This window comes from Doryrhamphus excisus, linkage group LG12 (genome assembly GCF_037039965.1).
Source record: "Doryrhamphus excisus strain RoL-2023G ecotype Guam linkage group LG12, RoL_Dexc_Guam_v1.1, whole genome shotgun sequence".
Taxonomy (NCBI): Eukaryota; Metazoa; Chordata; class Actinopteri; order Syngnathiformes; family Syngnathidae; genus Doryrhamphus; species Doryrhamphus excisus.
Window position 1 is genome coordinate 2,198,721 of NC_136368.1, and position 136,506 is coordinate 2,335,226.

The window sequence follows — 136,506 nt, forward strand, 5'->3', positions numbered from 1 at the left end:
GGGTTACGTCTGTCATGATTGGTCTCTGCTTGGTCTGCTGCCCTTTGGCGTCAAGCCAAGATACCAAAGCAGAGACTCAAACACAGGTCTTCCCGATCTCCTGACTGTGTGGCCTGCATGCTAACCACTTTTTTTATTTTTTACCGTGCAGGGTGGACAATATAAGAAGCCAAAAACCAACCACTTCCACATGGAATGGGAGGAGAACTTTCAACCATGAAACAGACATCAACTCTAAAGTGAGGGAGTGATGTTCTAACCATGATGTTGTGAGGGACGACTTTATTGTTATTATTTACTGGTGGCCAGCCAATCACAGGGCACATGTAGACAAACAACCATTCACACTCACATTCATACCCAGTGTTGGGCATGTTACTTTCAAAACGTAATTAGTTATAGTTACTAGTTACTTGTCAAAAAAAGTAACTGAGTTCATTCATTTATTCATTTTCTACCGCTTATCCTCACAAGGGTCGCGGGGGTGCTGGAGCCTATCCCAGCTGTCTTTGGGCGAGAGGCGGGGTACACCCTGGACTGGTGGCCAGCCAATCACAGGGCACATATAGACAAACAACCATTCACACTCACATTCATACCTATGGACAATTTGGAGTCGCTAATTAACCTAGCATGTTTTTGGAATGTGGGAGGAAACCGGAGTACCCGGAGAAAACCCACGCATGCACGGGGAGAACATGCAAACTCCACACACAGATGGCCGAGTGTGGAATTGAACCCTGGTCTCCGAGCTGTGAGGTCGACTGCCAAGTTACTTCTTAATAATATTCTTATTGGATTTATTTTTACAAAACCTTCATAGTTTACCTTCATAGTGTCTATTGAGAAAAATGTTGCCTCTTATCAATGCCAAATATCAATTGGGTACACGATGGGGTCTCCCATCCAGGCCCTGGTGGTCCTCAGTGGAGTTAAGGATCATGACTGGTATCCAGACGGCAGGGGACCCTGACTCCAGCCAACCACCACCACCTCCCCAACCTGCCTGATGATGAGAAACGCCCACCCAGCCCACTAAGTGGACACATCGTATGTCATGTATTACAATGTTGTGTTTACAATCGTTGAGTATTTGGGCCACCAATGAGATGGAGTCACTGACTGGGGGGAGGAATGAACATCCATGAATACACAAATGAGATGTACTGTATAAGAGTGAAGTTCAGATCCGAATTCTGTCGGCGCTCCACCTTTGCATCTTTTCATCCTGATGATGGAGAACCAATCAGAGCTCTGCTTTCCACAACTCACCAACATCTCCTGCAGGAAGCCAACATCTCATTGGTCTGAAGGTGTTCTTTTGACTGTTCTGCTGTCTGTTATCTGTATCTTCACTGTGGTTCTCAACCTGCTGGTCATCATCTCAATCTCCCATTTCAGGCAAATATTCTTTTTCATGGATCACAGCCAGCTTTTCCCGATGTAGTCTACTGCAGGACATTTACTGTATAATCGACCGCTGGACAATTTGTATTTGTAACAATGTGTTTTGTTCCTCTTGAGTCCACTAAGAAAACACAGCATGCTTTCTTCCTGATTCCTTCTTTGTCTCCAGGCAGCTTCGTACTCCAACCAACCTCCTCCTACTCTCTCTTGCTGTTTCTGACTGTCTGGTGGGCCTCCTGGTGATGCCGGGCGAAATCCTGCGTCAAACATCCTGTTGGACTCTCGGTGATGTTGTATGCTTGTTGTATAACTATATGTCTTACTTTGTGACGTCGGTCTCAGTAGGAAACATGGTGCTGATATCAGCTGACCGTTATGTGGCTATTTGTGATCCTCTGCATTATAACACCAAAGTCACTGTGAAAAGGGTTCAGCTTTGTGTTTGTCTCTGTTGGTTCTTCTCTCTCCTCTACTGTAGCATCCTCTTGAAGGATCAACTCACTCATCCCGGGAAGTATAAATCCTGCTACGGAGAGTGTATTGTTGTTATTGACTACAACGCAGGACTCGTTGATGTCGTTGTGACCTTCATCCTTCCTCTCAGCATCATCATCACGCTGTACATGAGAGTGTTTGTGGTTGCTGTGTCTCAGGCCCGAGCCATGCGTTCTCATGTTACATCAGTCACGATACAATATTCAGTTAAAGCAAAGAAATCCGAGATGAAAGCAGCCAGGACTCTTGGTGTCCTGGTCCTTGTCTTTCTTCTGTGTTTCTGTCCGTTTTATATTGTTACTCTTATGGGTGGGTCATTTGCTTCACTTCTACAGTTTGTGATTAATGTCTTTTATTTCAACTCCTGTTTGAACCCGTTGATCTATGCCTTGTTCTATCCCTGGTTTAGAAGAGCTGTTCGAGATATTGTCACTCTGAATATATTCCAGCCTGGCAACACTCAGTAAAAAGGCGGCTAATTTCTATTTCAGAGTCGATCACATTAATCTTTGTTTGATGTCATCCAGCAGTTTCTTGGATTGGTCTGCATTATTCCAAAGGCAGCATATTCCAGAGTTGTTCTAAACCTGCAATATCTTTTACTCACACGTTCAACCATTTCTTCTTCTACAAAAGGATGTTCAGTATCAGTTTGACCGTTTCTATCAGATACATTCGGTTGCAAAACCCGCGGGACCGGTTTTGCCATACCAGTTACACCCGGTTGGAACAACACCCGCATCAGCAGCCTGGCGTTGACTGTTGTGACCTTGTGTTTTTTGCAGGTGCCATTTTGAAATTATTCTTGAAATGTTACATTTTATACAAAGGAATCGTATGAAGAAAATCCATTTTCGGGCTTCAAAATAAAAAATGACGCTGCAAAATGTGGTCCCAAAGTTTCTACTGACTGTCATACATTTATAATACACGACTTCCTACACCGTTTGGTGTCTTTAATGAGTGATGTGTTATTATTATTAATCAGAAAATAAAACAGAGAAATGTCAGACACGGTGGCGCTGCAGATCCACCTCATCGTGAAGGGGCTTGTCTCTGCCGTCCTTCCATTGAAAGACAGAGAATTTTTTTTTAATACAGCAAACAAGCGAGGATCAGCTGGATAATATTCTTTTTGGATTGTCAATTGGGTACACGATGGGGTCTCCCATCCAGGCCCTGGTGGTCCTCAGTGGAGTTAAGGATCATGACTGGTATCCAGACGGCAGGGGACCCTGACTCCAGCCAACCACCACCACCTCCCCAACCTGCCTGATGATGAGAAACGCCCACCCAGCCCACTAAGTGGACACATCGTATGTCATGTATTACAATGTTGTGTTTACAATCGTTGAGTATTTGGGCCACCAATGAGATGGAGTCACTGACTGGGGGGAGGAATGAACATCCATGAATACACAAATGAGATGTACTGTATAAGAGTGAAGTTCAGATCCGAATTCTGTCGGAGCTCCACCTTCGCATCTTTTCTTCCTGATGATGGAGACGGAGGACCAATCAGAGTTCTGCTTTCCACAACTCATCAACATCTCCTGCAGGAAGCCAACATCTCATTGGTCTGAAGGTGTTCTTTTGACTGTTCTGCTCGCCATCATCAGCGTCGTCACTGTGGTTCTCAACCTGCTGGTCATCATCTCCATCTCCCATTTCAGGCACATATTCTTTTTCATGAATCACAGCCAGCTTTTCCCGATGTAGTCTACTGCAGGACATTTATACTCTACACTGTACCATGTGTGTCTCAACGTGTCCTCACTCTAATTTGTCTACATTGATTTGTTTTGGTTACAACTCTTCAGTCCGCTAAGAACATAAGTTTTGTTCTCGTCTCCAGGCAGCTTCGTACTCCAACCAACCTCCTCCTCCTCTCTCTTGCTGTTTCTGACTGTCTGGTGGGCCTCCTGGTGATGCCGGGCGAAATCCTGCGTCAAACATCCTGTTGGACTCTCGGTGATGTTGTATGCTTGTTGTATAACTATATGTCTTACTTTGTGACGTCGGTCTCAGTAGGAAACATGGTGCTGATATCAGCTGACCGTTATGTGGCTATTTGTGATCCTCTGCATTATAACACCAAAGTCACTGTGGAAAGGGTTCAGCTTTGTGTTTGTCTCTGTTGGTTCTTCTCTCTCCTCTACTGTAGCATCATCTTGAAGGATCAACTCACTCATCCCGGGAAGTATAAATCCTGCTATGGAGAGTGTACTGCTGTTGTTGACTACTATGCAGGAGTTGTCGATGTCGTTGTGACCTTCATCCTTCCTCTCAGCATCATCATCGCTTTGTACATGAGAGTGTTTGTGGTTGCTGTGTCTCAGGCCCGAGCCATGCGTTCTCATGTTACATCAGTCAAACTACAACATCCAGTCTCTGTCAGAGCAAAGAAGTCAGAGATGAAAGCAGCCAGGACTCTTGGTGTCCTGGTCCTTGTCTTTCTTCTGTGTTTCTGTCCGTATTACATTGTTACTCTTATGGGGGGGTCATTTGCTTCATATCTAATGTTTGTGCTTAATGTTTTCTATTTCAACTCCTGTTTAAACCCGTTGATCTATGCCTTGTTCTATCCCTGGTTTAGAAGAGCTGTTAGACACATTGTCACTCTGCACATACTGCAGCCTGGCTCCTGGGGGGACAACATCGTGTAGAATCAAAGGTGGACAAAGTCTTTCAGTGTAGATCACATCAAGTTGTCTGATGTCATCCAGCAGCCGAGCTTCTATGGATGATTCGAGTATATTTGAATCATCAAATCCAAATTATATTTGAGATTTATGGTTAAGCTTGAAATGATTCATACACTGGCCCCCGTTTTGAGTTCAAGTGAATTGCATTTGCTGTATTTCAACTGGAAATGACAAGAATTAATATTCAAATACTGGCTGTGTTGGAAAGCGCATACTAAGTACTACATACTTCCATGCCCGTACTATCCACACTCCATACTGCATACTGCATACCCAATCCATCAGACAGTATGCAAAGCCTTTACACTACAGCGTACTACATGATAACCCACAATGCATTGCGCTCCTACCCGAGTCTAAATCGACAGGCTGAAGCTGATTTCACTTTAGCTCTAAACTCTTTACGCACTTTTGGTTATTTTCACAAAATAAAACACCCCTTACTTTTCTCATAGAAAAAACCATAGTGATAAATCACTGCTTTTACTTTGAAAACAAGAAACCAATTCAGAATATGTCCTCTTTGACACCGCCGTTTGGTCCACCATTTTTTTTTTTTTGCAGTGACATCATGTCGCGTTGCATCCTGGGTAATTTGGGTATGAGTAGTAAGCTGATGATACATACTCAACATTTTTGGCGAATGCAGTACGCATCCGGGAACTTCTCACATACTCAAAAATGGCATACTGCCAGCGTAGATACACTGCATACTCAAAGAGTTAGTATGAGTAGTAGTAAGTATTTAACTTTAAGATAACTCGGGTTTTACTTCTGTCCTGTTCTGTACATATTGTATATTTGTCATTAAACAAATTGTCTGGAACTGATGGCCAGTTTTTAAAACTTCACTTGCCATCCATCCCCAAATATTCTCAACCTAAAGTGGATGTAGAAGAGAGAGTTTTAGACTGAATTCTGTCCGAGGGCCATCTTGACATCGCTTCTTCTTCTTGATGATGGAGACGGAGAACCAATTAGAGCTCTGCTCTTCACAACATCTCCAGCAAGAAGCCCACATCTCATTGGTGTGATGGTGTTCTTTTGACTGTTCTGCTGTCAATCATCTGTACCGTGACTGGAAGCGAAGGAAGTGGGCAGGATAAGGGATGATGAAAGGAAACAGGGGGAGGAGAATGATGAAGGGGATGCTGGCAGAGGGGATGGACAAAGCCAAGTGTGAAGATAAATTGAGTCATTTCACTAAGAAAGTTGTCAGAGCTCCAGGCTCTTGACCTTTCTTCTCCTTGATGATGGAGACGGAGGACCAATCAGAGCTCTGCTTTCCACAACTCATCAACATCTCCTGCAGGAAGCCATCATCTCATTGGTCTGAAGGTGTTCTTTTGACTGTTCTTCTCGCCGTCATCAGCGTCGTCACTGTGGTTCTCAACCTGCTGGTCATCATCTCCATCTCCCATTTCAGGCACATATTCTTTTTCATGGATCACAGAGAGCTTTTCCCGATGTAGTCTACTGCAGGACATTTATACTCAACGTGTCCTCACTCTAACTCGAACATTGATTTGTTTTGGTTACAACTCTTCAGTCCGCTAAGAACATAAGTTTTGTTCTTGTCTCCAGGCAGCTTCGTACTCCAACCAACCTCCTCCTACTCTCTCTTGCTGTCTCTGACTTTCTGGTGGGCCTCCTGGTGATGCCGTTCGAAATGCTACACCAAACATCCTGTTGGACTGTTAGTGATGTTCAATGCTTGTTGTATAACTATATGTCTTACTTTGTGACGTCGGTCTCAGTAGGAAACATGGTGCTGATATCAGCTGACCGTTATGTGGCTATTTGTGATCCTCTGCATTATAACACCAAAGTCACTGTGAAAAGGGTTCAGCTTTGTGTTTGTCTCTGTTGGTTCTTCTCTCTCCTCTACTGTAGCATCATCTTGAAGGATCAAGTGATTTATTCTGGAAAGTATAAATCCTGCAACCAAAAGTGTACTGCTCTTGTTGACTACTATACAGGAGTTGTCGATGTCGTTGTGACCTTCATCCTTCCTCTCAGCATCATCATCACGCTGTACACGAGAGTGTTTGTGGTTGCTGTGTCTCAGGCCCGAGCCATGCGTTCTCATGTTACATCAGTCAAACTACAATATTCAGTCTCCATTAGAGCCAAGAAATCCGAGATGAAAGCAGCCAGGACTCTTGGTGTCCTGGTCCTTTTCTTCCTTCTGTGTTTCTGTCCATTTTATATTGTTACTCTTACAGGTGTTGTATCTTATTTAGGGTTTGTGATTAATGTCTTTTATTTCAACTCCTGTTTGAACCCGTTGATCTATGCCTTGTTCTATCCCTGGTTTAGAAGAGCTGTTAGACGGGTCGTCACTCTGCACATACTGCAGCCTGGCTCCTGGGGGGACAACATACTGTAGAATCAAAGGTGGACTATGTCTTTTAGTGTAGATCACATGTATCAATCAAGCAGTCGTTTGATGCCATCCAGCAGTCTGCTGTCTGGATGATTCCTGTATATTTGAATGAGATTCACCCTCACATATGCTTTATTGTATGTGTCATCTAGACTGCCTAGTTTCCCAAAGTGGGTCAAATTGTCATATAATTGATAAACGTTTAAAATAACATGAATAATGCTCGTATTTACACAGCCATGCTTTGGCATTTACACATTGGTAAATGCTACCCTCTAGCGGTGAGCAAATGCATTACAGGCAATAATAGATAGCTCGTATTTACGCAGCCATGCTTTTGCATTTACACATTCGTAAAGTCTACCCTCTAGCGGTGAGAAAATGCATTACAGCAAGTCTCCCTGCTCTCGTATCCACAGACGCTCGTCGATCTAATACACAGTTTCACCTCCCCGTGAAACTTTGAGCGTTTTTTTAAAATACGATATGGCCCCATTGTGGTACACTTGTGGATTTATATAGAATTTATTTTCAATATATCTGACGCCCAATTAAACCCACTTAATACAGTCTGCAAAAAATATAAAATTAGTATTATTTACAATTTTTCCAACTTCATTGTGGTAAATTTTCTTCTTGTAATTATGACTTAATTGCCATGATTTATCGCCAAAATGAGGGCCGCACAGAGGATGAGTGGTTAGCATGTAGAACAGGAGATCGGGGTAGACCTGGGTTCGATTCTCCACTTGGGAGTTTAGTTTTTAAATGCATATTTAAGCAAATTGTAAACATTTTATTTCTCAATTAAACATTTCCAAACTCAAAAATATGCTTATATGTATTCATTTTCTACCGCTTATCCTCCCAAGGGTCGCTGGGGTGCTGGACACCTAGTACATAGTAGTATAGACAAACAACCATTCACACTCACATTCATACCTATGGACAATTTGGAGTCGCCAATTAACCTAGCATGTTTTTGGAATGTGGGAGGAAACCGGAGTACCCGGAGAAAACCCACGCATTCACGGGGAGAACATGCAAACTCCACACAGAGATAGAATTGAACTCGGGTCTCTTAGCCGTGAGGTCTGCGTGCTAACCACTCGACCGCCGTGCAGCCCTGCTTATATGTAAATAAACTAAATCACAAATATGAGGCATTCAGAAGATGCATTTAAAGATGTGACGCTATCTAGTATATTACATTGTAATATTGGGAGAGACGCACAAGCACCAGACTTGAAGATTTTATTGCAGGTTTGAATTATTTCACATGTGTGTGTGTGTGTGTGTGTGTGTGTTTGTGTTGGTGTTTACTCAGAATATGGGGATGCAATCTGAAAAAAAGAGAGGAAAAACATACTCTATCAGACATTTTGTATATTTGGCACACTGTGCAGACTTTTACACAACTGTACAAATCGTTATTTAAATACATTTTAAATAAAAGCTTTGCTGACGATGGAAGACTTGGAATGTTGTTGTTTACTGTTTATCTGTGCATCCATTGTGTGATGGTTGATCTTCAGCGTTAAGTCAATCCACTCGTGAATGAAACGAGTAATGGCTTCATCCACATCTGGAGGTCATTTGGAAGCATAAACGTGTAGCAAAGTATACACGAAATGCATACCATGTAAATAATGCCTGTAAGGTAATTATTATTATTTGAATGATGGCCCATTTACATACAATTTCATGTTATTTACTTTTTCACTGTTTTTGAAATCATTACAACTAAAAGATCGGGTGGCTGGGGAACCCTGCCTGTGGGATGCCACGAGAGCTATGATACATGGAGCCTAAAGACTTACCTTTTTACAAAGGCCTTTCCTTAGCCTTTTTATTAATTTATTAATTTATTAATTTATTAATTTATTAATTTATTAATTTATTAATTTATTAATTTATTAATTTATTAATTTATTAATTAATCAATTAATTAATTAATTAATTAATTAATTAATTAATTAATTAATTAATTAATTAATTAATTAATTAATTAATTAATTAATTAATTAATTAATTAATTAATTAATTTATTTATTTATTTATTTATTTATTTATTTATTTATTTATTTATTTATTTAGTTATTTAGTTATTTATTTATTTAGGTTTTATGCTTTCTTTGTAGCACTTTAAGATTTCTGTAATGTAAAGTGCAATATGAATAAAATGTATTATTATTATTATTATATGCTAATGATAAAGAAAAATAGTCATACAAAAATATGCTTGCTAACTGTATTGTTTCAAATAACGGCCCATAGTTCTGAAATTGATATCATTTTACATCAAATTTGATGTAATGATAATTGTAGTTGCACATCGAACCGTTTACCACAAATCATTTCCTGTGATTAATTCTGAGTTAACTATGGACAAAAATGTGATTAATCACAATCAAATCTTTTCATCAATATATGGTTTTTGAATCGAAGCGTACGTCACAAACAGATCCACATCCCGAATTTGAATGTGAATGTCCCCGAACTTACAGCATCCATATCCAAGCTTAAGGTCTTGTTGAGCATGTCAAACTCTCCAGGGGTCATCGGAGGCTCAGGTGACTCACAAGGAGGCGACGGGGGACTCCCATTTAACCTGGAATAGCAAAGACAGATTGATGGAATAAATGAAGTGTCTATTTACTGTGTTTAAATATTCCATAATAAACACACCGCATTTCCGAGATGGGGATCAGAGTGGATGGGATGTATGGATAGACTGGAAAAGTCATAAAAAGTAAAGGAAAATGAGATGAATAGAGACTCCAGTCTCCATGTAGGAAAAGAGGACTGCGGTTTATGCCTTTATTGGGTAGGCTGTTGTAAAGCTGTCCAAAGGCCTGGTCTTTGGGGATGTCAGGATAGAGGAACTTGAGCGGGTTCTTGGGGACAACCCCATCTGAGATCACTTTGTAGTCCCTTATGATGTCCGGGAACGGTAGTGCGTTCAGGCGGCTTTTCGTGTACGGTTCCACAGAGTTGAAATTCACATCTCCTGCGGGTGTAAAAAGTCACGTATTACGTCATACATCGGAAAAACACCTTGCATCGTTGGCGCAGTCGTTGATTATTAGTCCTTATCGGAACATCTCTGCTAAACCAAACTCCAGATTTGCTATTTCTGGACTTATTTTATTGACAGTTGTCTAAATATTGTACACTGTTGAAGAGAACCGTTGTTCAAACCGTTGTCACTGTGTTGCACCCAAGTGAAGGTGATTCCTCCAAGGTGGCTCTCACTGAAGCGCAGGAGGAAAGTGCCTGACTCTTTCTCCCGCAACAGAATTCGCTCCATGTCTTTACTCACGAAACCCATGATGTAGCTGGACGGACACGGACAGAAACAACGGAAAAGATAGCAACACCGTAAATTGTTGAAAGTAGCTTCAAAGTTGAGCTGAAGGATTTCATGGTACGATGGTACGATGGTACGATGGGAGGAGATGCTGACGTGAAATAGATGTGGCGGTTTTTACTTTTCATTCCACACGGGCAGTAAGTGCTTCTTGATCAATTCCAGGATGGACTCCAGCCATATCCAGAAACTGAAGGGTTTTCCCGGAATATTCTCCTTTTTAGGGGGGATAATGAGAGCATACATTACGTTTACATACAATAGTATGAAAAAGTATCTGAACCTTTTGGAATTTCTCACATTTCTGCATAAAATCACCATCAGATGTGATCTGATCTTTGTCAAAATCACAAATCATGAAAAAAACAGTGTCTGCTTTAACTAAAACCGCCCGAACATTTATAGGTTTTCATATTTTAATGAGGATAGCATGCAAACAATGACAGAAGGGGGAGGAATAAGTAACTGAACCATCACATTTAATATTTTGTAGCAGCAAGAACAATAGCAATAACTTAATAATAATAATAATAATAATAATAATAACTTAATAATAATAATAATAATAATGATGATGATTTTGATTTTGACAAAGATCAGATCACATTTGATGGTGATTTTATGCAGAAATGTGAGAAATTCCAAAAGGTTCAGATACTTTTTCATACCACTGTATATTACTTTTAAGTACATCAGAACATAAAAATATGTAAACATTAGTCAATGACAACAGAACAAAACGGGGGAGAAAAAATATCCAAGTCTACATGCTCCTACGTGAAAACTGATTGGCGAAACCTAATAAATGATTGGGTCACCCTCAGCAGCAACAACTGCAATCAAGAGTTTGCGATAACTTGCAATGAGTTTCTTAGAGTGATCAATTTTGGCTCACTCGTCTTTGCAGAATTGTTGTCATTCGTCCACAATGGAGGGTTTTGGACCATGAGGGCCTTTTAAAGGTCATGCCACAGCATCTCAGTAGGATTCAGGTTCGGACTTTAATCTGAATTGCTCCTTCCAAAGTTTTGGTTTTGGTTTTGGACGTTTTTGCCCAGCCTCTTTCTTATGGCGGAGTCATGAACACGGTTGTGGGGTCTTTTGTGACCTTGTGGATGAGTCATTTTGGGGTCTTTTTGGTTGGCCAGCCCCTCCTGGGAAGGTTCACCACTGTTCCATGTTTTTGCCATTTGGGGATAATGACTCCCAAGGCTTTAGAAATGGCTTTATAACCTTTTTCCAGCCTGATAGATCTCATTTAAAAACTGCATTTTGTGTCCAGTTGTGTTGTCATTGACTAATTCTTATTTTTTTTGATGATCTGAAGCATTTAAGTGTGACAAACATGCAAAAAATAAGACACCAGGAAGCAGGTAAACCACTTTTCACACCACTATTAGGGTTCCAGGGTAAAGTTCCACATTCATTGATGCCTGGAAGTGACCCAAATCTTTGGTCTTTGATACTTACCTTACAAAACTTAGACCAATGGACTTGATCACTACTGGCGCCATGTAGACCTATGAACATGTTTAAAAAAAAAATATGAATCGCTATAACCAATTCCTCAAAAGTTTTCATTTAGCTTCTGCTAATAAGCCGCCAATCATACCGAGAAGCTTCCCTCCCAACATAGTGAGCTGGTCCTTGTTTAGGCCCCGACCAGTGTTGGCGGAGAACTGCCAGCTCAGAACCTCGGCAAGCTGGGACCATGTGGCTCGAGGTGGATTACTGAGAAAGGTCAAGTTCTGTGATATCACAACAAAGCAAAGCATTCTAGTTAATCGAATTATTAATAATATGTTATGAATCAAAGCAGTGTATAATACAAAATATGTTAAGGTACAATTTTCACATTATAATATTCCATCATGATGGAATGAGTCAGATTATAAAATATAGCAATGGTCATCTTGGGAAATAAAGAATGGTGTGTTCGCTTACCCTCGGCTCATCAGTCAAAAGATTATACCACATGATGGAGGCCCAGGCACCGGGAATCTGACTCCCGTTGGAAATGACCACCAGTGGCAGGGAGCACGTCTGGAAGCATTTGAAGGAAATTGAACATTACTGGCTAAGCTAACAGCAATTATTAATATCCAAGTTTTTACCTCCAAATCGATGTTAAGGCCTTGCACTGTAAAGAATGCCTCGAAACACAAAGTGTGAAGCTCGTCGGTTACGGACAACAGATTCTGAAAAATGTTGGCAAAATATTTTGTTAAAATCTAATCACATTTGCTTGATTATTAACCGGAAGGATTGTACTTTATATATTGTACTGTGCAGTGCATCCGGAAAGTATTCACAAATACATTACAAATACAGCCTCAAGTCTTTTTAAATAATCTTGGCATGCCCATATTTGGGCAATTTCACCTATTCCTTGTTGTATTTTCCAGATTCGACTATTCCATTTTGGAATTAGGCTGTATGAAACAGTGAAGTGAATACTTTCCGGATACGTTGTATACGAGTATTCGGGTCAAAATTTTAAATAAAAAAAAAAATTTTACCTTACGAGAATAATGTTGTACATTTCCACGAAAAAGTTGTGAATTGACAAGAGAAAAAATGGGTATTTACAAATGTTTAAAAAAAAACCTGAGTTGTAAATTTACAAGAAAAAGGTAATACATTTCTGAGAAAAAAACTTGTAAATTAACAAAAAAAATGTTTTTATCAGATCTTAAATCTGAAATTTTTTTTTTGTAAATTTTTCTCATAAATTAAAAAATCTTGGAAATGTATAACTTTTTTTTCTAATACTTTGTCATAAAACCAAAAAAGTCCTAAATTTATGGGAAAAAAAGTTGACCAAGGCCAAAGGTCACATAAGGACCCCCTTTTTATAGCTGTCTCAGGCAATGCCTGTAACATAAAGTTACATGTTTCTTTCTCATAAATGTACAACTTTATTGTTGTACTTTTATTAGTTTTTTTCTGGTAAATTGACAACTTTGTATTACGACTTTTTGTCATAACATTACAACTTTTTTCTCGTAAATTTACGACTTTATTTATTATTTTTTTTATGATACGATAAACGCGAGCGATTAGCGTACCTCATTCCCCTTTGTGGCGCTAGCGTACTTCTTCTCTTTCAGTTGCTGTAATCAAGGAATTGAATGTCAACACCAGCACACGCAGGTTGGAATAAACAATATAGGATGAGGATTGGTCCTACATACCAAGTGTCTAAATTCCACTGAAAGGCAGCCGTTGGAGAAATCCTCAATATCCATGACTTTAGTGTTATTTGTCAGGATAAAAAACTGACGACTTCTAGGGTCACAAATATTATATTAAATGTATTGTGTTTTTGAGGCACATTATATCCAATATATACTTAGTACATGTACCTTGCACATGAATATATGTAGCATTTCTAGCATAATACTCGATTTTTAGGAACTAAATATAAATATATTGTGAAAATGTGTGACTTTTTTATCGACTGGAATAATTTATGGTGAAAAGTGATGCACTCCAAACACACTAACTTCATTCTAGTCAACAAGAAGCAGTAGAACAATGTGTACTCACACTCTGCCTGGAGGGAGGTCCCTAAACACGCAAGGAAAAATCAGCTTTAATACACAACATCTGACTTCCAATACAAAGACATCAAGTCCTCACTTGTCAAATGTGGTTTTAACCTTCAGCTGATAATCCACTGCAGGAAGTTTGACCAGGAGCCTTGGGAGCAAAAAAAAAATGCAATGGTGAGCGTTTTCATCCCCGGCCACCAGGGGCGTCACTAGGTTCTGAATATATGAATCTATGTAGTAGACATTCCAAAAAATCCCAAAAAATCCAAATATTGAAGATATTGCATATTCCGTTGCATCCCTATTGTGTACGGAATACATACGCTGTGTCATACCTGACTTTGGTGGTGAATTGTACACTCGTCTTGAGGACCAGGGGTTTCTGTGGGTATGTGGGCATGCAGGGCTGCTTCTCCACCACAAAGGACCTGAAAGTAGACCACACAGTCAAACAGTCATAGTAGACCTGACTGGGTACTCCGCTTTTCCTCCCTCCCACATTCCAAAAACATGCTAGTCCATGCTAGTCAAATTGTCCATAGGTATGAATGTGAGTGTGAATGGTTGTTTGTCTATATGTGCCCTGTGATTGGCTGGCAACCAGTCCATTCTTTACCCAGCACCCCCCCCCATGAGGATAATCGGTAGAAAATGAATCAATAAGTGAATGAACAATTAAATAGTCAAATATTAATAAAAGTGACTTTTAATGATACTTTTACTTTTATTTTATTTACTTTACTTTAATTTACTTTTATTGAATTAGCAGCTGTCTAGTATTTTTCTCGTCTTTTACAGCCGGGAAACGTACTTCCTTTTAGCTCTGTTAAAAAAGAAAACCTTGAACTGTGATAATAATTCCTGTTATGGAAAAATGTACCAAGGAATAGAAAAGCCATCACCATGGAAGTGAAAATAAAAAAGCTCAGGAGAAAGAAGAAAAAACCCATTATTGGCTTCATGAATAACGATTGGATCCTTGAACATGTTAAAGGATCTGCTACACAGGATACTAGGAAAATCCTTCTCTTTACAGAAAATGATGTCTGCGCCAGCACTTATTGTCTGCTAACAACAATGTCGGAACATCGGGGGGGGGGGGGGGGGCACACCCGTCAGATACATACAGATACATTTTGAGGTTGTGTGGTGTTCATAGTACCTCTTGATGAGATGATAAATGAGGTATTTAACTCTCTCCTCCATCTGGGGTTTTTGGGAGGGGATGGGGTCACTGTCATAGGTGACCTTCAAAACCAGTTCCCCCAGTTTGTCCAGCTGGCGCTTCATTTGGAAGAGACTCTGGGCTGTCAGAGTAAACCTGAAAAACAGATTTGTGTATTATTTTCATATCATTTATGACTCTGAAAACTAGTAAACAGTAATTATTATTCTATTATTGTGACTTTTTTGCAGTATTTGTTTTTTACTGGTATGTATTTTATTTTGAATAAAGCGCTCATGCATGATTTTCGGTGTGTGTGCCGCAGTTGCTAAGGAATCCAACTACCGCATTACCAGCTCTGCAGCTGGTCCAGGCTGGTGGGCACCGGGCTCCCGATGGCCGCCATTTGCTGCTTCCGTTTCCAGTCCTGAAGCTCGGGAATGAGCTGAGACGTCATCATGTCATCAACCTCCTTGATGACCACGGCCATCTTTGACAGAATGTCCTACCCAATGAATGAAACGAGAATGAGCTCATGTGTCTGTCGGTCTGGTGATAGCGTTTATTTTTTCATAAAAGATGAACCGTATGGAACATTTGGATGACAAGAGTCACGCCAAATCGTCACAACCAATATTATAATACTCCCCTTTAACATCCACGTGTAGTATATTATATATAGTTTATGTCATACCTTCCTTTTTGAGTCAAGCATGTTTAGCGTTTCCTGCAGTCTTGTTACTTCCTGTTTCATCAGGTCAGAGTTCCTCTCTGTTGGATCTGTCGCACATCGACGCATACCATATTTTGCACAGCACAACAGCAGTGGGCGGGAACACTGGTCTATGTTTGACATCCGTGTACGCAGCTCACCTCGGGACTGAAGGGTCTTGTAGCGGAAATCAAAGTCATCCTGCATGTCCTCGATGTATTTCACTCCATGGTCCATCAGCTAAGCACAATTCCGTTTTGATTATGTCATAAATTCATATATAACACAAAGTAGTGACATTTGTCAGAAAGATTGTCTGTAGTCTCCAAGATACTGTATTGGGTCAAATAAGGCTAAAACGGTCCTTTATCAGAACATATAGCAACCACTTCTAAAATGTTTTGTTTATATTTGCTAAAAATTCTGCATGTTGAGAAATGTCAGGAAGGGTAGCAAAAACTGACTTTTGCATCAGAGTTTCTTGGAAACAACAAAGCTGATATTTATAAGCAGCTGGTGGCAAACCTCCTGAACACCTACAAAGGCTGCAATATGTCACTGAAGATTCCCATCTAGATTTATTTCCATAGGCGGCACGGCGGTCCAGTGGTTAGCGCGCAGACCTCACAGCTAGGAGACCAGGGTTCAATTCCACCCTCGGCCATCTCTGTGTGGAGTTTGCATGTTCTCACCGTGCATGCGTGGGTTTTCTCCGGGTACTCCGGTTTCCTCCCACATTCCAAAAACATGCTAATGCTAATTGGCGACTCCAAATTGTCCATAGGTATGAATGTGAGTGTGAATGGTTGTTTGTCTATATGTGTCCTGTGATTGGCTGGCCACCAGTCCTGGGTGGACCCCGCCTCTGACCCCAAGACAGCTGGGATAGGCTCCAGCACCCCTGCGACCCTCATGAGGAAAAAGCGGTAGAAAATGAATGAAATGAATGAATGTGGAGAAGTAAGTAATGAGCACCGGGAACGATCCCACCAGGAATTGCAGCTTTGGAGAAAAGATATCAGGAAAAGTGGAATGCTAGCTATGCACATTATCAATTCATTTTCAGTTCATTCATTCATTTTCTGGAGCCTATCCCAGCTGTCTTCGGGCGAGAGGCGGGGTCCACCCTGGACTGGTGGCCAGCCAATCACAGGGCACATATAGACAAACAACCATTCACACTCACATTCATACCTATGGACAATTTGGAGTGGCTAATTAACCTAGCATGTTTTTGGAATGTGGGAGGAAACCGGAGTACCCGGAGAAAACCCACGTATGCACGGGTAGAACATGCAAACTCCAGAAATCCCCGAAGGTCAAAGAAGGACATATCCTGGTAAAACAGGACATCTGGTCACCAAAATTTAGTTTGTATTTTATTGTATTTTTATTAGATTTTTATATTATATTGACCTAAAACCGTTGATGACTAGCTACAGCATCAAAATGCATTTGCAACCGAGGGTGGAATTGAACCCTGATCTCCTAGCTGTGAGGTCTACACGCTAAGTCGTGGACAATTTGGAGTCGCTAATTAAGCTAGCATGTTTTCCGACATGTAAACTCCACACAGAGATCGCCGAGGGTGGGATTGAACTCAGGTATTCTAGCTGTGAGGTCTGCGCGCTAACCACTCGAACACCGTGCAGCCCATTTTCAGTTCATCATATCAAAATAAATGAGATTGAGCCATTTTTGTCTCGGAAACAGATCGAGTCCAAAAATATGTAGACAAGTGTAATTGAATAATGGTGCTTTGTTTTTCCGGATATAATTACTTGAACGCTTCCCCTGATGATCCCAATTCTGCCGTCCATATTCTTCTGCCTTTCAGAGGCCACTGAATTTTGCAGCGACTTCTCCAGTGGACCCTGTTTACAGAAAAAATGCTCCAAAAAATGTGAAATAAATCTGGTCGTGATCAACTTGAAAATTGATACACACAGTAAGAATGATTGTTGGTACTATTGAAGTATTTCTTTTCATAATTGCTGCCATTATTATCATATTTGTGTTTAGTTGGCACGCCTCACTTCCTGGTACGTAGCAGCAATGAGTCTAATTGAAGAGCAAAGGAGATTTTCCACACAAACCTGTTCCTCCATGCAAGCGCTGGAGAGGATCCGACGCTCTTCTCTGAGGCAGTTGGAGACCACGGCGGCCATGGCCATCGGGTTGCTTGAATATTTCACCTGGACATCCACACGGAAACAAGACAATGCTTTATCTAAAAAAAGGAAGTTTGTATTTTTCTTACCAAAACAAAGCTCAGGGTATAATTTATCACAAATATTTTGACTTTATTTTTTTTTTGGTTTACAAATATTTAGACTTTTTTTCCTTATAATAGTACAACACTATTGTCATATAATCAAGACTATGTATATATATATATATATTTATTTATTTTTTTTCATAGGTTGGCTGTTCCTGCGACTTATACTCCAGAGCGACTCATAAATGAAAAAACTGTTTATGTTCCATAAAAACTGGACACCTTTTCTGTTTGTGTTTATTTTTGGTGTAGCTAACAGCTAATAACCATTGTGTTAGCATATCTTACACATATCAATATTATTGTTAGAACTTGCCTTCCAAGAGGACGTAATGTCTGTTTTGGTCAAGTAGTTTAGAAAATAAATTACCCGCAAAAAATGTGACTTATGCTCCAGTATATTAGTACAGTAAATATTTTGGTCAAACAAAGTGACCCACAACAGCATTGGTGGTATAGTGGCTAGCATAGCTGTCTTCCAAGCAGTTGACCTGGGTTCGATTCCCAGCCAATGCATGGTTACATATCCTCTGTGGTTTTTAAGACAAAGACCGATGGAATCTTGCATTGACCTGATATTTTGGTCAAACAAAGGGATCCATCACAGCATTGGTGGTATAGTGGCGAACATAGCTGCCTTCCAAGCAGTTCTATTCCCAGCCAATGCTGTGGTTACATATCCTTATACTCCGGAGCGACTTATAGTCCAGAAAATACGGTATATACGTATATGTATATAAATATATACATACCTATATACTGTACTTGCTCAATATACTGTAACACTTTGACTCACTGTGTCATGTTACGAACATCATTAAACTCATCACACAGCATCTTAACAATTTAACAGCAGATGCAATGCCTTATTGGAAAGGTTTAAAATGTTCTTTTTTCCATTTTAAACTTGTATTGGTACTTGTTTGTATACTTCTGAAGTATACTTTTAGGGTGTTAAGCTGCTGTGCGATGAATTTAGTGTTGTTCTCAGTCAGATGACACCGTGAGTCAGGCTCTTATGTTAGACAAGCTTGTTGTGAGTGCAGCGATAGCTCGTGATTGGCTCGATCCAAAGAAAGAAAGTAGAAAGACCCGTGAGCGGCACTGCATTTAAACAATAAGCAGTACTTCTGAGAGACGTCAGGAGATTATAATTTAGATTCGCCGCACTGCTTTTTAAAAGGTAGCAGCTTATACATATAATATTTTGATTCGATTTTTGTAATATTCCTGATTTTTCCATTTTTGCTGTTAATGTTGTTGTAGTTATGTTGTCAAATTATATTTTTTAGAATGTGCCGCGAGCTCTGAACTAAAGGATACTTTGAGAAAACGGGGGATCGAACACACAACCAAGAGACAAGCGATTTACGAGTACACGCAGCCACCCACGTGGGATGGTCCACAACATTAAATGTAACCCGCAGACATCCTTTAACAATGTTGAGTACACACACACAGGAAGCCGTTTTAGCCTCACTTGTTTGTTCTGCAAAAAATGAAAAAAAAATGTACTTCCTTTTGCTGTGTGGTACCCATACTTGACATAAAATAAATATCAATATTTCCCATAATCTGTTACTGATATGTATGTATTTGGCTTAAATGTACTTTTTTGATTGAACCTGCAAAAAAAAATAATTCTTACATACAACTCAAAAACTACATTTGTGGGTACGGTATGGTACCCTGAACCCGGACCCTGAATAATTGATCCTTAAAGACTTCATTTTCAACTGTCACCAATGAGGTGATGTAAACACTGTTGGATTCGGGAAGAGAGAGAAGTGACAGACACCTGTAGCTGCTGTTGTATGATTTTCATATTGTGTCTCTGTAGGAAGTTCTGCTCCTGAGAACGTAGTCTCTCCAGGTGGGACAACAGGTTGGCGAACAAAACCGCCGCCATCAGTTCATTGTCAGCGGCCGTGTCCCTGAACAGATGCCAGATATGCAGCTCATATTCTTCATGTGTTGTTATGAATGCAACAGGACTGAAGATGAACTCACCAATCCTGACCCTCGATCCAGTCAGCCAGGCTCTGTCTGATGTCCATGGGAAAATTGTCATCATACAAATAGTCCACATGTTCCAGGAGTCTGATCTCCAGCTGTTGAATTTGCTTCCATTGGCTCATAGTGCCGACCCTTCGTTCAAAGGTTGAGGTGGAAGTGAAGTTTATGCGTTAGTTATGAGTGCTGAGTCTCTGTGTCATGGACCGTACCATGTGCGCCTTTTCCTGTCACTTTCGTTTTCATTGTACTTCATCCAGGAAATGATCTCATTTGCATTCTGACTCTTGTAGCCGGGGCCTGGAAATCTGCCAATCTGTTGCATGCTATGCTAAACACACAACACGTATACACACGCAGCTAAGGTACTTCACACAAATCAACTATAGCTGATATATACAGTGGTGTGAAAAATGGTAATGGTAATGGTATTGGTAATGGTATTGGTAATGGTAATGGTAATGGTAATGGTAATGGTAATGGTAATGGTAATGGTATTGGTAATGGTATTGGTAATGGTAATGGTATTGGTAATGGTATTGGTAATGGTAATGGTAATGGTAATGGTAATGGTAATGGTAATGGTATTGGTAATGGTAATGGTAATGGTAATGGTAATGGTAATGGTAATGGTAATGGTAATGGTAATGGTATTGGTAATGGTAATGGTAATGGTAATGGTAATGGTAATGGTAATGATAATGGTAATGGTAATGGTAATGGTAATGGTAATGGTAATGGTAATGGTAATGATAATGATAATGATAATGTAATGGTAATGGTAATGGTAATGGTAATGGTAATGGTAATGGCAATGGTTTAATTTCATTTGAACATGCATCAGATTACAATTGAATGCATCCCATAATCAGTTCCCAGTTCCACATGTCCAAAAGAAGTAGGAAGAAGCAAAGCTTATTAAATCCTACCCCTCCATCTGGTACTTTTGCAATCAGTAATTGTTACATTTGTTCACTTCCTGCTTTCCTAATATAGTTTAAGTTTGTATAAGACAAAAACAAAAACAATGGAATCTTGTATTGACCTGATATTTTGGTCAAACAACAACTTCAAACACAGCATTGGTGGTATAGTGGCTAGCATAGCTGCCTTCCAAGCAGTTGACCTGGGTTTGATTCCCAGCCAATGCATTGGTTAAATACCCTCCCTTGTTTTGAAGACAAAGACAATGGAATCTTGCATTGACCTGATGTTTGATCAAACAATAAGGTCAACCACAACATTGGTGGTATAGTAGCGAGCATAGCTACCTTCCAAGCAGTTGACCTGGGTTTGATTCCCAGCCAATGCAGCGTTTATCCACTATACCACCTTTGTGCTGTGATGGACCTTGTTGTTGGACCAAAATATGGTCTTAAAAACCAGGGAGGATACCTAAACGCTGCATTGGCTGGGAATCAAACCCAGGTCAACTGCTTGGAAGGCAGCTATGCTAACCACTAAACCACCAATGCTGCTTTGAAATTCATTGTTTGACCAAAATATCCGGTTAATGCGAGATTCCGTTGATTAGAATGTGTGTATCACACAGCTGGGTTAGGGGTTTGGGTTGGGGTTAAGGAATAGGGAATCAGCTACCAAATACTGACACCTAGTGACCAATGTGGAATACTACATTCAACAGCATCTTCTTAATTGCTTGTATTTGAAATATGTTTTAAATGATTTATTGTTATTATTTTTGTAATATGTATTACAAACCTGAAAATAAACTTCAAAAAATCAAAAGCAGTAAATTTTGAAGTGCAAACCTACAGTGTGAAAGCACGGAAACGTATAATACTGCTGTCATTTGTATAAATGTTGTGCTGCCATAAGCTCTGGTCTTTCCGGGGAATTACTGTAAGTTTGGCCAACGTTTGACTTCCTGCTGCATTCCGTCCTACGTGGACACAGAGAGCACATTTGTTTGCTGTTTGATGTCTCTTGGGACCCTTGGGGGGAAAACATCACCTCTTGGTCCCTCGGCCTTACCCCCCTTGCCCTAGCAGCTCATCTTTCTTTGCTAACACTTACTTGTACTCCCAAAAACTACAGTTTTTTTTATGTAATTTTATTGAAAACATTTTCCATCTTGTTACATCATATTAGCCGGCTAGCGGCTAGCTTCACCACACACGTGCCTGCAGAGCACCACAACACGTTCATAACGCCTGATACCGTAGTTACCGGGGAACTAAATGTATACATTTAGAGTAGTTACCGGGGAACTAAATGTATACATTTAGAGTAGTTACCGGGGAACTAAATGTATACATTTAGAGTAGTTACCGGGGAGCTAAATGTATACATTTAGAGTAGTTACCGGGGAACTAAATGTATACATTTAGAGTAGTTACTGAGTAACTAAATGTATACATTTAGAGTAGTTACTGAGTAACTAAATGTATACATTTAGAGTAGTTACTGGGGAACTAAATGTATACATTTAGAGTAGTAACTGAGTAACTAAATGTATACATTTAGAGTAGTTACCGGGGAACTAAATGTATACATTTAGAGTAGTTACTGAGTAACTAAATGTATACATTTAGAGTAGTTACTGGGGAACTAAATGCATACATTTAGAGTAGTTACTGGGGAACTAAATGTATACATTTAGAGTAGTTACTGGGGAACTAAATGTGTACATTTAGAGTAGTTACTGGGGAACTAAATGTATACATTTAGAGTAGTTACTGGGGAACTAAATGTGTACATTTAGAGTAGTTACTGAAAAACTAAATGTATACATTTAGAGTATTTACCGGGGAACTAAATGTATACGTTTAGAGTAGTTACTGGGGAACTAAATGAATACGTTTAGAGTAGTTACCGGAGAACTAAATGCATACATTTAGAGTAGTTACCGGGGAACTAAATGTATACATTTAGAGTAGTTACTGGGGAACTAAATGTATACATTTAGAGTAGTTACTGGGGAATTAATGTGTACATTTAGAGTAGTTACTGAAAAACTAAATGTATACATTTAGAGTAGTTACTGGGGAACTAAGTGTATACATTTAGAGTAGTTACTGAGGAACTAAATGTATACACTTAAAGTAGTTACTGCGGAACTAAATGCATACATTTAGGTAGTTACTGGGGAACTAAATATATACATTTAGAGTAGTTACTGAGTAACTAAATGTATACATTTAGAATAGTTTCTGGGGAACTGAATGTATACATTTAGAGTAGTTACTGGGAAACTGAATGTATACATTTAGAGCAGTTACTGGGGAACTAAATGTATACATTTAGAGTAGTTTCTGGGGAACTAAATGTATACATTTAGAGTAGTTTCTGGGGAACTAAATGTATACATTTAGAGTAGTTACTGGGGAACTAAATGTATACATTTAGAGTAGTGTAGAGTAGTTACTGAAGGACTAATGTGTAGTGTAGTTACTGGGACATTAAGGAACGTGCATTTAGAGTTGTTATTGAGGAACCACTGAAGAACAATGAATGAATGAATAAAGTAGTTATTGAGGAGCTAAGGCACATACATTTGGAGTAGTTACTGATGATCTAATAAAGAACAGATGAGGAACTAATGTGTAGAGTAGTTACAGGGGAACTGAGGCACATACATTTAGAGTGGTTACTGAGGAACCAATGAAGAAAAATGAGGAACCAATGAGTAGTCACCGAAGAACCAAGGCACATCAATTTAGAGTAGTTACTGAGGAACCAACGAAGACCAAATGTGGAACTAATAAGTACAAGAAGCAGCAACAAGCAAGAAGAGAGCACTGCTGGAAAAGCAGGCGAGGTTTTTCAGCTGCAGTCGACATTCCACAGAGCGCCACGGGCCGCTTTCCACTTGGAAGGCTCAGTGGATGTGGAGCGTGGAACACCCCCCCCCCAACCCCCACCCCCACTCCCCCCTCTGGTTGTAACAGTTGTTGCTGTTGCCTGCGAGCTCAGCTCAGCCTGAGAAGGACTCGGGGCAGTTTAGTCAAGGGGGGTAAAAGATGGCACCCCAGCTGCTGCGTTTGAGGCTGATGGGCCTCGCGGCTTCGCTGACCTTGTTGGCTTTTTCAGGTAAGTCGGATCGCTGCTCTTCTGGGATTCTATTACAGCGTCTGGAATTTGACGCCTTCTTGGGCACGTCGCCGCATGTTGGGGAATCTCGCATAAATACCACTGTGGGTGCTGTAATGCATTTAAATTGCTGCCAGATAAGTACATTGAGAAAATTATGGATTATCTTGTATTATAGCAATTATTGCGTTTTATATTTATTCTTAAATGCACAGTGCTGAATTAAATATGCAAAAATGTAATATGTTTTAATACATATTACTAGAATCAGTATGGTTATTATTGAGACATTTATTTATTATTATATAATATATTATTTTAAATGACAACACCTGCTTATTTAAAGAAATATTTGTATATATATATATATGTGTATCATTACACAATGTGAACTATTTTCAACCTAATTTTCTGCCTCGCTGTGTTTAAGATGGTTTATCCAGATGCCACTAAGGACAGCCCACAAGAGGATGGGGGGGGGGGGGGTGAAAAAGAGTGGAAAAAGCGACTTGCATCGTCCATTATATATTTTGGAAAGCCCATTCGCATTCTACTTTTTTTTCTACTTCTACTTTGAATGTACTTTAGTACACAGACGATTAGTCTCCTTTAATGATGTAAGATACATAAGATTTTAAGACATTAACGTATATAAGATACATAAGATACATTAACATACATAAGAAGTAGAAGGAGGCTCATTTTATGGTTTTAGTGGTTCAAAGAGGAGGAAAAAAGGAAGAGCATCACTCCATGAAAAGATTGACATCTGTAATGAAAAGAACAGAGTCATTCATGACTGCAAGTTATTGGGGGAGGGGTGGTTGGGTATGGGGGCGGTTTCAAGGTGGGGGCGGGGTGTGTTGTCAGAGGAGTAAAATAAGCAAAGCAGTGTTGGTTTTCTGAATTTTGGGAGCTTTTTTTGTATTTCTGGGGGGATGCAACCATGAAAGGAGAAAAGCACAAAAAGAGAAGATCCACCCATCTTCTATCCAAAGTCAGGTCAAAGGGGGGGGGGGGGTCGACGCCCAACCCCCGGCGACTTCGTCCAGCTGGTGGACCCCGAGGCATTTACAGAATATTTGAGAATAGTCGCTGCAACGTGTCCTGGGTCTTCCTTAAGGCCTCCTGCTGATCTTATCTTTAAGGGGGAGCCCAGCCACATTGTAGAAATATGTGAAGATAACCATAGACCGAAACATCAACATGTGTTCAATGTACATTTGAAAATGTAATATCAATTTTGTAATTAGATATCATATTTTGTTATAGTTTTAAATAAGTCAAAAAGGGGAAAAAAATGGGGGGCGGGGGGGGGGGGGGGGGGGGGGTCCAGCGTGTTCCTAACCCTAGCCCTCATAACCATAACCAAAACCAAAATTATAGTCTCCTAACCCTAACCCCACCAACCCTACCCTCCTCACCATAACCCCTTACCCAGACCCTCCGAACCCTGACCCTAACCCCACCTAACAATACCCCCCCCCAACCCTGACCCAAACTCCTAACCCTAACCCCTCCTAACCCTGACCCTCCTAACCCTAACGGTTTCCAAATGAGGAGGTTCTGTAAGATCAGCAAAGAGTGAAGATGAACAGATGAAGTGGACCTGACCTCAGGTTGTCTGTGGTCCTAACAGAAGTGACAGCAGGCGGTGGCGAGGATCTGCACAAGATCTTCAGAAGAAGAGATGGTAGATACCTACACGGCATCACATGACCTTTTTAGCCAATACGAGAGATGCATGAAAAAGTCTGCTGTTTTGTCTCTGCCATCCATCCATCCATCCATCCATCCATCCATCCAGTGGCAGGAGCGGCTCCTCCAGCCTCCTTCTCCTCCTCCTCCTCGTCCTCCAAGTCGTCAGTGGCCATGGCGCCCTCCAAAGCGCAGGAGTTCCTAGCAAAGCTGAGGCGCACCAAGAGGAACATTTGGGACCGCAGCAGACCAGATGTGCAGCAATGGATCATGCAGTTTATGTACATGGGCTACGACGAGCAGGTGGGCTTCCCGGGAACCGTATAGGGGGTCACATGAAGAGAACTTTAAGACTAGGTACCTCGTAGACCTCGTTAGGATGACGAACCACAAAATGACATTTTTCAAGTCTTACTGAATCTGTGTTTTTATTAGCTGGAAATTATAATCAATATTGAAGTACTAGTAGTAAATACAGGCTTTTTGCACCACCTGGTGGCCGTTTGAAGGCCTGCATGCTTGAGGCACAACATTTGCCAGGCATGAATTACTCCAGGAAAGTGAAAAGGGAATAAAATATGGAGCTCCACTTCCACAAAAGCCTCATTTGCATATATTTGCATGCTGCAGCACATGTGACATTTTGTTGGCGCTATCCGATGCTAATGTGGCGCCAATCTAGGTCACAAGTGTGTTCGTTGGAGGCTCAAACCAGAGATGACGGGCTGTGGATTTGGTTAATCCAGTCCAATTTCAGTCGGAACTCAGAAGTAGCGTTTTTACACGCTTTCACACACGAGAACACGCTTTCCGGCCTTCACATTAAAAGCCATGCGATCTTAGTCCTTAGTCTGAATCTTAGAAAAGTAGCTTCCTGCATAAAATTAAAAGCACAAAATGTATTCACTCACCTCTGGTACGTGTTTGACATGTAATATTACGCTGACAAATATTACGCTGACATGTAATATTACGATTTTATCCTCATAATACAGTATGAAAATAAAAAAATTCAAACTTTATTTTCATAAGATTACAACGATTTTTCTCACATTAAAACTTATTAAATTCCCAACTTTATTCTTGTAAATTTACAAGTAAGTTTACAAATTTATTCTGGTAATATTACAACCTTTTTTCTCATAAATTTACAACTTTATTCCTGAAATTATGACTTTTTTCCCTTATAAATTTCTGACTTCATTTATTCTTGTGAATTTATGACTTTTTTTCTCTGAAATTTAGTAAATTTCTGACTTTATTCCCGCAATGTATACTTTTTTTCATAGAAATTAGACTTCATTCTCGTAATATTATTTCTTATAAATTTCCGACTTTATTCTCCTAATTGTGTCTTTTTTTTTACAGCTTTAGTCTCCTATGCATGACTTTGCTCTCACAAATTTATGACTTTATTCTTAGAAATTTCCAACGTTTTTAAAACGTAAATATTTCATATTTTTACGACTTTATTCTGATGACATAACTTTTTCCTCATAAATTTATGACTATTTTTCCTCACAAATGTACGATTCTTTTTAAATGGGAATTTACAGCTATATCGTAAATTTACGACTTTGTCACAGATTATTAGTACGAATTTATGACTTTTCTTCTCGTAAACATACAACTTTTTTATCATAAATTTACCTCATTCCTGATATTATGACTTTTTTCCTCATAAATTTCTGACTTCATTTTTTCTTGTTAATTTATTACTTTTTTCTCTGAAATTTACAACATTTTTCTAGCCAATTTCTGACTTTACTACCTTTTTTTTCATAGAATTTAGACATTTTTTTAATATTATTTCTAACAAATGTCCTACTTAATTCTCCTAATTGCTCTAGTCTCTACTTTTTTTTTTAAACGTAAATTGCGACTTTTTTTGCTCATAAATTTACTTTATTCTGATGATATAACTCTTTCCTCATAAATTTATGACCGTTTCCTTTTTAAATGGGAATTTAGAGTAGTCTTGTATATTTACGACTTTGTCACAGATGTACGAATTTACTCTTTACTTTTTTTCTCGTAACTTCTATGTCATTTAAGCAGAACGGCATAATTATTAATTCTAATAATAATTGAACCTGCAGAACGGCACGATGACATTTAGACCCAACACTTCTAAAGACAACATATTAACACTTGAGCCGCACATGAGCATCTTCCGCACGACACCTTCGTGGACGACCTTTGCCGCCGAGTCCCTGAAAGGTCAAAGCTGTCAAGGCTTTGTTGGCCTTTTCACAGTCCGCACGTTTGTGTGCCCGCCGAGTCTCTGCGGGCGACTTTTATCTAACAAGTGTGGCTTCTCTTCCTTCCGGCCAGAGGCTGGAGACGGACCTGTCCTACTGGATGGACCACGCACGCTCCACCGACCACGGACGTCAGCATCACTACGATGAGAACGCGCCAATCGGCCCCCGTGACCCAAACTCATACCGACACGGCGCCAACGTCAACTATGACTACTATTAGCATCAGCACGCACCCCAGCTAAGCGAGAAGAAAGCAGCTTCCTGGTCGGAATCCAATATAATGACCACAGCGCACATACGTACGTAGTCTTGTTCCGTGTGGAAATCCCTTAGCTTCTAGAAGAAAAAATGCAAAAAACACAATAAATATGCTTTTCTATTTCTCTTCCAAGTCTACGCTTTGTTCGACTTGCCAATGGAACACACCAAAAAAAAAGCTTTTTTCACATCCAAATTTCCAAAAATCACAACTTCGTGTTTTACAACTTTTAAAAAATATACTTTTTTTCAACTCTATGCTACTAAAATGACATTATTTTTCCTCATATTTTGAAATTAACGTCATAATATTGCACTTTTTTTCTGAAATTACAGCTGTTGTTTTATCTTACATTTTCTTGATTATGACTTTACTCCATAATAGTTTGACTTTTCCTCCTAACATACATAACGTTTTCATCAACCAAGCTTTATTCATTGCTTTTTAGGACTTTTACAAAGACGGTTTTTTAACTTTATGCTCCTAAAATGATGTCAAAATATTACTAAGTTTTTTTTTTTAACCTAATTATGCATTTTTGGCCTTAGTGACTAATAGTACAGAAAATACGGTATATATTTAATTGTAATGACTGTTTTTATTGTATTATATGCAGTAGTAATAGTAGTAGTAGTACTAGTACTACTACTCTAGTACTAATTAGCCTGCTTATTGGCTTGCTTATTAGTCAGCTTTTGCCCTATTATATGAAATTTGTCAGTGATTTTTTTAAACAAAAAAAAATCAATAATTTTTAAATTTTTTTAAATTTTAGGGGAACTGAAGCCCCCCTAAAATAGGCCTAATGACGCCACTGGCTGTCCCCTCTTTAAATCAATAAATAAAAATTACCCGCAATAAATGAGGATTACTGTACTTTTTCCTCTTTTTAAAAATCTTTTCAAAATAAATTACTTTTTTTCAAAAAATTCTTAATATTTTTTGACATTATGTATTTTTTATTACTTTTCACTGTCACCCTAAGCAGCTTTAAAGTTATTATCCTGAGTCCGCCTCTGGTATTCCCAACTGCAGAAAAGCCGTTGTAACAGGGGTCGCTCCTCTTTGCCAGAGATGGTCCTTACCACATGCCGTTATTGTAAATACTTTATTAAAATATCATCTTCACCTGATATGAATGATTCACATCCAGATGTGAGCCGCTCCCCAAAGCGGAGCAGCATCGTCAAAGTAACGGTCTCTTCCGCCGGGAGACGTGCTAATCATGTCATCTCCAAATAAATCTATTAAGAACACAAACTGAAGCGCCGCGAGAGATTTAAATAGCGTAAGCAAAAATTCAACCAAAAAAGGTTTTCCAAAAAAAGACAAGAGTTGGCTGTGTTTTAAATAATTCAGGCTCATTCAGGCGCCTAACAGTGCAACTTACAGCTCCTCCTCAAGGCAACAGGACAATCAAAAGTCGTATTCTTCTCCAAAATAAATATCCCAGGATGCACCTTGGCACCAAGCGAGGCGGACTTATCTAGGTGTGTCTTGGTCGCCCTTTCTTTATGCGGGCCGCTTTGGGTTTGGGGATGTACTGGTTGTTGGCCTGGTGCTCCAGTTCCCTGCTGAAGTACTGGATGGTTTTGTTCAGGCCCTCCTCCAGGGGAACCTGTCGACACACATATTTTCCATTTGACCCAGGGGAGGCGGGGCGGTCTTAAAATGGACTACAAGGAAGCCCTGACTCTTGGTAGACTTCCTATGTCTCACCACTTAATTGAGGTTTTCCAGCAGGAAGATGCTTTGACAAGATGTGATGTACTGCAACTGGATGGTGTCATTAGCCACGTTTACATGGACCTAAATGTTCCAATTCCATTCGGGTTATTTGCTTAAAGAATATAGCCTTTGTATACACCTCATTCCGAAAGTGCCAATCCGAATGAATATATAATGGGATTCACAGTTGGAATACTCCTTTCCATGCATACCATTGCTTTCGGAAAGGTCATTCGGAAAGAGAAAAACTTCTCATGTAAACGTGGCTACTGATTTGTTTGCATCGAGAATAATCCTCTTAAATGAACATTAAACATATATATATATATACTTAATGCATGTACAGTAAATGCATGCACTGCTACCGCTATAAAGTTCTGTAATAATAAATAATATGACAAAAGGAGACAAAGGATATGGATAGGCGTGTGTGTGTGTGGGGGGGGGGGGGGGGGGGTTTCCTACCACTGGTTCCCAGCCGAGCATCATCTTGGCTTTTCGGATGTCGGGTCTTCGCCTCTGAGGGTCATCCTGTGCCTCGGGAAGGAAATTGATATGACTTTGGCTCACTGTGGGAGTGGACACAATGGAGTGGAGATATAAAGGAACATGTGTTTACAAACGGTATGCAGTAGACACCCATGATTGGCACATGTCATATCACCTCGTACTTCGGTACGAGGTACATTATTTAAAAAAAAAAACAAAAAAAAACAACTTAAACTGTATTATGGAAAGCAGGAAGTGAACAAATGTAACAGTTACTGATTGTAAAAGTACCAGATGGAGGGGTAGGATTTAATAAGCTTTGCTTCTTCCTACTCCTTTTGGACATGTGGAACTGTGTACTGATTATGGGATGCATTCAATTGTAATCTGATGCATGTTCAAATGAAATTAAACCATTACCATTACCATGTTACATTCAGGGACCATGAGTGAGAGGCAAAAAATGATACTATTTTTTTGCATCATCTGTCAGTATGATAAGGAATCTAACAGGTGGGGGTTTGGCTGCCAGCCTCCAAGCCCAGTCCTTATAGGCCATGTTTGTATGAACATTGTGAAGGATACTTTTCCAGTGACAATCTAATGCCTCCACTTGACAGAACACAAAAGACAATAATTATGAAATACGTCCACGGCTTAACACGCCAACAACTTGACACTGACTGCAGGACCTTTGAGTCCGTTGCTTTGCACTTGTGTCGGATGTCAAGCAGGCCATGAAAAGTTGCACGTCGATGACTGCACTCAGACAGTCTCACCGCTTCTTTTCAAGAAGCGTTACATCACGAGGAGGACGGCGGCAGATGTGCTGCTCCAAGGTACAAATTCCCACACGGAGAATGCCGCATCACAAGCAGTTACGAGTTCAGTATCCTGCTCAAGGACTCTCGTACATCAGGCGGATCAAGGCTGAAGCAAATGACTCAGTGTAGCAATCACTAGCCATGTATACATGGACCCAAATATCCAATTTCATTCGGTTTATTTGCTCAAAACGGAAAGAATTTAACCTCATTCCCAAAGAAAAGTGCCAATTCCATTGAATATATAATGGGATTCACGGGGGTGGAATATTCCTTTCCCCAATCCGATTGAGGTATCTTGTACCCGCTCAAACGGTGCGTTTTTCTTCTTCTGTTGTTTATTGGCGGTTGGCAAGCAGCTTTGGTGTGCATTAGCGCCATCTGTGGAACAGAATCTAAACCCTTCTATACGCCATTCACAAGTCCACTTTTATTCAAAAAGAAAATATATATCTATATAAAACATGTCCCCAGTTTCATTATAAAATATTAGCAAGATTGAATTTGATCTTTTCCTGTGTAAGTTCTTTCAGCGTTCAGGACTGGACTGCTGCGGAAAGTTTGTTTTTCATCCAAATTAAATTTCAAGACCGGACTAAGGAAAAACTGGCAATACGGAGTTATTCCAACAAGTGAAAGAAAAACTCGGGGAAGTTGGTATCATGTGATGTTGATGTTTACGTTTTACTGGGCATGCCCCATTGACTATTCTGGTTGATTATAGCGGCGCATGGAGACAAGAGATTGGAATATTCCTTTCCATGGATACCATTGTTTTCAGAAAAGTCCTTCAGAAAGATAAAAAAAACTCCTAATGTAAACGTGGCTATTGTCGTCTCAACAGGTGGATTCGTATAATAAAACCTTTCCATCCTTCACAAGGCATCTTAATGCGGAGGCGCCGTAAGGAGAAGGGTGCAAAGACAAGGTACGCACGATAGGCAAAGGACATTACGAGATAAGCAGGAAGGCGGGGAGAGGGGGGGGGGGGCGTAGCTAGGTCGGCACAGAGATAGCAGGGGTCAAGACATTGCGAAGACGCATAGAATGACAACGACATCGATCAATCCCACACCTTACCGACAAGACTTTTGATGAGCCGAGCAAACTCCAGTATGGTGTGTTCATCTGGGTTTCCCTAGGACAAAAAAAGAAGGCCCAATTATCTTAGGAAGGGGTGGTGGAGGGGTGGAGGGGAGGTTAGGGTAATGGGTAAGGTAATGAGGAGGGTTAGGATTAGGTCATGAATTTATAATCATATAATTATGACTAGGGCTGCACGGCGGTCCAGTGGTTAGCGTGCAGACCTCACAGGAGACCCGAGTTTAATCCCACCCTCTGTCATCTCTGTGTGGAGTTTGCATGTTCTCCTCATGCATGCGTGGTTTTTTTTTCCGGGTCCTCCGATTTCCTCCCCCATATAGGTATGAATGTGAGTGTGAATGGTTGTTTGTCTATATGTGCCCTGTGATTGGCTGGCCACAAGTCCAGGGTGTACCCCGCCTCTCGCCCGAAGACAGCTGGGATAGGCTCCAGCACCACCCCATCCCTCGTGAGATAAGCGGTAAAAATGAATGAATTAATAATTATGACTTTATTCTCATATTGTCCATCCATCATCTTCAATGCCGCTTATCCTCACTATGGTCTCAGCGGTATGCTGGAGCCTATCCCAGCTGACCTCGGTCAAGAGGCAGGGTACACCTACATGATTCTCATAACACTATGACTTTTTCTGTAAACTAATTTTTCCAAAATGTTTGTTTGTTTCTTAGAATATTACGACTTTGTGCTACTGAAATATCATTATTTTTCCTTCATATTTCACAATTCTTGTTGAATTTGAATTACAACTTTTTCCAGATATTTTGATTTTATTCTTGTAAAATTGTTGATTTTTCTTTTTCTTTGTGAAATGTATTAGCCATCTGACTGAATAAACCCTGCTTCTTCCTGCTCCTTTTCAACATGTAGAATTTATATTTTTATGATATTTTTAGAATGTGCCGCTGGCCAATAAAAAGACAGCAGCGGGCAGTGTTTTGGACACCCCTGGTTCAGCAGTAAGTTGGATTAGCGCATGGTTACGGTTTAAAATTAAGATATGGATGTATGATTAGGGCTTAAGGGGGTTTAGGGTTGGACTCAGGTATGGGTAAGGGTTTAGAGTTTATGTCGAACTCACCAGATTGACAGGACTGCTGATGTTACTGTTCATCAATAACACCAGGCCGTTCACCAGGTCACTGGAGGCCCATCACACACACAAACAAACGCATTACACATGGCTTCTACTCCTGTTCATTCTATAGCAGATTATCACATTAGTGCAAATGACACTTTCTGCATTTGACAGTGTTCATTACAATAACATACAGACAGGGACTGTGAATGCATTACAACATTAAACCCTCCACATCTGAGACACATAGAACTCTTTCATTAGCGCTATTTCCTTGTCTGCTTCACAACAGAATAAAATGTTAAAAGGTCAAGCAAGATGGAGCAGCGTGTGCATGTACTTGTTGCTCCTGCACGCCAGCCAACGATCGCTGTCCATGTTGGCTCATTAGAACATAGTACATCAGCTCACAACTCTGAAGGTCATTTTGGGTAGAATATACAGTATTTTCCGGACTATAAGTCACACTTTTTTTTTTTCATAGGTTGGCTGTTCCTGTGACTTATACTCCAGAGCGACTTCTAAATGGAAAAAGTGTTTATGTTACATAAACACTGGACACCTTTTCTGTTCATATTTATTTTTTGTGTAGCTGAATAACCATTGTGTTAGCATATCTTACACCTATTCAGCCTGTTTTATTCTTTTATTGTTAGAACTTGCCTTCCAAGAGGACGTAATGTCTGTTTTGGTCAAGTAGTTTGTAAAAAAAAAATGCGACTTATGTATGTTTTTTTTATACTCCGGAGCGACTTATAGTCCGGAAAATACGGTATATATTTCCAGAAAGAAATATATATATATATTGCTGTTGGGGCTTTTTTTGGTTCATTTTCCAAACATTCTGCTTCAATAATCTGTCAATTTTGATTTTGCATGATTGACTTCATTCGCGTATTTTGGCTTTATTCCCATTATATAACTTTTTACACATCTCACAACTTGTTTTACGACTTTTAAAAAAGAAACTTTTTTCAACTCTATGTTACTAAAATGACATTATTTTTCCTCATATTTTGAATTTAACATCATAATATTGCACTTTTTTTCTGAAATTACATCTGTTGTTTCGTATTTTCTTCTTGTGATTATGACTTTACTCTCATAATAATGTGACTTTTTTCATTTTAACATACATAACGTTTTCAACAACCAAGCTTTATTCATTGCTGTGTTTGTTTTTTAGGACTTTTACAAAAACAGTTTTTCAACTTTAATGCTCCTAAAAGGATGTTATTTCTAATAATATTACAAAGTTATTCTCATACAATTATGAATACATGACAAGCTTTTTTTATCCCGGTAGTTTGACTTCTATTTTCAGTATATGCCACGAGCCAATAAAAACGATAAAAATAAATAAAATAAACGACACCCCTTCTGGAAAGGCGCTATAAAAAAATAAAAATTCTTATGAAATCAGCAGGGGATAAAATGTGGCAGTTTGACTCAAAGGGCCTTGTTGACTCGCACACAGAAACTACACATGGCCGCAGGGTGGAAATGAGACAGCGGCGCTTCAAATACTCTTATCTCTCTGATCACTTGACACTTGGCTGATCAAATAACCTAATTAGTCTGAGCGAAAGCACATCCGTCTCCTGTCAAAGGTCCGTCATCCTTTCATTTACTTAACACAAGCGTAACACTGCAGCCAGTTAACAGCCGCACGCTTTGAAATGTAAATACGCTGTAATTAATTAACTGCCTGCATTAATAACGACGGGCAGCAGGAGTAAAAGTGGAATTGACAAACATTCAGGCGCATCGGAGTGGATATACCAAACAGGATTGAATTTAGGAAGAATTTCTCCTCTTACCTCACATACTGGAAGGCTCTTGTTTGGGAACCGGTTCCGTAAACCTAAAACGACAACAGGAGATGAGGTAGTCCTATACTGCTGTGTAGCAGCAAAAATTGCTATGTAGACTGACGGTCAATCAAAACTTTGACATGATACTTTTCCACATCATTTTTACTTTGAAGCTCTAAACTTTCCTCATATGAATCATTTGTTTAGGATATTGGCATTCAGAACCAAAAATCTAATGTTTCCAGAATAATTAAAAAAAAAAACACCTCAAAGAAAATGGCACATGCCAAATCAAGTCACAACGGTCAATAACGAGTTGACGTTCCATGCCAACAGAGCCTGTCATGTTGCGCCGTCCGTGCAGGTTTCTGGTTGTGGATTGGGAACAGCCGATATGCCTGGCTAGATCACTGTAGCTCAAACCGGCGTCCACCATACTCTGTGCCCAGTGTTCACATGATAGACGCGGTACGACGCCGTTCACTGGAATAATAATGCTGTCCTTTTTTGGGCCTTTCAATAGGTCTCCAAAACCAATCCTCAAATTATGCAGGAATCCACCCAGTATTGCGTGTTTATTTTGGGCCACTTTTGCACAGAAATCAACCCATGTGCAATGAACCGTGGCAACAACTCATTATCATCTCAATTCCACAAGCACTAAGTCAACAATACATGCAGGTATGCATACATTTATACCTCAGGGTTTCTATTGACTGTCAGTATACTTTAGTTCTGTTGTGTAGTCAGAGTGCAGCGCTCCAAAAACTCTAAATATCAAAACTAAGACTTAAGTTTATGTTTGTTTCAAATAAAAGTAATAACAAGACAGTTTAGACATTTTAAGGCTGTAAATAATAATGGCAAAACACGCATGGGTCTGTGGTGGACTGACACCTACGTATATACCAAATGTATGTAAATAATAAGATATCAAACTAAAATCCTTACCGTGAGAGGTTCTCCCTGCAGGGCCTGCAGGATGAAGTTGCTAACGACGCGACCATCGTTCATGTGCATTCGCGAGCCGAATGTGTTGAAGATCCTCGCCACTCTCACTTCTACTCCTTCCTGGAAGCACAGAAATGACGCCACTATTATTTTTAGTGCATTTTTGTACGTATTTGCAGATAAGTCATGCAGCAAAGTTAAAACATTCGATGCATAAGAATTGGAACTGGCTCCGCTAAGACGGCACCAAACATACTTAATAAACAAGGCCAGATGTATCGTTCTTTTTTCTTTTGGGGGGGGGGGGGTCTGTGGCTTTCACAGGTGAGACTAATGTATCAATGCTTCCCCAAGGTGCGATACAGACACTTTGGAGGCTGGGAAACATGAATATAAACATGACCATTATGCAGATGGTTCTATTCTAAACAGGGGAAGTATGAAAGTATGAAACGGCGAAGGCAAGAAGACACAATGGGGACAAGGTGCTGAAAGGGTCATTTATGATGAACTGAAAAGTACTACACTAGCACAGATTGCTTCGGATAAGGTTGTAAGGTCACTTTTCGGTTCATTATTCAAACCATAATACTGCAACGGCTTCAATGGGTTTTAAGAAACAACTGCTAGTAGGTAATTGTCCAATATAATAATCCCTTGTTTGTCACAGTTGATAAGTTCCACACCCAACTGTTAGAAGTACATTCATGCTAAGTAGGATCCTTATTTAGAAATCCAATATTTTCATAGTCAGAGCATATTTTGACCTTGTAAATATGTTTTGTAACATGATTAGAGCCCGCGAGACATGATTATTAATATTTAAACCCAGGTTTTTTGAGAGTGTTTAAATTTAAAAAAAAAAACAGAAATGTGACAAAATGTTATTGCCTGTCTAAGAAAAGTGTAGGTGTGGGGTTTACAGCCTTAAATCATACACTACCGCTCAAAAGTTTGGGCTCACTTGCAAATTTCTTTGTTTTCCAAAGAAAAACACATTTTCATGCATTTCACAAACAGTTTTTTCCATTTCACAAACAATTAAAATGAATCAAATGATTTTCAATGAACGATGTACGTTTTTGCATAGAGGCCTACTATCAACAACTGCCAGTCCTCTGCATCGATCCCCTGGTATGGCTGCTAATCCAAGTTCATCCTTTTATAAGGCTAATAGATTATTAAAAACCCCATCTAAAAATCTAAACTAAAACTAAAATCTCCTACCATGCTGTTAACTACTCCCTTCAGAGAGCAGCACAAACTGGGTCTAACAAGGACAGGAAAACGCTGCATGAAGTTGGCTATTTTGTGGATTTCAGTTATAGCAAGCTATTTTGGGAACCTATCCCCTGCGATAAACGAGGGAACACTGCAATCATAGTTCCCGATTTCCAGGACACTACTTTTGTCTTATTGTCAGTTTTTTCCTATTTCCTCATGAAAGCAATGTGATCTCAAACAGGGACCTTTGATGGAGGAGTCTTTTCAAGCTCTGGCTTCTCCTTGGCACTATCGCATACACTTCCTTTTTTCACTCAATGTTGGAGCTACGCAGCGTACTGAATGTTCCATACCAAAAAATGTCATTGGAAATACATGTACCATGGGACCAAATCCCAAATAAGAGCATGTAATGCTGGTTAAATAGACCTCTAGCTGGCAGAAATAACAATCAATACCATAGCTGTTGAGATTTAACATGATTCTGTCACATATTGGAAATAAGTTGCTTACAAATACATTTAATTTAAAGTCTGCTTTAACCCTACGATTGATGTATTGCTACTTTTGACACCACTTGCCCACTTGGATCCCAAAAGGAGAGTGACTACTAATGATTCCCGCGTATGGATTAAGCAAGTAATACTGGGCCTAAGGGGAAAAAGGCTGTGTCATTTAAGTCTTATACCCACTTATTTAAATGTGCTCTGTTTCTGTAAACACGGTTTCACTCAGTGCAAGATCATCACCGCCGAGCATCACGCTGGTTTGAGTAAGCGAGCAATTTCCCCACCTGCCAATCCAGACAAAAACGCTGCGCCGTTTAAGCAAACCCTGCCTACAATCTCCTTCCTCCATATGCGCTTTCATCCAAGTATCCCGCTGCTATGCAATTTCAACAAAAAAAATTGCCCATCAAGATAACTGGCCAGCTATTTCTTCATTTGTACTGAAATGTGTGGTCACATCACACACCAAACATAAATGTGTTTGGAAAGGGCGAGGAATGAATTGGGAATTGGTTAGCAGACAATGGTGGCACTCTGAAAGGCAACATGGGACATTTACGGGAGGTACAGCAATTTCCTATTAGTACTTCAACGTGACGTCTGAAGTGGCAGAATTTGTGTAACTTTTCAGGGAACACAATTATCTAAACTGTCGAGCTTTTTCTTTGGATTTTTAGAGGCTTTTTTTTGCAGACTTATTCAAAAACATGGCCCGCCACGATGGATGACGGTGCGCTAGACCTTGGTAAGCATTAAAAGTTTAGACCTTTGTGTGCTGATGGTTTTTCTTGACTATGCTGTTTCTGTACGAGTTGGCTTTTTACAAAATCAACTTTTAAGCGTTAGGATTCTTGTACTGGAGACGTTGGCGGTGGAAAACGATGGTCAGACACACCCTGAAGTGGACACAGAATGGCCGTCATTGTGTTTTTGTATCAGCTGAGGAAGTGAGAGGTATTGAGAAGCAGGGAGGAGAAGCATGCCCCTCCTGGTGGTCGAAACAAAGGTTGCAGGCACAGGGGACTAGTCTCAAATACAGCGGGACGTAAATGGCTAGGACTGCATCCGTTCAAGTTATTCAAAACAATAAATTATTTTATAGAGCCACTTTATTTTGTTACACGGGGTGGCAAAGGTTTAGAAGGTACTACATTAAACCAAAAATGGAATGAATTTAAATGAAACCTCATACCTTTTCTAAGCAAAAGATCTATTATGATCAATCACCGATTATAATTAACCCCTCAAATGTTTTTTTTTTATTTCTTAACAACACTAAATAAGACATGTATAGAAAATGACTGAATGAATGTACAGTACTTATACAAACAGTATACCTGCTGCTCTTTGATAATAGCAATCTTAAGCCATGGCATTTTTCAAGGAGCAATTACCGTCTTTGCTTTTATTTTATACTGAAATATCACAGCATGGGGGAGGGCATTTTAATAAAAAACAGTTGAATGCAAAAATACTAAGAAGTTGCATGTCAAGTATTTTAAAAGGTGACACAAGGATTATGACTATCAAGATTTTAACTACATTTTTGCAGGGTTTTTTTAAGTTTAATTGTATGACTATATTGTGGCACGCTCCGTGAGCCAATGTTAACCTCCTATTAACTTAAAGTGGTCTGTTAATATTAACTTCCATTGTGATCTACATAGTCATTAGGGTCTTATTTCATAAACGACATTGCTCCTCTGACATGTTTTTCTTCCTATTTATTGCGTAACTGTAGTTACATCGAAATGTTAACGGATTTTGATTACATGACTAGGCGATAGATGGCAGAGGCGATAATCTCACCCCTGTGCACAAATGAATGACAGTTGATTATGAAAGCAAGATGTTTCCTAGAATTATCCTGATGAGTGTTGGGGAAAAATGAGTAAGGAGTCGAGACTGAGGCTGATAAATAAATATCACTGGCCTGCATGAAAGACATTCATATCAGACCATTAAAGGCTGGCGTCAATCAAACCTGAATCAGGGAAACTTATTCTGGAAAATAATTAACGGCTCCATCCGTTTGTGTCCTCCCTGCTGTTGTTAAACTGCCGTCGCCGTGGTTTCCTTGAAAATGTGACGCTGGTTTTATATTCATCTACCGAGGCCATGAATCACACCAGCATTATTTGTGGCATCAGGTTTGTGGTATTGTCATGTATTACGTGGAACGCCCAACCAAAGCATGTGATGCAAATAAACCAGCATTAGCTTGAAAGTGAGAAAGTGCTTCACATTTGTGGTCCAGTCCAATTCCCCAATTTCACTTAATTTGACCAAAAATGATTTATTGGCTTTTTTAAGATATCTACGCCAGTAACATATAGTGACAGGCAGAATAACTGAATGGTCTTTCAAGGCAGATGGTACATAATGAACTAACTCCATACCCAATATTGATTAGCATCAAACTTTTTTTCCAATGCCCATTTCCGACAATTTTTTTTGCCTTTTTTTCGTACACAGTGTCAACCTGGAGTATTTCACCCTTTGGTGTAGTATGTTGATAGCATCCATTCATTCATTCATTCATTCATCTACTACTGGGGGGAAACATTTATTTGGTTTATGTATTGCTCGGTTTTTGATGGACCCTGGGGAATGGCTTAATAACAGAACTGAGCTATCACTGTAAACTCGTCCCTCTTCAATTCAGGAAGAACGAAAAGGAAAGCCAAAACCAAAGCACCTACACATGAAAGGTTCACTTGCGTTTCAAGCGACTTTGACAATAATGGCTATGTGTTGACTTATTTTCAGTGGATAGTAAATCTATACTGCTCTACGAGCTAGCCACCGGAATAACAAGTTAAGTTTCTGTAGTATTGGCCCTTGACAAGATCAAATAAAAGGCTTGCTGAAAGCGGAGTGGCGTGGAGCAGGCAGACCCCGATCTGGCTGCTACTCTTCAAGCAGTACATCAATAATAATCACAATTGTGTTTTAACGGCAGACACATCCTCAGCACATTGAAACACATTGAATAGCATGTTGCTATTGTACAAGTCCATATCCCCTCCATGGACCGCAGTTGGACAATACACAGGCTCAGCTTCAAAAAATTACTTCGACCTACGTTGTAGTACCGACTCTGATGCTCAGACAAGGCATTCAGTCTCTTCAGTTCATGATGGAGAGCATTGGGTTCATTGAGTGTGGCCGTAGAGCGACCACAGTCTACATTGTAGACAACCTTGGGGCTGCATTTTAATCATTTTCCTCTAAAACTATTTAAAGATTTACTGTTTGGTAATCGAAACCCAAACACTGTCCTGTCTTGGGGCGATTTGGAATGTGCAGCAACGTCTGAAGTACATGCATACTGATAGGGCGTAATTATGATACCTGCTTCATGTAGGCGTAACACATGGTCTCGGCAACACGTTTGCCTTCGTCATAGCAAGCACGAGGACCGATGGGATTAACGTGACCCCAGTACTCTTCATTCTGGGGGTGTACCTCAGGGTCTGGAACAAAACAAAAAACATATAAGAAATATGCATAGTAAGTCGTACAGAGATCAGGACGCAGGCGTGTCAGGTGACGGCAGTAGGGACGCGGTGTGTTGTCAAAACAACGTTAATGGTGAGCGGGGTCGCAGGAATGTAAACATATATAGCAATAGTAGACTCCCGGGCAGAAAATACACTGCTTGTGTAGATACAGTACAACCTGAGAATACAATGGCCTGGATGATTGAGAATATTCTCAGGCCTAATAGATACATACTTTATATCTATTTACGTATACAATGATAGCGGTGTTCAAGGTCACAAGTGGATCAGACATGTTGATGAGCCTGTTGATGAGCTGATGATGTAGAAATGCTGAGAGTGTTGATATCAGAATATGCAAATTAGACTAGTTTCACAAACTTTTAGTCATACTGATTCTTGTTCTCATTTTCTAATCACTTTCAAGCTACACCCTTCTGAAATCGTAATATCAAAACTAAAAAAAAAACATTTCCTGTACGGCTAATACAGGTTTTAGGTTTGAATGACATATGATATTTATACAAAGTGTTTGTAAATTAAAAGCGGTGTCCTTAAAGAGTCCACTGTAGTTTGGAGATCGTTACTATGACTAAACGCAAGGAAAAATGGAACTTGTTCACCACTTGTCTGCAACTTGTGCTTTTTGTCCTTCGTACATTTTTTTTAAACAAGGCTTTCATACATGATACAAGCCGAGGAACCCTGAACTGAACCGTCCTTACCTCCATAAACCTCCGACGTAGAAGCCAAGAGGAGCCTGGCACCCACACGTTTGGCCAGGCCTGCCGGGGGGAAAAAACGAAAAAAACAGTCTTTCTTAACAGGAACAGAGAAGAGCTAATCAACACTGGATACATGCAGTGATAACAAGTGGCTAGAGAGCACATCCTCCTCCCACCCAAGGCTACACAATCAATAGATGCATTCACATCCGTCAACCAGTCCAACGGCAAGGCTGGCTCGGTTTGGTCAGGCTAATAAGCATTTATTTCTTGACGTTTAAATGTATTGATAACTCACCAAGCATGTTGAGAGTGCCGATGGTGTTGGTCTTGATGGTTTTGATGGGGTTATACATGTAATTGGGAGGGGAGGCCGGAGAGGCCAAGTGATAGATCTGATCCACTGAGAAGAGAGGAATCAAACAAAATATATTGGAATAAATTATGTTAGGGTTGGGCGATGTATTTGATATACCGGTATAGCTTCTTCCAAATGTAAACAAGCCCAGTCCATATCACCCAACCCTAAAATGGAACTTGCAGAGGAAGCTGCTGATCCGGACTCAACTAGCTAGCAATTATTACTTGGCTCAGTACATAATTGGCAATAAAACAGAACAGGGTTCCGCAATACAGTCGACAACCCCAACCCCCTCCCAATCCCCCCCCCAGTCCAATGTCGTTCCCTCACCCTCGATGTATAGCGGCTCCACCACATCGTGATTGATGAGCTCAAAGTTCTCATGGCCGATCCAGTGCTCAACGTTCCTTTTCCGCCCAGTAAAGAAGTTGTCCACCACAGTCACCTCATGGCCATCCATCATCAGCTTGTCAGTCAGGTGGGAGCCCACAAAGCCCGCACCACCGGTAATCTAGAGAAAACAAACAAGCAAATATCACCTTTAGAGAGTGCAAAGTCACAGAAATAATATTAGCAGACGATGGGACTGTATGCAGCGAGTTGCAAGCATTGCACGCCTTCCTCTTCGTGCTTTGAGTATGTGAAGTAAACACGTACAAAACACACGAGTGCTTTAGTTGCGTTTGTTGTCAGCTAATGATAGCAATTTGGCAAGTTTAGTTAATGACATTGTCATTCATTGGATGAATAGCCTATTGTAACAACAACAGGAATGGAAGAGACTGCTTTGGTGTGCGTGTATGAGTGGCAGCACTTAGCAGCGGGTATTTTATAAAGGCCAAACAAAAAGGTCTAACAACGGTTTAGCTTGTACCGTATTTTCTGGACTATAAGTGGCTCTGGAGTATAAGTTGCACAAGGCCAAAAATTCATAATTAGGTAGAAAAAAAACATACATAAGTCGCTCCAGAGTATAAGTCACACAAGGCCAAAAATGCATAATTAGGTAGAAAAAAACATACATAAGTCGCTCCGGAGGAAGTAAATCAACTATTAGTGATTGTCGAGACTTTGGGGAGACATAGAATTCAAATATGCTTTGCTTCTTTCTAGTCCTTTTCAGACATGTGATGTTTTTCAAGGTGACTCTCATTATTGGTATGCCATTACATTCTATTCGAGAAAAAGTAAAGAAAAAGAATAAAGTAATATTTTTTTCAACAACAAAGCCAAAACAAACAGTGTGATACCCACAGAAGACCATGAAAGAAACAGCCTGCTGCAACCCAACTGTGAGCGTGATTGTATATTTTTGTTTTTTGTTTGTCTCACATACCAAAATCCTCTTTCGATCCTTCTCTGACAGAAATTTCACAGGTGGGTATTTTTGAGAGAAACTGGAAGAGAGAAGGCAAACAATGAACATCCGCATGAGACGGGAAAAGGTATACAAGGTCGTCCAAACAAAGACTACGATCAATGTTGTGTTATAGACGCGATGATGCGCCGATCTCTGCTCAAATGCATCGTCATGAACGAATGTCCCTGAGGCGCTGAAACAATGTGGCATCTTGCTGAATGTACCGCATCGCACAAAAAGCTCATGTTTTCCTACTAGGGCGGTTGAGTCTGAAGATGTGGCTGCATTTTGATTTCATTTTAAACTTTGATAGAATGCTTTAACGCTGCCTCAGTCCAGGCATCAGTAATAACTTTCTAGTCTTCTGTCCTGACGTGCTCTAAAGCCCATTTAAAAAAAGAACACTCATGTGGACATTGAACATGTCCAATTCACTTCACAGAACGGCAAATACGATTTGCGACTAACAAGGAAAAAGTACATCAGTACTTCAGTCAGCTAATGCTATTCTACTCAAGTAGAATAGAATCCGGTACGGTGCAGTCGTCCCTCACTACTTTGAGCTACCATCAGTGTCTTTCATCGTTCTTTCTAAATGAAGCACTATAAGTACAAAATTGGTTAATCCAAATAAAATACAAATATAAGGCATTCAGAAGACGCATTCAAAGACATCATGACATGTAGTATCGTACCCTGGCCACTGGGTGTCAGTAATGCCACATAGAAGAGACAATCGCTACTGTAGGAAGTACTGGGGTGCTAATGAGGTACTCCTAATGCTCACATGTATTATATGTATCTATATTCTGTATTATTTTTGCCTTATAGGTCTTATTTTCTCTTATTATGTCTATTATATTGGTAAGACGAGTGTAAAGAGGACTGAAGTTTTGAGGGCTCGCAAAGAGGTTTTTCATAATCTAACAATAAAATAAAATTTACAAATATGAAAACTCGTCATAGTCAGGTCTAGAACCAATTATCCTCGGGTGTCTTTCAGGGTCTACGGTAACGTGCTGCAAAAGAACGCCACCCTTAACGTACATATATAGATCAGACTGTACACGCAATCAGATTGACTTCAACATTCATTCATTACCTTTTTTCATTGGATTTTGCTTTTTTTTCTTATTTTCACTTATCATGAACCTACCATAGAAACTGTGGACTATTCATATCTTTGTATGGGGGCCAACTTTCAAATTCAGCAGCAGGGGATCCATACTTATTTTCTCTACTGCATGTGGATGTGTTCATGCTTTGGAGAAAACAAAAAGCAAACCGACCTTTGCTCCAAATCACGTATCTTCTCTCTCAGTGGAGCCACAGCCTTGAATGACAAGAGAATACATGAGATGTAAACCACACAACATGGCAAATAAATGCTCTTTTTTTGGAGCCACGGCCACCCCTGCCCCCCCCCCCCCCCCCCACTGGCGTCAATGTCATCGATGCAGGTATCAACTTATAGCCACTCCTAAATTTCACACTAGGAGTAACCACATGGGTCGTGTATTCATCATGCATTGCCAACATCCAATCGTTTGACTTCTTATCATTTCCACTAACAACTGATGAATGCTTCAAAGCCAACGGGAAACCCTCTACAAGACGAGCGGCTATATCCCGATGATGCATTTATGAACAGTGCGTTAAACCCTAAGGTCATCATGATAATTAATTGGAAAAAAAAACACCACAGCAACTGCACCATGCGATAAGCCAAGCGAAAGGGATTAGAATGTGTTATGTGGCTGTTAAGAAGGTCCCGGTATAAACAAACATAAAAGTATCAAATGTCATCGTAGAATTTGGCTAATAAAAAAGGAAACCGATGTGTAAAATACTGTCCAAAATGGCTAAGAGCACGATTGACTTGGGAATGCTGGTGGAGTATAGCAATCTAGACCATCTTTTGATCCGAGTACACATCTTAAACAGAGTATTTAATATGTGTTTTTAACTATCATGCGGTAGTTTAAATTCTAGCATTTTCTGAGGCGTGTATGAGACGACTTACTTCGGTTAGACAAAGTCTCCCACTGACACTAACGTTAACAATGTAGCCGGGCCGGAATCAACATCAAAATCAACATCAGAATCCATTTTTTTAACTGATTTGGCAGAGGAGCACGTTGCCCAACAGTGGCGGGAGCAAACACAGTAATGCCTTCTAATCATAACAATAATTGGTTCATTATGACAGAGCAAACAATAAGTGCACAATGCCAAGTGTTTGAATCCGGTATTAGTAGTGGTTTTCAATCTGGGGGGTGCGGTCTGGGCTCCCAGCCAATTATGTTAACTCAATGCAGACCCTGAGACTACACAAGTTTGCCCGCCCCTTTCCTTAGAGGGACCGAATTAACATGAAGCAAGCACCTACAGTTAGCGGCAGTACGCCCTTCGCTGTTTTCCAAAGTCAAAGTTTGGCTAGAGGCTGCACGGCGGCGAGTGGTTAGCGTGCAGGCCTCACAGCTAGGAGAACCAAGTTCAATTCCACCCTCGGTCATCTCTGTGTGGAGTTTTCATGTTCTGTACGTGCATGCGTGGGTTTTCTCCGGGTTTCCTCCCACATTCCAAAAACATGCTAGGTTAATTGGCGACTCTAAATTGTCCATAGGTATGAATGTAAGTGTGAATTGTTGTTTGTCTATATGTGCCCTGTGATTGGCTGGCTACCAGTCCTGGGTGTACCCCGCCTCTCGCCCGATACAGCTGGGATAGGCTCCAGCACCTCCATGACCCTCATGAGGATAAGCGGTAGAAAATGAATGAATGAATGAAAGTTTGGCTAAAATACAAAGATAATAAGGTCTGCTTTCATGGATGACTGAAAATATTTCTAAATATTCACATTAGAGAGGATAGTTACATATTTAAATTGTAAAAATTTAATATCATTGAATTGAATATCATGAATATCACTTGGTTGCAACAAAAGGTGTTTTTTATCGGTGCAACTTACTTCAGCAATTCTCTGCTCGATCTTCATCTGTCCGTGTTCTTGCTCTGATCTAAGAGGAGGAAAAAAAAATCAATGGTAAGAACCTGGGGCAATCACAATCACAAGCAGAAGAAATCTTTTAAATGTCAAAATTGAACATCGGTACCTCATGTTTGTGTATGTTCCCCAGACAGCTGAAAGATGGAAAGAAAGAGGACGCTAAACATTAGCATTTTTGGAGCGAGAAAACAAACTTGTTTAATCTCACAACAGGGCTCGACTTGGAAGTGTTGTTCTGTCAAACTACCCTCATGGGGTTTATTTACAGTTATCTCTACGATATTGGGTAATACGAGTGTAAAGACATTTGAAGCCACCTTTACAATATATTGATGAGACAATAGCCACCCCAGGTTTTACAATTGCTACAATATTTGGTCGCAAAAAAGGTAAAGGTGATTATAGGGGTGTTATTTCATGTCTGGAGAGCTCTACTAATGTAAAAAATGGTTGTCAAAAGATTGTAAACAGGTACAAAATATTCAATTTATTTATTATTGAATCATAGTTAGCGGAAATTATCGTATTCGAGTACCAATTGATGTGGTTGCAACCCAGCAATAAGTTGTTAAAAGGGACCTGTTGTGCTATTTCCACTTTAGTGGCCACATTAGACTACAGATTTTACTCTCAATTTTAATGTCACGCATTTCCGCATGTCCACGATGCCCGATCTAAAATCAACAATTACATTGACAGTGAAGGGATTTCCAATACCAGCTTGTATTACTACGGTTGGTATTGGAAATCCCTTCCCATGTGTAAATATTAGTAAATGCTGAGGTATTATTAAGAAGGGGGGGGGAAAAGCAGCTTTTGGTTTTTCATTGAAGTACCCTAGAGATATTGGGGTGGGATTTAATAAGTTTTACTTCTTCCCACTCCATTTCGAGCTTTCAATATGTTCTATATCATTTCTTCTTGCTCAAAGACTATTGTGGACTACTTTGTATATATTCTGTTGTATGTTCTGCTCGAAATAAATTACAAACAAATAAACAAAAACAGTTAAGGTTGTTGCAATGTGATTTCCGTCGCAAACCAGCGTAAATGACTCAATTGTGAATTAGAGTTGGGTCATCTTGCGGACAGAAAAGCTTTTCTGTGTGGAATGCCAGCAATCAACTAGCACAAGCCAAACATTCTCATTTAATTTGATTTCCAACCCGTACATGTTCTGCTACATTGTTAACATTGTGTCAGTGGTGGGGTTTGGCTATGGATAAACAGGAGTAAATAGTCTCATACACGCTTGAGATACTTTAAACTACTGTATGGCCATTTTAAAAATGCCCTCTTTTACAGTAGTTTATGATGCGCTCACAACTGTTTCATAAATACTTGTTTAAAGTTGTGGTATTGAACGATGACTGAAAGAGCTGAAGCACAGTTCAATGCCACTATAAACTGCACAATTTATACATAGTAATATTAAGGGAGGGCATCAGGAATTTCGCTGTAATCAAGAAAAAGCCAAAAGAAAAACAAACAAACCCTAAATAAACAATACATATATGAGTATTAGATAATTTCTAGCATTGTAGCCTCAAGGTGGAAATACTTACAAACAATGTAGGCGATCAAAGCAAAGGCGAAAAGGAGCTTCATCATTCTTCTATTTAAGCCTGATATCAGCCAGACGACCCGCTTCATCCTCTGCAAAATGCAACCAGAACCAGGGGCGCAACAAGCCACACGTCCGGATCCAGCTAGAGCATGTTGGCTTGCAAAGTTGTTACCAAAGTAGCAACCTTTAAAAGACCACGGTAGCTTTGTTAAGAATACGGCTTCTGCTCACCGCCGCTGCTGCTGCTGCTGGTGCTACCTACGTCAACACCAATCAGGAGCAGTTTACGTGGCTAAAGGAGTAGCACACACGGTAAAAAAAAAATCTGTGCCCAAGTGGCTATTCTAAAAAACCTCATCTTTACCGCTTTTCAATTTCAGCCATTGTCTCTCATTTAATCGCGCTCTTAAGTAGACAACTCAAACATCACTATCTTTATTACGGAGTTAACGCCAGAGTGCAAAAATGACACACTGATGATAAGCTAGCAACCTATTCGCATACAAGCTAACTCGCGACAAAAATAAATAGCAGCCATGAAATTGAAAACAAAATCTCGGCCCCTGTCTTCATCTAAACGGGCGTTACGCCATAAAAATGATATCAATTCCTCCATGTAACTTGCTTGAATTTTGCATGTTTTCCTATACTGGATGGAGTCTCTTTTTCTTCTACGGTGGCTTTTCGCGCCGAGATTACTATGAGTTGATGCAACACCGCCACCGCTGGTAGGGAAGATGTATAACAACTTATTAAGACAACACCGTATTATGTGCAGTACACTTGGGATAATAAAATAATTAGTTCATGGAAAGCTAGCTTCTTTCTAGGACTTCTTTCTTTACTATTTTAACTCTTCACTTGACTTATTTTGTATATAACGTCAATGCAATTATCTGGCATGCCTTAAAATGATTACTTTCCCAAATAGAAAAGTCATAAATATAATAATAAAGTCATAACATTGAAACAACATGTTTATGGTTTGCTGTTTTTAAGAACATGCAGCAAAAATGCAATTCAAATTTCTCAAATATTTAATGTTTAATGAAAAGACTGTGTGCCCGCACAAAAGAACCACAAGCTCATATAACAGTTTTTTTTTACAGTCGTCCCTTGTTTGGGCCCATGCCCGACAGCAATAAGTGAATTTTCACAATATTAATAAATGTAATATGACTATCTAAATATAGGGTTGTGCATTATTAAAGCTCTAGAGACTAAATAACACTCCAGTCGTCACTTTTACACTCCAATTATTCTTCTATTACCACATTGAACAGGCTGCGCTGACATAACAGACGGTTGTCGCTAGCATAGCAGGCTACTGAGCTAACTAGTTAGCCTCTCCAATTAGCCTTTCCAATTTACTTAATCAAAGTGTTTCAAATGGAGTGGGAAAGAAGGACAAAGAAACCCAAAACTTACCACTTCCACACAGAGTGAGAGGAGTACTTGGCATGTAATAATAATAGGCCGTAGTCAAACATGAAACAGCGATCATATAGTGAGGGAGCGACAGTCGAACCACCACATAGCGAGGGGTAATGCAATGTTAAAGCTAGCATTGCAAAGTCAAAGTATCTTCTTTTGTGTGTCTCCCGTTATTGTACCCTCAACCTCTATGCCTGCTTCCTTTCCATGCTGATGTCATTTGTCATTCAATAACTTTCCTCCTGACATATGAGCCATTTTATTTCCTGTTTCTGTGCATTTTACTTCCATTTATTACACACAAACAGGCTCTGTATTGCACTCTATTGTAAAGCTTCAGCAAATAAGGGCTCCTAGCGGTTTTGTGCCCTCAATATGGGACTTCTAACAATATTCTTCTACTATAAATCCCTCAGTGATTCCACTTTTAATAAAAGCCAGCATGGTGCCTATGAATCAAACATACACGACTTAACCTTGTTGGTTATGACGAAGATATGCCAAGCTTGCTATGTCAAAACAAAGTTAAGTCATTCTGTTGAATGCGGCCTATTAGTTAAAATATGTATATACATTTAAGCAATTGTAATTGTCATTGTACAGATGTTTTGCCTGAATTTGGCAAAATGGAAGATTGATAAAGAAAATTGTGTAATGTTGTATTTTACACAAGCAGGTGTGTTAAATTACTTTTTTTCTCTGATTATATCTCCTATTTTGGGTATAAAGGTGACTCTAGGGGTGTTATTCCTTCTCTAGAGAGCTCTAATAATGTTAAAAATCCATATTGGGAAGGTCACAAACAGGTTTTCTATGCTCCAACTACAAAAATATTTCATTCCCAAATAAGGAATACTACTTTGTGAATTTGGTCTGGAACCAGTTTATTGCAATAAACAAAAAGTGACAAAAAGGCAGGAAACCTGTTAATTGTTAGCAATCATTCATTCATTCATTTTCTACCGCTTATCCTCACGAGGGTTGCAGGGGGGCTTGACTGTTTTTTTAGAACCTACTGCAAAAATCAGTGGCAGGAGCATACTGCTATTTATAAGAATCTACTGCAAAAACACTAACAGTACGGTTTCAATTCACACATTTCATACAACTTATACTTTAAGGGCCTGTTTTCAACCTGTCTCGTTATGCTGTGCTCTTTCCCTGCAGTTAGTGTATCTGCAGCTGTGTGTCGGACAGATGGCACATTAAGGCCCTGTCCACACGTAGGTGGGTATCTCATCACCCATACAAGCCCGGAGATTTGTGACAAAAAAACAAAGGTTTTCAAAACCTCTGGCCAAAGTGTGGATTTGGAGAACAATCCAATTATGTGTTTGGGTATGGATGACCAGAGTTTTACATTTCTCAGCATCACTGCCTGCGACAACGTATGCTTTGACGTAAATTAAATTAAATTAAATTAAATTAAATTAAATTAAATTAAATTAAATTAAATTAAATTAAATTAAATTAAATTAAATTAAATTAAATTAAATTAAATTAAATTAAATTAAATTAAATTAAATTAAATTAAATTAAATTAATAATGAATGTGAGTGTGAATGGTTGTTTGTCTATATGTGCCCTGTGATTGGCTGTGATTGGCTGGCGACCCTGCCTCTCGCCCGAAGACAGCTGGGATAGGCTCCAGCACCCCCCGCGATCCCCGTGAGGAAAAAGCGGTAGAAAATGAATGAATGAATGAATAATAATTAGGAATAAATCCTCTATCTGACCCTCCATTATTTCTTCACAGACACCTGTTGTTTCTCATCTCTGGGCCACCACGGACGTCTCCATGGCAACTACTGTTTATCGCAATGACACCCTCTGAACTGAGCTCCAAGATTGGGCACCTGACAGGGGGAACGTCGCAGGCCACACACACATACACATTCTCCCTCACGCACTCTCTTGCTGCTACTATATCGCCGTAATTGTCCGCAGGTAGCTGTGGCTAGCTGCTGGCCATGCTGGGAACCCTTTCCCCTTTGTCACTATAGAGCGTCTACTTTAATGCCAACTTGGCTCGGCGTTCTCCATGAGGGGGTAGAAGAGGAGTGGTGACACCAAACTTAACTTTAATCTCCGGTTCATCTGTGATGACTTTTGGGAGGAAACTGTAGCTTCAGTAGAGGAGATTAATAGCGTTGCCCTGTAGATAACCGCTATCCAATCCATGGCCCCCACCTTCCAGCCCCTACTTTAATGATTCATATACCAGCAGTTAAAAAGAGAATCTATCAGAAGGAACAGAAATCAAGCATACGTATGAAAAGATATGAGAAAAAAATGATATATTAGTTAAATTATGCAGTTAATTTTTTCCCGGGTAGAACCTGTGATGTAGCCACTCTTTCCTTCATTCACCTGAGATGCAATTATGAGCAATTACAGAAGAAAATGACATAGTAGCGTTTGCAATTGGATGGAGACCTCGACAGTGCATCAAGAGAATGTTAATGGTTTTGGAAAGTGACTGAATATATTTTCACAAAAAACATACAGCAGAACCTTGGATAGCGTCATTAATCTGTTCCAGAAGGTCCGAGTCTCACCAAAACGGACGCTGATTTTTTCTGATTTTTTCCATAAAAATGATGTAAATCCAACTCATTTGTTCCAGAAATCCAAAAATATTAACACGTATTTTAATAATAAGAATGGATTAGGCAGTGAAGAAAACAATTCATAATTTATACAAATATAAATATGCAATAAATAAGAATATAATACATACAAAGTGAATACTAAAATAGAAAACACCTGAGAAACATTCATAAGGTTTCATTCCACGACCCAAGACGTCTCATAATGAGCAACGATCACGCCATCTTTGACTTTTCTATTCTTGGCATATGCTCCACACGATGTTATATCATTGGCTGATAAAAACTGCTCCAGGATCATTTATTGAATAAGCCATCTGTCTGAGTCGATGTTTGGTAATGGCCCATATGACAGCTGTTTAGAGTCAGGATTGACGTAGAATGAGAAAAAAAAAAAAAGTTCAACACGGAGCTTATCTCTTCATTTTGCGGCTTTAAGGAATTATCAGCGGTAAACTTTGAGGAAGCAGACGTTTGAATCATGAAATGTGATTAATAACAAGAGCCAATGGGCTACTGCTACATGACAACTGTGGTTTATTTGTTTATTTATTTGTTTAACAACATTACAGTACCGTAAAACGAGGTTATAAGGGACGGCGGGGTAATAAGGGACAATTTTCAGAGTAATAAGGGACAATTTTCAGGGTAATAAGGGACAATTTTCGGGAAAATGTTTTAAATGTAATTCTGCCTTTTCATGTTAAACAGGAAGCTGCTTTGTGTTGTTGTTGTTTTTTCAAAGAAGCATATATTCTTGAACAAATCGTTCCCCGCCGTCCCTTATAACCCCGTTTTATGGTACACAATTCAACATGTCCAAAAAGGTTTACTGCATCCTAACCCTCCATTGAAGCTTCATTGATGCTCCTTGTTAAACAACCTGTCAAAGATCCTTTATATGACAAGAACGCTCTGCTATTTGAAAGGACCTACAGGTAAAAATCTTGTCAAATATCCACAACACGATATGACCACTATGCTGTTTTTAAGGAGCTGCTGTAAAAATGCTTGTCGGAGATCCTGCAATGCTGTTTTTAAGAATCAGCTGTTTTTAAGAAACACTCGTCAAAGACCCGCTATACAACAGGAGCAACATGCAACATAGATCCTCTATATGGAGGAGTCCTCACTTGCTCTGCAAAAACATGCATCAAAGATCCTCTGTATAAAATGCTGTTTTTAAGCATCCACTGTAAAAACACAAATCAAAGATCATTTATATGGCATGCTGCTTTCAAACACCTACTGTGACAATGCTAGTCAAAGGTCTTCTACATGGCAGGAGTGCTGTACTGTTTTTAAGGACCTACTGCAAAAGTGCTAGTCAAAGATCCCGCACTGTTGTTTTTAGTAATCAGCAGCAAAAATACTTGTCAAAGATCCTCTATACAACAGGGGTATCGTGCTGTTTTCAAGCACCATACTGCAAAAACGCAAGTTGAAGATCTTCTACATGGCAGGAGAAGTCGACTGTTTTTAGGACCTACTGCAAAAGTGCTAGTCAAAGATCCCGCACTGCTGTTTTTAGGAATCAACTGCAAAAACACTAGTCAAAGATCCTCCATACAACAGGACTGCTGTTTTCAAGCACCTACTGCAAAAACAGGAGTCCAAGATCTTCTACATGGCATGAGTGCTTGGGTGTTTTAAGCATCTACTGCAAAAATTCTAGTCAAAGATCCTGCACTGCTGTTTTTAGGAATCAACTGCAAAAAATGTGATTTAGAGATCCTCTACTCAGTAGGAGCGGTTGACAGTTTTTTAAGGACGTTCGGAATAACTGCCAGTCAAAGATCCACTATTTAACAGCAGTGGTTTGCTGTTTTCAAGCACAATACTGCAAAAATTCTAGTCAAAGATCCTGCACCTCTGTTTTTAGGAATCAGCTGCAAAAACATGATTTAGAGATCTTCTACACAGTAGGAGTGGTTGACAGTTTTTTTTTAGAATGTACTGAAAAACTGCCAGTCAAATATCCTTGACTGCTGTTTTTAGGAATCAACTACAAAAACACTTGTCAAAGATCCACTATATAACAGGAGTCGTTTGCTGTTTTCAAGCACCATGCTGCAAAAACGCAAGTTGAAGATCTTCTACATGACAGGAGAAGTCGACTGTTTTTAGGACCTAGTGCAAAAGTGCTTGTCAAAGATCCTGCACGGCTGTTTTTGGGAATCAACTGTAAAAAAAAAAACGCCACTCAAACATCCTCTCCACGGTAGAAATGCTGGACTGTTTTGAAGTACCTACTGCAAAAAAGCTCTTCAAAGATCCTCTATATAACATGAATGCTTTGCTGTTTTGAATCTACTGTAGGAGCTCCAGATCTTAGTTATTACATGCTTTGTTTTCAAGCACCTACTGTAAAAAATTAGTGCTTGGATGTTGTTGGGACCGACATCAAAGATCCTCTTTCTGACAGGATCGTCTATTGTAATGTCCAAACATATTATACTATGGTATATTTAGTCCTTTATGGTCCATTGGGGGGGGGGGGGGGGGGCATATAGAGCACACATAAATTATGTACCTTCTATTCTTGACAGTATGAGTAAGAGCCTTACCAAAAATACATCTGAGGAAACGTAAAGAGGTTTAAAAAAAAAAAAAAAAAAGTCAAGCAAATTCATGATCGCTCCACCACCTCCACCTCTGTTCCACCCCTCCCCGGTTGGCTCCGGCGTTTTTACGACGAGTGTTTGACGTCAGGAACCGCCTTTAAAAAAGATGCCGGACCTCGTAGACGCGCAGAGAGGCTCACTTTCACACCGGGACGCTCCACAGTGCGCGGATTACATGGCTGGAGAAGATGGAAAGAAGGTTGGCGATGTCTCGCATGAAGTGGGATGAAGCGGACCGGTCGAGGGTGGACCTTTGAGGCAGACAGAAAGCCATGATGTGGAATTTGTGAAGAATGCGTGGAAAAAACGTGAATATTTACTTTTAAAAAAGGGACAAATTGAAGTCGCAGTGAAGGGAAGGTGCCACCAAGCTCCCCATGAATGGACCTCAGGATGTTCTCGGGCCGTGGTCTCAATTTCAGCTTCAACCTCAGCGACGACCCGGAGCTGCTGCTGGACCCCCCAGCCGAGGAGGAGGACGAGGGTCGCCTGTCGTCCACCGGCTTCGTGGTGCTGTCCGTGGTGCTGGGCTTCATCATGACCTTTGGGTTCCTCAACAACCTGGTGGTGTTGCTGCTCTTCTGCAAGTTCAAGAAGCTCCGCACGCCCGTCAACATGCTGCTGCTCAACATCAGCGTCAGCGACATGCTGGTGTGCGTCTTCGGCACCACGCTCAGCTTCGCCTCCAGCATCCGGGGACGGTGGCTGCTCGGCCGGAGCGGCTGCAACTGGTACGGCTTCATCAACTCCTGCTTCGGTAAGACTCCCCGGCCGGTCGCTTCATTGGCTACACATCCAGTCAGGAAGAAAGTGCCAATCATGAGACCTGTCTCTGATGTATATTGTCCTTCTGGTAGCAAAAGAACTTCAATAACATATTAGGAACTCCTAATATTTGCAGGTGTACTTCATTTCTACAATACTATGCACTAATGCAAAATACACTTAAAAAAGTAGTAACCACTTTACAAAGATCCTCTATATCATGAAGAGCTACCAACAGCAGCAGCCGTAATATGAGGTACAAATTCCAGCATTTAAAGCAGGGGTGGGGAAACTACGGCCCAGGGGCCACATGCGGGCCACCAAGTGTTTGAATCCGGCCCACCAGTTGCTTTCCAAGTATTTCAATTTTTAACATACAAACTGGCAACATGACTTGCAAGTCGGATGTCTTATTTGGTAAAAAAAAAAAAAATAAATCAATAAAAACTTTAAAATTAAATGTCTTAAATGTTTAAAAGGGACATGAAAACATACAGCTGATAGTATAACACTTTTATAGATAAAATTAGACATTCAGTAATTCAACATTCATTCATTTTCGACCATAAGTGGTTAGAGGGTTGCGGGGGTGCTGGAGCCTATCCCAGCCGTCTTCAGGCAAGAGGCGGGGTACACCCTGGTCTGGTGGCCAGCCAATCACAGGGCACATAGAGACAAACAACCATTCACACTCACATTCATACCTATGGACAATTTGGAGTGGCCGATTAACCTAGCATGTTTTTGGAATGTGGGAGGAAACCGGAGTACCCGGAGAAAACCCACGTATGCACAGAGATGGCCGAAGGTGGAATTGAACTGCGTGCTAACCGCACGATCGCTGTGCAGCCCTTAATTCAAAATTCTAATCATAAAATAGTGTGTGTGTTAAACCCCCCCCCAGGCAATTTTGTTAACTCAGTGCGGCCCACGGGTCAAAATATTTGCCCACCCCTGATCTAAAGAACCCAAATGAATGAAAAAATGAATGAAAAAAAACAGCAGAACATTCCTGTCACATAGAGGATCATCATCATTCGACTATTTTTACAGTGGGTCCTTAAACACATCAGATCACTCCCGTATCGTGGAACAGTAGGTGTCAGCTTGGTCTTCTTCGACAGCGTGCTTTGAGTAGCACAACAGAACGTATAGTTCGTGTCATATAGAGCAGGTGTCCCCAACTGCCGGGCCGGGGACTGGTACCGGTCCATGTCGCATTTGCTAGCGGACCGCACAGAAATATGAACGAGAATGCAGGGAAATATTTTCTTTCTTTTCTTCTGTATGTAACTGTAAAAAATACACCGTTGCTACATTTGTATTTTCGTCACAAATGAGAGACATCCTGAAGGGATGGCAAAACATGAGTTCTAAAAAATTCATGATTGCGTTGCATTTGTTATGTTGTGCATTATGGAAATCCCCATTGAAATAACAGGTAATGTTTTCCATGTGATTGGTTGCTATGGTAGCGTCACAGTCGTCCGTCGCCGCATCGTACTTTGAATTTCACGGCTTCACCTTATCACAGTTTTTCAAATCACAATATTTAATAACTCGTATATATCCTATATGTGCCCTGTGATTGGCTGGCCACCAGTCCAGGGTGTACCCCGCCTCTTGCTAGAAGTCAGCTGGGATAGGCTCCAGCATACCCACGACTCTCGTGAGGATAAGCGGCATAGAATGGATGGATGCTTTGTTGTTGACGATGGCCTATTATTAGTCAAAAATATGCCCATTTAAGCAAATTTTACAATAATTTTGGTAACTAAACATGAACATAAATTTCTCCACTGATTGTGTAAAAATCACATGCAGTTAAAATGGAGGACTCTATTCGGTATGTCTGGCAACATACCAGGAAAACTGTACACTCCTTTTTCTTTCTTCAATTTTTTTTATTTTATTTTATTTCTTACAAGATTGAAACCTTTTTCTAAAAAAAAGCAAAAAAATGTTTTTCACACAATATATTTTTAATATTTTTATTCCCCTCAAAACGTTTGATCATAATTCCACCAAACCTTTTTTGCAGTGTATTAAATATGACGTGAGATCAGATGATACTGTAAATAGCAAATATAATCGTAAGTAGAACCATTAAAATTCTATGTTACGTTCATTAAAAAGTGTTATTAATTAAAACAAGGTCATGATCGTGTGGAGATACTGTCCCTTTCTTTTTACCCTGATGGCTGACTGACAGGCGCACCATCTGGCTTAATGGAAATCATCAAGTGGGTTCTCGCAGCATGACGCAGAGAATGCTATTTTCAAAGACCTAATAAACAAATGATAATCTAAGGTCGTCGAGATAACAGGAGGACTCTCCTGCTTTGAGGAATCTACTGAAAAAGCGCCAGTCAATGATGTGTGAAAGGAGCCATCAGCTGTTTTTAAAGACCTAATGCTAGAATGGGAGTCAAAGATCTTCGCTCTGGTGTTTTTGATGGCATACTGGAAAAACAGTGGTCAAAGTTCCTCTATATGACAACATTCCTCAGCTGTGTTTAAAAAAAAAAAACCGAGTCAAAGATCGTCGTCCGGCTATTTTTAAGGACTGAATGGGAAAAAATGGTCAAAGATCCTCTATGTGACAGAATTGCTCAGCTGTTTTTAAGGGCTGACTGCAAAAACCTTGGTCAAAGATCCTCGTTCTGCTGTTCTTAAGGACCTACTGCAAAAACACAAGTCAAACATCGTCACACTGCTGTTTTTAAGGACCAACTAGAAAAAAGCTGGTCAAAGATCCTCTATATGACAAAATTGCACAGCTTTTTTTTCAGGGCCTCCTGCAAAAACGCTAATCAAAGATCCTCGTTCTGCTGTTTTTAAGGACCTACTGCAAAAGCACAAGTCAAATATTGTCACACTGCTGTTTTTAAGGACCAACTAGAAAAAAGCTGGTCAAAGATCCTCTATATGACAGAATTGCTCAGTTGTTTTTCAGGGTCTACTGCAAAAACGCTAGTCAAAGATCCTCATTCTGCTGTTTTTAAGGACCTACTGCAAATACATGAGTCAAAGATCGTCACTGATGTTTTTAAGCACCAAATGGGAAAAAAATGGTCAAAGATCCTCAAAATGACAGAATTGCTCAGCTGTTTTTAAGGACCTACTGCAAAAGGTCTGCTGTTTTTAAGCACCAGATAGAAAAAATGGTCAAAGATCCTTTATATGATAGAATTGCTCATCTTATTTTCAGGGCCGACTGCAAAAACGTTAGTCAAACATCGTCACACTGCTGTTTTTAAGGACCCACAAGAAAAAGCTGGTCGAAGATCCTCTATATGACAGAACTGCTCAGTTGTATGACAAAATTGCAAACCTTTTTTCAGGGCCCACTGCAAAAACACTAGTCAAAGATCCTCGTTCTGCTGTTTTTAAGGACCTACTACAAAAATACAAGTCAAATATCGTCACTCTGCTGTTTTTAAGGACCAACTAGAAAAAAGCTGGTCAAAGATCCTCTATATGACAGAATTGCTCAGTTGTTTTTCAGGGCCTACTGCAAAAACGCTAGTCAAAGATCCTCATTCTGCTGTTTTTAAGGACCTACTGCAAATACATGAGTCAAAGATCGTCACTGATGTTTTTAAGCACCAAATGGGAAAAAAATGGTCAAAGATCCTCAAAATGACAGAATTGCTCAGCTGTTTTTAAGGACCTACTGCAAAAGGTCTGCTGTTTTTAAGCACCAGATAGAAAAAATGGTCAAAGATCCTTTATATGATAGAATTGCTCAGCTTATTTTAAAGGGCCGACTGCAAAAACGTTAGTCAAAGATCCTCATTCTGCTGTTTTTAAGGACCTACTGCAAAAACATGAGTAAGAAAGATGGTCATCCGGCTATTTTTAAGGACTGAATGGGGGGAAAAATGGTCAAAGATCCTCTGTATGACAGAATTGGAGAAAACAAATATGCAAAACCATAAGAAACCAGGAAGGCAAACCCTTTTTCCCATCACTGTGTATCATGGAAGCTGTGGTCTCCAAAGAGGAGCAAACAAGTGAGGGACTTGATCGATTCTTCTGACATTTCATGTTCCTAAACAGGCTTTAGGGACACAAATTAGTGTTGGAGTATGATTGAAATGTCAGCTTTGTATAATAAGGAACCTTTAAATGTACCTCGGCGTCCATGTCATCAAAGGGTAGAGACTTTGAGTATTGACGAATCAACAAAAGGTTAGACTGCAGCAAAGTTTTTCCATTTCTTGCAGTCCAAGTCCATTTAGTGTGCGTCTTATCATCGAGTACTTTACTTTTTGCTGTGTCCACTTTTTCATCAGACGCACAAAAATAAAAGGTCAGCGGTTGGAGGCTGGGAAAATATGTCGGTGTTGTTGTGAGTCAAGGGTGGCCAGAATTTGTTTTATTTGTATATTTTAACGTTTAAACAAAGTTACATTTCTGACCTTCAACTCAAAAAAGCGTGCGTTTTTTTTAAACATACGCTTGTCAAAGATCCTCTTTTGTTGTTGATATGCTATTAATACATTGACATACAACGGAGATGCTATGCTGACCTACTTAAAATAGTCGAAAGTCAAAGATCCTACAACGACGGTCAAAGATCTTCAATATAATAGGAGCACTGTGCTGTTTTTAAAAAAAAGTATATCATGCAACATGAGTCAAAGATCCTCTATATTACAGGAACACTGCTTTGTACCTACTGCAAAAAGACTAGTCAAAGATCCTCCACGTGACAGGAAAGCCGTGCTGTTTTTAAGGACAAAAAAAAAATGCTAGTCAAAGATCCTCGACATGACAGGAGCGCTCTGCTTTTTCAAAGAAGTCTAGTCAAAACTCGTCTATTTGACAGGAACCCTACGCTTTTGTTAAAAGTACTTAAAGTACTAGATCATCTATTTGACAGGAATACTATGCTTTTGTTAAAAGTACGTATAGTACTATGCTTTTGTTAAAAGTACATATAGTACTAGATCATCTATTTGACAGGAATACTATGCTTTTATTAAAAGTATGTCTAGTACTATGCTTTTAATAAAAGTACGTCTTGTACTATGCTTTTGTTAACAGTACGTATAGTACTATGCTTTTGTTAAAAGTACATATAGTACTAGATCATCTATTTGACAGGAATACTATGCTTTTATTAAAAGTATGTCTAGTACTATGCTTTTAATAAAAGTACGTCTTGTACTATGCTTTTGTTAAAAGTACATATACGTAGTACTAGATCATCTATTTGACAGGAACACTATGCTTTTATTAAAAGTACGTATAGTACTAGATCATCTATTTGATATTTGACAGGAATACTATGCTTTTGTTAAAAGTACATATAGTACTAGATCATCTATTTGACAGGAACCCTACGCTTTTGTTAAAAGTACTTAAAGTACTCGATCATCTATTTGACAGGAACACTATGCGTTTATTAAAAGTACATAAAGTACTACATCATCTATTTGATAGGAACACTATGCTTTTGTTAAAAGTACTTATAGTACTAGATTATCTTTTTTCTGACCTACACAAAAAAACTTGTCCAAGATCTGTCAGTCTGCTGTTTTTTTAGGACCAACTGTAAAAATTCCAGCCAAAGATCCTCTATATCCTCTATCAGTGGTGCGAGGCTGTTACTTAAAAAAAAATGTCAACGCCAGTCAAAGATCCTCTAAATGAACAGAGCGCTCAGCTTTGTTAAATAACTTACTGCAAAAATATACATGTTAAAGGTGCTAAAAAAAACTAGTCAAAGATCCTCTATATGACAGGAGCAGTGCTGTTTTTCAGCATCTATTCTGAAACCACTGCCCCAGCCTCCGAGTGAAAAACGGCATCGTCCGATCGCCTTGCATCGGCCTCCATGAAACAGGAAATGACTTTGATGGTAGTGGGTCCCGTCCATCCTTGAACATCCTTGAACATCCTTGAACATTCCCAGGTATCGTGTCGCTGATTTCGCTGGTGATCCTGTCCTACGACCGCTACAGCACTCTGACCGTCTACAACAAGCGTGGTCCGGACTACCGGAAGCCGCTGTTGGCCGTGGGGGCGTCGTGGCTCTACTCCCTGTTCTGGACGGTCCCCCCCCTACTGGGTTGGAGCAGCTATGGGCAGGAAGGGGCGGGGACCAGCTGCTCCGTGTCGTGGACGGCCCGGACCGCCCAGTCCCACGCGTACATCATCTGTCTCTTCATCTTCTGCCTGGGGCTCCCCGTGCTGGTCATGATCTACTGCTACGGTCGGCTGCTCTGGGCGGTCAAACAGGTACGACATGTGCTCACCAATCTGGTTGCGTATTGCTTTAAATGTGTTCCGATGGCGGAGCTGAGTGGTGGCCGAACAGGAAGTGATGTTGGGGGTTCAAAGTTGAGTTTTAGTTTGATGCTCTACTTAAAGTAGGACGTTTTTTTCAACACCGCGCCATCTTGTGGATGTTGTTGGGCACTGCCCCCCCCCCCCCGTTGGTGCGCCCGCCGTAAACAAGTCCCCGCCTGGAGGATTGCGTTCTTTCACTCACTGGAAAGTGAAAGTGGGTAATCAGCTTTTCATTTAAGAACCAAGACGTAGTCTTCAATTGCAATTACTTGAGTGGATAGCATTAGCTAAGTGACTTTCAGTCACATTCAATTACACTAATTAGTGTAATTAGTAATTAGCAAGCAATTCAGGTCATGAAAGGCTTCAAGTTTGCTTTAACATCTTATTTTAAAAAAAATGTCATACAAATGCAAATAAAATCATGTCAAAGATCCGACAACGACGTTCAAAGATCTTCAATATAATAGGAGCACTGTGCTGTTTTTAAAAAAAAGTATGTCAAACAACATGAGCCAAAGCTCCTCTATATTACTATATTATTTTTTTTTTAAATGTCATACAAATGCAAATAAAATCTCATTAAAAATCATGTCAAAGATCCGACAACAACGTTCAAAGATCTTCAATATAATAGGAGCACTGTGCTGTTTTTAAAAAAAGTATGTCAAACAACATGAGCCAAAGATCCTCTATATTACTATATTATTATTTTTTTAAATGGCATACAAATGCAAATAAAATCACATTAAATATCATGCCAAAGATCCGACAACGACGGTCAAAGATCTTCAATATAATAGGAGCACTGTGCTGTTTTTAATTGTGCTGTTTTAAATGAACAATTTTATAAAAAAATTATTGATCATTTAAAATAATACAAAATTAAAATTGCATCTCATTTTAAAAAAAATGTAAAATGAATTAAAATACAAATTTAGTTTTCTAAAATTAAAACAAATCTTTTTAAATGAATTAAAATAATATGTTAATAACTAAATAATGATCATAAACAATTTCATAATGTGAAGTATAATGCATGTTTTAATTAAATTTTAATTTTTAAACATTAGGCATCATAAAACTACCGTTTTAACAATTACAACTGCTTAATCGTTAGGTGTGATATTTTTATTCAATACACCTTGTGAGAATAAGCAGTAGAAAATAAATGAATAAATGAACAAATAAAATGATATTATAACATCAGGAACTATGACAGAATAATAAATGAATAAATAAGTCACCATTTTAGGAATGATAAGCTCAAATTAAAATTAAAATTAAAATTAAAATCAAAATTAAAATTGTCTGCTTGTTTTTAAGAAAAAAACAATTATTGAAATAAGAAATAGTGTCAGTGTGTATTGAAATACAATGTATATTATGAAATAGTCATCCATCAGCATGATGCAGTACAAATTTCCAACTAAAACCTCAGTAATAAAGAAATCCTCCACCTCTCCACCAATAAAGACATTCTTTACCGCCAAACTACCAGCTAGCAAACTGTGTACTTTAAAAGTCTGACTAATCTTCAAGTATATAAGCAGATGATTGGCGGTATGCAGCAGCATGTTTCATAGCCACCCCCTCACGGCATCACAATCCCCCCTAAACTGCGTGAGCATCAAGAGGATTTAATCACATCAGTGCCCATCTGGCCGCTGCGGCTTATTCTGTTCTCATATTTGTTTCATACATGACTAAATCCATGCTACTTTCTTCTCTTTTTCCTCTGGGAAAACAATGGCGTTTGTCATCTGAAGTGGATATAGCCGCTTGTAATTATTCATTTAGCTTGAGCACTTCCCAGGCATTCATAGGAATTCAAATAAGTAAGAATTAAATTCAACTATGCGACTATACCATAGATTATTATATGCACAATGATAGTAGTAATTTCATAAATAATGAATTCAATGACAATATGTCACTGTAAATGTCCACCTTATTACACGTCTCGATTGCAGTCATAATTGCTTGCATAGTATAATTACATTATGTAATTAATTATGAATGAGAGTAAAAAGTATGCATTAAATTAAAAAAATGAGAAAAATACTATTAAAATACTATTTGAAATATAATAATAATTTAATATACAATGTATTGTGTATGTATATATTTTTTATTTTAGCCAATTAAAAAACATTTTTTTTAATAATTACAAAAAAATATTAATTTTGGCCAAATCATATTTTTAATAAGTTGCGCCACTTCTTAAAAATATTAATATTTGTACATACAACATATGTAATTTTACATATTATTATATTACAAATAGTATTATTTGATTTTTCCAAGGTTTTTTAAATTTAATATTATTTTTTTATTTGGGCAAATTCTTAAAAAATATTAATATTTGTACATATATGTAATTGTACATATTTGATTAAATAAATTATTATTATATTACAAATAACATTATTAGATTTTTCTATGTGTTCTTTTTTCAGCTGGGCAAAATCTTAAAAATATTAATATTTGTAATATTTTTTATTTAATAAATTATTGTGATATTATAAATAGTATTATTTTATTTTTCTAATGTTTTTTAATTTAATATTCATTTTTTAGTTGGGCAAATTCATATTTGTACATATATGTAATTTTACATATTTTAATTCATTACTTATTATTATATCACAAATAGTATTTTATTTTTCTAATGTTTTTTTAAATTTAATATTCTTTTTTTTTTACCATTAGAAGGATCAAATAATTTAACAACCGATAGACATTATATGATTATATGAGTAATAATCTCATGCATAGTATAATGACATTTATCTAATTACAGTAATTATTACAGTAATTATGATTGATAGTGGCGATGATTGGGGTGGACTATTATTGTAGCGCTTCGCTCTGCAGCCAATCAGTGAGCCGACTGCAGGTATCTTGTACAGCTTGTTCCTTGTGATGACCGGCGACTTTCAATCCCTAGTGTATAATGGTTTGGGGGGTGGTTCGGGGGGTGGGTGGGTTGGGGGTGGGGGGGAGGACAAAAAACCACAGAAAATGAAAGGCTCTTTCCAACTGGCCTGAGGTGAGCGTCACCTTGATTGGCGCCGCAACAGTGAACATCACTTCTATGGCCTTCAAAGTAGCAGAGACGTTGCACGCTCGTTTTCAGCAGCAAGGATGTTTTATCCTTTTGTTTGTGTGGGAATGTTGCCGGCTAGGACACACAAAGGCGGGAACGTCATCACGACGTCAGTCAAAAGTTTGTCGTCTCAAGGACGCCGTTGTCATGATTATATATTTTTTTTCCTTTTTTGAGCCACAGGTGGGTAAGATCCGCAAGACTGCGGCCCGGAGGCGAGAGTACCACATACTGTTCATGGTCCTGACCACAGCCGCCTGCTACCTGCTGTGCTGGATGCCTTACGGCGTGGTGGCCATGATGGCCACGTTCGGGCCGCCCGACATCATCAGTCCCGTGGCCAGCGTGGTGCCGTCGCTGCTGGCGAAGAGCAGCACCGTCATCAACCCGCTCATCTACATCCTCATGAACAAACAGGTCAGTGGGAGCCCAGGGGAACAGGACATGTACAACATTTATTTACATGGTTAAAAAAAGGGGGGAGGGCGGGAGTCATACAAATTGCAACACTGATTCAAGTGTAAGAACGTGTTAGGTGGTGCTTCGGTTCTTCTTCTGCGTGAACGTGCAGCATCGAAACAGAAGAACCTCCCAAGAGTCTCTGAATGTCAGCAGTGGTCGTATAAAAAAGGAAGTAACAACACCGACCTTCCCGACATTAAACTCACAGAGGGAATTTAAAAAGTGGCCGACCACATCAGGTTAAATTGCACTTCAAAAGGGAGTTACTAAGAGCCGCCCGCAGCTTGTCTACGTCTGCCATGCACCTAAGGACAACAAAAAAATAACATTACAATATTCATGACGTGAATATGGCGTATGTATATTTGCAGCGCACTCAGTCTAAGGCTGCGTTCACAATCGTGGTTCCGTACTCTGGATTTTAGAAAAGATACTTGGTTGTGTTTGGCTTGGCTTTCACACTGGTATTTTCATCATGGGACTAATGGACACAGGCATAAAGTCGGTAGATTTCTCCAAAAGCTTATAAAATATACTTCTAAAGAGAATTCTTGAATTTATTACATGGCATAATTCAAATATTCCAACCAAATTACCATTTGCTCGGTTGAATACAGAGGTTATTTTTTGTATCCTGCTATGTTCACCATTTTAGATTTCTCCAAAAGCTTATAAAATATACTTCTAAAGAGAATTCCTGAATTCATTACATGACATAACTCAAATATTCCAACCGAAATACCATTTGCCTGGTTGAATACAGAGGTTATTTTTTGTATCCTTCTATGTTCACCATTTTAGATTTCACCAAAAGCTTATAAAATATACTTCTAAAGAGAATTCTTGAATTTATTGCATGGCTTAACTCAAATATTCCAACCAAAATACCATTTGCTCGGTTTAATACAGAAGTTATTTTTTGTATCCTGCTATGTTCACCATTTTAGATTTCACCAAAAGTTTATAAAATATACTTCTAAAGAGAATTCTTGAATTTATTACATGGCATAATTCAAATATTCCAACCAAAATACAATTTGCTGGGTTTAATACAGAGGTTATTTTTTTTGTATCCTGCTATGTTCACCATTTTAGATTTCTCCAAAAGCTTATAAAATATACTTCTAAAGAGAATTCTTGAATTTATTACATGGCATAACTCAAATATTCCAACCAAAATACAATTTGCTGGGTTTAATACAGAGGTTATTTTTTGTATCCTGCTATGTTCACCATTTTAGATTTCTCCAAAAGCTTATAAAATATACTTCTAAAAAGATTTCTTAAATTTATTACATGGCATAACTCAAATATTCCAACCAAAATACAATTTGCTGGGTTTAATACAGAGGTTATTTTTTTTGTATCCTGCTATGTTCACCATTTTAGATTTCCCCAAAAGCTTATAAAATATACTTCTAAAGAGAAATCTTGAAGAGAATTTATTACACGGCATAACTCAAATATTCCAACCAAAATGCCATCTATTCAGTTGAGTTATTTTCATATTCTGCGGCGTTTACCAGTTTAGATTTCACCAAAAGCTTCTAAAATATCTTTTTTCAAGTTTGTTTGACTTATGTGACATTACTCAAATCGGCTTGGTTGAATACAGGTTATTTTTTTGTATTCTGCTATGTTTACCATCTTAGATTTCACCAAAAAGCTTATAAAATATACTTCTTGACTTGATTAGGTGATGTTATTGAAATATCCCAAAGGAAAATGCCATCTGCTGGGGTGACATTTTGACGGAACCAAACATGACAAGTGTGAACGCACCCCGTGATTCCTATTTGCCTGATCCCGGTCGTCATGTAACATTTTATTTACAGTGTCGCCGTGGGTTGCCTCTTTTCTTGTCTAGTTTTCTACCTTTAATCCCTCAATCACATATTCTTACAGCAGAGCTCAAAATCGTTTATTTTTTATTATTTTTTTTTTTTTTTAAAAGCTGAATTTTCCCTCGGCTTCTGAAGTCACTCAAGTTGTGATAAAAAAAAAAGCGACTTCTCCGTCATAGCATCCAAACACTTCTGAGCCAGGAGTCAATAATTCCAACTACTATACACAAAAAAACAAACCACTTTTTTTGCTAGTTTTAAAAAAAGTATTACGGCCACACTGAAAAGTTATATTTTTTCAATAATAATTATTCTAGAGAAAGTGGAAAAGTCATTCTCTTACAGGAATAATGTCTGTTTTTATTGCAATCTTATGATAAAAAACATTTTCTTCATGAATAAAGTCGTATTTCTTTGAAGAAAAAAAAATCATAATCTCATGAGAGTAAGGTTGGACATTTTGGAAAAAAATTTTTTATTTTTTTCCCCAAAAAAACAATGTTTTTTTTTTTTTTTAAGTCAAATGAAGTGCTATTTTTAAATTTTATTTTTAAAGTTGCTTTTTCCATAGAGGGGAAAAGTCGGAATGTGACGAGCTAATGATCAGATATCACTTTTCCTCCTTGGACTTTTCCTTTTTCAGCGTTTCCCTCATACTCCTTTGTATCTCAGTGACTTTGTGTGTTTTAATGTCTGCGCTTGCATTAGACGGGAACACGGATAGGCATTTGATCATTTGATCAACTTTAGAGTTGGTCAAAGACACTCGGCCATGTAAACTCGGACTGTGTACACAGTCTTTGCAACGCAAAGAACCACAGAACAGGATTTTATCCATCCAGCTCAATCTGCTCAAAAAAGGGCAGTGAAATAAATAGTGATGAGCCCACACCGTATTTCCTCATATAGCGGCCTCCAATAAATAAATGATGTCAAACTGGTCAAACTGGAATTCATCAACACAGGTTTTTTTAAGAGACTATTTACATGTCCCGGTGGGGGCTGCTGTTTTGAGTAGCAAGGCAGTCGCCACCCAAGGACTGAAAGATCAAGACAAGGCATCAGTTAGACCGGGGTCACTATTTGAGGAAATACCGTCCTGTCATCAGTATTTCTGCTACTCACAGTACGCAACACTTGACTCACTGAAACCAAACCACCACCGTCGGCTCCAAAACACTTCATCACAATAACACGCATCGTTTCTTCAAAACACGGCGGTGCGAAAAAAAGAAAGTCAATGAAATCTCCTCAAGGGAAGAAATATTGGAGAATTACTGCTACGCATTCCAAGGGGGATGATGGGGCTCCGGAACAATATTGGAGGATTCTCTCATGGAAATAAACCAGTAAACCCCTCTCTGCTTTATGCGACTGTAATGTACTTTGGCGCTAAAACACGCAGTCGCTAAAAGTTACATTCGGTTACGAGCGACGGGAGAGAGATGGCTACTGCAGTCCAGCCACAGTTTGTATAAGGAATGGGTGTGAACCCACCCAAGGAGACCGGACACGGGTTCACCACGCTACCCTACTTAGCTTGCTGTCTGCTCACCTACCCTACGTACCTTACCCTACGTTAAATACCCACGACGATCACGCCCTACCTTACCCAAAATACCAACATATGTACCTACCTACCAACCTACCGCCCACTTACATACTTACATACTTACCTAGCTGTCTGCTCCCCTACCCTACGTACCTTACCCTACGTTAAATACCCACAACGATCACGCCCTACCTTACCCAAAATACCAACATATGTACCTCCCTCCATACCTACCGCCCACTTACATACTTACCTAGCTGTCTGCTCCTCTACCCTACGTACCTTACCCTACGTTAAATACCCATGACCATCATACCCTACCTTACCCAAAATACCAACATACCTCCCTACCTACCTACCGCCCACTTACCTAGCTGTCTGCTCCCCTACCCTACGTACCTTACCCTACGTTAAATACCCATGACCATCATACCCTACCTTACCCAAAATACCAACATACCTCCCTACCTACCTACCGCCCCCTTACCTAGCTGTCTGCTCCCCTACCCTACGTACCTTACCCTACGCTACCTAACCATGATGATCATACCCTCCCTTATCCAAAATACCAACATACCTCCCTACCTACCTACCGCCTACTTACCAAGCTGTCTGCTCCCCTACTCTACGTACCTTACCCTACGTTAAATACCCATGACCATCACACCTTACCTTACCCAAAATACCAACATACCTCTCTCCCTACTTACCGCCTACTTACCTACTTACCTAGCTGTCTGCTCCCCTACCCTACGTACCTTACCCTACGCTACCTAACCATGACGATCATACCCTACCTTACCCAAAATACCAACATACCCCCCTCCCTACCTACTTACCTAGCTGTCTGCTCCCCTACCCTACGTACCTTACCCTACGTTAGATACCCATGACATTCATACCCTACCTTACCCAAAATACCAACATACCTCCCTCCCTACCAACCGATCCATGACTTCCATTCCTTACACAATTCCCAGCCCATTTACGACCTACAACTACATCTTATTAGTCTAAACACCAAATGTCGGCCATGATGTTCGTATAGTGATCGTCGTATTGCGTATTAAGCCGTCCATCCACGCAGTTTGAACACACAACCCAACCCCAACACAAATAGAAAAACTTTACTTTTATTGTGTCTTGTCCTTTCATAGTATTTTTTTACTCACATTCAGAAAAAAAAAACCTTACCAGTTACCAGCAGAGCTTTTCAAGTACAAAGTCTCCCCAAGATGTTACGTATTGGCCGTGACTGGGGGGAACCGTTTTATTTAGCTTGTGCCGCCCAACGACAACAGTAGTACAAACAACAGCAATACATGGCCGGCGCTGGTCAAATATGGCTGGAAGATTGGGGAACCTGCCTACGCTAACCCTAGCATCCGTACCGAGCCTACCCCAACCGTTGGACGGGAGGATCGGACTTGCAGGATTCACACACGGAGCGTCTTCATTAAGCCGATGTAACCAAAGGAAGCACGCCAGGCGAATAACAAAGAGCTGGTGCAAAGCACTGGGAGGGGGCAGAGCTGTTTAAGACCCCTTCGGCGTGGGCGGCTTCAGAGTAGAAAAACAGTAAGACCACCGCCAGTCATTGAAAATTCCCGTAAAAAAAACAAACTGCGGCTGAGCTCGTCAGCTCCGCAGCGAACATGGCTCAGCTAAAGCAGAGATAAGATTCGTCTTTGTCAGAGACTTCCTGGCAAAGACCATTTTGATGGAAACACCCCCCCCACCCCAAAAACCCACTGTGATGACACCCCTCCCACCCTGAACGGATTTGGGTTTTTTTCCCCCATTAGTCCATCCGTCTCCAGTGGCTTTATTGCACTGCGCCCCAGCCCCAGAGCGACCCCCCGTCCCCCAAAAAAAGGTGACCTCAAGAGTCATCTCCCGTGCGGCTTCAAATGTCACAGTCCACGGTACGGAACCCGGGCAGTGTGACCCGCCCCTTTTTGCGGAGGTCGTTCTCGGTGCCGGTGTTAATCCGCTGAACGAGGCTCTTCTCGTACAAAAGCGGGTGGTAGGCCCCCAGCGTGCACGCCATGTCGAAGTAGCGTTCGTGGTAATGGCACAGGTCCGTCTTCCTCATGGAGGGGATGTACTCGTACACGTGGACCTGCTCGCACAGCGCCATCATCAGGAGGATGCCTGCCGAGACAGAAACACACCAAGCAAATTGGGGGTTGAAATGTCTCTTTTAACGTCACCAAAGGGGGGGTCGTGTGCAAAAACGGGGACAATCACAACACACACACGTGGCCTGCGCCAATTTTCAAACCCACACACGGCACAAAAAGGAAGAAAATTGGTCTGGAAATTATTTTGTGCATGCACGCAGGAGAACCTTGCACGCTGAGCAAGGCAGCGGAGGAGTGCGTGTGTTGCAAGTTTAAAAGTACATTGTGTACATTTGTCGGCGACATTAATGCGCCTTGCCTTGCGGCCACAGCGGGCGGCTTCTCCTGGCCAGCACTCTCCAGGTTCTCCAGGTCACCATAGGTGCCGTCGGAGGCTAGTACGCTAATATTGCAATGGAAGTGAGTGGGCTGCATTAGCATCAGTACAACATACAACATGTAGTATGTACTACATTGGGATGTAATACTACTTAAAGGGGAAGTGCAATTTTGCCCATCATTCATATAATTGCAGTATTTTGCCGTATTTTGATGATTTAAAACACAACCCAAACTTATTTTCCAGCCGCACTGATACATAAACTTATGCTAGTTCCTAGCGACAACACTTACAATGTCCGTTCTCCTTGGGATGGCTATATGTTCACCCCCCCCCGCCCCCCTCCAAAGAGTGAGCGGTAAAATACATATTTAACGTTTTTTCGTGTGAGAGGCACAAAGAGGTGATGATGCAACTCCACAATAGAAGAGACCATGTTTGGTGAGGTTTTTAGCCTCCCCCCAAAAAACAGTGATCGGAATATTAATTCATTCATTTTCTACCGCTTATCCTCACGAGGGTCGCGGGGGATTGCTGGAGCCTATCCCAGCTGTTTTCGAGCGGACTGGTGGCCAGCCAATCACAAGGCACATATAGACAAACAACCATTCACACTCACATTCATACCTATGGACAATTTGGAGCGGCCAATTAACCTAGCATGTTTTCGGACATACAAACTCCACACAGAGATGGCCGAGGGTGGGATTGAACTCAGGTTAAGCCCCTGCACGCTAACCACTCGACCACCGTGCAGCCCCAGTAATGGGAATAACGATGTTTAAATAAACGGCGTTAGTAACTTTTAGAACTGTTTAGAGTACATAGTTACTTTTACTGGTAACTACGTAGTTACTTTTGTAGTGCCGTAAATCAGTCAATTATTAATCAATTGCTTTTTTTTTTGGAGAAGTAACTTGTAACTAATTACTTTTTTAAAGTAACGTGGCAAACACGGCCCAAAAAACAGACAAGGTGGCAGAAGTTCATTTTATAAGAACTCGGCCTTCATTTTTGTAAATACATAAATGGTCGTTTTCATATAAAATAAATAAAATTGTCTGGCTCGTTGATGTTGTGGCATCGTTGTTTCGATATTTTGGCAAAACAATTTGTGTCCAATTTATGCTTGAAATTCACCAAAAGTTGCTTTTATGCCTTTTTTGTTGGGAACTGATATTTTCCTGAAACTTACCTATGTTGTACTGCTGATTGAAAAATGTCTGGGACTGAATGAGTTAATATATTTTTAGAGAGGGAAGTTTTTGCTTTTTTTTTTGAGGCATTATGATTTTATATTGGCGACATAACAATTAACACAACAAACTTAATAATATGTACGTTGGTAGTGTTGGCTATCGGCTAGTAAAACAAGGACAATAGATATCTTTGCTACGAGCGGTCATGTTGATTTGAAGCCATTGATCGTCGCCGCTTTAAGATGGCGCCCTCTAAATTGGAGCAGCGGGGTGGAGGAGGCGTCTCGGGCTGATAAGCGGCTCATGAAATCGGAGCTGACCTGGATGGTTTTTCCGCTCCCGGGTCGGCTGCGCATCGTTTCATTGATTTGGAGGCCATTTTTCCATCTGCTCAAACGTTGTCGCCACGTGGAAAATAGTTTTTGGCCACCATGTCCGTATGCGCCCTGCTGGCGGGGAGACGCTCTCATTATCTGTGATTAGCGAACACGCTAATAACCTTTTATGGGCTCGTGCGGCTTTGTCCTCCCTGTTGGACCTCTAGAAAGGTTGCCGTGGGGAAGAGCTGCTATGCTAAATGGCTAATCCGTACGCAACACATTGTGCTGACAATTCTAATGTATCTCATCTATTATTAGTATTATTAGTATTATTATTACATGATATTTGTTCATCAAAGCAGTACACTATTCAACAAATACTACAATAGAACATCAGTTCCTCAGTAACTACTCTACTCATTAGTTCCTCGGTAGAACTCTAAATTGATATGCCGACTTCCTCAGTAACCACTCTACTTCTAAGTTCATGATTAGTTCCTTGGTAACTCCTCTAAATGGAAGTGCCCAGTACCTCGGTAACTACTCTACTCAGTTCTTCATTAGTTTGTCAGTAACTACTCCAAATTGATGTCCCTAGTTCTTCAGTAACTACTCTACTCATTAGTTCCTCGGTAGAACTCTAAATTGATATGCCGACTTCCTCAGTAACCACTCTACTTCTAAGTTCATGATTAGTTCCTTGGTAACTCCTCTAAATGGAAGTGCCCAGTACCTCAGTAACTACTCTACTCAGTTCTTCATTAGTTTGTCAGTAACTACTCCAAATTGATGTCCCTAGTTCTTCAGTAACTACTCTACTCATTAGTTCCTTGGTAGAACTCTAAATTGATATGCCTACTTCCTCAGTAACCACTCTACTTATAAGTTTGTCATTAGTTCCTCTGTAACTACTCTAAAATTGATGTGCCTAGTTCCCCAGTAACTACTCATTAGTTCCTCAGCAACTACTCTAAATTGATGTGCCCAGTACCACAGTAACTACTCTACTCAGTTCTTCATTAGTTCGTCAGTAACTACTCCAAATTGATGTCCCGTGTTCCTCAGTAACTACTCTACTCATTAGTTCCTTATTAGTTCCTCATCAGTTCCTCTGTAACTACTCCAAATTGATGTCCCTAGTTCCTCCGTAACTACTCTACTCATTAGTTCCTTATTAGTTCCTCATCAGTTCCTCTGTAACTACTCCAAATTGATGTCCCTAGTTCCTCCGTAACTACTCTACTCATTAATTCCTCGGTAGAACTCTAAATTGATATGCCTACTTCCGCAGTAACCACTCTACTTATAAGTTTGTCATTAGTTCCTTGTCATTAGTTCCTCAGCAACTACTCTAAATTGATGTGTCCAGTAACTACTCTACTCAGTTCTTCATTACTTCCAGTAACCACTCCAAATTGATGTGCCTAGTTCCTCGGTAACTACTCTACTCATTAGTTCCTCATCAGTTCCTCAGCAACTACTCCAAATTGATATGCCTAGTTCCTCGGTAACTACTCTACTCATTAGTTCCTCGGTATAACTCTAAATTTATGTGACTACTTCCTCAGTAACCACTCTACTCATTAGTTGCTCACCAGCTACTCTAAATTGATATGCCTACTTCCTCAGTAACCACTCTAAATTGATGGGCCCAGTACCTCAGTAACTACTCCACTCAGTTCTTCATTAGTTCCCTAGTAACTACTCCAAATCGATGTGCCTAGTTCATGGGAACTACCCTACTCATTAGTTACTCTATTAGTTTCTCAGTAACTACTCTAAATTGATGTGGGGAAAAAAAAGCCTGTTGTTGCGGTGATCAAATCTGGTGCTTGTGTGTCTCACCCAACATTAGACTAACATCAGTGACACCGAGTGACCAGTGTAAAAAAACATGACTTAGATTTGTGGTTCATCGAGCCGCTTGTGCTTGAGAATGTTTCATTAAGGCATTTTTTTAATATTTAAAATCAAAACAACGTGATTTATTAATTCATATATTTTTGTGTAAAAGCGAAGCTGCTAAATTGGTGGTGAGGGACGACGGCGTAACCAAAATGAAGTAGAAAAACGGTACATTTTGTCCTGATTTTGTGGGGAGAAAAAAAATATGTCAAGCACAAAAAGTCCAACGTTTAAGACCAAAAAGACCTCATTTCATATGAAAAAATCTTATATGAGTATTTTAAAGAAAAAAAACACTTTATGTGACAGAATTTTTTTAATTTCATGACAGTCAAACTAATATTTCCACATTTGCTAATATAATAAATAATATCCTAATATCAAAAACATCTTGAAATTTCCTACCAAAAAATTGTGTGTTTTTCCTATGTGAGAAACGCAATAGAGTAGTACACGTGTAGTACTTCAGTACTTCATTCCCACTGAGTGCCATTCAGCAGCTCGGAATGGCATCCATCTTATCCTGCGTGATATACAATGAGACGTTATACGCCTCAGGTGTGGGTTTCCAGGAAACGCTTCCGCTGAACCTCTCAGACGTTACAAGGTCAGGTGTTAGCACAAAGGCACTTAGAGCATCTGTGCCCCCCAACCCCCGCCCCCCGCCCCTCCGCCGCCGCCATCAAAGTGCATTAAAGCATGATTTCCACTCCATCACACCCACCCTTTGACACACAGCCGGCTCCTAGCGCATGCGAACACGGTCCGCTGCGGTGCATTAACACGCCGTCTCTTCTTCCCGTTTAGTTCTACAAGTGTTTCCTCATCCTCTTCCACTGCGACCATTGGTCGGCGCAGCACGGCAACACCTCCATGCCCTCCAAGACCACCGCCATCCAGCTCCACCGCAGGGTGTCCAGCAACATGGTGGCCTGCGCCGCACACGTCTCCGCCGATCCCGTCAAACCGTGCTTCACGCCGGACCAAAAGCTAACCACAGCGCCCGAGGCGATGACCTGAGCTGGGATACCTCATGGACCGCATACGGAGTGGCGCCACTGGGGAAGTTGTACTACATGAGTATTACGTGTGAGCTTTGTGTTTGTACGGAGGCCATTTTATTGGTGTCTTTTTTAAGCTTTATTTGGGCTTCGTGTGCTAAATACTGAAAAAGAAACGCTCCATATTGACAACATGGTCTCATGTGCGGACTTTTCACTTCCTGGTTGCTGCACAGCATGGATTTCACCAGGCCGACTTCTTAGAAAATGCACTTCTGCCACCCTGGGGGGCATTTTTTCGGTTTAAACCATGAAAAAAAAAAAAAAAAAAACGTAAAGCCGTTGAACAAGTTTACTTTCAACATACCATCAGTAGCCACGTTTACATGGACCCAAATATTCCAATTGAATTCGGTTTATTTGCTCAAAACGGAAAGAATTTAACCTCATTCCCAAAGAAAAGTGCCAATCCCAATGAATATATAATGGGATTCCCAGGGATGGAATATTCCTTTCCCCAATCTGATTGAAGTATCTTGTACCCGCTCAAACGGTGCGTTCTTCTTCCTGGTGTTTTTCTTCTTCTGTTGTTTATTGGCGGTTGGCAAGCAGCTTTGGTGTGCATTAGCGCCATCTGTGGAACAGAATCTAAACCCTTCTATACGCCATTCACAAGTCCACTTTTATTCAAAAAGAAAATATATATCTATATAAAACATGTCCCCAGTTTCATTATCAAATATTAGCAAGATTGAATTTGATCTTTTCCTGTTTAAGTTTTTTCAGCGTTCAGACGTTCTTCACTTTTAAAAATGGAGGCCAGCAATCGGCACTGGACTAAATTCTAAAACTAAAAACTAAATTCCAAGACTGGACGAAGGAAAAACCGGCAATACGGAGTTATTCCAACAAGTGAAAGAAAAACTCTAGGAAGTCGGTATCACGTGATGTTGGTGTTTACGTTTTACTGGGCATGCCCCATTGACTATTCTGTTGAATTATAGCGCCGCATGTAGAAAAGAGATTGGAATATTCCTTTCCATGTATACCATTGTTTTCCCAACAGGTGAAAGAAAAACTCAAGGAAGTCAGTATCATGTGATGTTGGTGTTTACGATTTACTGGGCATGCCCCATTGACTATTCTGGTTGATTATAGCATATAGCGCATGGAGACAAGAGATTGGAATATTCCTTTCCATGTATACCATTGTTTTCGGAAAGGTCATTGGGAAAGATTCCATTCGGAAAGAGAAAAACTCGTGTAAACGTGGCTACTGTGTTTGCTAACAGGCATGGCTACCATAACAAGATGGCGAGAGGCGGACTTGAGTGGGAAACAAAGCCGTGCTCAACTGTGTGAGTGAATGGGCGTCATTAAGAAGCCGTGGGGGTGTCCTGGTGTTCCTTTGTTTGATGCCCCCCCCCCACGTTCCCCCCAAAACAAATAGAACAACCGCAGCGAGTGGCATCGCTTTTACCTTCCACGGTACGGTGGCGTTTATTGTCATGTTTTCTTTGCTGGAAATGATGCATTCACTTGTGAAAGTCTTTGTTTTGATCCTTTCCCAGCACCGTGAAGGCAACGCGTTGAATACCAAACACCTGAAATGCGCTCGCTCGCCCACAGTTGGCACCAATAAAAATGCATGTTTTGTCACCAGAGGACTACAATTCTTTCCCCCGACCCAACAATCATCTTTCCGAGTCAATTACAATTACAATTACGTCAATTACACAGCAGTCGGCTTCCCCGTATCCCACTGGGTACCGTGGCCGTGCGGTCAGTGGGGGCTGAGCCTCGCCCGTCCTCCTCTTATTATCCTTTTACATAAGCAACCTGAATTCACATTAAAAACCTCAGTGCCTCGCCAGCCTTCAACCTTACATCACTGATGGTTAATATTCATGGATATTATTCTATAGGCCATAAATACAGGATAAATATAACGTCAATAAAACATAACTATATAATGAATGCGTTTTAAATATGCCGTAAATATAGGATAAATATAACCTAAATAAAACATAGCTACGATTAATGTGTTTTATATTTATGCCATAAATATGGCATAAATATAACTTCAATAAAACATAACAATGATGAAATGTGTTTTTAATATGCCATAAGTACAGGATATATTTAACTTAAAACATAACTCCGGGATAAATATGGCAAAAATATAGGACAAATATAACGTAAACATGCCAAGAATACAAAGGTAAATGTATCTTAAACATAATGAAATAACTGAAGGATAAATGTCTTAAATATACCATAAATATCATTCCTTAAATATGGCATATATATATATATATAACTTAGCATAATAAATATAGAAAAATATGCCAGAAATGCAGGACAAATTAGCCTTAAATACGGCCTAATAAAGGATAATATATAACTTCAATAACTACCATAACGAGAGTATAAATGTCTTAAATTTGCCATAAATAAATATTGGCTAAATATGCCATGAATATAGGTACTCAAATATAATAAAATATAATATAATAACATATATTATAATAATAAATATTATAAATAATATGTAATAAATATGATAAATGCAGGATAAATATTCCTTAGATGGGCTTTAAATATGGCATAAATATAAGATCAATATAACTATACGATAACAATTTGATAAATGTCTTTAATATACCATACATATCGAATAACAAAAATACAGCCATAAAATAAGCCATAAATATAACTACAATATCGCATAACTAGAGGTTACATATACCATAATTATAGGGTATATGTAACTTAAATATAGCATAATACATATAAAATAATATGACAATATATGCTATATATGGCATGGAAACAGGATGGATATTCGGAAAACGCATCGGATAAAATTGGCATAATTGTGCGCGACTGTAGCACACATAAAACAATCATATTCATAATCATAATGCATGTACCATGATACATACGTACAATACAACTAGCTCTTCAAGCTGTAGTGTCCTCGCCATTGAGGTACATGTCCAGGCTTTAATGTGGACTACATCATCCGCGTGGTTATTCTGGTTATTCAAAACTGAAAAATGAGGCGATGGCAGCTTAGCGTTATTTACATTCGGCCGTGTAAAAACGACACTACGCTATCGTTGGATATTAATCCACAGTTCCACACCCCGCCGGCTGTTTTCAGGCATTAGCGAGGATTAAATGAGCAGAGGGAGGGGGGGGGGGCGGTGTAACACGGTACCTTACTCGGGGACCACTGGTCCAATCGCCGCAACTTTACATGGAACTTTAGTCAACAGATAACGATGTAGCCTAATGACTCCAATTAACGCCTTCCATCGACTAAAGGCAGCGTCTTCAAGTGCTGGAGCCAACCACAAGAGGGCGGCATCTCCATCCAGCAGCTTTGTCTACCTTTAAAAAGGTCGGCGTGTGTGGTACAACATTGGTTCTGCTGCTGCTGTGTTGTATTGCACAGCACATGCGGTCAAAGAGCGCTACCGCTTTCTCATGCAGGCCAAATCATTACTTTTTTTAAAAAAAATAACCCTCAAAATGATTGGACTGTTTTGATTATCAATATATCGATCAGTTTTAAGGTTAAATATATGCAACTTGGCCGTGTGTATTGCCGTTTCCCCACTTGATTGTAAGGTGTACAGAACAGGAGAACAGCATACTTGCTCACGGTGCAACAAAACGAAAACCCAACACATACCATGGTCAGGTTTAAAGTTAAATATATGCAACTTGGCTGCTGTTTGTTTACTATTGCTGTTTCCCCACTTGATTGCAACAGGGGAACAGCATACTTGCTCACGGTGCAACAAAACGAAAACACAACACATACCATGGTCAGGTTTAAGGTTAAATATATGCAACTTGGCTGTTTGTTTACTATTGCCGTTTCCCCACTTGATTGCAACAGGGGAACAGCATACTTGCTCACGGTGCAACAAAAACAAAAACACAACACGTACCATGGTCAGGTTTAAGATTACATAAATGTATGCAACTTGGCTGGTGTTTGTTTACTATTGCCGTTTCCCCACTTGATTGTAAGGTGTACAGAATAGAACAGCATACTTGCTCACAGTGCAACAAAACAAAAACAATACACATACCATGGTCAGTTTCAAGGTTAATTATATGCAACTTGGCCGGTGTTTGCTGTTTGTTTACTATTGCCATTTCCCCACTTGATTGTAAGGTGTACAGAATAGGAGAACAGCATACTTGCTCACGGTGCAACAAAACGAAAACACAACACATACCATGGTAAGTTTTAAGGTAAATTATATGCAACTTGGCCAGTGTTTGCTGTTGTTTGTTTACTATTGCTGTTTCCCCACTTGATTGTAAGGTGTACAGCATACTTGCTCACGGTGCAACAAAACAAAAACACAACACATACACAGCAAGTTAACGCATCACATACAGTCAATCAACTTTTACTACTGCCAAGTGGATGACAGGCAACTAAGCGCTAATTTCAAAATGCCCGCAAGGCATGCCGGGTAGTCCAGCGGCATCAGGAATATGAACTTTGAACACTGCAACACTGGCTATTGTTTACTTCTCTGATGAGCTCCTCAACATATTTTGCGACCAAGCAAAAATGCACAAGCACAGGAAAAATGTTGGGCGAAAGAGTATCACAAGCTACCCAGCATGCTTTGCGGCAGCAATAATTAAAAAAGGAATTCGGAAATGCCAGGTGGACCGGATTAAGACGCTTACCCACCCCTGATCCAAACAGTCACATGAAAGGAGCAAATGACTCTAAAGGGCATATTGGCTCCTAGGGTACAGAGGGTACAGAGGGTACAGGGTTAAAGGTCACGTGTGAACTCACCTATGAATCCAGACGAGGGGGGGTTGGGCTGAATGTTCTCCCGAGTGTTGCCCTGAATCACATCCCAGAGACGCCAAATGTAGCTGGGATGCAGGATGTAGAAGGGCTGGCCCGGGTAGTACTTGCGATGCTCCACATACGGGCCGAACAGGTCGTAGTCAGGACTGGCGTACCACTAACGATGAAGGCACCAAAAAGAACAACAACAGATTTTTTTCATCTCTTATTGGACGGTTTTGAAATGTGTGAAAGGTTTTAGGCCGCAATAAAGTCAGTAAGGAGAAAAAAGGGGCGGTCGAGGATCCGGATTGACACCCGAAGTCAGCCTATCCCAGCTGGTAGGCTGGACTGGTCGCCAGCCAGGGTTATTATTTTGTAAAAATTCCAATCAATCTAATCTGGCGATGAAAAAAAATTAACTAAATACATAAGTGAAAAAATTATATATAATATTAATACTAATATAATTAAATAATGGATAGTGGTTTGTTAATTATAAATAATATATATATATTATTAATGATATATAATTATTATATATTATTAATTAATTATAAATTAAATAAAATAATATATATATAGTATTAATGATATATAACTATTATATTATTAATTAATTATAAATTAAATTAAATAATAATAAATATATATAATTAATACATTATTAATGATATATAATTATTATATATTATTAATGAATTATAAATTAATTTAAATAATAATAAATATATATAAATGTTGTATTTATTTATATATTTATTTATCATTATTTATTATTATATATAAATAATAATAAATAAATATAGAAATCAATAAAATATTTCGTATATACGTATATGGATCGAACCATTCACACTCTCATTCACAATGTAGAGCGGCCAGTTAACCTAACATTCAGGCCCAAATCATTCCGACAACTTGATGTTTTATTTAGAAGATTAGCATACGGTTTCTCTGTTTATGCTAAATAAAATATGATGATTTCTACAGCATGCAAATCTAAACAGGAAGGATGTTGTGTACGTGGACATGCATGTCAAGGCCCCGAGAGCACGCAGTCCGTACACTGTACAGTACGAACGCCACGTCGCCTGATAGGAAATTAAAGTGCTTCGGAATCAGTTGAAATTTTCTGTCTGGCTGCCTCTGACAAAAATCAATCTGTGTTAGAGAGCGTTGATGATTAATGGAGCGCCGACGCTCGTCCTCCATTATGTGTTGGTGAAAAATGCCTCCCGGGTGCTGCTCAAGAGCAACTTGGACAAATTGATTCTCTGGCCGCAAATATACGGCGGGAAAAAGGAATGTCGGTCAATTTCCATCTGGAACACGGCATTATCTTATAGTGCGGACATTTCATTTCCTCCACGTCTTTCCGAGACAATACGCTGATGGAAAACATCATCACATTTATTTCGATGCCGCCTGCAAGTAAAAGCGACATTTGCTGCACAAATCGCTTATAAGCTGGGATGTCTCATATTGACTTTTTGGCCGAAAACCGATATGGTCCGAATCCCAATTTCCGAAACGATACGTGTAACATGACACATCTGCTGTGTTGCATACAGCATTTTTTTTAAAGTCGCTTAGGAGGCGGGTCCTTCCATTGGCACGTATTTACCTTGTGGAGGTTGAGAGTATAAGGTGCAGGGTCCCAGGCCACCAGGGTGATATTCTTGTAAAGAGAACTGGTTTTGAATCGATGCCTCGGATTTGCCAGAATCTGTAGATGATATTGTTTTATAATTATTAGAATAATAATAATAATAATAATAAGTAGCACAGACAACAAAATGCTTTAGGAGTTGGCTTATCAATAGTGGTAACCACGACATGGTTTTTCCCAAATATTTTAATTCAACCCGTTAACTCATTCAATCCCAGCCATTTTTAAAAAAAAAATTTACCCGTCATTTTTTATGATTTTGACTGATTTTTAAAGAGAAACAGCATATCATGTCCTAAGGCTATATATAGACATGGTATACACCAAAGGAAAAATTACACTTATCATTCATCAGAATGAAAACAAATGTGTTTTAGTAATCAGTAGTAGAACATACGAAGGTATGCCCATGATTATGCAAAAAGTCCCAAACTATGACCATAATGAGAAAAATAATTTAGGTTGACCTTCCATCCCAATAATTGTTTGCATTATCGTCAACACAAAGTCCTCCTCCGTTCTGCGTGTGTTCTCACCTGCGAGTTGATGATCCTTATAGTGGTTTTGTTCCCCACATCTTTCTCGTAGCCCTCGGTGGGCGCGGCGTTGAACCTCAGCACTGCGTCGTGAGCGTCTGAAAAATGCAAATCAAACAGGATATTTCCAAACGGCCCACTTCAACCTCCGCAAACAATAAAAGATATGAATACTTTGCCGTGTGAGAGTATATACGCTTGCTCAAGATTTTTATTTGCATCAAAAACACAGTGCAAGCATGACTCATGTCATAGAATCATTTACATTTGAATGAGCGGACGCACGTGCACACAAAATGGCTTTCTTTTTGGTAAACGTGCGGCCAGGTGATGTCATACACAATGGTACCGAAGCGCCCTCTGGTGGTGAGAATGAGTGCTGCCACTGCAGTCCCCTTTCAGCTCCAGCAGATGGTGCTGTGTTAAATTTAGGAAAAAAAAAAGCTTACTACTTTGTGTTATTTTTGGGGGGAAAGTATTAAACCAGCCTTGTTTCTTCAGTTTCTTGTTCATTTTAATGCCTGGCACAAATAACGGTCGCTTTGTTTGGACAAATGCAACAAAAATACTTTAACTTTTTTTTTATTGATGTGAAAATTTAACAGTATAAGTGATTTTGAATTTGTAATAAATATGTTGGATTCTGATTAGTCATATTTAAGGGCTGTATGTGCCAGAAAACTCAATTATTCACAAGGCCAGGCCTTCCAAAAATGTAGACATTTATTACAAATATACTTCATTTTTAAATGTATATCATAAAAGTAGTATAGTACCCATCATTTGTTGAACTATAAATGACATAAATAGAAATCCAATGTAATAAATATACAAAAATAGGTTGGGATTTATGACAAGTATATCTTTATAAATAATATAATTATACATATATATATAAAATTATATATTTATATTATATATTTATATATCAATATCATATATATATTTATATATCAATATTACATATATTATAATTATAAATATATAAATATAAACAATATAATATAATAAAAAATAAAATATATTATATAAACATATACATATATAAATATTATATATTTGTTATAAATTATCTATTTATACATTAAAATTATGTATATATAATGTAATTATAATTATAAAAATATAAATATACATAATATAATAATATAATATATAAATATCGATAAATAATATGAATAGATATGAATATATGGTTGCATGATTATTGAGAGTCTGAGCCTGCTGTTCATTGAGTATACCACAAGGTGGCGGTAAAACATTGCACATGAAGAAGTAGTCATCAAGAGGTAATGAATGGAAAGAATTGGAATTAAACTATGGACTCTTGGAACGCAAGGATGCTATACGTGACGCAGGTTCTCCTGGAGGGTCTTGGACTGAAGACCCCTGATAGGAAAAAAGGCTGTACAACCTGCCAGTCATGACTTTTGTAAAAAGTAAAAAGTCTGTTTATGAACTATTGGATTTGATTAGAGCGTGCAGGTTTAGCCTTTGAATCAACTTTGTTATTCTTTTGGAAACTACTTCACTGCTCTTATAAACTTCAACAGTTGGCCTTTGGGGGATTTTTAGTGTGTGCGTACGTGTGTGTGTGCATGACACTCACTTCCTGCGCTTCCGATCAGGTGCACCTTGTTACTGGAGGATGACCACACGTACGAAAACACAAGCGTGGGTGTTTCAACACAAAACCTGACACTCAAAAGCACCGTGCTTGCTATTGTGATGAGATGTTGAGATGCCATCTGTCATGTCTCCTTCATGTAAAATGCCGTAATTGACCCTGAACACACCCCCAGAATACTGTACAAGGGACTGCAGGAGACTCTGCTTAAGAAGCAGTGGACTCCAGGAGGTCCGCTATATCATTACTCCCGTGCAATTCCTCTGAGAAATTGACCCTGAACGCACCACAAATTCAATAACTGCAACACACTAACGGTTATGATGCAGTGAGTGTCCATCTTGCAAGCCGACTGTCGTTACTTTGTATTTCCAGCCCGTGTTAAAATTCTAGCAATTATTCAGGAAGTGACCCTGAACGCACCAAAAATTCAAAAAACTACAGGACACTCCGGCTTACAACTAAATCAATTTCTTTCTACTGGGTCAGCTAAGTGCATTTAGGTGCAACTCGCATATGCAAGCATCAGTGTCAACTTCGAGTGATGATTCATGAACGCACCACAAAGTCACTACAAATGTGACCGATGTCATCGCAGCATTTGCAGGCACTTGCTATGAGAAAGTCCATGTCGAGTTGAAAAATCAAGGAACTTGAAAAAAATAAATATATAAATAATTCATAATTAATTTTAAAATAATTAAAAAAATAATTAAAAAAATAATTAAAAAATAATTTTAAAAATAATTTAAAAAAATATTTATAATAAAAAAAAAGAAAAGCAAGGAACTTCAAGAGAGTGAAATGGTGATTCAGGAAATGACCCTGAATGCATCACAAATTCACTGACTGCAAGAGGCTCAGCATCAGCTATCAGCATTCATACGTAATTCAAAGTCCAACTCGTGTTGAAATGAAAGAATTATTCACGAAGTGACCCTGAACGCACCACAAATTCAAGAAGCCGCGTGTTTCCTTCTACTCACCGATCTCTTTCCCCAATCCCGAGCGCAGGATGGCGCCCGCCGAGGAGACCACGGCGCACGTACGAAAGCTGCTCCGCCCCTGAGTCTTGTACAGCTGTTCCAGGGGCAGTGAAGGCACCAGGCGAGCCCACCCGAACGAGGAGAAAGGCTGCTCAGACCCGTCCACCGTGCTGAGCGGGGCCTGAGCTTTCATCTGACACAGAAGCTCCTTGGCGCTTTGCGAGGCCCGGCGGGGCCCTTTGAAGACCACGTGGTGCTTGTTGGCCTTCACGTACTCGTTCCTGGCCCGCTGCAGCCGAGGGTTGAGCATGTCGGCGGACATGCGGCCCTGCCACAGGCGCTTCACCACCAAAGCCGACTTGGAGAAGTAGTACTCCTCCAGGTCAGAGGAGGCGTCAGCGGCTCTCCTGAGAGTCCGCATTCTGTTTCCTCTTTCCTCATCTGCATCTTCCTCTTCCTCCTCTCCACCCTGGTTGGGAGCTTTTTTCTCATGGTTTTGATATTCCGTAGTCTGGGAAGTTCTGTCCCGACTCGAATGAGAGCCCACATTCTCAGTGCCAAAAGAAGACCACGCAGCCAGAGTCTGGGGGTCCAGGTAGTCCTGAGGACTGGTCTCCTGGCTGCCATAGTTGGCGTAGAGAGCGCTGTTAGGGTTCCTGCTCACCTCCACGCTGGACCCCGGGGTCACAGAGCTGGTGTGAGTCTCCAATCCCGGTCCATCTCCGGGATAAGTCGGGGTCAGGCTTGAAGCCGGCTCGGGTCTGGAGCCCGTCAGGGCGTTCTGCTGTATGGACGCCAGGCGGCGGGTGTCGGGATGCTGGGACAGCAGCGTGCCGGCGGAGGTCAGGGATTCGTTGACTCGGGCGTCCAGGAAGTAGGAGAAGACGGCGAGGAAGATGAGAACCCAGGCCAACATTCCTACCAGCACAAGCCTCCGCCATTGCCTCATGCTGGACTTCATTACTCTGGGGCAACAAAGCCCTGCAGCTGGAGGAACTGGAGGGGGGGGGCGAGGCCGGGGGGGGCCAGGCCGGGGTCAGCCCAGATGTCAGCTGGGAGGCCCTGGAGCAGAAAGACGGATCAGAAGGCAGGAAGACCTGGTCTGGTATGTCTCGACTGGAACTTAAACTCACCTCTGATTCTATTTCTTCATGTCAACAGGAAGTTAATAACCAGACTGCAAATAAAAGAGAAGCCAGAGTGTACATTAGAGATCATAAAAAAAAACTCCTGAACATTTGCAATAAAATTGGGAACATTTGTCACAACATTCACTGTGCTGTTACTTTCCTGACAAACACACCGCATGGTGGCGCTGTTATTAATAACCAAAGTTTGAAGAGCAAAATCGGATTTTTAGAGGCACTGTGTCCGTAAAGTTTGAGCAAGTTTGGTTGAAGAACACAACCGCCATCAAGCAAAACAACTCCAGAAGTCATTTATTAAAATATTGCTCTCTGGGTTCTACCATATCTTACTTATTGTGTGGAAATATGGACTAATAACTATAAAAGCAATCTTCACTGGCTAAATGTACTGCAAAAAAAGGTCAGTAAGGATAATTCATAATGCCGCCTACAGAGAACATACTAACTCGTTCATTCATTAATTAATTTTCTATCACTTTTTCCTCACGAGGGTCGCGGCGGGGTGCTGGAGCCTATCCCAGCTGTCTTCGGGCGAGACTGGTCGTCAGCCAATCACAGGGCACATATAGACAAACAACCATTCACACTCACATTCATACAATTTAGAGTCGCCAATTAACCTAATGTGGGAGGAAACCGGAATACCCGGAGAAAACCCACGCATGCACGGGGAGAACCTGCAAAATCCACACAGAGAAGGGTGGAATTGAACTCAGGTCTCCTAGCTGTGAGGCCTACGCGCTAACCACAAAATAAAGTAAATAAAATGACTTGTCAAGTCATTTTATTTACTTTTAGTATTTGCTTTATTATACTTTTATAGCTGAGTCAATATAGTAATTAAGTCCAAAATGCCCGCCAGAGTTAAATCAAAGAAATTCAGTCAAATTCACATCCCTCGCACCCGTGTTTACACCAGAAGAGGAGCATTAAAACCAACTTTTCTATAAAAAATGAAGTCCATCCATGAAAATGTGTAGAGAATTCCCTGGTCCCTGCTGATAGTCACAGATTGTGGTTGGTGGTTTGATGGGCTGCCAACGTGGCAGCGCCAACATGCCAGGAGGGATGAGAGAGTAGGTGGGAACGCATGCAAGTGGGACACCGGGGGGATTGGTCTGTGATCTTTAACTGAGATTGAGTCTATGGAAAATGTCCTCGAGAAAATCGTAATTAAAGATGAAGATTGTGGTAATAAAGCCAGCTTTGCTCCGCACATTAATCATGTAATTAGCATAAAATATGAACTGCGACAATTGGTCGAGTGGTTAGCGCGTAGACCTCACAGCTAGGAAACCAGGGTTCAATTCTGTGTGGAGTTTGCATGTTCTCCCCGTGCATGCGTGGGTTTTCTCTGGTTTCCTCCCACATTCCAAAAACATGCTAGGTTAGTTAGCGACTCCAAATTGTCCATAGGTATGAATGTGAGTGTGAATGGTTGTTTGTCTATATGTGCCCTGTGATTGGCTGGCCACCAGTCCAGGGTGTACCCCGCCTCTCGCCCGAAGACAGCTGGGATAGGCTCCAGCCTCCACCGTCCACCCTTGTGAGGAAAAAGCGGTAATGAATGAATGAGTTAGTATGTTCTCTGTAGGCGCCATTATGAATTATCCTTACTGACCTTTTTTGCAGTACATTTAGCCAGTGAAGATTGCTTTTATAGTTATTAGCATATTAACATGCTAGGTTAATTAGCAACTCCAAATTGTCCATAGGTATGAATGTGAGTGTGAATGGTTGTTTGTCTATATGTGCCCTGCGATTGGCTGGCCACCAGTCCAGGGTGTACCCCACTAGCTGGGATAGGCTCCAGCATCCCCCTTCGACCCTCGTGAGGAAAATCAGTATAAAACGAACGAATGAACAACAGGACGGGATCTCCTTACATACAAGCGGCGTTCCGGCTCGTACCGTTCCAGCTCTAAAACCACCTTGAAGGACAAAGAATTGCCATGGAGACATCAGGAACCAGACTAGTCTGCGGTGCCACCTTTTGCGCCACGTCATGCATATCAAGTGGAAAGACAAAGTCCCCAACACTAAAGCTCTCAGGGCAAACATGGAGTGGAGAAGCTCTGTTAGCGGCCTTGTGTCTATTTCAGATTTGGGAAAAGTGGTCAAAAATTCCATTCCAATAAGTCAATCAGACAGATAATTATATCGGGGCCAATATGAGAAACTGTGATGTTATAATAAAGATGATAACATGAAAAAAAATAGCTCACAATAGAATAGCCAGTGACCCGGGGCTTGTTCCTATCATCATTGAATTTGATGACCTGAGAGCAAAAGTAATTGTGATTTCATCTTGGAAACAATGGAGCTGCACAACCTTTTACTATCGTGGAAGATACCAACTTTTGTTGGCTAGTAAAGCCAAACTATAGTTAGTGTACTAAACTATAGTTTAGTTAATACTAAACTCTAGTTTGGAACTAAACTGGGCACCTCTATTTTTTACAATTTTTAATAATAGTAAGGTGGTTAAACTACACATACTTGTATGGCTGTTAATAATGCTAATGCCTTGTCTGTAAACTGTTGGCTGCAGTTTTACTCTGGAACAGATTAATTCAATGTAATTGTTTCTTATGGGAAAAGTTGCTTTTAAATCCCAACAAATTGGGAGGGAATGTGCTTCCCCTTTAAGGGTGAAGTGCATTAAATACGACAGGACCACAACCTACTCAAGCACACCTAATTACAAAAATAATGTGAGACATTTCTCACAAGACCGTTGGGGCGGATGAGGGAGGGGGGGGTCTCGTCCGAGTTAAACCTCCCGTCCTAATTACAGCTTCCTGACAGTCCTGCCAGGACTTGCCGAGTGCAGCAAAAATGATCTCAGGCGTTGCCGACATACGCCGGTAAAACTACCCCCCCCCTTCATTTCTATCCACGCAGACCTCCCGCCCTCGCCCACACAGGAGGCCAAAGCTCAAACGGTGACCCCAGTGCAAGAGTGAGGGAAAACAGCAAGAAGCAATTGGGACAAAGAGTACAAGATGGGGGGAGGAGGGTAAAAGGGGGGGGCACGGCCTCGAAAGTGACATGCTTTATAAAGCCGCTGAGGGGCCGCATCAGGTGGGAGCCGAGTGGAGCAGTTCCAACATGTCCAAGGTACAGAGGGGGGGGGTCAATGGTTGTAAAAACACGGCTTTTAACATGCGACTCCATTGACAGGATGCATTGCTTCATTTGTGGATCACGTCGGTTGTGCCTTGAAGAGGCGGCATCCAGCACCACAAAGCAAATTACAAAATCGGGCGGCAGTGGGGGGGGGCGAAACATGGAAACATGACGTTGCCAGAAAGCCGACAGGATGACTTTAAAACCCCAAAGTGACGACGGTCTTGCCTCCTTGAGAGCCAAGATGTGGGCTGTGTGAAATGTTGACAGCCTATTTATGGCAGTTGGCTAGTAATTCATGCTCAAGGCGGGGCTTGGAACCATACGGCTTGTGGGTCATACGTGTAGTCATGTATGACCCGAGTCTTTCATTCAAATTCCAAAACTGTTATAAAAATCATATAAGCCGCAAATGCTAACCATATCTATATTACATATACTTTTCATACATTTAGGAAGTCCCTCAGAGGACTTCATTGTAATTCACACCAACTGTCCTTCATCTTGCCCTTGAGATACTGTAAATTGTATAAGCCACAACTTTATATATAACAGTGTAAAACAGTCTGACTCACGGAACAACACTATATTCATCACAGAGCAACTTAACACCCCAAATGTATACCTCAGGAATATACACACATGTACCAATACAAACTGTCTTAACGTTTTCCCCATAAGGTATTGCATCTGACTAATTCAATCATTGGGTTGCTGCAATGATGTCAGCCTCCCTCCGGGTCCTGTGCTCCAGTGGCAGCATTGCGACGCCATCCATCCATGTTACTTGTCCTCCGATGAACTGCTAGAGGCTTCTGTTATTTGAATGTATGTAACGTACATTTCCGAGGTACCTTTTCAGTGTTAGGTTGCAGTGTGATGAGTTTAGTGTTGTTTGCAACATGAAACTGTGAGTCAAACTGTTATATTGAGTAATGACTTCCTGCAATTTCCAGTGGGTTGGTAAGCTGGTTGCGAGTTTACTCATGCCCAGTCCTCAGAGACTAGTCCGTGCCGCTATATGTCATTGCAGCTAATGGGTGCGACTGAATTCATGGTACATTTTGGCGTTGTTTGTTGGTTTGTTTGAATTATTATGCCCACTAGATAAAGTGTTTTATATTGTTTCAAACAAAGTCTATAGGTAGGATTTTGTACAAAACAGATGCAATACAATTAGTCACTTTGCGCCATGTTCAACCACAAAAAAATATTTATTCATGAATCGATTTTTGAAAAACCGTAACAGAGTGAAGCCACAAACGTCAAAGTGTGAAGCAGTGAGGGGTTACTGGTTTCATAGCTTGGTCTTTAGGATAAACCCATATGTTTGTGATGAGTGACTCCATCCACTCATGTGTCAATTTTCCATACTGGGGGGGGGGGGGGGGGGGCGGGGGAGACCATGCCAGATCATCAGTCAGTCAAACACAATTGCATTCATGTTGGGAGGAAGCCCGGTATCATACCGGAGAACCCCCTTCAATGCTCCAATGCTAACCAATGAACCGATTAGACGTCATTCTACTACAGTTAAAACCAAAAGTCTCAATGCCAGAGGGGATTCCTCAGGGTCAGCCTTTGCTGATGGACTTTCCATACGTCCAAGAGAAACCATACCACCAAAAGAAAACACTACAGAGAAACTTTTCCATATATTGTTCTTTCAGCTGTGCCGGAGGTGAGCAATGTTGTGTCTAATCATCGGCCATTAGAGAGCAGACCGCCATCCGTAGCAACACCTGTAGCGCCGCATCCTAAAGTGTTTTTAATGCATATTTTTAAGTGGCTTAAAAGGATACATGCAGGATGCGCAGCGTTTTCACCACCGAGTTAATGAAAGGCTGTCAGCACTGAATGGATGTTTTTACATGTTCCAGGTGTGAGTGCTGTAGGAAAAAAAATACCTACTTTAGTTGTGCTTAAGCGTACTTTTCAAGCCATTTCAATGTACATCTCGAAATGGCATCTTGTTGGACACATCAGAAAATGGTTATGATAGAAAATGGTGTCATTTTGGCCGGGTCAGTAGAATGCAAATATGCTACGTTAAAGGGGAACTACCGTATTTTCTGGACTATAAGTCGTTCCGAAGTATAAGTCGCACAAGGCCAAAAATGCATCATTAGGTAGAAAAAAAACATACATAAGTCGCTCCGGAGTATAAGTTGCACAAGGCCAAAAATGCATAATTAGGTAGAAAAAAAACATACATAAGTCGCACAAGGCCAAAAATGCATAATTAGGTAGAAAAAAAAACATACATAAGTCGCTCCGGAGTATAAGTTGCACAAGGCCAAAAATGCATCATTAGGTAGAAAAAAAAACATACATAAGTCACACTGGAGTATAAGTCGCACAAGGCCTAAAATGCATCATTAGGTGGAAAAAAAAACATCCGGAGAACAGTTGCACAAGGCCAAAAATGCATCATTAGGTAGAAAAAAACATACATAAGTCGCACTGGAGTATAAGTCGCACAAGGCCAAAAATGCATAATTAAGTAGAAAAAAAAACATACATAAGTCGCTCCGGAGTATAAGTTGCACAAGGCCAAAAATGCATCATTAGGTAGAAAAAAAACATACATAAGTCGTTCCGAAGTATAAGTCGCACAAGGCCAAAAATGCATAATTAGGTAGAAAAAAAACATACATAAGTCGCACTGGAGTATAAGTCGCACAAGGCCAAAAATGCATAATTAGGTAGAAAAAAAACCATACATAAGTCGCACTGGAGTATAAGTCGCACAAGGCCAAAAATGCATCATTAGGTAGAAAAAAACCATGCATAAGTCGCACTGGAGTATAAGTCGCACAAGGCAAAAAATGCATAATTAGGTAGAAAAAAACATACATAAGTCGCTCCGGAGTATAAGTCGCACAAGGCCAAAAATGCATCATTAGGTGGGAAAAAAACATACATAAGTCGTACAAGGCCACAAATGCATCATTAGGTAGAAAAAAACATACATAAGTCGCTCCGGAGTATAAGTCGCACAAGGCCAAAAATGCATCATTAGGTGGAAAAAAACATACATAAGTCGTACAAGGCCACAAATGCATCATTAGGTAGAAAAAAACATACATAAGTCGCTCCGGAGTATAAGTCGCACAAGGCCAAAAATGCATCATTAGGTGGAAAAAAAACATACATAAGTCGCTCCGGAGTATAAGTATAAGTATAAGGAAGGCAAGTTGTAACAATAAAAGAATAGAGAGCAGGCTGAATAGGCTGAATTTCCCACCACACTCAGCAGCTCTTCCCGTGTTTCTTAAACACTGGTAATCCCGCATAAAATGTGTCCGATGCTGTAGAAAACCTCACTCCGGCTAGAGATGATTTAGATGTGTGAACAGATACAAATGTACTCGCTCATCCCGACTAAATATGCTTAAAAAGAATGAAACAATCATCCTTTTTTTCTATGGTGAGAACACACTGTTCCTCCTTGTGCAGACTGTGTAACGACTCTACTCCAAATAAGTGTGCACATTGTGTTGACTAAAACACTGACCAAAGCAATGGCCTTGTTCCTCATAAAGTATTGAAGCCTCGGGAGTGGAGCTGTTCTCCCTTCTTCCAAAAATAAAGCCCTTTTTTTTCCCCTTTAATATTCATCTCAAAGAACAGGTACACGGCTGCAAGGCCACAAGATCGGACCCACACGGGGTTTGGATGACAATAGAAGCACGTGCCCTCGTTTGTTGTATACTATCTGGAAACCTATATGGAAACGTCATATTACAAATATACAACATGAGGTGGCCAGAAATATTTCAATATTGAACAAAACCGAAATCACTCCACACTCTTTATTGCTCTCTGGTTCTACCATATCTTACTTATTGTGTGGAAATATGGGCTAATAACTATAAAAGCAATCTTCCCTGGCTAAATGTACTGCAAAAAAGGTCAGTAAGGATAATTCATAATGCCGCCTACAGAGAACATACTAACTCCTTATTTCTAAAATCCCAAAATACTTCAACTTGCTGATATAGTTCATCTTCAAACAGCTAAAATAATGCATAAGGCTAAAAATAACCAATTAGCGAAAAAATGTCATCCAACAAGAGAGGAGAAATATGATCTCAGGGAAGAAGTACATTTGAAACACTTCTATGCTAGGACTACGTTATGCTAGCCATAGCATTTCAGTATTAAAACTATATTAGGAAAGCAGGAAGTGAACAAATGTAACAGTTACTGATTGTAAAAGTACCAGATGGAGGGGTAGGATTTAATAAGCTTTGCTTCTTCCTACTCCTTTTGGACATGTGGAACCATAACTAATGTCTTGGGTATCGTACTCCTCCTATCTTGCGTTAAAAAGCTTTGAACTTGAGGGTGACAATGGGATCATCCATCAAACGGCAGGTAACGCAGCCATGTGGTATCAGTCCATTTTAATTGGACGATCAGTATCGGCAGCATAAAACCCTGATCGGCGCATCCCGAGTTTACATGCATGTGGAAAAGGCCGGTTTGAAGCCAATTGGTGCAATAATTAATTTTACTGACTGTTGGCTGCCACTGAGCAGGGCAGTGCAATTTGCCAAACGCAATCAATCAATTCCATGCGATAGTTTACCACATTCATCAACGGACTTATTACAACGCCTGTTCCAAGTCCGCAATTGAGGATTCTGCTCGGAAACGGAATGAAACCACACAAATTCTGGGAATTTTCTTGGAATCGTGTAGCAATTCTTCTAGCTTGCTCGAATGCTACCACGCAAAACAAACATGTCCACACTTGCTGTGAATGACTTCACTCAAAGGCTTCAAATCACTCATCCTTTCATGGTGCCTTCAGGAGCCTCCATTGGGAAGATGCGTCTTTGCACTTCCCACATACAGTAATGCAAAATTCACATACGTACGAATCCCGAAAGGAAGTTTCCGTCTGATTTTTGTCTACTTTCTCACGTTGTTCCACCGTCCATGTTATTGTGCCGAGTGGGCGTGATTGTTGCTTTGGAAAAGAAGAGACAAAAGAAATGATGATGGGATGCGGCTCCTCCAGTCAGCACTCAATCAATGATGCGAGAAACGCTTTGACGTTCCAATCAGTGCTCTCTTAAAAGGAAAAAAAAGCCCATCTGTCTTTCACGTCCACCTACTGAGTGTTTTGTCATTCCGCATACAGAGCGCTCACAAAAAATGTTTTTTTTGTTGTCATTTTAAAAAGTAATACAGAAAAAATAGACTTTTTCACCCATCGGTGGAAATTTTATCAAATAAAACACATAGAACGGGTGTCCAAAGTGCGGCTCGGGGGCCATTTGTGGCCCGTAGCTTCTTTGTTAATGGCCCACGGAACATGAAATTAAAGTTAAGGCCACAATTAAATTCTAATGTATAATAAACATTTAAGGTTACTTTTACCTTCACTGAAGGATGATTGAAGGCGGCACGGCAGTTGAGCGGTTAGCGCGCAGGCCTCACAGCTAGGAGACCAGGGTTCAATTCCACCCTCGGCCATCTCTGTGTGGAGTTTGCATGTTCTCCCCGTGCATGCGTGGGTTTTCTCCGGGTACTCCGGTTTCCTCCCACATTCCAAAAAATTGGCCACTCCAAATTGTCCATAGGTATGAATATGAGTGTGAATGGTTGTTTGTCTATATGTGCCCTGTGATTGGCTGGCCACCAGTCCAGGGTGTACCCCGCCACTCGACCCAAGACAGCTGGGATAGGCTCCAGCACCCCCCCGCGATCCTCGTGAGGAAAAAGCGGTAGAAAATGAATGAATGAATGAATAAATGAAGGATGACTGCTCCCAAAGAGACAGTTTGGCTGCGAGATCAACACCTTCAACCATCTTCCTGTTTTTTAAATTGTGTTTCTTTATCAAAATGATGACACTTGCAACTTTCTTTAACTCCATTTTGGGTGACCGCGTTGAATGCTAACAAATCACTCAAAGCCAAAGAGGAAGGTGGCGTGGACGAGGAAGATGTTGATCTCACTGCCACATCGTGTCTTTGGGAACAGTCACATCAAGAATCATTGAAGGTAAAAGTACCTTAATGTTGATTTATCCCTTTCGTTAATCATTTCTATGACTTTATATATGTATTTCTAATTGTTTTCTGCATGTAAAACTCTGATTGTAAAATTATAAAAAGGCGTTTCATTGGATTTACATCATTTCTTATGGGAAAAATGGATTTGGATAGTGTTGTATATCTTTCTGTGTATTCTCTTACAAAGCATAGATGAATATTTGTATAAAATTTTAATCAGCGCAGGGAAGCAGGAACAAGACAGACGGCATCAAAGCTTACTTACAATTCAAAGCCGAGGACGCGCACTCGCTGCAACTACGTCGGCCACAGCTCTCTCATCCCTTAATGAACCCCTCCGTAAGGAATTCCGGCCTCCGCGTCGGCTTCAGAAGTGATTATTATTACCGTGTCGGGCATAAAACTTTACCGCATGTCATTTTTTTACCGCTAGCGTCCGATCCCTCTGAAGAGTTTGTGGCAGTTCACCACGAGTCACGACCACAAAAGTGCAGCTGTTAAGAATAGCCTGCAGCCGACCAGCAGCTGGAGACACGGGGGTCGTGACAAAGCCAATATTGTGTAAAACATTGAAAGAGAGACGTTTCATTCCATATTCTCCATGTTCCGTGTCCTCCATTCCAGTGTCGAAGCCTGTCTGGGACTCAATATAGCATCTTTGTTTGAATTATAGGATGTCTGAGGGGGCCACGCTATATTTATATATACTATGTTATTTGCCCATAAGCTGTATTAATTACAGTGTGATGGGAGCAGATACATTTTCTCTTTTGGTAATGGTAATGGTAATGGTAATGGTAATGGTAATGGTTTTATTTCATTAGAACATCAGATTCCAATTGAGTGAATCCCATAATCAGTTCACAGTTCCACATGTCCAAAAGGAGTAGGAAGAAGCAAAGCTTATTAAATCCTACCCCTCCATCTGGTACTTTTACAACCAGTAACTGTTACGTTTGTTCACTTCCTGCTTTCCTACTATAATTAAAAAAAAAAATTATAGTTTTTTAATTAATTTTTAATTTTCTTTCAAATTCTTTGTTATTCATTTATTTATTTAAATTTAGCGGGACTTTGAGGTGAAGCAAAGCTTATTAAATCCTACCGCTCCATCTGGTACTTTTACAATCAGTAACTGTTACATTTGTTCACTTCCTGCTTTCTTACTATAATTAAAGTTTTTTTTTAAATACATTTTTATTAATTTTTATTTTTTTTCAATTATTTTTTATTCATTTATTTATTTAAATTTAGCGGGACTTTGAGGTGAAGGAAAGCTTATTAAATCCTACCCCTCCATCTGGTACTTTTACAATCAGTAACTGTTACATTTGTTCACTTCCTGCTTTCTTACTATAATTAGTTTTTTTTAAATAAATTTTTTATTAATTTTTAATGTTTTCAATTCTTTTTTATTCATTTTTTATTTAAATTTAGCGGGACTTTGAGGTGAAGCAAAGCTTATTAAATCCTACCCCTCCATCTGGTACTTTTACAATCAGTAACTGTTACATTTGTTCACTTCCTGCTTTCCTAATATAATAAAAGTTTTTTTAAATAATTTTTTTATTAATTTTTTTTCAAATTATTTGTTATTCATTTATTTATGTATTTATTTGCTCAAGCAATTTAGCGTTATTTGGAATCTTAGTAGATCAAGCCCGACAAGTACTACACAAACCCTCTGTAAAAAAAAAAAAAAAGAAAAAAAGAAAAATCTACATTTTCTTTGGCTTGTGGGATTACTCGTGCTCACATAATGCTGGGTCTACAAAGGTCAATAACTCCATTACAAAGCGATCCCACTGAGGCAGATTATGTGTGCGCTCCCCCCCTCCTACAACACCAGCTAAGCAAAACAAAAATCAACTCACTTTCTGGCAAAATGCACTGTGAAAACCATTAATGCTCTTAAGAGACAACTATAGCCATTAACAGCCCAGTCAAGTGTTGTTCAGAGGCAGGAGAAGGCACAACTCCCACATGATTCACGGTTATTTTCGGTTGCAAAAGCAGTAGTTTTGTCTACCATGTTGCCACAATCAAGAAGCAAAGCTGCTCTATCGCTGTCAACATTTACAATAAAGAGCCGCCTACATGGATGTAAATACAGGTGGTTTAACATCATAGCAGGAAGGGTATCTTTAAAGACAGTAAATTGTGTTTTCCATGATTGGTTGTTTAAACATAAGCAAAAAACTTCAATTCTAAACTTCTTCTGGTGTATGAAGTACTACTTTTTTCTTGAACTTTGAACCCAGCAGCTTATACATGGCAATGTTCCAATCTTGTGACATCTCCTTTACTTCAGAGCGACTACTAAATAAGTTTAAATACTGAGGCCATGACTCAATACAAGTACAAACACTAAACTCATCACGCAGCAACTTAACGCTCAAAGGGTAGCTAAAAAAATAGTACCAATATTTGTCTCGAGGCGTCTCTGGCTCCCTCTGGTAATTTCATTAATATTCAGAAATTATATTATTCATTCATTCTTTTTCTACCTTCTTTTTTTGATTTACACCAAAATGTTGCCTTGGTTTGAGTACATTTTCTGGTTAGTGTACAATATGGCATGCATCTTGTAGTGTTATTAATACACCACACAAATGGGGGGGAAGGGTTCTCCTCTCATTCGGTGTGGAAGTGGTCGGTTTGTCGTTCTTCCCCAATCCGTTTCAAACACTTTCATTTTGGAATACATAAATTAGAGAAGGTAGCTAGTTTGCTAGTTTTATCGGTAGCTTGCTATGCTAGCGAGGGTCGTCTTTTGTCCCTGCAGTCATCTCGTAGCCTGTGCAATGTAATGTAAACAAAGAACAATAGGGGTGTAAAAGTGACAATTTCATGTCAACAGGGCTTGTATTTAGAAAGTCATAAACAGGTTATCTACAAAAATATTCAGTTTATTAATATTAAATCCTACTTAGAAAATATTCACTTACAGGAACCAATTAGCTGCGATAAACAAGGGATTACTGTACGGTTTTACATGCTAAAAACATCCATGCATTAATTTTCTATCGCTTATACTCACAAGGGTCGCGGGGGTGCTGGAGTCTATCCCAGTCAATGGCCAGCCAATCACAGGGCACATATATACAAACAACCATTCACACTCACATTCATACCTATGGACAATTTGGAGTGGCCCATTAACCTAGCATGTTTTTTTTTTTAATGTGGGAGGAAACCGGAGTACCCGGTGAAAAACCACATATGCACGGGGAGAACATGCAAACTCTGCACGCTAACCACTCAACCACCGTGCAGCCAAAATGATATAATATAGAAATAATTTTACTTTACTAATGAATAAGTTTCAATTGACTAAACAGAGTGTTGACAGTATTGTACATGGAGTATAAAAGTATATTATAAAAGTATGTCATTCCCATCACTACTTTATTCATCTACCGTATGTTGACAGTTAATTGAACACCACTCCGACCGTGTCAATCAAAGCTCAGCATTATTATCTGGGTAAAACCACTCTTGCGCTGGATCTCATTAGATTGCGCCATGCTCCTGGACAAGAGGAGGACAGACGTGTGTGTCAAGGTCGCCGTGCCACCAATTAGCCTCTCTCCTTCTAGACGAGGCCCTCCAGAAGTGCTCGTGCTCGCTGTAATTACCAGAACAGAGGACGCGTTTCATTTCGTGTCGGTTCTGAGAGAGAGAGAAGCGATAGAGCAATGTCCGACTTATTCCACCTGAAGACTTTTTGTTTACAGATGAATATAAAATAAAAAAATAAAAACAGAGCAAGTATATCAGATTAAAAAATCCAGAGAAGAAGAGTTGAATGATCCCGACCTTGCCAGCCAATCGTTTCTTTCCGCGGGTAAATCACAAGGGACATTTGCTCCTGATGACAGTCTTTCACCGTGCCAGCAGCAAGGTCCGACGCAGGAAATACGGGCGCACGCCGCCTCACGTTACGGCCCATAAATCCAGCTAAAGGAGCTGTGATGTCCCCGGCGGGGGCCCACGCTTGATGTGAGCGAAAGTTGACTTTCAATTCTCGTTCGTGCGGAGACTGAGCGAGACATGAAAGATAATTATCCGTACTTTGGTGGCACATTGGCGTGTGGAAGTGGTAACCTCACGACGAAACGCAGCTGGGTTTTCTTTTATTGTGGTATATGTGGTACATTCATTCATTTATTTTTCCAATCATCCAATCATGATAAGCATATGTCGCATATTTCCTGAGAGGTTTTTTCTGATGATTGAACAGATGGTGGAACCTTGGTTAGCGTCTTTTTTTTTGGTTTACATCGAAATGTTGACTTGGTTTGAGTACATTTTCTGGTTAGTGTACAATACAATATGGCATGCATCTTGTAGTGTTATTAATACACCACACAAATGGAAGGGGGGGAGGGTTCTCCTCTCATTCGGTGTGGAAGTGGTCGGGTTGTCCTTCTTCCCCAATCTGTTTCAAACACTTTTATTTTAGAATATGTAAATTAGAGAGGCTAACTAGTTTGCTCGGTAGCTTGCTATGCTAGCAACAGTCGTGTTTTGTCCCTGCAGTGATCTTTACATGCAAAAAACATTCATTCATTTTCTACCGCTTATCCTCATGAGGGTCGCAGGCGTGCTGGAACCTATCCCAGCTGTCTTGGGGCGAGAGGCGGTGTACACCCTGGACTGGTGGCCAGCCAATCACAGGCACTTGGAACCTACTTTGGTTCCATTGTAGCTTACACTATTTGGTTTTTTTTTTGCGCAAACTTTCACCAAAAAGCATACATATACCGCCCGAGGTTCCCATAGGTTACTGATCGTATCGTTTTTCCGCACTCCACATTGAAAAACTGCTGAGCCCTCTAATAATATGCAGCTCAGCATCCATTTTCAGACGCCTTAACCTCCTTAATCTACGTGAACTCTGGACGCCAAACACGGAGCGAGATTAGCGGCCTATTAGGGACTTAACAGCGGAGCTATGATACACAATAAGCTGCTCACATGTGCCATGTAAAAGAAGCTCGGACATACGCAAGTAGCAGAGCCATATGCAGTCAGTGGGTTCGGTAAATACATACTTTTACATAATAATGATCAGCTTTATGAAAGTTTATTATGGTAATGGTTTTATTTCACTTCATTATTTCATCACAGTTCCACATGTCCAAAAGCAGTAGGAAGAAGCTAAGCTTATTAAATCCTACCCCTCCATCTGGTACTTTTACAATCAGTAACTGTTACATTTGTTCACTTCCTGCTTTCCTAAGTTTTTTTTGTTTTTTGCTTTTTTTTTATGTGACTCTTCTTGATTTCTAAGACACCCAAGTCACCAGACAAGATGATGCATGAGATTGAGTCCATGCTAACCAAGGTTCCACTGTATTTACGGCTTTTTCTTGCTTCAGTTTGGTAATGGTAATAATTTCATTTGAAGATGCATCAGATTACAATTGAGTGCATCCCATAATCAGTTCCCAGTTCCACATGTCCAAAAAGAGTAGGAAGAAGCAAAGCTTATTAAATCCTACCCCTCCATCTGGTACTTTTACAATCAGTAACTGTTACATTTGTTCACTTCCTGCTTTCCCAATATAGGTTAAGTTTTAAAAATTGTTTTTTTTTGTCACATACCAAAGTACGAGGTGATATGACCATCCAATGACATAATGGGTACCATAGTAACCGTCAATATCGTTGTGCATTATTTGAGGTCCTTACTCAATCCATAGTTTGATTCCACATACTGAAATGCTATGGCTTTTTAACGTAGTCCTAGCATAGAAGTGTTTCAAATGTACTTCTTCCCTGAGATCATATTTCTCCTCTCTTGTAGAGAAGTATTGGATGACATTTTTAGCTAATTGGTTATTTTTAGCCTTATGTATTATTTTAGCTGTTTGAAGATGAACTATATCGGCAAGTTGAAGTATTTGTGATTTTACAAATAAGGAGTTAGTATGTCCTCTGTAGGCGGCATTATTATTGTGTGGCTCTACTGGACTTCATAGATGTACCTAATGTGATATAACCGACTAGAAGACATTCCACAGACAGTTAAAGGCCCCGTAAAGAAAAAAAAAGGCTGCTAATTGGCTCTGGACGGCCGTTCATTTCACGTGGTGATCCCACGCCCTGCTGGGAGTGAGGGGCACAGCTGGTCTTACTGACTCCAGCCCCGCCGCCGCTGCCGCCGCCGCCGCCACTGCTTTTGAAGCTCAGATAACTGCTGCTCTGGTCAGTTAGTAAGCATCTGAAATTACACCTCCACCTTCCCACAGTTGCCCTGCCCACCGGTTTCGGATGCAGCAGTGCAGATGAGGTCTGGAACTGATGAGAGGGGGAAACGCTTCCTGCGGCTACAACCAGCAGTAAAATTACATACGAGCCTTTTTAGGATTCAAACGCTTAGTGAAGTCTTTCCGTGTGGGAACGTTGTCTCACCAGTGTGTCATATACCGTGTTTAAACATGCTGCACGGCAATATGTTAGCGCGCCTCAGCTTGGTTACCGGAAAATGCAACTTTGTCCCGGTGATAATTTATATCTGTTTGGAGTTGCCGGTGTGACGCCTGGAATATTTGTCAAATTCAGCCCCAAATTCAAATCCATCATGATCCAAACAGCCCAAAAACTCCCTCTAACTTGCACATGATTACATCATCAAAGTTGATATGGGGGTTAAAGTTCCTGAACCTTAATCACACGACACAGACGCCAGTCACACCCCTGCCTGGGAAAAAAAACAAACATCAAAATGTGTACTCGACAACATCGAGTTCACTTCCTCTCATGCCAATTTTCATGTGAATTCAAGGGCAATAAAAATGTTTTCAGGTCAAAGCGGCAACATATTCCATCATTCCAGCCTGTCAAACACTGAAAAGGATTCTGGGTGCTCTGAAACAAAAATTTGAAAACGCCGCCATTTCTGCAAACCACTGGTTTTAAGAAAACAATGATGTCACTGACCCATCGCCGGTCACGTGACCAGAAGTGAGCTTTCACAACAAGGTGAGGTACTGGTGGGGTACACCCTGGACTGGTGGCCAGCCAATCACAGGGCACATATTGACAAACAACCATTCACACTCACATTCATACCTATGGACAATTTGGCGTCGCTAATTAACCTAGCATGTTTTTCGAATATGCGAGAAACCGAACAGAAACATTCCAAAAAATGTAAATATAATTTATGTCTTAATTGTTTATGCCTTAAATGTATTATTTTCTGTTATGTTTACTATAAATGTGTGTAAAAGTGATTATAGGGGTGTTATTTCATATCGAGAGGTCTCTAATAATGTTCATTCATTAATTTTCTACCGCTTATCCTAATGAGGGTGGTGGGGTGCTGGAGCCTATCCCAGCAGTCTTCGGGCAAAGACAGGACTGGTGGCCAGGCAATCACAGGGCCAACAACCATTCACACTCACATTCATACCTATGGACAATTTGGAGTTGCTAATTAACCTAGCATGTTTTTGGAATGTGGGAGGAAACCGGAGTACCCGGAGAAAACCCACCCATGCACGGGGAGAACATGCAAACTCCACACAGAGATGGCCGAGGGTGGAATTGAACTCGGGTCTCCTAGCTGTCTCTGTCTCTGCGCGCTAACCACTCAACCGCCGTGCAGCCCACAAGCAAACATAATATCTGAATATTTGGACTGACATGAGTCCCACCAATAAACACCTTTGTTCCTCTTATACTCCAAAATGACTCCAATTCCACTTTGTTGTAATTCCAGATAAGGAAAGCGGAAAAGCGGCTCCACCCGTATGTCTGTGTGCCTTGCGTATTAAATCATTTTCACCCAGTGATTGGTTCCCGTCTGGAGTGGTGGTGGATGTGAATTGTTTTCGACCCACCTGGACCTTTACCAAAAATAGGTACACTTATTTTAGGTTTCGTCCAAATGCCTAATTTAGCTGTTTTTTGTTCCTTTTCAATACTATTACCCAACGCTAACGTCCTAGCTGCCCCACGTAAATACAGGAAGTATGAAGTTAAACACCTTTTCATGAGCAAGCGTCATTGCACACGTAAGTGGCTTACTCCCCGGACTTCCTGTCAGCAGCCGCTAATGAGGGCGCTCAATCTCGGACTAACTATGTTATCGGGTCATCGCTGACTGCAATTATACATTTCATTAGTTGCTATACTTAGGTTGGCGCTGTTGGCGCTGTTGGCGCTGTTGGCGCGGCAGCATCCAAACATCCTTTACCCGGACACACGGAATGGATTTTTAGAAGGAACGGATCAATTGTCATGCTGGTGTCATCTGAATGCCATCAAATATATTAGCATTAGCATTAAAAGATGCTGTTTGCAAGGGGAATGATTGGGTGGGTGGATGGATGGATGGATGATGGGTGGATGGATGGATGGATGGATGATGGATGGATGGATAGATAGATAGATCAAACTTGCAGTAAAATAGCAATATTCCATTCAAAAGCTTAATTCTGCATCTTAGCACAACATTTGGGACAATTCTTGGCTCTCTCTCGTCCAACATCATTGACCTTTGACCTCAGAAAAGGATAATATCATGACATTATGTTTTTAGCGTCCATCTCCAGCAGGTGAAGCGGCCTAAATAGTGTTTATCCATGCAGTGTATCTTCTCACTTTCAGGTCTCTCGAGTGCTTTGTGGTTTTGCAACACATTTTGCACATCAGTAGCGCTAACAAGGCAGGCATTGCGCCGTTTCTCCTCGTGCCAACTGCAAAGTGTCAGGCAACATTTGTCTTTCTCAGGTATGTACAAGCAAATGTGGCTCCCGGCGCATGTTTTGCAATTTCTTTGCTTTTTTTCCTCCCCCCGTTCCTGGTGCAAGGACTGATAAAGAGGAACGCTCATGCATGAAGCTCATTGTTGGCGGGCATAGAGAAGAAGAAAACACCTGGACCCTTTCCCTGGCATAGCCGGCCAGGATGCTGCGGACATCCAGCCAAAAGAGGTGCCAACATCACTTCTATAGCAATAAGAAGGGGGGGGCATGATTTGTCTCCGCACGTGCACTTAGCACTCGTTAGCATGTTCGTTGTGCATTATTTAGAGATGTGCGTGCCATTTCGATGCATGGCTTTTACACACAGGGGTACACCCTGGACTGGTGGCCAGCCAATCACAGGGCACATATAGGCAAACAACCATTCATACTCACATTCATACCTATGGACAATTTGGAGTCGCCAATTAACCTAGCATGTTTTTGGAATGTGGGAGGAAACCGGAGTACCCGAAGCAAACGCACGGCGAGAACATGCAAATTTGATGTTATCGCTCAAACAGACGAAAGAGGAGTGCAAGGTGTCTGGCAGCCACCAGCCCCATCATGTCGTCATGGGGGCCTGAGAGAGGATTCCAGAAACCATCTGTGAAGTTCTAGTGAGATCCATACCCAAAAGAGTTAAGACAATGGTAGAAAATCATGCTATTTGGGCATTTTTATGAGGGCTGTTTTCTCTTCTGTTACCAGCGGATGAGACATTAGACATTACATATGAAAGTGTTGTCCCATAGAATATACAATTAAAATATATGCCATCTCACAAATACATAAAAAGTAGAGATGCAGAATATTTCTGGGTCTGAATTATGACATCACACCAATAAATGTGATAATGCGGGATGTCTCACATTTCGCCAAATGTTCTGCAAACCTTCCACAATGACGAAAAAAACAGATCTTCAACACATCAAACCTTATCAGCCTCCTGAAACCCAGGCCCAGGGCTTGTTCCTATCACTGCAGCATTTGAAAAGTGTTTGCTAGAGGCGGCCCAAGAGCTGAATTGATCTGTGATTGAGGGCTGATCTCGGGTTTTAGTTCATGTACCTGATACTAGCATAAAGTTGAAATATTAAAGAAAAAATATGTTTGTTTTAAAGTTGTAGAAATATGAGAAACAAACAAAACAAATAAAGTTGTATTTTTTTGAAAATTAGGTTGGGGAAAAAGTTTTAATATCATGGCAATAAAGACAAAATATTATGGGAATTATTATTATTACTATGGGAATTATTTGGAAAATTAAAATTATTTGGTATGTTTGGAAAATTTAAAAAAAACAGCAAAAATTTATGTAAATCATAATAATACTGCTAAGGGTTTTTCACCTATATCACAAATATAGGTAAATATTGAAATATTTATAACTTCCAATAACATACCTACATGCTTTACAAACTATCAAAGTTTCAGTATGTGGCCCTTGCTGGAAACGTTTGGACAACCCCTGCTGTATCCGCATAAATTCCCCATAAATTCATCTCCATTTCCAAACAAACTTTGCATTTTCAAAAATAAGGCTGACCTAAGACGTGCACAACACCACAGGAAATCAACATCAGTCTTTCCAGTCGTGGTAATCCGCAAATCTTGAATCGAGGAAACTGGACGCTTCTCGTCTGTTGAAACGTTCAACAAACAACAGTCTGCTTAATTCGATTCAAGCATTGCGAATGATGCAAATGTGTGTGTGTGTGTGTGTGTGTGTTTTTTTAGCGGAATATCCCATCTAGTGACACACACTCTTCCTCGGCAAGACAACCATTTGATCCCCAGATACGTCTGGACAGCTCCGAGTGACAAACAGCCAGTTTCCTGTAGGTGACAGACACGCAAGCACTTCAAAGCTCACACACACACACACACACACACACACGCTCACTAGCATACACACTTAATTGCTTGCTGTTCACGCCCCCCCCCCCCAACCCTGCCCCCTCGGCATCCTCAAACCTTCACTTTTTGGGTGAGGAAACACAGGAAACAAGCACAGGAAGTGTTGGCACTTTAAAAAATAACATTGAATTGAAAGCATAGTACCCGATACTACTTGCTGTATACGTGTTACACTGACAAAAGCAGGTACAAAAAACTTATTTGACATACTTTTTGGATTTGTGAATAATAAATCAATTAATTAATGCAAAAATCCCTACATATATTAGCCAATTTTGCCTGTGTCTCACACACAATCAGCCGCACTAGCATGCTCTGCTAAACCAAGCTAACTCTGCTAGCTTCAAATAGGAGGAGTTTCCACATTTAAGAGTACATTCTATTTTTATTGGCCAATTCCCAGATTCCATCCGCTATACGCCAATAGAAATGACCTAAACAAACACATGCTAACATTAGCTTAACCTGTACATCACAAAAAAAGTAGTACATCTCTGCTGGAAAAAAAAACAGCATAGACCAGCTTATATTGTGTTTTTGTATAGGTAGCCGGTCTATGGTGGTCTGGAGGACCAGCATACAGGCACGAAAACACGAAAAAAAAAAAAGGTACTACAAATAGTACCACTGGGTTCCAAGTAGATACCATTTGATACCACTTGAGGCCACACAGCTAGAAATGACTTAGCACATGCTAACATTAGTTTTCCCTGTACACTTATGTACTTGACACAACACAAAACGCAAAAGCAGGTACTAGATGGTACTAGAAAAAGTACCTGATGTTCCAAATGTGCGGCAAGGATAGCAGATGGGGGGGTGTTTGCTACAAACCAAAACAAACAAACATTAGCTTGCCCTGTGTAACATGGCAAATGCAAGTACTAGATAGTACTAGAAATAGTACCTGAGCTTCGACATTTAATAGTACATTCTATTTTTATTGGTCAATTCCCTGATTCCATCCGCTATACGCCAATAGAAATGACCTAAACAAACACATGCTAACATTAGCTTAACGTGTACATCACAAAACAAACAAACATTATCTTGCCCTGAGCAACATGGCAAAAGCAAGTACTAGATAGTACTACAAATAGTACCCGAGGTTCCAAGTATGTAGATACCATAAGGGCAACATTTGACGCTACGCAACTAGAAATGACAAACACGCTAACGTTGGCGTACCCTGAAATTAGTGTAACATTGCAAAACCAGGTACTAGATGGTACTAGAAATAGTACCTGGGATTCCAAACATTTGCGGCTTCATGGTTAAAATGGACCAAAAGAAGCAAATATCCTGAAGTTATCTTATCTAGGAAATGGCTAAACCCTGCCCTAAATGGTACTGCAAATAGTACCTCATGTTAAATGACCAAAACTGACACACATGCTAATGTTAGCTTACTCTGTTGCTGTGTTTTAGCCGTGGGTATTGCAATATTATATCCCTCAATCTCCACTTTGCTGCAGCAAGCCGTTTTGTCCCTGCCCACAGTCTCTTCTTGGATAAAGAGAAGTAAATAGAGAGCCGCCTCCTCCACCTCCTCCATTGTTTGTCTTGTTATGAGCGATGCGTTCAATTGACCTTGTTTTTTTGGAGTTTCCCACGATTGTACCGGCAGTAATAGGATTTATTATTATTCATTTAGATGTACTGATGCTTCCGCTTGACACTTGAACTAGTAAGCGAACATAGTACATTTCCAACCATAAACGTGTTATCATTTTAGGTATTTTATGCACAATAAATATTTTTTTTGTCAAGATTGCACATGACAGTGGGTATACGTGCACGCGCCGTGTCTCTCGTGGCGGAATGCAGCCTCTTGCACGTTGCCGGGGACAAAGACACGGTACACGTAAACGCAACACACCATTCATCCGCGTGTGGTGTTTTTGTTGTTGCCGTTAACGAGTGCACACACAAATCCAAACACACATGAACACAGCGCCTTATAAATGCAATGCAAAAGACGAGCGGAGCCGGCGGAAACAAAAGCCAGGCTTACCTAAAAAGCGTGGGGGTGCACGCCACAAGAGGATGCTGCCGTGGTCCTGCGTGGCATTACTGTCATTATGAGGCGTCCTGCATGCGGCCCAGCTCCGTTGTGCCTTCCGCGGTACCTGCGAGCAGAGCAACCGAGGGTCCGTGTTGTCTGTCTGTCACATAGTTGCTGCTGGACCCCCTCCACCCCCTTTTTTTGCGTCCACATCTGAGCGTGAGGGGCGGAGCCGCCGAGGAGCTGCATTTTTTTTTTCAAAAAAAATTGGAGCGGATGTTCATGAGTAGGTTAGAATCACATAGGGAACATTTACATGACACTAATATTGTACAAATGTGCCTTTTTGTATTTTGGTCCAGTTTCACCTGAAGCTGCCAAATGCTGTAATGTGCTTGCCACACCAGTAGTTGGCACTGTGGCGCACTTTGTGCTTGTGCACTACCTGCTTTGAAAAGCCTATTTTCCATGCCAAAGGGGCACGGCATCGAGCCAATACCTGATAATTATGGAACACTATTGTTGATACTGATACCAATACTTTTTAACTTGAAGTTTTTGTACATAATCAAATGATGTTGTGATTTTACCTTTCGTTTTTTGATCTTAATTATAATTGGCGACTCCAAATTGTCCAGGTATGAATGTGAGTGTGAATGGTTGTTTGTCTATATGTGCCCTGTGATTGGCTGGCCACCAGTCCAGGGTGTACCCCGTCTCTCGCCCGAAGAAGACAGCTGGGATAGGCTCCAGCACCCCCAGCAACCCTTGTGATGAAAAAGTGGCAGAAAATGAATGAATGAATAATAATAAGCAGCAAGTGACAAATTCTATTATCTTTACTGTTCAAACCTGTGATTATAATTGGCGACTCCAAATTGTTCATAGGTATGAATGTGAGTGTGAATGGTTGTTTGTCTATATGTGCCCTGTGATTGGCTGGCCACCAGTCTAGGGTGTACCCCGCCTCTCGCCCGAAGAAGACAGCTGGGATAGGCTCCAGCACCCCCCGCAACCCTTGTGAGGAAAAAGTGGCAAAAAATGAATGAATGAATGAATAATAATAAGCAGCAAGTGACAAATTCTATTATCTTTACTGTTCAAACCTGTGATTATAATTGGCGACTCCAAATTGTTCATAGGTATGAATGTGAGTGTGAATGGTTGTTTGTCTATATGTGCCCTGTGATTGGCTGGCCACCAGTCTAGGGTGTACCCCGCCTCTCGCCCGAAGAAGACAGCTGGGATAGGCTCCAGCACCCCCCGCAACCCTTGTGAGGAAAAAGTGGCAGAAAATGAATGAATGAATGAATAATAATAAGCAGCAAGTGACAAATTCTATTATCTTTACTGTTCAAACCGGTGATTATAATTGGCGACTCCAAATTGTCCATAGGTATGAATGTGAGTGTGAATGGTTGTTTGTCTATATGTGCCCTGTGATTGGCTGGCCACCAGTCTAGGGTGTACCCCGCCTCTCGCCCGAAGAAGACAGCTGGGATAGGCTCCAGCACCCCCCGCAACCCTTGTGAGGAAAAAGTGGCAGAAAATGAATGAATAATAATAAGCAGCAAGTGACAAATTCTATTATCTTTACTGTTCAAACCGGTGATTATAATTGGCGACTCCAAATTGTCCATAGGTATGAATGTGAGTGTGAATGGTTGTTTGTCTATATGTGCCCTGTGATTGGCTGGCCACCAGTCTAGGGTGTACTCCGCCTCTCGCCCCAAGAAGACAGCTGGGATAGGCTCCAGCACCCCAGCGACCACATTTTCTTGGTAGATTATAGTCTATTATTAGTCATAATATAAGTGGTATGTAGCATAGTGGTAAACCAGGTAGTGTTTTCCTCCCATTCCGTGTGGAAGTGGTATATTTTTTTGCTCCTTGAGTTGAGGATTAACACATTTTGAGGCAAACCTGTTAGCTTGTTAGCTCGCTAGCTCACATGTGTCTTGGGTTTTTGTAGCGTAAGAATCGCAATGTGGCGTAAAACATTAATAGAAGTGTAAAGGTGATGATAGGGGTGTTATTTAATGTCGGCAAGGCTCTAATAATGGTTTAAAAACATATTTAATCATAATTTTCTACAGATTTGTTTGCAGTTTGGACCTGGTTTTCATTTTTTTTTACTATCTTTGAAAATGACACCACTTTTACCCATTTTCATCTAAACTTGTGTTGTGTGAGGAACCCCTGAAGTAGAGTATTTGAATTGAATAAAGTAAGGGGGGGGGCATGGTTCTTTTCTCGCTCCGTCAGGGTCTGGCCATGAATGTCTAGCAGTTGCCCCCAAATGTCCTGGTGGCCTCTTTTCTTCAGGCACCAACAGAACTTGGCAGCACGCAAGATGGAAGACATGATTGAACTCTGAATTGACTCTAGTTCAGTCCACCGCTACGCCCCCCCCCCTCCACCTCCCATCCCTCGTTGTTTGTTTTCTCACGGCTCACTTGACGGCTGCTTTTGTGCACCCTTGAGACGGTAAAACTTTTGCTCCGTGTCTCATACTTAAATGGTCCTTTAGCCGTATTGTTGTCTTTCTCTTCATGCACTTTTCTATGGCTTCTGTGTTGTTGTTGTTGTTGTATATTCTATTTGCAATATTTGGATTGACAATCACATAAAAGGTTGGAATGGTAATGGTTTTATTTCATTTGAACATGCATCAGATTACAATTGAATGCATCCCATAATCAGTTCACAGTTCCACATGTCCAAAAGTTTTTTTAAATAATTTTTTTTATTAATTTTAATTTTTTTTTATATTCGTTTTTATTCATTTATTTATTTAAATTTAGCGGGACTTTGAGGTGAAGCAAAGCTTATTAAATCCTACCCCTCCATCTGGTACTTTTACAATCAGTAACTGTTACATTTGTTCACTTCCTGCTTTCCTAATATAATTAAAGTTTTTTTTAAATAAATTGTTTATGAATTTTAATTTTTTTTTAACTCTTTTTTATTCATTTATTTATTTAAATTCAGCGGGACTTTGAGGTGAAGCAAAGCTTATTAAATCCTAATATAATTTAATTTTTTTAAAATAATTTGTTTAATTTTAATTTTAATTTTAATTTTAATTTTAATTTTAATTTTAATTTTAATTTTAATTTTAATTTTAATTTTAATTCACATACCGAAGTACAAGGTGAAATGTCACTTTCAGGGGGAGCTGAGCTTCCCTAGGGGGTCTATGGAGCAGGGGCGGGCCTTGATTTTGACTGACAGCTGATGAAGGAGTGATAGTAGGATTTTTTTTCCCTGCTTTTCCCAATCTGACGCAGTGGAGGAGATTCGAGGGGGGACGTGACGTCTGATGATAATCAATTCTATTGTATTTGTTTGACTTTGTACATATTACAATATAGTACATTGGAAGTAAAGGACATAATCCCGGAATGATTGGGTTTTGTTTGTTCTCTGTTTCATTCAATTATATCACATTGTGGGAGGAGTGAGTACCTTTAGGCCAGCAGCCTAAAGGGGACATCCACTACCTCAAGATCGTGTTGCTAGACAGAATTCCGGCCATCTATTCATGCATTTTCTTCTGCTAAGCGTCCGGCCACCGGACGTATGCTCGGTGTGCCCCAGGGTACGGGCATGTCTGGAACACCTCACCAGGGAGGCGTCCAGGAGGCACGCGGATTACATGCCCGAGCCACCGCAACCGGTCCATCTCCGAGCTCATTCGTCGTATCTGTGATCTGGTTCGCTCGGCGACGACCCAAAGCTCACGACCACAGGTGAGGGTGGGAACATAGATCAAGCGGTAAATTGAGAGTTTGCCTTCTGGCTCAGCTCTCTCTTCACCGTGACGGGGGCCCGCATTACTGCAGACGCTGCACCAATCCGCCTGTCAAACTTAACACTCCAGGCTTCCCTCTTCCCTTTTTCCGGGATACTTGAACTCCCCCACCAGGGGCAAGGCCTCAAGCCCAACTTCCAAGGGGACACACGCAGCGAAAATGGCGTTGTTTACTTCGCATCTCAGGCAGAATGAGTGTGCCACTGCCTCACACAAGAGAGAAAGGACAGGGAGAGAGGCTGTTCAAGAGAAAAGGTGGAAAAGATCAATATTAGTATGAACTTTTTTTTCTCCAAAATTTATTTTTTTTTCTTGTAATATTATGACTTTATTTACAAAATATTTTTACTTCATTCCAATAATATTATAACTTTATTCCCATAGTATTATAATTTTTTCCACAGCCTACTGCTCGTAAAAGTAGACTAAAAGACTAAAAAAAATTTTTCTCATAATATTATGTTATTGCCGTAAAATTACAACTTTTTCTCTATAATTCTTACATTTTTTCTTGTAATATTATGACTTTATTCCCAAAATATTTTGACTTTATTCCCATAGTATTATAATTTTTTCCTGGTGTTCCTAAAAGGTAGACTGAAAGACTGAAAATTATTTTCCTCATAATATTATGTTATTGTCATAAAATTACAACTTTTTCTCTTAAATTCTTAAATTTTTCTTGTACTATTATGACTTTTTTCCCAAAATATTTTGACTTAATTCTCATAATATTATAACTTTATTCCCATAATATTATAATTTTTTCCTTGTGTTCCTAAAAGTCGACTGAAAGACTAAAAATTATCATATATTATGTTATTATATTAACTTTTTGTTTTAATATTTTATAGATTATATTGCAATTTTTTTCAATTTGTTGTTGTTATATGATATATTAACAATGTAGCGTGGGCGAATACACAAACAGTGTACTTTTTTTTACATTTTCCAAATATTAAAAAAAAATTCTTGTAATATTATGACTTTATTTTCATAATATTATAACTTTCTTCCCATAGTATTATAATTTTTTACACAATTTTGTGTTCCTAAAAGTAGACTAGTATACTAATATTTTCAGATTATATTGCAAATTAAAAAAAAAATTGTTGTTAAATGATATATTTACAATGTACCGTGGGCCAATACACAAACAGTCACAGACCACAAATGGGTACTGGGCCACACTTTGGACACCGCTGGTTTAATCCAACAAAAACGATGCAAAAAAAAGTCATCCAATTAAAAGGTGGTCACTTAGACGCAAGCACGTTTGTATTTGTGTGAAAGTAGTTTACCGTGTTAGTGACACCCGAGTGTTTTCGCGAGTCGCTCCGCTTAATTGCCTCATCAGTAAATGCCAAACGTTCAAATTAGTGCACTACCTGGATTTATTCATCCGTTTGCGCTCCATCAGGCGCTGCAATTACCGCGTGGTCGTGAACGATAAATCAGCTCACCAAAGACGACTTAACCAAACGCCGCCTGAGAACCGTCGGGCCAAAGTGGGAAGTCATCTGGCACTGAGGAACAACCCGACGCTCCACACCTTTCTCTTGTGTTAAGATAATAAGAAGAACCTGGAAAACAAACACTCCGTAGATAGACTACTATATACTACTACTATACTACTATATACTTTCTATGTATGGCCTTCCTACTGTAAGTACTAGGGGGGAATTTGAAAACGGCCGAGGGTGCAATTGAACTCGGGTCTCCTAGCTGTGAGGCCTGCGTGCTAACCACTCAAACACCGTGCAGCCTTGACAGCCTTCAGCCAGCTTTGGTTCATTTCATGCCTGACTTGGTGGCACCATGACCCCTTTTAGCCCCGTCTATTGCACTTTTCAGGTTGACCTGTTACATCATAGACTGGAGAAACGAGCTGTATACTGACTTGGCTGCACGGTGGACTAGTGGTTAATGTTAGCCACACAGTCAGGACATGTGTGCATGTTCTGTGAGTTTTCTCCGGGTACTCCGGTTTCTTCCCACATTCCAAAAACATGCATCAAATTGGCACTCCAAATTGTCCATGAATGTAGGGTAGGAATGGTTAACAACGGTAAACAATTATAGCGGCGCATGTAGACCAGAGATTGGAATATTCCTTTCCATGTGTACCATTGTTTTCGGAAAGGTAATTCAGAAAAAGAAAAACTCCTGATAAAACATGGCTACTGACGCTGAGTACTGTCAAAGCCTTACTGAACCATATATGAACATCTGCCCGTTTGTCACGTCGGGCCCTGCTTTGTTGTGGCTTTCCGCTAATTGTCGGCCATTAGTAACCCTCAAGAGCACGCCACTCTCCATGGCGACGCCGACGCGCATCACACGAGTCTTTAAAAGCCTTATCTTGGTCATTGCCAGCCATCTGTTTCTCCCGATTGCGCGGTCGTGACTGATTGAGAAGCGGTGTGAGGCTTGGTACCAGAATATTATATTTTAGTGTCAAACACCTTCTCCTCAGAGCTTTTCTTCCTGTCTATCACAAGTGTTAGCCACGTTTACATGAGGAGTTTTTCTCTTCTCTCTGAATGACTTTTCTGAAAACAACGGTATTCATGGAAAGGAATATTCCAATCTCTTGTCTATATGCGCCGATATAATCAACCAGAATAGTCAATGGGGCATGCCCAGTAAAACGTAAACATCAACATGACGTGATACCGACTTCCCTGAGTTTTTCTTCCACTTGTTGGAATAACTCCGTATTGCCAGTTTTTCCTTCGTCCGGTCTTTGGATCAAATCAAACTTTCCGCAGCAGTCCAATGGAATATTCCATCCCTGGGAATCCCATTATATATTCATTCGGATTGGCACTTTTCTTTGGGAATGAGGTGTATACAAAGGTTACATTGTTTCCGTTTGAGCAAATAAACCGAATGAAATTGGACTATTGGTCCATGTATACGTGGCTAATGATATGACGCTACAATCGACTAATTTAAAAAGGTCATGCATGGTTCGGTAACAAGATAGCAGGAGCAAAGATTAAGCAAAGGAGATGGTAATTATGGGTGGTTATCGCAGAATGTACCCCCCCCCACATGGAACATCATTCCAATACCAACCTCATGACACGGCGATAAGGTGATAGAAGACCCCCATCTGTAATATGTAATACAGTACAATACATCACAGCCTCAATGAAATTGGGAACATTTCTCATAAAAACGGCGGCCTTGCACGTTGAGCAGGGTATTGAATACAAAACAGTCTGATAAAAAGCTAAGTCATATCGGGTTTTTTTTTCCGGCGCAAGAAAGATCTCTTTAACCTGCAGTCGAGCTAAGAAACAACATGGAAGCGACTACAGATTCAATAAAGCTCACAGCTCCGGCTTTGGAAAACACTCCTCTGCTCTTTCATCCCGGGCCGCACACACAAAGGAATAGCGGTGTTGCATCACCGTGGGGGGGTCATATTGGCTAATATTCTTTTTTACATTTGGATGTGGGTTTGACTCCGGACAGGTCATTTCTATTTCCTACTGTTGTTTTCAAATGTAGATGTTCTGAAGCTCGGGCAGATATGGACACACATCCCAACGTGGAAATCTGGTACTTTGGTACATCTTGTCACTTTACGGTAATCCCTGGATTCATTCCCTGGTTAATTGCTTCCAGGTGATGAGTGAATGATCAGGAAGTAGGAATTAATAATAAAGGTAATATGGAGAACCTGCTAACGACTTTCTACATATGGCTTTAAACATTATTAGAGACCTCTGGACATGAAATAACACCCCTATAGTCACCCCATTACCCAATATAGCAGACACAAGTTAATTTTTAGCTCGATGTGTTAATTAACTCTTGTTTTTATTACATTTTGGGCTGCATGGTGGTCAAGTGGTTAGCACGCAGACCTCACAGCTAGGAGAACTGAGTTCAATCCCACCCTCGGTCATCTCTGTGTGGAGTTTGCATGTTTGCATGTACTCTCCGGGTATTTTTCTGAGTTATTGTTTTTGGCTAAATTGTCAGAGATTTTTTTTGTAAAAAAAATAATAAATCTATAAAAAATATGAAATTATTTAGGGGGGCTTAAGAATGACTGGCTGTATTCAACCACAAAATAGCAAATTGCAACAAATCCATAATCTATAAAAAATATCCAATTATTTAGGGGGGCTTAAGAACATTTTAGGGGGGTTGAAGCCCCCCTAAAATAGGCCTAATGACGCCTCTGGCTGTATTCAACCACAAAATAGCTAATTCCAACCTCGATTGTATACGTATGTCGTTGATTTCTTCACACGGCAGATTGAAGGGAGAGCTCCATCTTGCTGAAGCCTCTCCATGTGGCACCACCCCCCTTGCCATCCCACCTTTTGTACCCTTCCTTCCTCTCTTATTCAGTAGCTCACAGGCTTAGAGCTTGTGTCAAATAATCCTCAAATATGCAGTATTTCCTTGCAACGATTGAGTCATGATTGATTCTCATCTGTTATTTGTTGGTAATCTGCTCTGTTATCTTCCTAATAGAAGCCGAGAGAAGCCTCGGTCAGTCGTACCAAGTACACAAAAAAAGCAGGGGTGATTGTGTCATGCAGAATAATATAGACCATGTGTGTTCGCTTCCTCTTTCATTCCTTTCAAACTGGAAAAGACACAAGCGAGTGGGCCCTTTAAGAACATCACCTCCCCAGGCAGACGCGGCTCCGTCTGGTCCTCCACTATATCGCTGCATCTGCCATGCGCTAGCGCGGAACTAGGTTGTTGCCATGGTGACCACATATTTGATGGACAGGTCCCCGCGCATGATGGCCAGGTCGGCTACGGGCGCTTCCGACCCTTTCTGGTGGGTGGCCCGGGTATCTATCGGCACGTTCGATATCATGTGTGAAAACAGAGCATGGATTCACACGCTGAATGTTCATGTTCATTGTTTCCTCCAACGTATGCTTTTTAAAGGTGACCGACGTGTGGCATCCCATTGAGTCGCGGCGACAGTTGCACATTTTGTAAGTCTGTAACGATGACTCATCCTCGCTGTCCACACGCAAAAAGTCCTAGATTCTACACTGGCACTGGGAAATAATTGCATTACATTTTTTTTGGAGGGGGGGGTACTGTTGTGACAACTTTTGCATACAACTTGTGAGTACGCACACAATTTATTATATCATTTCAAGGACCTATACGTAGAAATGACTCTGGATATACTTACGTGAGTAACATGACAATTGTATATGCTTGCCTCCAGTTAAGGTGGTGGTAGCATCATTGTCTGGGGCTGCACGAGTGCTGCCAGAACTGGGGTGTTGTGGTTCTTTGAGAGGGAACATGAATTTCAACACCAGTGAACAAGATAATTGTGTTTTGCCTGCAGTCAAGGATGGTGGTAGTAGCACTATGGTCTGGGGCTGCACGAGTGCTGCCAGAACTGGGTTGTTGTGGTTCTTTGAGAGGGAACATGAATTTCAACACCAGTGAGAAACAAGATAATTTTGTCTTGCCTGCAGTCAAGGATGGTGGTAGCAGCACCATGGTCTGGGGCTGCACGAGTGCTGCCAGAACTGGGTTGTTGTCGTTCTTTTGAGAGGGAACATGAATTTCAACACCAGTGAGAAACAAGATAATTGTGTCTTGCCTGCAGTCAAGCATGGTGGTAGCAGCACCATGGTCTGGGGCTGCACGAGTGCTGCCAGAACTGGGAAGTTGCAGTTCTATGAGGGGAAACATGAATTTCGACCACCACTGAATAGCAAGAAAATAGTGCCTTGTCTACAGTCAAGCATAGTAGTGGCAGTGTCACTGTCTGGAGATGCACGAGTGCTGCCGGCACTAGTGAGTTGTGGTTCTTCAAGGTGAAACATTAATTTCAATGGTAGCAACATGATCTGGAGTGGCATCATTTCTGCTTGACAATGCCAAAGTAGAGTACAGAATCCATGTTTTTCCTCAATCAACTGCAGCTCACCTATGGCCGGCAGCACTCGTGCAGCTCCCGCACCATGCTTGACTGCAGTCAAAACACAATTATTGTGTCTGTGACTACTCCAAAGTATAGAAGTTATACAGCAGCGGTGTCTAAATTGTGGCATGAGGGCCATTTGTGGCACATTCTAAAAATGTATGTCTTATTTTTCTGGGTTATTGTTTTGGCTAATTGTCTGTGCATTGTAGGTTTTGTTGTTGTTGACATCCCATTGTAACAAAAGCAACACAAACAGTATATAAATATAGCAGAAGTAATAGTAAGTATAATATCCAAACTAAAGCATTTTGTAGCGCCCACATATCATATTGATAAATGTCTGTACTGTGTCTAATAAAGCGACTAAACTGCAACCTGAATAAGAAACACGATGTTAAATTAAGTGAAAGCCTCTGTGACAGCGGCAGGTAATTGTGCAACATTTCACATTGAAAATGGAGGAAAATCTGCCCCGAAACAAACCATCCTTCAAACGATGCCAGTTCAGGGATGTATCAAAGTGTTCTTCTGCTTCCTTGAAGGATTACCCTTCCTTGTTTGCTGCGCAGCGCAGCAACACCCTTCTTGTTTTAATAAAAAACACGTTCAAAAGAGACTGCAGCTGGACACAGTGTAATTATCTGGCAGGGCGGCCATGACAGCGTGTTTCCTCCTCTTTTGTTGGACGCCCAGCCGGCACACCTGGAACTCCGCACACCTGCAGGTCACACACACCATATGTTCAAAGTCCTGGAGACTCCACACCCACTCACAAGCACATTGACGTTTTTATGATGACGGTCATAGACAACCACGACGCATCCTATCAGGCATTTTGTATAATAATACAGATAACTTTTTTTTTTTTTAACTGTTATGTGCCCCTGCTTTGCTTGATGGCAGCCATGTTTTTAAACCAATCTTCCCCTATGGTAATGGTAATGGTAATGGTAATGGTAATGGTAATGGTAATAGTAATAGTAATAGTAATAGTAATAGTAATAGTAATAGTAATAGTAATGGTAATGGTAATGGTAATGGTTTTATTTCATTTGAACATGCATCAGATTACAATTGAGTGCATCCCATAATCAGTTCCCAGTTCCACATGTCCAAAAGGAGTAGGAAGAAGCAAAGCTCATTAAATCCTACCCCTCCATCTGGTACTTTTACAATCAGTAACTGTTACATTTGTTCACTTCCTGCTTTCCATAATACAGTTTAAGGTTTTTGGGTGTTTTTTTTTTTTGGTCATATCACCTCATACCGAAGTACGAGGCATTTTTTATGGATTTTTAACGTAGTCCTAGCATAGAAGTGTTTCAAATGTACTTCTTCCCTGAGATCATATTTCTATCGGATGACATTTTTAGCTAATTGCTTATTTTTATTTATTATTTTAGCTGTTTGAAGATGAACTCTATCAGCAAGTTGAAGTATTTGTGATTTTAGAAACAAGGAGTTAGTATGTTCTCTGTAGGCGGCATTATGAATTATCCTTACTGACCTTTTTTAGCCAGTGAAAATTGCTTTTATAGTTATTACCCCCATATTTCCACACAATAAGTAAGATATGGTGGAACCGGAGAGCAATAACGCTGGATGTTTAGCGTAAGAAATTTCAAGTTGCTCCAAAACAACAGCGCCACCATGTGGTGCATGCATCAGAAAAATAACAGCACAGACAACACAGTCGGAGTACACGTTTGAACACATTTCATCAGTTTGTCGGCAGCGGTTCAGGAATAGAATAGTTAGCGTCCACCAGTAATAAACTAGGCTTATTCTGTATCCGCACAGCAAAACAAATACCGGTACATTTTTTGGCACTCCCGGGGATGAAGCGAAGGGCAGCATCTGCTATTCAGTCACCTTGTTGAGTCGGCCAGGTGAAGCAGCAGATGTGTGTGAAGTCAAATTGCTCTTCAGTGATAGCGCTGCATTCATTCCCAGTGTGAGTGTCTGTCTTCCTCGCCGCCTTATATCGTATAGCGTGTCAACCGCTGGCTGTAGACTAAAAAACGTCCACTTAATCCAAACATGCGCAGCCTTAATGACCACCAAAGTGTGGTTTTGTGAATCACAGTGTAACGTAAGCTTTAAACAGAAAGCAGACCTAAAGTAGAGGTCTGAAATTGTAATGAGTAAGGCTTTCTGCCTGTGCAGAGACAGAGGGACTGAATTAGGACGGCAGAATTAGACATCGGGAGACAGTAATAGGACACGTTTAGCTGCGGTGCCCAGGAGGACGACTGCAGGGGAATTCGGCTCAATGTCTGGAACGTCTTTTTTTTTGGTTTGTTTTCAGCCGAGCTCGACGAGAAAAGAAACATCAGAGCTTGTTCTTTTTGTCCATGTGACATTTCTCCCCTTTGAGCGTTTGTATGTGTGTTATTAATATATACATTATTGTATTAGTATTTATTTATAACCATAATAATAAACTTCTTCCTCCTCCTTTTCGGTCCTGGTGAATTATGCCCCGTTACTATTTTATAGTGATGGTACAGTGCGTATTTTCATAAAATGCACTTACATGTGAACTTTTTATGAGGTAAAAAGTCATAATTATGAAATAAAAAGTCAAAATATGAGGTAAAAGTACAAAATGGAGATGAAATGCCATAATTGTGACATAAGAAACTAAAATGAAAAGATAAAAGGTCATCATTATATAAATGATGAAATAAAAAGATGAAATATGAGAAAAGTCCAATTTATGAGGTAAGTTCATCATTATGAGGTAAGAAGTAAAAAGTAAATGTAAAAAATAACTATGGTTGAAAATAATAAAATCAACAATAGTTATTAAATTAAAAAATAAAACAAAATTACAGGAAAAAGTAAACATTATGACATAAAATGCCACAATTATGACATGAGAAATTGAAATTACAATAAGAATTTCTAATGATGAAAGAATAATAATAATAATATGATATATGAATAATAATAATATTAATAATAACAATATATAATTAGTAATTATTATAATATAATATGATCTATGAATAATAATAATATGGCTGAAGTCAAAATGATGAGATAAAATTCATAATTATGACATAAAAGGTCACAATTTATTAAATAAAAAGTAAATGAAGAGATAAAAAGTCATACTTATGAGATAAGAAGTTGAAATTATTTGATAAAAAGTTGAAATCACGCAATAAAAAGTGAAAATTACGAGAAAAAGTTGGCATGACATTTTGTTTAGCTAGCTAATAGGATGCTAATAAAAAGGACACAATGTAATAAAATACTCATTAAAACTCCAGCAGGGTATTAAAGGGGACGAATTGTGCTCATTTTTACCCTTTGTATTGAGTTGTGGACTCCTATAGAGCAGCTACACACAATAACCCGCACGGAAAACTTTCTCGAGCTTCCAGAATCTGCACCTATTCCAGCTGTATTTCCATGGCACAAGAGGTGTGCTATGTGAAAGCACAATAAAAACTATTTAGAAGGTCATAAACACGTTTCCTTTTCCAACTATGAAAATATATTCCATTTCTAAATAGATGATTCCTAATGACAATGACCGTAGATACAATCGGCCCGGTGCGAGTGAGTTTGGTGTTTTTTGAAGTAACCTGCAACCAAGCGAAGAACAGAAAGACCCCATGGAGGCTAAAAAGTGAAGTGAAAGTGTTTTGTTGTGAAAGGTAAAGTGCAGTGAGGCGTTCAAGTGCTGCAAGGTGAAATCAGGGCGAAAGAGACAGATGGGCCTAACATCCTTTTGCTCTTTGCTTAAATGGATACTAAACAAATGCATTTCATGTTGTGCCTGTTTGTGTACACGTTTGATTCCGTGCGTTTGCGGCATCCTGGGATGGTTTCGACTCTGGTGTATCCTGGACCCTCATGAGGAAAAAGTGATGAATAATAATAAGCAGCAAGTGACAAATTCTATTATCTTTACTGTTCAAAATCGGTAAACTAAACACCGGAAGTGAATAAACTATCAGTGATTGCTGAAACACGGTCAAGAATTAAGCACCTACTGTTCTCGAACGTAACTTTGCCCGCCAAGACAACGCGCCATCTACTTGTGTTCATTGAGTACACTCTCCCACTCTCCAGACCCTCCATTGCACATCTCTGTTTACGCTCTCTGGCACAATGTGTGTCACATGGTCATACATCACCACAGCCGCCCCCCGCCCCCGCCCCCCTGCCCCCACCCCAAGCTGTTCACCACTTTCTTTTCCCCATCTGCTCCAAACCCAAGCCTCCTTCCTTGCGGCGCCCTCGAGAGATTCAAGACAAGGCAAATTTGTTACACTTGTCATCGGCCATCAGCCGAAGGCCAGGAAGTCACACAGGAATTCCGTGAAGTTACTTTTCCAAAGGACAAAGGAAGCGCGTGTTTGGGTTGAGATACGGGATGGGCATCATCACTCTGCAGTTACGTTCCTGTATCTCGTACTAACTAGTTTCCTTGTTGACCACGGCTGGTTGACCACACGCTGACACTAAACACGACCGAATCGATGGCTTTTGTTCTATAATGTTAATGTTCTATATTTGTGATCACTTTACAAAAATGTATGGTCATGTTTTTGAACATAATTCAAAATAGTTACATTATTTAAACATTGGGTTTTAATGTCATTCTACCCTTATGTCGCCACTTTACAATAAATATGATTGTGTGCATGATTTCTAAATATCTACATTATGTCATTCAAAGTTATGCTTATTTCAATTCACATTAGTGTTTTTTTTGTTTTTAATGATTACATATATTTTGTAATAAAACATATTGAAATAGTTGTGTTTATACATATGTTTTTTTCAATGCCGTCCTGAATAATTACATTCAAATATATTTTATTTCACATTTTTTAATTTGCAAATATTTCAATTAACCATGTTCCAGTTTTATTAATATTATGATATAAATATAATAGTTTTTTTTCATGAATATATGCAATATTTGTATTTACTTTATAAAGAGATTTTATTTTAATATACTAATGAAACATGTTTAATTATTATTATTATTATCATCATTTTATGTAATGCGTGTTGAAATAATTATAATTTTATATATATATATATATATGTATGTAATTTATAAATAATTATATTAATGAAATCAAATACAATACATTATTATTACATCATTATTATTAATTATATTATTATTATTACTGTATGCGTAGTAAAAGTGTTTACATAATAGTATTAGATCAATTCAGGGTGTACCCCGCCTCTCGCCCGAAGACAGCTGGGATAGGCTCCAGCACCCCCGCGACCCTTGTGAGGATAAGCGGTAAAAAAAATGAATGAATGAATAATAGTATTAAAACTTCAAATGTATTTGATCATATTTATTTCAACTGATCATGTTTGATTATTATGTCAATATAATGACACGTATTTACTGTCAGCCTACATCGGCATGGCCACTTGAGGAAGGCAAAATGAATAATGCTCCCACTTCCACCACACGCCGCTTTTTGATGAGCTATGCAAACTTTGTGCTGATGTGCGTCCTATCTGAACAGGAAGTATAGTATCTTTTCGCTGGAAAAACATTCCTCTGATTGAGAACACCAGATATACAACAAGGCACCGTGGCATGTCACGTAAATGAAGTGTAACAAATACATGCACTCACGCACACACACGAGGGGGGGTGGGGGGGTAAACACAACCTAAAGGAAGAGGGCGGGAGGACCTTGAGGTGGTGTTTTTCTCCACGCCAGAATGCTTATTCAGCTTGGTCCCTCTGCTGTGTCTGGAGGTGTGTGATCATGTTCCTTAGGGAATGTTTATTTCATCCAGTCACTCAACCTCTCGCCTTAAGCTTGCCGTTTTTTCGCTCAAGGTCGCTGCGGATATAAAGTGTTCTTTAGACGAACGGGCAAAAGAAGCAGAAACCCCAGTGGCGCGCTAACGTTGCATCCTCCATGATTCACGACGATCACCTTGACTGCTTCACTTCTCTGGTGGGACGAAGCAGGATGACAGAAGTCTCTTCAAGGGGACCTATCCTCATTTTACACTCTGAGTTGACTTGTGGTCTCCCACGGAGCAGCTACACACGAGAACCCGCGCAGAAAGCTTTCTAGATCTTCCAGAATCTGTACCTATGTCAGCTGTATTTCCTTGGATTTCCAAAACATTCATTCATTCATTTTCTACCGCTTTTCCTCATGAGGGTCGCGAGGGGTGCTGGAGCCTATCCCAGCTGTCTTTGGGCGAGAGGCGGGGTACACCCTGGACTGGTGGCCAGCCAATCACAGGGCACATATAGACAAACAACCATTCACACTCACATTCATACCTATGGACAATTTGGAGTGGCCAATTAACTTAGCATGTTTTTGGAATGTGGGAGGAAACCGGAGTACCCGGAAAAAACCCACGCATGCACGGGGAGAACATGCAAACTCCACACAGAGATGGCCGAGGGTGGAATTGAACCGTGGTCTCCTAGCTGTGAGGTCTGCGCGCTCACCACTCGACCACCGTGCCGCCCCGATTTCCAAAACAGTATGTTTTAAATTTATTCCACTCTGCTGCGATTGATCACATTTTTTTTTTGCATGAGTAGCCATGCCCCCCCCCCCATGTAGTCAAAATGGTACAATCTTGGTCATGTTGCATTTTCATACGATTCAACAGGCGAGATTGATCTTCTAATCAGACTCCTCCAAATCATGCATTCATTTACCGCTTATCCTCACGAGGGTCGCGTGGGGTGCAGGAGCCTATCCCAGCCAGCCAATCACAGGGCACATATAGACAAACAACCATTCACACTCACATTCATACCTATGGACAATTTGGAGTGGCCAATTAACCTAGCATGTTTTTGGAATGTGGGAGGAAACCGGAGAGCCCGGGAGAAAACCCACGCATGCACGAGGAGAACATGGAAACTCCACACAGAGATGGCCGAGGGTGGAATTGAACTTGGGTCTCCTAGCTGTGTGAGCCCCACACGCTAACCACTCGACCACCGTGCAGCCACTCCTCCGAATCAAATCATGGGAAAAGTCAGACTGGCCTGATCCTTTTTAACCACATCAAACTTGTTACACACAAAAGGCTTCGCTACACATCTTAAAATAAAGCTGATGTTGCAGTTAAAATGCGAGTGGCTCACATGGCTACGCTAGTGTTGCTAACGTTTGTGTCGTCCTGAATGTAACAATGTGTGTGTAAAGTACTTCTTGAAGGCACACACTCCATCTGAAGAAAAAAAAGCAGCTAATTAGCATTAAAGCTACACATTCCCTTGCTAACAACACAATTCCAATACACCATTAAAAGGACCAGTGAGACTTATTTTAAATTGTTGAAAAAACTCTAATGTGCAATTGTTAATAATGTTTTCTTAAGTACAACAGAAAGGGTTTTTGTGTTCGGTGAAATATCAATCGGGGCGATGTAGTCTTTGCTCGGTTTGACCTCCTTAGAGCGAGCATTGGAAAGACGGCAGTGACAAGCACCCCCCTCTGGATGACACCTCTTTGAATTTATTATTATTATTATTATTATTGGCCACAACCATACACAACCATTTTTGATCCAGTCTGGTTATATTTGAAATTCTTCCACATGGTCTATTGTGGCCTACACTTGTGTTTACTACTAATTATAAATGCAGAGCCTGAAGCCCGGGAATGCAAATAAATCAATTCAAGTGAAGTCTGCAGGGAACGATGTGTATTTATCTCTAAACATCGTCTGCAGACTTTCCCTCCCGTGAGCAAGAAAGTAAGAGAAATGATGAGAAGCAGCTGCACGACGCAGACACAATGGAAACAAAGCCACAGTACAGCGTGGAGCCAGAACGTGACAGCAGGTGACAGGGGATGATAGATGCTGTGTGGCGGCTGTGGCAGCGAAAGGGCTTGATAACCGGTAGCCAGTGGCAATGAAAGGATGATAAATGTCTTCCATTTAGAGTGGGAGGAAGACTTCCTTCCTTTTCAATGCTTCAACCTCTTCTGGTGCTCAGGAGCTCCATCACGTGTATTTATAGACACTTGACACATTTTGGTAAAAGAGGCTAATTATTCATACTTAAATACACTGCTTTCGGGCTCCTGTAGTCCCCGGGTACGGGGACCACTAGTGTGGTCTGAGTGACAGGAAGAAAAGCTCGGGGATACACTCATCACTCGCTTATTGCGGTTAATCGGTTCCGCACCGATTGTGAATTCACCATAACCTGTGTAGGTACGACATTCCAAAAAACGTTTTTTAACATAGAGCCCTCTACACATGAAATAACACCCCTATAGTCACCTTTACATTCGTATTGGCCAATATAGTAGACATAGTAAGAGAAAATAAGACATTGGGAGGGTTCCTTCTTGTGCTTTTATTTTACTTCCTGTTGTGTAACTAACTTCCTGTAACAACTCGTCATTGACACCTGGTTGCAATGTCTTTGAAAGCGTTTTCTGAATGCCTTATATTTGTATTTTACTTCATTTAGCCTTTTTTATAATTGACAATGCTTAATTTAAAAATATGTAATTTTTTTTACTAATAATAGGCCGCATTCAACCACAAAAAAATGATTTATGCGTTACCGTAAATTGCAGACTTGAGCACACCTGAAAAAAGCCGCGTCCATTAAATTTAAAAAGAAACAAAAATGGTGTCCATATAGGCCAAAGTAAAGCCAAAAGTGTCCACTGTGTAACATGGGATATTTACACAGAAAGCCGTACTATAAACCTTGCAATCCTACCTATACTCGATGTTCCCAGTGTCACTCTGATAACTGAGACGTCATTACTGCGGTTCAGGCAGTCAAGCCAAAGCTGTAGTAATTCCACCCTTCAGCAAACTTACTTAATATTTGTCAGATCAAAACACGATCACAGCATAAGACTACAAAACGTGACAAGTAGCACTTATTTGTGAATCTGCACTCTAAGCATTACGGGAAATGTAGTTCTTTTAGCGTAAACAAACCTAATCTACTACAATCTGCAAGGTATTTTACATGTCTTTATATAACTACACGCAGTAACAACTCATAAAAATATGTTCTTAATGTATTCTTAGTTTCTAACTAATAATTTCTGTTGATTTCTGTTAATACTTGGGTTGTTTATATTGTTTATTTTTCTATATTGTGTATTTTGTACTGCTTAACTGACTCTGTACTCTTGCTGCTGTGCAATACAAATTTCCCCACTGAGGGACGAATAAAGGCACATCTTAATCTTAATATTAATCTCTTAATCTTAAATTACAAAATGTCATAAATACATTTACCTACATAAAACAATTGTAAATGCATATAAAGAAGAAACTAAAGGTGAAAAAATGAACATTTAAGATTACTTCTGCCTTCATTGAAGACCTGATTCTTGAAGTGAGCGTTCCCAAAGACACATTGTGACAGCGAGACACCACACGGACACCATTTTCCTGTTTTGCCGTGAGCTGTTTCTTGACTTCAATCATGTTTTCCACCTTAAGAACCCAAAATGAAGCCAAAGAAAGTTTCAAGTGGCAGCCTTTTGATAAAGAAGGTGCAAAAACACAATTGAATTGAACTGAAAGAAATAACTCATGGCAAAACAGGAAGGTGGTGTCTTTATTTATCCCTTTCAGTCACCATTTATATGCATTCAGATTCATTTTCTACATGTAGAGTCGGACCTTCTGGGTTCCATTAATGACGCTAAGCACGATTCCATGCTGTGTTTTATTACATATAAGCAATTTGACCGTGTGTGTTCCACTGACAAAAAAACTAATTTTTTGTGTTCTACAGCGTTTATTTTTATCCATATTTTAGTGCCTCAGAGAGCAAATGTTTTAATGTCTTGATGCAGGAAATCCTTTTTTTTTTTCCCAAACCGTCATCCATTTTTAAAGGCAGCCCACTTATCCAGCAACTTTAAACACACCTAATTTACCGCGGTCCAACCTGCACACACAGCGCCGGTAAGACTGCTGCAGCCTTTTCTCGACATCACATCCTGTTCTATTATTTATGCCCTCAGACCCTGTGTGCGGCTCTGTGTTGTTGTAATTTTTTTTTTTCCTTCCTTCACTCCAATGTGCAGTCAGTTGTCTTTCATCATGCGCACCGTGCAAAATGGCAACATCTCAGCTCGCCCGCCTGGATGCAGTTGCCATATTCATTCCCTCTGCCGCTCCTGGGATGAATCAGGTGGAAGGTAATTCCCCCGAGCTCGCTCGCATTCATTTCCACACTTCCTCCCCGTTCCCTCGTTTGTTGACGTAATACTCCGCTTCCGCATCGTCCTCGCTTGGATGGATTCTTGCGGATTCGTCATAAAGTCTGGAAGTGCAATCAGCGGGGAGGCACGGACAGACGGATTCTCTTGAAGACGTCGCCATATGGGGGCTGCCTGAGGGCCAGATATTTGTTTTACGCGCTGATGCTGGGATGTTGGAAGGGGATTTAGGGCCCGAATGCAGTCATGATAAGCTTTACAGGATATACCAATATAGACAGCGTTGGAACAATAACAATGTATACTACACAACACAGCAAATGGCGCTAAGGAGAAAAAAAGGCCTCTCAGCTAGGAGACCCGAGTTCAATCCCACCCACGGCCATCTCTGTGTGGAGTTTGCATGTTACCCCTTTGTATGCGTGGGTTTTCTCCGGGTACTCCGGTTTCCTCCCACGTTCCAAAAACATGCTAGGTTAATTGGCCACAGGTATGAATGTGAGTGTGAATGGTTGTTTGTCTATATGTGCCCTGTGATTGGCTGGCCACCAGATGTACCCCATCTCTCGCCCGAAGACAGCTGGGATAGGCTCCAGCATGCCTGCAACCGTCGTGAGGATAAGCGGTAGAAAATGAATGAATGAATGAATAATAATAAGCAGCAAGTGACAAATTCTATTATCTTGCAGTCTGCAGTCTGGAAAAAAAGACATAGCCTCGGCTTTATTTTGAATTATCGCCACCTAGAGGACTGGAGTGGAATAGTAGGGATCACAACATACGACACAGGCATAATTTGTATGAAAGTTTTTGTCCATTCATTCATTTTCTACCAGGGTGTACCCCGCCTCTCGCCCAAAGACAGCTGGGATAGGCTCCGGCATTCCCGCAACCCTCGTGAGGAAAAGTGGTAGAAAATGAATGAATGAAGGATCCTCAGAAGGGTCGCAGGGGGTGCTGGAGCCTATCCAGGCGGGGTACACCCTGGACTGTTGGCCAGCCAATCACAGGGCACATATAGACAAACAACCATTCACACTCACATTCATACCTATGGACAATTTGGAGTCGCCAATTAAACTAGCATGTTTTTGGAGGAAACCGAAGTAAACCCACACATGCACAGGGAGAACATGCAAACACACAGAAATGGCCGAGGGTGGGATTGAACTCAGGTCTCCTCGCTGTGAGGTCTGCGTGCAAACCACTCGACCGCCATGCAGCCGTAGTCCAACTCCACTTCATTCGAAAAATAACGCCAATAAAAGTGCTTCCAAAACAGGTGCAAACCTTCTGTTCGGTGGTGTTCTCCAGCCAAGGTCGCGTCTGAGGAGGGAGGATAACAACAAAAGAAGGCCAAACAATCGTGGAAGATACAAGCTATAATCACGCAGACCTTGGCGCAGACAAGAGACAGAGAGTGTGGCAAAAGAAGAAAATCAGACAAGGTGGAGAGGGACAAAAAAAGACGCGGAGGGAAGAAGAGATGACAGGGTTGGAAAATGTTGGTGTTTTAGAACAATGGGGAAGAACACGAGCGTGAAAAGACCAAAGGAATAGGATTTGGTTTGTGTACGCCACAAGAAAATGAGGCCAAATGGAGAAAAGCCTCTCTCTGGGTTTCTTCATGACGGACTCTCGCTGGAGGGCTTTAATAAGATGGAGGTTGGAAACCCACCCTCAACATCCTGTCTTCATGTGGATCACTGGTCTGAGAAGATGAAGAGACGACTTGTCTGAAGAAAAGTGGATTCAGAGAGACATCATACTTTGCGGAGACATCTGGATTGGTCCACGGAACAGAAATACTACGATTATCTTTCACCTTGTTAGACACTGTGTGTGTGTGTGTGTGTGTGTGTGTGTGTGTGTGTGTGTGTGTGTGTGTGTGTGTACATTTTGTGAAGCCTCACCTTCCGAGCTGAGCGCCGTAATGAGCAGAGCCAATTGTTGTGTACAATCAGCACATCAGTAGTAGTTAATGGTAGTATAGTCACTTCATTACCACTACCGCAACCACAACATTGGTTCTATTGCTGCTGTGTTGTTCATGATGAATGACTTTCTCATGCACTCCAAGTCATTATTAAAGTTGTCACATTTCAGAAATTACTGTGTGCGACTATCGGGACCCAAAAGTGGGTCGTGGATCCATTCTAGGTGGGTGTCAGTCATAAATGTTAATATTCATTCATTCATTCATTCATTCATTTTCTACCGCTTATCCTCACGAGGGTCGCGGGGGTGCTGGAGCCTATCCCAGCTGTCCCGAGAGGGGGGTACACTTTGGACTGGTGACCAGCCAATCACAGGGCACATAAAGACAAACAACCATTCACACTCACATTCATACCTATGGACAATTTGGAGTGGCTAATTAACCTAGCATGTTTTTGGAATGTGGGAGGAAACCGGAGTACACGGAGAAACATACCCGGGGAGAACATGCAAACTCCACACAGAGATGGCCGAGGGTGGAATTGAACTCGGGTGTCCTCGCTGTGAGACCTGCGCGCTAACCACTTGTCCGCCGTGCAGCACGTTAATATTTTACATGCCAAAATGTTTGAGATGTTTGATTTAAATGTAAAATTAGGCCATATTTTAGTCATGTATATTGTATGATATACATTCATTACACGCTTGTCAGTGAAAAATTACATTTTTTTTGGTCTTATTTAGTGCAATTTTGCTATTTAATTTTCATTTATGCACAATTTGTATGCATGCTGTTGTGTTCTTCTTCTTTTGACCCCGACGGCGAGGTACGGTGTACCTGTTTTTGAATACTTCTCAGTAAACATACAATGAAAATGAAAGACACATATTTTATTATTAGATATTACATGAATTTGCTGTGTTTTACATCGGTTTTAGCATCTTTAAAATACTTGTGAAAGTTATTTGAGAATTGTATTGACTTATTGAACACGCATAAGAACTAAATAAGGGCCTTTCTGTCTGGGCTTGGGGGAGGTGTGAGCTCCACTGTCCTACTTGTGACTGTGTGTCCAGAAGATGTTGAGCCTGCCGTGTTAGCGTGATGAATAAATTGTTTCCCGAGGCTTTTTATAGCGTCGATAAATATTCATCTCGCCGCTGCGGTGCAGTGCAAAGCTATTGATGAGCGGAGCGAGGACGAGTACGCCGGAATCATGCGAGCAATCAGGCCTCATCGTGATTCCAATGGCCGCAGCCACCAAAAGTCTCCTGACTGATTTCACAGCTCAACGACAAGGAAGACGTCATGCTGGTGCCGCTTGCGCTGTTCTCATACTGATGAGATTGTGAAGTCGAGTCCAATACAGACGGAAGAATCCAGCAAGTAGCCAGACAGCAGTGCCAGTATGCCAGGTAGTCCGGCTCAAGCCTCCACAGTGTGTCACGGGGGCTGAAAGTGGAGTTTTTTTTTTAATACAATGAAACATGACAGGAATCCAAGCTCTTGCTTTTTGTCTTGTGAAATTTCTCCTCCTTTCCTGTCGACATCCTTCTGTTTCTGACTCCCTCGCCTGCTCGCTTTTTCTCTCCATCCCTCCTCCTCTCCGGGGAAAAGGAGTTAAAGGCATAATACTCGAAGTACTTGAGCGTGGAGCGTTCCTCTTGAATGCTAAGCAGTGTTACCCAGCAGCACACTGCAGCAGACGACTTTTCACTACTTGGGGGAAACCCACTGAATGCTGTTGTGACAGCACAGTGTATGTTGCTCTGTGCAGAATAACGCTTATGAACAAGCATGTTGCACAACACGGCAGCGACAGAACCTGTGTTGTCATAGCAGCACGGCACGTGCATGACTTTCACACCTACGGTAGCCATTTTAAAGCGCCAACAGTTGCTATACTAGTAATGTGTAACATGACACTGTTAACAACAACAACATTTTTACAGATTTTGGAATTTTGGAACATGGTAATGGTAATGGTAATGGTAATGGTAATGGTAATGGTAATGGTAATGGTTTTATTTCATTTGCATCAGATTACAATTGAATACATCCCATAATCAGTTCCCAGTTCCACATGTCCAAAAAGAGTAGGAAGAAGAAAAGCTTATTAAATCCTACCCCTCCATCTGGTACTTTTACAATCACTAACTGTTACATTTGTTCACTTCCTGCTTTCCATAATACAGTTTAAGGTTTTTTGGGTTTTTTTTTATAATGCACCTCGTACCGAAGTAGGAGGTGATATGAGCATCCAATACCATAATGGGTACCATAGTAAGTGCCAATATAGTGATATATATAGCACATCATGACTGGTTCAAGACTCTTCATCCTTGTATTTAGCAAACATCAACTGCTTGTATTGTTTCTTGAATTGGCTCATCGCTGTGCATTGTTTGATTTCCTTACTCAATCCATTCCATAGTTTGATTCCACATACTGAAATGCTATGGCTTTTTAACGTAGTCCTAGCATAGAAGTCCTCTCTTGTAGAGAAGTATAGGATGACATTTTTAGCTAATTGGTTATTTTTAGCCTTATGTATTATTTTAGCTGTTTGAAGATTAACTATATATTTAAGTACACTTTTAACCGATTAATGTGAATATTATAACTCAATAAATACCAAATGTTATCTTTTAATCACTTGTAGTATAAACAAATATGGATTGACACATTAGGGTGCAACTTAAAACGTATAGTAAATGACAAAACACACAAATAGCGCGAAAGATTCATTCAAAGGATACACAATTATTAGATTGACTGCGTTGTATACGCATGCGCGGTGGCGATGAGGTGTCAGAACTCACGTGCATGAAGGCACACGTGCCGTGCCACTCGTACTGCCGCTGTGTTGTCATCGTTGTCGGTTGGCATATCACTCACGTCGAGGGTCACCAAATGTGGAGATGTGATTCACAACCAGACAGAAGGCGAGGATGAAGTGGAGACTCTCCGCCGAACAACAAGCAACGACGAGGATAAGTGGTGACTCTCCGCCGAACAACAAGCAACACAACACTTGTTGCTAACAGCAATCACGTGACCCGGAAAAGGAAGTGGCGACTCTCTGCCGAACAACAAGCAACAACTACTTGTTGCTAACAGCAGTCACGTGACCCGGAAACGGAAGTGAAACCTAATAAAAACAATGCTAGTTCAAATTGTAACCTGAATTCACCACGCTAACGTCAGATTAGATTTATTTTTATTATTATTTATGCTGTTTGCTAGTATTTTTGAGCCAGTATTTGCATTAATTTGCATTTTGCCGTGAACACCTTCATATTTTTGCCCTAAGGTTATCATACCGTCAGTATCTCATACTGGCCCAATAATAACAACATAATAATATTGATAATCATAATAATAACACTGGTAACTCAACTCTGAACCTCCAACGTCACATCCTGTCCACCACACATTCGTCTCCCCTTCAAGGTAAACTGTCTCAAATGGTTACATATATTATATATACATATTTACATATACTATAATGCAATGTGACTATGGGTGTTATTTCATGTCTAGCTGGCTCTTTATAAAGAAGGAATCCTATTTCTGGAACCAATTAACGCCAATAAAGGAGAGGTTACTGTATATGTATGCTATGTTATAATGAAAGGTCATTTTAAAAGGAGTTCCCAGGCTACTAGGGACAAATATGACTGTTAGATCATCATTAAAAGTCACTTTTGTATGATGGAGGACCTTTAAAGGACAGATCATGTGTATATAATAACTGATAATAATACTCATTCGATTTGTTGACACTTGTAGAAGCTTTAGCCGTTTAAAGCTAAAATGAACGCTCCTCTTGGGTGACAAAACTGTGACAAACACGCTTGGCTGTCGTGACTCAGATTCGCTGTAATGCTTCCAAAATCCCAACCATCGCACACACAAATACAACATTTCATGTGGATGCCGCGCTGCCTACACTGTTTCTATTTGAGCTGCAGGAGGAAGCGCAGTGATTACAGTGTGTTCACGTGTGCAATTAGCGGGGAAACAACAGTAAAGCTCGGGTTTTTAATTGCACATAACAGACGTGTCAGTGGAACACATTCACACAGCACGGCCTCTTGGCATTGTGACAGAATCTGGGCATAAACATTTCATGAAACTGTAGGGGACGGCGTTTGCCAGCTTTTAAATGTTTAAATATTGCTATTTTTTCCCGTTAAGGGCAGGAAGTGAACGTTTCCTGTGGTGATCCCTGCCGTGTCGCTGGTCTACTTCCTGTTGCCCTGACCGCGACTATCTCCCAGAGGCATCGACGGCGTTGATGTCAGTGTGATGTAAGAGCCAAAAGCTGATAAACGGCCTAACACAAACTGTGGTGTAACATTTAGGAACAGGAAGCCTGAGGAAAATTGAAGGAAAAATAAACATATTACATAAAAACATAAGTTACATTAAAAAATTACATTAAAAAATAACAAATTTATGATAAAAAAAGTTTTACATTCACGTTAAAAAAGTAAATTTACAAGAAAAACATTGTAAATTTACATTTATGACAATAGTTGTACATTTACAAGAAAAACATAAATTTATGACTATTCTAGTAAGTTTGCAACTTTTGCCGAAAATTACAATTCATGAGAATAAAGTTGTAATTTTCCAAGAAAAAAATCATAAATTGTACATTTACAATACAGTCGTACATTTACGTCAAAGTGATAGATTTACAAAAAAGTCGTAAATTGACTAGAAACAAGTTACATGAGAAAAAAGTTGTAAATTAACGAGAATAAAGTTGTTCATTTATTACTGTAGTCGTAAATTTGCAAGAAAACATGAACCAAAGTTACGTTATTACTGTATATTAATATACTATATTCTTGTAAATTTACAAAATTTTCTGGCAAAATCAGAAGCAATTGTAATGTATCAAAATAAATTGTAAGTTTACAAGAAAAAAATTATGACTTTACAAAAATAAAGTCATAAATTTACATAAAAAATTGTTTACAAAAAATAAAATTGTAAATTTATGGGGGGAAATCTGAAATTTACAAAATAGTCGTAAATGTACAAAAATAAAGTGTAAATCTACAAGAAAAAAGTTATATATTACAAGAATGTAGTCATACATTTATGAGCATGAAGTCAGAGGGAAAATAGAGCATCACTCTAGAATAGAGTCATAAATTTCCGAAAATTAAGTTGTAAATTTATGACAAAAAACTTTGTATCGTTAAAAAAAACCCTACAAATTTTACTACTTTTCATTTCTATTAGTGGCGCTGACGACCAATTTTTGTGGCTAGCGCTATATAGTGTCTATATAGTGTCTATATAGTGTCTATATAGTGTCTATATAGTGTCTATATAGTGTCTATATAGTGTCTATATAGTGTCTATATAGTGTCTGCATCACCAGTTAACCACCCTCAACGTTCATTATTGTTTTTAAACGCCAACAGTATGTAAATATGGTTTAATGAGTTCATCCCTGACGATGCTGTGACAGGGAGGAAGGCGCCAGGACTCCAAAGATGGAGGTGACTTTTGTGGTTTGATCTCCAGTTTAGTAGCATCTTAATAAACAAGCAGGACTGACATAGATGTCACTTGACAGCCAGCGCCCACTCACACACACTCTCTGTGTCGTTTTCTCACACTTATTTTCACACTCCTAAGCCCCTCTCTTGACAGATACCCAGCCACATTCACACAAGCTAAAATTGGATGGAAGAAACCCCTTAAAAGGAAAATATTAGGAAATTAATTGTCATACAATGTATGTATAGTACGTACAGTAGAATATGTGTC

At 40.2% G+C, this 136,506-nt stretch overlaps 8 protein-coding genes and 3 non-coding genes across 14 annotated transcripts; 7 read left to right on the plus strand and 4 right to left on the minus strand.

The window, feature by feature from the left end:
* Positions 1 to 1,231: 1,231 nt before the first annotated feature.
* On the plus strand, positions 1,232 to 2,369 carry LOC131135753 (trace amine-associated receptor 13c-like). Its single transcript, XM_058082016.2, has 2 exons — positions 1,232 to 1,401; positions 1,577 to 2,369. The coding sequence occupies exons 1-2, from the start codon at positions 1,232 to 1,234 to the stop codon at positions 2,367 to 2,369; spliced, it is 963 nt and encodes a 320-aa protein (XP_057937999.2).
* A 1,030-nt stretch (positions 2,370 to 3,399) lies between these two features.
* LOC131135752 (trace amine-associated receptor 13c-like) lies at positions 3,400 to 4,568 on the plus strand. The gene is made up of 2 exons (XM_058082015.2): positions 3,400 to 3,575; positions 3,758 to 4,568. The coding sequence occupies exons 1-2, from the start codon at positions 3,400 to 3,402 to the stop codon at positions 4,566 to 4,568; spliced, it is 987 nt and encodes a 328-aa protein (XP_057937998.2).
* A 1,264-nt stretch (positions 4,569 to 5,832) lies between these two features.
* LOC144901511 (trace amine-associated receptor 13c-like) lies at positions 5,833 to 7,033 on the plus strand. The gene is made up of 2 exons (XM_078795073.1): positions 5,833 to 6,033; positions 6,192 to 7,033. Exons 1-2 carry the CDS (start codon positions 5,858 to 5,860, stop codon positions 6,994 to 6,996), a joined length of 981 nt encoding a protein of 326 aa, XP_078651199.1. The 5' UTR covers positions 5,833 to 5,857; the 3' UTR covers positions 6,997 to 7,033.
* Positions 7,034 to 8,231: 1,198 nt separating this feature from the next.
* stat4 (signal transducer and activator of transcription 4) lies at positions 8,232 to 20,303 on the minus strand. Of its 2 annotated transcripts, none has more exons than XM_058081892.2 (23): positions 20,083 to 20,303; positions 19,871 to 20,006; positions 17,891 to 17,989; positions 17,576 to 17,668; positions 15,956 to 16,034; positions 15,777 to 15,862; positions 15,436 to 15,587; positions 15,080 to 15,238; positions 14,253 to 14,345; positions 14,006 to 14,065; positions 13,913 to 13,933; positions 13,558 to 13,648; positions 13,432 to 13,476; positions 12,478 to 12,561; positions 12,308 to 12,406; positions 11,976 to 12,111; positions 11,834 to 11,883; positions 10,485 to 10,579; positions 10,195 to 10,331; positions 9,812 to 10,003; positions 9,682 to 9,727; positions 9,499 to 9,604; positions 8,232 to 8,336 (listed from the first exon to the last, which is right to left on the minus strand). In XM_058081892.2, exons 1-23 carry the CDS (start codon positions 20,208 to 20,210, stop codon positions 8,313 to 8,315), a joined length of 2,211 nt encoding a protein of 736 aa, XP_057937875.2. In that variant the 5' UTR covers positions 20,211 to 20,303; the 3' UTR covers positions 8,232 to 8,312. The 2 variants fall into 2 exon arrangements, with proteins under 2 accessions (XP_057937875.2, XP_057937874.2); XM_058081891.2 differs by having other exon boundaries at positions 13,558 to 13,651.
* On the plus strand, positions 18,517 to 18,588 carry trnag-ucc (transfer RNA glycine (anticodon UCC)). Its single transcript has one exon. It is a non-coding gene; the product is annotated as a tRNA-Gly (tRNA).
* Positions 20,304 to 21,164: 861 nt separating the features above from the next.
* trnag-ucc (transfer RNA glycine (anticodon UCC)) lies at positions 21,165 to 21,236 on the plus strand. The gene has a single exon. It is a non-coding gene; the product is annotated as a tRNA-Gly (tRNA).
* Positions 21,237 to 21,488: 252 nt separating this feature from the next.
* On the minus strand, positions 21,489 to 21,560 carry trnag-ucc (transfer RNA glycine (anticodon UCC)). The gene has a single exon. It is a non-coding gene; the product is annotated as a tRNA-Gly (tRNA).
* A 2,456-nt stretch (positions 21,561 to 24,016) lies between these two features.
* On the plus strand, positions 24,017 to 28,487 carry ecrg4a (ECRG4 augurin precursor a). The gene is made up of 4 exons (XM_058082037.2): positions 24,017 to 24,138; positions 25,778 to 25,831; positions 25,946 to 26,139; positions 28,171 to 28,487. The coding sequence occupies exons 1-4, from the start codon at positions 24,069 to 24,071 to the stop codon at positions 28,318 to 28,320; spliced, it is 468 nt and encodes a 155-aa protein (XP_057938020.2). The 5' UTR covers positions 24,017 to 24,068; the 3' UTR covers positions 28,321 to 28,487.
* A 777-nt stretch (positions 28,488 to 29,264) lies between these two features.
* On the minus strand, positions 29,265 to 49,298 carry uxs1 (UDP-glucuronate decarboxylase 1). Of its 2 annotated transcripts, XM_058081960.2 has the most exons (16): positions 48,838 to 49,298; positions 48,605 to 48,748; positions 47,146 to 47,173; positions 47,001 to 47,049; positions 45,319 to 45,362; positions 44,006 to 44,066; positions 43,000 to 43,180; positions 42,607 to 42,711; positions 42,309 to 42,368; positions 41,435 to 41,556; positions 36,348 to 36,467; positions 35,403 to 35,446; positions 33,586 to 33,646; positions 32,481 to 32,538; positions 30,553 to 30,656; positions 29,265 to 29,977 (listed from the first exon to the last, which is right to left on the minus strand). In XM_058081960.2, exons 2-16 carry the CDS (start codon positions 48,690 to 48,692, stop codon positions 29,846 to 29,848), a joined length of 1,257 nt encoding a protein of 418 aa, XP_057937943.2. In that variant the 5' UTR covers positions 48,693 to 48,748; positions 48,838 to 49,298; the 3' UTR covers positions 29,265 to 29,845. The 2 variants fall into 2 exon arrangements, with proteins under 2 accessions (XP_057937943.2, XP_057937942.2); XM_058081959.2 differs by having other exon boundaries at positions 48,605 to 49,297.
* A 6,059-nt stretch (positions 49,299 to 55,357) lies between these two features.
* tmtops2b (teleost multiple tissue opsin 2b) lies at positions 55,358 to 76,230 on the plus strand. Of its 2 annotated transcripts, none has more exons than XM_058081979.2 (4): positions 55,358 to 56,030; positions 61,962 to 62,287; positions 65,631 to 65,864; positions 76,000 to 76,230. In XM_058081979.2, exons 1-4 carry the CDS (start codon positions 55,655 to 55,657, stop codon positions 76,210 to 76,212), a joined length of 1,149 nt encoding a protein of 382 aa, XP_057937962.2. In that variant the 5' UTR covers positions 55,358 to 55,654; the 3' UTR covers positions 76,213 to 76,230. The 2 variants fall into 2 exon arrangements, with proteins under 2 accessions (XP_057937962.2, XP_078651152.1); XM_078795026.1 differs by having other exon boundaries at positions 62,011 to 62,287.
* Positions 71,079 to 109,027, minus strand: st6gal2a (ST6 beta-galactosamide alpha-2,6-sialyltranferase 2a). Its single transcript, XM_058081930.2, has 7 exons — positions 108,848 to 109,027; positions 86,982 to 87,025; positions 85,849 to 86,910; positions 83,236 to 83,333; positions 82,655 to 82,756; positions 81,031 to 81,205; positions 71,079 to 71,459 (listed from the first exon to the last, which is right to left on the minus strand). Exons 3-7 carry the CDS (start codon positions 86,807 to 86,809, stop codon positions 71,212 to 71,214), a joined length of 1,584 nt encoding a protein of 527 aa, XP_057937913.2. The 5' UTR covers positions 86,810 to 86,910; positions 86,982 to 87,025; positions 108,848 to 109,027; the 3' UTR covers positions 71,079 to 71,211.
* Between the last annotated feature and the right edge of the window lie 27,479 nt (positions 109,028 to 136,506).

Excerpts from the sequence above, each read along its gene's own strand:
- LOC131135753 (XM_058082016.2), top strand. The coding sequence starts at position 1,232 with ATGATGGAGAACCAATCAGAGCTCTGCTTTCCACAACTCACCAACATC. Across the intron at positions 1,402-1,576 it reads ATCTCAATCTCCCATTTCAG|GCAGCTTCGTACTCCAACCA; the intron begins GCAAATATTCTT and ends CTTTGTCTCCAG.
- LOC131135752 (XM_058082015.2), top strand. The coding sequence starts at position 3,400 with ATGATGGAGACGGAGGACCAATCAGAGTTCTGCTTTCCACAACTCATC. Across the intron at positions 3,576-3,757 it reads ATCTCCATCTCCCATTTCAG|GCAGCTTCGTACTCCAACCA; the intron begins GCACATATTCTT and ends TCTCGTCTCCAG.
- LOC144901511 (XM_078795073.1), top strand. The coding sequence starts at position 5,858 with ATGATGGAGACGGAGGACCAATCAGAGCTCTGCTTTCCACAACTCATC. Across the intron at positions 6,034-6,191 it reads ATCTCCATCTCCCATTTCAG|GCAGCTTCGTACTCCAACCA; the intron begins GCACATATTCTT and ends TCTTGTCTCCAG.
- stat4 (XM_058081891.2), bottom strand. The coding sequence starts at position 20,210 with ATGAGCCAATGGAAGCAAATTCAACAGCTGGAGATCAGACTCCTGGAA. Across the intron at positions 9,728-9,811 it reads CAACAGCCTACCCAATAAAG|TCTATCCATACATCCCATCC; the intron begins GCATAAACCGCA and ends TGACTTTTCCAG. Across the intron at positions 8,337-9,498 it reads TAAGCTTGGATATGGATGCT|ATTGCATCCCCATATTCTGA; the intron begins GTAAGTTCGGGG and ends TCTTTTTTTCAG.
- ecrg4a (XM_058082037.2), top strand. The coding sequence starts at position 24,069 with ATGGCACCCCAGCTGCTGCGTTTGAGGCTGATGGGCCTCGCGGCTTCG. Across the intron at positions 25,832-25,945 it reads GATCTTCAGAAGAAGAGATG|TGGCAGGAGCGGCTCCTCCA; the intron begins GTAGATACCTAC and ends CCATCCATCCAG. Across the intron at positions 26,140-28,170 it reads ACATGGGCTACGACGAGCAG|AGGCTGGAGACGGACCTGTC; the intron begins GTGGGCTTCCCG and ends CCTTCCGGCCAG.
- uxs1 (XM_058081960.2), bottom strand. The coding sequence starts at position 48,692 with ATGAAGCGGGTCGTCTGGCTGATATCAGGCTTAAATAGAAGAATGATG. Across the intron at positions 47,174-48,604 it reads TTTGATCGCCTACATTGTTT|CTGTCTGGGGAACATACACA; the intron begins GTAAGTATTTCC and ends TCCATCTTTCAG. Across the intron at positions 41,557-42,308 it reads TACGTCGGAGGTTTATGGAG|ACCCTGAGGTACACCCCCAG; the intron begins GTAAGGACGGTT and ends GTTTTGTTCCAG.
- tmtops2b (XM_058081979.2), top strand. The coding sequence starts at position 55,655 with ATGGACCTCAGGATGTTCTCGGGCCGTGGTCTCAATTTCAGCTTCAAC. Across the intron at positions 56,031-61,961 it reads CTTCATCAACTCCTGCTTCG|GTATCGTGTCGCTGATTTCG; the intron begins GTAAGACTCCCC and ends GAACATTCCCAG. Across the intron at positions 65,865-75,999 it reads ACATCCTCATGAACAAACAG|TTCTACAAGTGTTTCCTCAT; the intron begins GTCAGTGGGAGC and ends CTTCCCGTTTAG.
- st6gal2a (XM_058081930.2), bottom strand. The coding sequence starts at position 86,809 with ATGAAGTCCAGCATGAGGCAATGGCGGAGGCTTGTGCTGGTAGGAATG. Across the intron at positions 83,334-85,848 it reads GGGATTGGGGAAAGAGATCG|ACGCTCACGACGCAGTGCTG; the intron begins GTGAGTAGAAGG and ends TGCATTTTTCAG. Across the intron at positions 82,757-83,235 it reads TAAGGATCATCAACTCGCAG|ATTCTGGCAAATCCGAGGCA; the intron begins GTGAGAACACAC and ends TATCATCTACAG.